Source organism: Maylandia zebra, linkage group LG12 (genome assembly GCF_041146795.1).
Source record: "Maylandia zebra isolate NMK-2024a linkage group LG12, Mzebra_GT3a, whole genome shotgun sequence".
Lineage (NCBI taxonomy): Eukaryota > Metazoa > Chordata > Actinopteri > Cichliformes > Cichlidae > Maylandia > Maylandia zebra.
The window spans coordinates 18,951,244-19,095,422 of record NC_135178.1 but is presented as its reverse complement, the minus strand read 5'-3'; the positions used below and the strand labels follow the sequence as shown (position 1 = coordinate 19,095,422).

Below are 144,179 nucleotides of genomic sequence, written 5' to 3'. Positions count from 1 at the left end.
TTTCACAGGTCCAAATGAAAATCAAATGTTCCATTGATCCAAAGCTCAAACTTCCTATAGTTATCATGCCTGCGGTTGTGAAACAACCACATCCTTCTGCTGGCATTGGATTTGACACTTTTAGGAACCCAGAAAATCCAGCCTGGGGAACTACACCCCAGCAAACACCACCCCAGTGTGGAGATCTTCCACCTCCCTACGGAGCACATGCGACGTACCCCACTACCACTCTCGATGATGATGGCATTGAGATGTTAACTTTTTGAACTGTGTGGATCAAAGTGTACCTTCTAACAGACCCATAATGATATATTGTATTTCCAGTGAGGAGCTTGTTTCAACAGCAGGAAAGACCCCATTATTTGAGAGAGTCCTTGGGACCCTCATGGTTCAAAAAGTATTTTGACCAGAGTTACAGTCTTGGAAAATTATGTATGATTAGAAGTGAAACCATTTACCTGTCTGTGGAGAATTCTTCCACATTTCAACTGATCTAATGTAATCTACTGTCTCTGTGTTTAGTCTGTGTAGATTATCTCCCCACTAAAATGCAGTTAGTATTGAAATAAAACCCACAAAACACTTAAAGATTTAAAACTCTTTTACCTGGTCATTTGATACCAGTTTGGCTCTTTCTCACACACACACACACACACACACACACACACACACACACACACACACACACACACACACACACACACACACACACACACACACACACACACACACACACCAAGCTCACAGGACATTATGTTGACTTATACTAATTTCATCCAAGTCTTCCTGTGATTTAAAGAATATGAGCATTCAATATTAATTCAGATGTTGAGGTAGTTTTCAAGTTCTTCTGTGTGAATTTCAGTTCTGCACTTTGGCTGTCAGGTGAATGATTCAGTGTATTTCAGCACTTTTTAACTAAACTGAGTCACACAAAGTTGTGCTAAAACCTTTAATTATTAATTTTTTAAGTTTTATTGCTTAAACACTGTATATCAAATGCAGTATGACACACTGAACAAGTTGGATTGGTCTCTGTTTTCAGACTTTCACTCTCTAACACTTAATTCAAAACAAAGTTTCCATCTTATGTACCTTTTATGGTTAGAATAAGGTTAAATTAATTTTATTGTGACTCAGTATTCAAACACATTAAAAATCTTTCACCTTTAACGTCATATTAGAACATTAAAAAAACAGTCATTTGATAAAAATCAACACAAAAGTGACATCATGTTGCCCTCAGAAATCTGTTGTTTGAATTTTCTACACCAATTTTTCATCACTTAGCTTGATCATTAAGTAATACAATACGATACCATCACCAGTGACACAGGTAGAGGCTAGAGTTACCTTTGTGAAAGCAACACCTGCAGGCTTGATCACATGATACTGTGTGACGCAGATACAGCTTCTGAAGAAGGTCCACTGCTCCACTGAATACGCCTGCCTTACTGGCATCCTTATTCGTCAAGGAAAGACTCCATCCCAGCGGATCAAGTCAAACCTGCTTGCAGTAAATTGTTGGGATTTAATTTCAACCAAATGAGGATTCTCTCACTTTCACTCCATAAGAAGACGGTTTGATATATCCTTCTAATGACCATCAAGCATCTCTTTGTGGAATTCAACAAGGTGAACGAACAAGGCACCTTCTCCCCTGGGGACATCCTCTCTGGAAATGTGATAGTGGTGATCAGCAAGGAAATCAAAGTGCAGTGTTTTTCGGTCAAAGCCAAAGGGAAGGCTAAGGTAACTTGGCATGAAAAAGAAGGAGAGGATATTGTGGCCCACAGCAACAAGAAGAAATACTTTTATTTTGAACACATTATTCTTCAAGATAAAAAGGGAGATGGTTAGTATTGTCCCAGTAAAGTTTCTGAGCTGAGAGATATATAATTGCTGTTATAAATACTGACGAACATACAGGTAACATAAAGTGTTTCTTTTTATAAGGTTCGGTAACCATCAGCCCTGGGAGGAATGTGTATTCATTCAACTTTGTAATTCCAGATGTGTATGTGTTCCCCTCTAACATGATCTCTAATAATAAATCTATATTATGTAAACACTTTCTTTCCATATGTTTGAATGAAATCATTTCCCTCTGGGTTCTTTCAGAGACATGCCTTCATCTTATGAAGGGAAATGGGGCAGGATCACATACAGTTTGCGGGCACAGCTTACTCAGTCGATTTGGCTTGTACACAAAACCAAGACGGAGTTTCCTTTTTGGACCAAGTCTGAGTTCCCCTTTGCCTCCAAATCAGAAATGATTATCATTGGACTTCAGGTAAAAGACAAAAAAAACAAAAACTTTTTTCTTTTTGGACTGAGCTCAACTTCAGCTCTCCTAAATGTGTCATGACTTATTTCATTGCCTTTTTTATTATTATTATTATACTAGGAGCAACAACACGCAACTAGGATTTCATTTTATGGCTCTGGAAAGGTGACTATGAATGTTACCTCAGAAAAAATGGGATTAAAGCAAGGTAAACCGATGTCTCACAGAATATATTTTCCTAAATTTTGTTAACTGAGACATAAATAATGTGGGGTTTTTTTCTAAACATACACAGGTGAGGCAGTGGGAGTCTCTGTGGAAGTGCTCAATGATTCAGCACATGCAGTAATACCCAAATTCTACCTGTGTGAGAAGCAGACCTTTGTTGCTGAGTCAAAGAGGAAAGTGCACACAAATGACATCCTGTTTGGGACAGGAGAGCCTGTTCCGGCTGAAACCAGTCAGACCACCACCAAAGTTCTTTGTATCCCTCCGCAGCTCCCTCCTACCTTCTTCAACTGCTGCATGATGAAGCTGGAGTACAGACTCAAGGTACAGACTGTGTTTAAAGACAGTATAATGATATGGCCTTACACCAGGTTACATTACAGAATAATACCGTATTTTAAGATGAAACAGTGTAACACTGAGACAATAAGTCAAATGAGATCTGAGGTTTTTTGGGATACATTTGCACAGCGGTAACAGCACTGCACAGTGGCTGCATACTGGGGACAGGAAGTGTGAGAGGGAGGAAAGGGGAGATTTCCTCATGGCTTGTCCACACACTGATGAGACCACATAAAGCGTCACATTGCAGTCCAACCTGTTCCATGCCATCCGCTCAAACAGATTTAAGCCAGTGCTTTCAGTAAACACTGGTCCTGTGGTGGAGACACAGAGTGCATTATACAATCTAGTCTACAGAAGAAGTAGATTTTGATTAAAGGCAAAATCAGACACAACTTAAAAAGAATGTAAGTAATCAAAGTATCTTTATTTTATTTGTACAGGTTACCCTTGATGTCCCTCTGTCAAGAGAGCCTGTAATCAAACTCCCTCTGGTCATCCTGCTGGGTTCACCAAAACCACATGAGAAAAAGACGAAAAAGAGGTCCATCTGGTTTAGAAAGCTTCCTAGTTAGAAGGATGTGTTAGATCACCAGGAAGTGGCTTGCATGTTCTTTGAAATTAATATCAGGACTGAAAATAAAAACACGAGTTTAAATAAGTGGATGTTTGAACTACCTCAAGTGGGCAACTTCCCAAGTGTCCACTAGGTGGAGATGTGGGCCACATTAGAGAGTAGAAAAAGATTTTTATTTATTTATAGTAAGATAAATTTAGAGGGAAATGTGTCTTTCACTACACACAGCTCCACATTGTTTGATTTTTAATTTTCCGAATCAGGCAGTTAGGTCCATAAGTTTATGAACAAAGCGGGATGTTTATTAAATATACCTCTGTACACCATCACGGGGGATTTTAAATCGAACAATCAAGATCTGACTGAAGTGCAGACTGTAATTCAGGGGTTTTCACAAAGCCCTCGTTTTTTTAGTAACTGGACAGACTGAGATAATATTTAATAATATTAAATAATTAAAAGGATTATTTTTAATACTTGTTTTAAATCCTGTGCAGTCAGTGACAACCTTGACATCCACTGTTAGGCCTTTACTGCAGACGCTGGCAGCTGCTGCTTGTCTGTGAATCTCTCTGCTTTCAGTTTTGTCTTCAATAAATGAAAAGCTGCTTTATTGGGTTGGGATCAGGTGACTGACTTGACCTTTGAAGGATATCCCATTTCTTTGCCTCGATAAGCTCCTGGGTTGCTTTTGCATATGCTCTGGGTAACGAGAGTATAGCCCTGCTACTTTCATCAGCAGTCATATCATCAGTAAACGCTAGCTGGCATTGGCAGCTATACATTCCCACGCCTCCACCGTGTTTGAAGCATGATGTGGTATGCTTTAAGTCACGAGCTGAGCTCCTTTCCTCTTCCCATCATTCTGGTAGAAGATCATTTCTATTTAATCTGTTTTAGGTTCTTTTAGATGTTTTTTGACTAATCTAGCCTTTCTGTTATTGAGTTTTATGCTGTAAACCCTCTGAATTTACATTCATTAAGGTGTCTCTTGATTGTAGACTCTGGCAATGGTACGCCTAGATACTTTAGAGTGCTCTGCATTTTGATAGATGTTGTGAAGGGTTTCTTTGTGTTTTTTTTACAGCAGCCCTGAAAGGTCAAATGCACTCGAACTTAAGAAAACACCAGTACAATGATGCTGTAGCACACAAAACACAAGGAAAGGGCCAATGAAAAAAAATCTGTGATCATCCACTTAGGTGTTTTCTGTGGATTTGTCCCCTCCTAAAGTTTTTGTTGTCACTCTGATGGGTTTATTTTCAGCCTAATAATGGCCACCTTTACTTTCATTGACATTTCTTAGACCTCATATTGAAAATTATCAAATTTACTATGGCAGTTTAATTTAACTTAAAGCACTAACTGGCCATAAATCCAAATGTCAGGCAATTGTTCAATAACCTTTGAGCCTCTGAAAATGGAAAACGATGCAAACCCCCCAAAACAAAACAAAAAAGCCTGTAATTCCTGGACAGTTAATGCAATACTTCTGTTAAATTCTGCACCTCAGTCAGATCTTGATTTTAAAAAGAGTCACAATTCAAAAAAATTTGGTAACTGCTGCTTTAAATACTAATCATCTGTTGTATTATCAACATACAGTCTTTGTTAAATAGGCAACAGACCTCTACACCCATCCAATCAAAAAGAACAAACTTCACATATCTCTGTGCATAATTGTGAAGTACAAAGTACCATTAAATGGACACACATTGTAGGTTAAGTACCTAACCACAGTTCTTGTACAGTAGAGTAAGATTCTTCCTGACGTAGTTGTATGAAATAATCAGAATTTTGATCTGGTCTAAACTAGTTCTTTAAAACAAACTTATATATGAGAAACTGCATAATTACATAATTCCTTATCTCAAAATCTCCCTCCGTCTTGTGTAGAACATTTACACAGCGCAGCGGCGGCGAGACACAGTGACTCAGAAGGAGCTGAGAATCAGATGGTAGGGCTTTCTCAAGCTCGTCGTTGTCCGTGGACTCGTTTTGCAACAGAGGAAAGTATTTAACAAAGGCACATTCATGATTCTAACAGAACATGTGTTACCCAACCAGCGGTTCTTAAGTGAAACCAGGCCCATGTTCCTGACAGAGACTCAGACATCTTTCCTTGCCTAGGAAGGAACAACATGTTGAGAGCTGAGCATTTTATGGTTGAGATTCATCCTAGAAACATTTGACTATTGCGGGACCACATACAGCACACCCACCTACCCACAGGGAGAGAAAGAGAGGTAGTGGGAGAGAGAGAGCAGTGTCTGGTTCTGACTCAGCACAAACAGGGCTTCACGATTTCACAGTCAGCCCACAAAACAGAGGGAAAAAAATGACAGAAAAGATCTCAGCATTAATAATACAAAAACATGAGCGTGACCTGCACTGATTCTAATGTTCTGGCCTGCCTTCCCACTGCACTGCTATTTATGTAATTGGAAAATTAAAAATCATATTTCAACCCACATCTGTTGCAGCTGACTTGTCAGCGTGTGTGACTTGAGTGTGTTAGGAAGACTATTAACATTTGAGTGGAAACATAAAATGATATATGTCACAAATGGCTTTTAGTATATCAATTATTGTAAGTAACTGTGATACTTTGACAGTACAATGACTATGTGGGCACAGGAAGACTGGCAGCGGTTGACGTATGTCAATGCAAGCTGGAAAGAAGGAGGAAATTACAGGATCTAAATGGTTTACGGTTGAATACAATAGAAATCTGGAGTGTGGTCAAACACAGACAAATCAAGCTAATTCTGCCTCCCCCGCCTGCATGGAGATATCTGCAAAAAGCAGCGACAGTGTAGGCCATGTTCTTCAGTATACCAGCATACAAGCTGTCAGTATGGTTGGGAATGAGTGTGTGACAGATTCCTCTAATTCCGGGAACACCTGCATGAAGGCGTCTCTACAGGGCAGCAGTTTGGTTCAGTTTTTTGGCTGCACTCATGGTCTTGGCTGCTCTGTAGCAGAGCCTGCCTGGTAACCAGTCTGGCTCCATGTACAGTGCAGGCTTGTCAGCCAGCCAGCTCTCTCCACACACACACACACACACACACACACACACACACACACACACACACACACACACACACACACACACACACACGCCGCAGCCTTTCCTGGGTTTTGGAGACAGGGTAGAGGGAGGTGTGGCCTGTGGCACCTCCCACCTCCGTAGCCAGAGTGAGTACCATGACAACCATGTGAGCCTGCCGGCGACTCCCTGTCTTCATCGGCCACGGTTGCCATGGCAACTCCCCATGGGGCTCCCGCAGATCAGCGGGATGGGCGTCCAGTTGACTAACCCTCTCCCAGCTGGGGAACGGCTGAGGGAGTGCGAGAGAGAGAGAGAGAGAGAGAGAGAGAGAGAGAGAGGAGTGAAGAGGAAGGGAGGGTGCATGAATGTGTAGGATGGCACAGCAGCGCCTGGGGAGAGGGAGAGGGAGAGAGAGAGAGAGAGAGAAAGGAAGGAGAGAGACTTCAGAAGGAGAGACACGGGAGACGGGGAGTCTGACCTGCTCAAGCGGCCTATTTCTGCCTACGTACAGGCTTTTAGCTTGCCAGCAGACAGCAAAGTGTGCAGAAAATCTTACGTAAATACATATTAAATCTGAATATTTCTCAATCTAACCGGTCCCGCTTCTTCGGGAGCAGATTTGATTCTGCGCACACTCATTTCACTAATTGTGCACAAGCTGCTTTACACGATTCAAACTCTAATCGATCCATCAGCAAAGCTTCTGTAGAAATGTGCGTCTCTGCTGCCTTTCTTCCATTTTCCATTCGTGTCAGTGACAAGTACCACTCTTTGGGTTTGGACTGAGTGTAATAGGGCCACAGATGGCTCTGTGTCTCTAGTGTGGTTGGAGAAAGAAATGGCATCACTGGGTCCATTGGCTGGAGACTACTGAGGGGCTTTTTCTACTCTCTAATTGCTCCAAGCTGCGTCCCCTTGAACGGCCAGAGACACACACAGATTTTCATGAGTGAAGGAAGAGGGGGCAACCAAAGCTGAACCTGTTTTTAAAGGAGCGCATGTTCATTAAAGCTCACATTTCATTGTTTCTCCTTAGAATATGAATAATGCTTTCAGGGCCACGGGAACAAAGAACTGCGTTTGTTAAGTGCATTAAAATGAAGTTTTTATTTTGGAAAAGGAGAAAGATAAACTTCCCACTGTAAACATTTTCTGATCTTTCTTTCTGTAAGTGCAGAAAAGTTTGATTTCTTCTTCTTCTTCTTTTTTTTTTAATATAAAATCCTTAACATATTTTAAATGTATAAAAAAGTGACACAAGGCAATTCTGTCAGTGTTACAGAAGGCAAGTTGCCAAAACATTCTATACTAATTCAAATAATCTACAGTTTCTCTTATTATTTTTCTCTATTATACGTGCAATAATACTCCTAAAACTAAAACTAGCTCTACATAAAGTGTGACTATATTGTGCACTTGTAGTGGTAACCTTTGGAATTACAAATAGTTTTTACTGTTCTAAAAAAATCCCTTGACACAAGTTGTTTGATTACACAAAGGATATAAAAACAAAACAAAAACAGTTCATTTCTATTTATGAAACTCAGAGAAGCACCCTCCCCTGCATAGGTGGACATTGCATATCTTGCAGCCGAACACGCTTTCATGTCGCAGTCCCTTGTTGGTGCAGTTCCTGCAGCGGCGCGAGCGCTCCGACATGCGCTCTAGGCGATGTCCATACTCTATGGGTGAATCTGCGTGTCTCTTGCGTGCTGCCCGCTCCATGCCCCTCGCCCCTTGGTAGTCTCCAATCAGCTGCTGTGCCAGGCGAACACGGAAGTGACGTTGGGTGAACTGCTTGCCGTTGAAGCCCGCTGGTGGCGCGCCCCCCCGGCTCTCCCTCAGGATGATGTATGCATTGACGATGCACAGGTTGACATAGAACCACAGGAAGTAGCGCCACCACTTCTTGCACGGCCTGCCAACCTGGTAGCACTCCCTCAGCTGGTCACACAGGTCCACGCCCCTCATGTTCTCCTGGTACAAGAGCAAGGGCAGAGGTCGGGGCACGCCAAAAGACAAACCTGAGCTGTCTATGCTGTCATTCTCACCATCTCTGTCTGCCTCGTGCTGCTGCCGGCCTGGACTGATGCCCACAATTCCTGGAGCGGAGTTGGTGGACAGGCAGCTGACCACCTTGGCGTCCCTTGTCACAGTAGCAACCAGGTTGCCACGCTGGCATTGGTAGAACTCGCCCTGGGACAGCTTTCCGACGTTTCGTGGGCGGAGGACCTCTGGGTAACCTTTGCGCCCGGGCTGAGTGGGCCCACAGGCATACTGTCCGTCTCTCAGCAGCCTCTGGAGGAGGGGCACAGAGGTGAAGAAGCTGTCCATGAAGAGATGGTGGTACTGACCCTCCAGGCCGCGCACTAAAGAGGTTACCACTCTGTAACCGAGGCAGGCTGCTGCCTCGTCTTCACTGGGCCGGCCTACGTAGATCTTGGCTCGATGACAGTAGCCTGAGCGAGAGTCACACAGCATCCACACTGTCAGCCCCTTCCTGAGGGGCTTGGAGGACATGTACTGGGTGGGGGAGAAACGTCCCTTGGTGACAATGGCACACTTGTCTATGGTCAAACAACGATTGGGCACGTACGCGTCCCACATGGTGTTCTCCACCACATCAAGGAGAGGCCTGATTTTGAAGAGGCCATCATATCCACGCTCCCCACGCACGGGCTCTGACTCACGGTCGCACAGCTGGAGATACTGGGTGAGTTTCTCAAAGCGCCTCGCCGTCATTGTCTTTTTAAAGCCCGCATTGCCGATGAAAATATCACTGGCCCAGTACATGCCGGTGTCTGGAAGCTGATTGATGCCCATAAGAATATTCAGCCCCACATAAGCTTTCATCTCCCTAACATCAGTTGGGTGCCAGTGGGGGTCTGATTTTCCGCTCCTCCTTTGCCGATAGAGGGCGTAATTGTTTGTTTGTTCTACCATGTGTTCAAAAAGAGAATCTGGGAAGAGTATCCGGAAATAGTCACGGGTGTCAGCATCGTCCCCCAGCGAGTGCTGAGGGCCACTGACAGCGGAGAAGGGCTCGATTGAAATTACCTGGTCAGGCTCGCCCCAGAAGTCGGGAGAAGTGCAGTCTTCATCCAAATCATCTTCAAAGCTGAAAAAACTCCTGCGCTCCTCCTCCTCCTCCAAATCGGAGAAATCAATATCCGAATCGTTCGAGGTGGTGTCAGAGCAGTTAGTGGAGGTAGAATAATAGCAGTCCTCTGCATACTCCTCCTCGTCGTGCTTGAGCCCATTGCTGCCTGTGACTAAAATTATGTTGCAGCCTCCTCCTGCGATGAAGCTGGCCGCGTCTGCAGTCTCCGCCGCCGCGGCTGCTGCTGTGCTCGTGAATCCATTCTCCCCCTCGCCGCCGCCGTCCTCCTCTTCCTCTTCCTCCCGCAGTTCGTCTTCCTCGTCCGAGTCTGGCTTTCTGTACGGAATCTCAAACCACTTCACATCGGCCGAAAGGTTAAGCGGAGAGTCTTGGCTGTCGCACGCCGCTGTACTTTCTGTGTCCGCGCTAGTTTCCAAAATAGTAAAAAGCTCTCTCCCTTTTCTTGCCGTCGCCATGTCGGGGTATTAAAGTGCCCCTGCATGAGTCTTTTTATGTAGATTTTTTCACTGTGGAAAAATATTCGCGCAAACCGGCCATCCGAAATGAACTGATGTGCACTTAACAGCAGCCTCTTCCCTCAAAAAAAACTTGCCAGCGGTGGACCTATGCGGCGTCTATAAGCTTGATTCTCATTGTTTCCGCTCCTGGTTTTTCTGGGCTTTGTAGCGCAGTGTGGCCGCAGACGTCAGAAGCTGCATGCATGTCCTGCTTTGTAGGGCGTTTTGCGACTGCAGCTGGTGGGGTTGCTAGTTCGCTAGGCTGGCAGATGGCCGCTTGCTGTTCTAATGCCCGCTGGCATTCCCCACCATCAATAAGCCGGATACCCATTTCTGAGGCCGCGGAGATAACAGAAACCACTGCTTTAAAAAACAAAAAACAACAACAACATCAAAATCACACGCTGTCAATCAGCTGTCACACCAAACAGCTGTAAAACATTGTGGATCCTGCAAACAGATTACAAACTCTGAATTTCCCCCCAAACATTTCTACCTTTGTTTTTTCACAAGTTTATTAAGTTTAGTTTTTTTCCCTAATGTTTGCAACTGTGACAACTAAATGCATAAAAAAACCACACACAGCAGTTTTAAAGTGCAGGACTTCTTATCCATCCCCATGCCAAACAGACACCACAATGAACTCGGGCAGAGAAGCAGTTTGTTCATTCATAAACATGCTTCTTCCCTCTGACAGGTTCTTACATGAATCTGAAGCCCTATAGGCTATTGTGGAATTAGGGACCTCCCTCTATTTTATGAATGTGGGCAGATACTCTTGTGTTTTACTCTCAGACTGAGGTTGGAGATCTTTGCTTGATGAGATTGATTCCCCCTGCAGGTAGTGGCTGCAAACCCGTGAGATGCTGGCCCTTTTATTTTCCTTTAACTGTGCCATTTCAATTAGGATTTCCCGTGTTTACACACTATACACTCATGACTCTGCCAAGCACTTTCTAAGAGCCTGTGACATTTGCCAGTATAAGTTAACTCTTTAGTCCCATTATGAACAGATCAGTGCAACAGCTGAGCTCTAGTCGTGAACTGCAGCTATACTTGCAGTTATTATTATCAGAATAAACAACCCTTTTATGATTACTGTTGTTGTTTATGTTTTATGGGGTTTTCCTTCATCGGTGTAACACTTGGAAGCTCAAAATGGCCATTGTAATATGTGATCTAGGGTTAAACAAGGATGCTTTTGACATTTCTGTATGCTACTCTGCATTAAATAAAGTATTCGCTACATTGTACTAGTTATATAGTTATATTAATTACACATAAACAGCATATTACTGAGGGTCACTTTCCCACAACAGACAGCAGAAAATTTAAAATAAGACATTTGGCTTTGACTTGAAATAATAAAACTTGTTTCTTTTTCGTTTGACTGAGGACTGGTTAAATCCTTTCTTTTTGTTAGGGTGGGGGAGGGTGTGGGCTGCAGGAAGGGTCCTTCCCAAATTCTTTTAGCTGTGGCCTGAGTCTACATGGCTGGCTGAGCACTGGGTTGCTGCCCCTGGGCCCTGCAGCAGAGGCACGATTTATGCGTCCTTCCTCACTAGCTTATTGCACAGATTCTTGTTGTCTCAGTGGTATCATATTGCCTCTCTGAGCTAGAGGCCTGCTGTTTTTATCTGCAGAGAAGGAACTGAATGCCATACGAACAGTGCACACTGGGAACCAGTATTCTGGAAAACAGTGGAAAATGAGGGAGGCTGTGGACCTTCGATATCCAGCCCAAAAATAGAAGTAGAGAGGGGGAAAAAATGGCTCACTCCAGCGTTTCCAGGCCCCTGGAGCAGAGTACTGCAGCAGACCCCTCAGAGACTCCTGCGGTGGGGTGGAGAGACGTCAACCAATGGGGGTGCAGGCGTTCTGTGTGTGTGTGTATGCGCGTGTGTGCCTGTGCGGCAAACTCAGCTCCTCCACTGCTCAGATCCATTTCCTGTGGATGAGTTCAGAGATGGTTTTTGAGTGTGTGTGTCTGTGTGTGTGCATGCATCTGGTTGCATGTGAGCAAATGGTGCAACCACTGCAGCTCCCGCTTTAGACAGGCGGCCTTTTTTCTCTGTCATTTTGGTATAGTGTCTGCTTTGCTTATGTGTATGTAATGCTTGTCACTGAGGGGCTTGTTAATCACACATCTCCTTGCACTGCCAGAAGCACCCTCAGTCTCAGCTGATGTGATTAGAATTACGAAAGCAAATCATAAACAGTGGATTTTTTAGTAAGCAGACTATCAGATGATTTGATGAGCTGATGTTTGACATAACTGGGGAAACTGATGAGCTGTAGTGCTATTAATGTAAGCTAAGCTGTCTTTTTAGGACAGCTTTGCTATATTATGGACTCTTTACTAAAGTGTTGCTACATAATGAAATGGTTTTTAGCGTTTTGCTGAACCTTTAGATGACCCAGTTACCTGCCCAAAGGCTCCATGATGTGTAATTTTGACCTTGAGAAATATTCACCTGATTGTCCCCTCCCTTTAGGCAAAGGGAAAACACTGCCCTCTTGTGTTGGATAGAGAGCAGTGATCACATGAGCAGTCTGACAAAGTTAAAGTCTTTAAAATAATAATAATAATAATTTCACGATCAAATGTTAATTTTATTATATTTATCTTATTATGGCCGAGCAAATCTTTGCGGTGAAGCACACAGAGGCTTTATTTTGGTCTAGTCAGAGTGCAGTAATGTGAAAAATCCAGTGTGCTTTGAGCCCAACAGTCTTCACGTGACTTTCCTCTTAGATATACTTGCATTGATACTGGATCTCAGAATGAATATAGCAATTATAATGAGGAGTAATTAAATTATGACAGTGAAAAAACTGGCACACTGCTCTATTACAGATAAGTTTTTGTGCATATACAAAAATATCAATGCAAAAAACAAAAAAAACAATAACATGTTATCTTGCTCTTCAAAACAGATGAAAAAATCTCCAAGTTGGGCAACAGGTTATTTTACAAAGTAGTTAAAGCTACTGGAGAACTTTATATGCTTTGGCCACTAGATGGAGGAAACAGACAGAATACTGAGGGAAATGAAACAAACGTAATTATGCTCAGCATCATGTTTTATGCTCTCTTTGTGTGCAAAGCTCTCTTAACAGACCAGTGGAATAAGAAGTCTCTGTGTATTACTCACCTAAGTTCTCACTTGGCTCTTAGTGCATACACCATGTGTTCCTCATTATGCCTTTTGTACTCGAGTAGGACTCACAGACCTCATCGTTGAGGCCTTGGCTCTGCCTTTTGTACAGTTAGCGCTTCTGCAAGTTCAGGTCTTAGGAAAAAAAAAAATCTGTGTCTTACTTATTCCTTAAATTCATTCATTTACTCCCATAATTCATTCTTTGTGTGTTATGGTCACCATTTTACTGACCTTCATTTTAAAAGGGGAACCACAGTGTGTTCTGTAGGAAGCTGAGGCAATTTAGCTAAGCTTAATTTCCTGATGACTGCAAATGTAAAATGTTTTAAATACCAGACCCTACTTCTATGAGTCAATCTTCTCTGTATCATGGATGGACGCACAGTTAAATATCAGACACCACTGTTAAGCACATCTTTATTGGGTTTATACCAACCTTTTAGTTTAGGCAGCTGCTCATAAGTATAGGCCAACCCACAAAAATCAGGGCTGCACACAGCCGGTCAGAAGAAAGAACAGGCAGGATAAAACAGATGTGGGCAATTAATGTTCCCAAGGGGCCACACAAGAAACTGGGACTGTTGTGGATGTCCATACTAACTAGCTTTTGAAGAAATTAAAAGAATATTGAGCAGAACTGAGTTCAGCTTATTAGTGCAGAACCTCGACAGCAGCCTCAGGTTCTCATTTAGGCCTTTGGAAAAATTAATTGCCCATACCTGGTATAAAGGATAGACTTCCAGCTTTCATGTTTCACAAATGAAAGTGCCATGAACCTGCATTCTTTTTTATGGCCAGCAGTGGGCTACTACTCTGGCTGCACAAAGACTTCCAGTTGTATAGTAATCTGGTTCTTGATTTTCTTGCTCTGTGACCTCATTAAATGTGTCCCCTGATGACTTAATCAGTTTAGACACTAGTTTCAGGTCATAACTGTCATATTGAGTACTTGAAGTTCTTTTAATAAGTTTTGATCTTTCACAAATCTATTATTTGTACCTAATATTCAGGAGGAATAATGAGGTGTGAGGTTTTCATCCTGGTCATGGAACACTGGACCAGCTCTTTATCTTGTTCGTGTGTATGGATGTTTGCCCAAAGTGTGAGAGTTTGGGGTGACTCTAGTTCAGGAAGTAGATCAGGTCATTTACTAATCAGTAGGCTGGTGGTTCGATCTCTGACTGCTCCACTTTGCATGCCAGTGTATCCTTAAGCAAGATACCAAACCCCAAGTTGCTCTCTGATGCGTCCATCAGAGTGTAAATATGTGTGAATGTTAGATAGAAAGCAGAGTTTGAAGGTACTAACTCTCATTATCACACACATTCATACAAGCACTGTTTTCAATGTTTAAACTCAAGAATGCATGAATGTGTACAAATGGGTTAATGAGGCGTGTTGTATAAATCGCTTTGAATGCTCAAGAAAAGTAGAAAAGCACTACATAAAAACCAGTTCATTTGCCATTTATCAACCAGTCTACATGTGCTTTATGGACTTGAAGAAGGTATTTGACTGTGTTCTTTAGGGGATCCTGTTTGAGGTGCTTTGGGAGTATGGGGTGTCTGACCTGTGTTTATGAGGTATTTAGCTGCCACAGGTTTGTCACTGATTTCAAGGCGGAGACAAGTGGTGGAAGGCTTCCACCTTGATGGACTCAGGATCTTGTCTCTGCTTTTTGTGGATGACGTAGTTTTCTTGGCTTCATCAGTTAGTGAACTCCAGCTTGCACCTGAGCAGTCTGCAGCGAAAATGAGCACCAGGGTTTGTCCAAAGCTAGTGTTCTCAGCAGGAAAAGGGTGGAGTGACATTGCTCATCTGACATTTGATTAGGATGCCTCCTGGGTGAGGTGTTCTGGGAACGCCCACTTAGAGGACATGCTGGAGAGATTATGCCTCAGTATTCCCCCAGATGAGTTGGTAGAAAGAGACAGGGCCTCTCTGCTTATACTGCTGCCCCAGTGACCCAGCCTGGACTGATAAATCACAGTTGACAGTTGTTGTGATTTGGCGCTATATAAATAAAACTGAGTTGAATTGAATTGAATAAATGGACAGATGGATGATCATTCTAAGAGTTTATCCAGAATATGCTCATTGTCTAACAATTTGTCAATCACAAGTCAATAGGCAATGTGAGTATGTGGTGTCCTTGTTTTCTCAGTCAGATCCACCCCTCACCAGTTTCAAAACACCAAGATGGCTATGGCAAAAACTCAACTCAAGGCTTCATAACGGAGCTTTGTTAACCAGTGGGTGAAATCACAGAGGCTACGCCCATCTTTTATACTGCCTATGGGACAAATGAGCGTTGTCAACAGATGTCATATGCACTGCACTTTAGCAAAATAAGGAATTCCTAATAATTTCTTCAACAGACTGCAGAATATGTGATGTCTAGTGAGGAAAACTTGAATTTTAACTTTTATTCTCATGATTATTACTTTAATAGCCATCAGTTGTCCTCTTTTGGTAATTACCGAACTGTGTAGAATAATTGTATCCTTTTTAAGTGTTTCAAAGTTTCAAAGCATGGTCTAGTATTAAGGGAATCCCCTTTGCCGTCCACCATTGGCCTTGCATATGGGTGTTGTTGTGTTACTGTCATGTGACAAAACACGTGGGGACAGATTGCCACAGTGACGCACCAGAGACCACAAAATATGGCACATTTGGGGATTGTGGAAGTGTTTTGTCTGCTACATGCAGAGAATGACCGGAAAACGTTTCACACTGTAATAAACAAACAATGCTTTTGAAGAATGTGTTGTTAATCCTCTAACATATGTCAATAACTCACAGCGTCCTTTGTCTGCATTCATGGGAAAGTGAACATCACTATTGATCTGATTTGTAATTAATGTTCTGTATGAATGATCATTGGCTTATCCCTTTCAGTGGGATACTCTCCTCTGATTTTATTATTAGCAGTAAATCATTCTCTTGCATCCAAGTCTCCCAGATGAAAAGAACTGTTTTCATGTTGTTTTTAATTAGATCCAAATGGTCTCGATGGGAAAAAATACAAACAAATGCATGATGTGTGTTGTACACCATTATTTTTCAGTCCTGTAAGTAACAAATAATGGATTGATATCACTGTCAGATTGCTGCTCACATCATTCACAATGCAAAGCAACACAAAGTCAAGGCTCTTGGATAAGTTGGTCTCAACTGGCTGTTTTTTTCTTGCCTCCTTTTCCATATTTTTCATATATCTCTCCCGTCTGGCCTGTATTGCAAAATCATATGAGGTCTCATGCAGTAAGTAATAAACAGATGGCGAGCAATTCAAAAAAGCTGTTAAAATCTGGCGAATGCTTTCGAAGGAAAGCGTTCACCTTTAATTTAGTAGCAGCACATTCATCCCTATGACAAATTCATTTCTCACCGCTGGATCCACATGACACAATCAATGTGCATCGGGGGCCTTTGTGTCACATCTTTTGCAAAGAGCATTTCTGCATAGCAAAAAAAAAAAAAGACTTCACTAGAAGCTTGAGTGCAGCCCTATATGATTTTGAAAGCCGGCAAGGTTAACAACTGCCATGAGTATATTGATCTACAGTTATGCAAAGTCCTATGATTTCAGGTTGAGATCTGTCATTTGAGACACTAATATTTCACAGAAACTAAAGAGGTTCAAGACTTCACTTGGTGTAGGTGCAGTCTCAAACTGTTATCGCTTTTAAAAGCCATTAAAATTTCAATTGTTACAGAGATGTGGATAACTTGTTTCTTTCAGCTTTACATCCCTGGTTGTGTTCAGCCTCAACAGACGCCAGTGATTGCTTGCACAGTCTCTGACGGGGAGCAAAAAAGTTCCAGATCAGCTGCTTCGTGTGCATCTCAGCGTCAGAGAAAGTTATTGGACACCTTAACTTCTCTGCTTGTGCTTTTCTTCTTCCTTTTAGGAGTTACTCAATGGAGCCTGGTCCCTCGTTAATACAGACTTCTCACATTCGGGGAGCAGAGGGAGGAAGTGACCACATATGGACCTTGTTACCAGCCCTTGATGAAGACTTCGGGTCACAAAACAAGGGGCCGCATGGGGCGATGAGTGTGCAAGAAAAGGACACTCCAAAGTCTACAAAAGTCTGTAATCCTGCTGTACAACCACAACGTCTTCCCTCAAGTCATATCTTTAGGTACTCATCAGTGTTGCCAAATCCTTAGTTTGACCACAGCTGCTGTACTTGATGATAAAGAGCCATGTGTATCATTCTTAATACATAATAATTGTACTAGCAGTGGTCCTAAGTGGCTGAGAATGATGAGTTGAGTCTGATAAAGTGAGGTAACACTGTGAAAAAAAGTTGGCAGGGTATACAGCCGGACTTTTGAAGACCGGTGCCTTAAGATGAAGAGGACCTGGTTCTCTGAAAGGAAATGACCTATAAACAGACTCGTGAATGTCAGTCCAAACATTCTCATGACTTCTCCAAACAAAAAAAGGAAAAAGAAAATATTTCACAGTGAGCGAGCTATCACCCCTCTGCACGTGTTTGGGTTAAACACCTGTGCAATCTGTAAAGCATAAGTGACATTTTTCACCATGTACTTTGAGAATTAAATGTAAAAACAGTCAATGGATAAATATCAGTGGCACTGTTGAGCACTGCCTCTATAACAGAGAGATAACACCATGATATATGTTGCTTTTCAAGTCATTCTTAGAAACTGAGTTGGTGAATCAAGCGGGCCCAGTTCAAACATCTGTTATCAGTTTGTTTTGATCACCTTTCTTCAGCTAAGATGACTAAGAGGAGAGCATACACTTGAAAGAAATTGATTGTTAACCACAGATTAACCCAGAAAAGACGTTTCTGGTCTTTAAACATGTATGAGTAAAATAAAGACTCATATTTATCCGCTTGTTGTTGCTGTTGTGGAGTCAAAGCTAAGTGCAGGGAGGCCTGTTACTATGAGACAACCCTCTCTCAGCCTGACTCATGTCTGAGAACAGGAGGGGACAGAGGAGCCTGTGTAGCTCTCCCAGTCTCCGTTCCCACATGAGAAAGCTTGTCTTTTTGTCCTGTCTATTTCTATTTGAGAGAACACGCAAGTTTAAAAAGAAAAATGTTCCTGGATATGAACTGATCTCTCAATGATCACAAAAATGAGGGAATCTTTGTTATCTGACTGGAAAAGACAAAACACTGAGCATATGTTTGACATGTGCAGTCTTGCAAAATATTATATATCTTAAAGGCCACTGCGGCTTGTTGTGATCAACCATCTTACTGCAAATTTTGCTCTTCGCACAGCACTTTCGTCATTGCATCACATACCAGTCACACCCATGGACAGAGAAAAATAATGATGATGAGGAGACTCAGCAGCAACTGGAATAAAAGAGAAAAACATTTCCAAACAATATGGAACAAAATAATCTCATAGACAAAGGACATTTTGGAATATAAGATCTCCATAGTTCTCTGTAACAAAGAGGTATTTGTTAGTGATTCAGAATAAACTGTATCCTGTTTTAGAGAACAGTGGATATGTTTTCCACGCACATTTAGTTGGGCTCCGTACTTTAAGAAAATCTTTGCACATTAAAAAGCATAAACCTGCACATGACAACTAACTATTTAACTTAACTATTCTGTTATTTCGTGAATATTTTAATGATTTGCGTGTGATTCTGACCTCCAGGGGCTTGATCTGCTGCTCATCCTGTAAGATGAAGAGATATTGTTAGTCGCATGAATGTAACTGATCACCACGGGGTTAAAAAGAAAGTGTAAATGTACACTATATGGACAAAAGTATTGGGAAACACTCTTAATCTATGAATTGACCTATTATGGAATCAACATCTTCAGGCCACGGGTTTCCATGTTTAGGTACTTTGGTCCATATTTTGTGCAATCAATCGCATGTATGAGTGTTAACTTCAGTACAAAGTTGATTTGAGGGTGTAAAAGTCTCTCACCTGTTTTGACTGTTATCTTCTCTAGTTTGTTTTGGCTAATTTGCCATGGTTGGCATAGAAGGCTGCCTGTTGCCCAGTTGTAGGTTGTTACTGGTGGGGGTCAGGATAGCCCTTCCATGGTTGAACTCTGTAAGTATAAATAGTAGGGTTATTAGGTAGTATTAAGTAGTATTCGCTACTTTTCTTTACAGCTTTAATCTAAGAATGATTGTAGACGTCAGCAGGGTTAACTTGTCAAGTCAGACTTCCTGATTTAATAAACAGTTTTTTAAGTGTCAGTCTGAACAGTAATAATGTATAAAACATGTTTCTGAAACTGATAGGGTTCAGTTATCTTCATTCATTCAGTTATCCTTGTTGCATCTGTGGCTAAAGGTATTTTTAGCACTATTAAGTGCTTCTTAAGAAGCGGATGAATCGAGGATCCCATTGTTTTCTTTGTGAATCACTTTGTGTATCAGATGCTCCATTTTCTTTGCCATCTACCTCAGCACGGGCACGTTTCAGAAGTGGTGGCCTTTCCTGCTTGGTTTCAACTCAAAGTAATATTTAAAAATCAGTGCCATGACCCCAGTATGCGTGACTGATTTGATGCTTAAGCTATCCAGGCACTGAGTTTGTTTGGGGAATAAGGCGAGGTCATCCTGCAATGTATGTGCTAAATGATCCTGTTATGAAAATAGATAAATAAAAAGGGAACACAGTTTACACTTTGGATTATTACTCACCCTTTTACTTCTGTGATCTGACAAGCTTGTGTTAAAAAGTCCCGGAGAAAAAGATTTGTTTCATGGATATGTTTTCTTAACAAACAGTTTGAGGAAATAAAGCTATCAGAGTGCAAGTGATATTTGGAAACTCTTCGTACGCATGGTTTTGAGCTTCCCACGACAAGATTTCTGTTCTGTGTATTGAAGGTTCATTTAAACATGACGCGCATGACGTGCTGATTCTTCCAACTTGCACCAGGGAAAGAGGTCAGACAGACTACAGTTTCATGAGAATGAAATTTACTTTTGTTACAGCAACTGAAATTTTTATGGAATACTTCTGCTACTACTACTGTTATACTAATAAAAGCTTTTTTTTTTTTTATCCACAAGGGGTCTGCCAAATCAAACACACAAAGTTATCAGCATGTTTGATTTATCTGATTTTTATGCCGGATACTCTTCCTGACACAACCCCAGAGGGATTTGTGTTTCCTTTCAACATCAAAACAGGGATCTTATGTTTGTTAGGCAACTATTACCACTAATAATAACAATGATAATGTTTTAGAGGCGTGGTCCCGCTCCTGATATTCAGATAATTTCTCTCCAAACCTTTGACTGACAGACGTGATGACAGCCTTAGCCATTTACTGCCTGCTTGGCCTTCCCTCTGCTAATTGGACCTGTTTGAGCTGTTTGAGCTTTTAATACCATGAAAAGGCACTTTTCATGGTATTATGTGAAAAATAACATGTTCTACTGTGTGGTGCAGACTGTTTTTTTTAGCACCAAATGGCACAAATGTGTGTCTGTGCATTGCAACTGTACATTTCGTGGTTACAACTTGCTAACTAAACCTGCTAATCTTGCTAACTAAAAACTCCCAAACTTCAAAAGACTCCAAAGAAAACCCCCCCAAAAAACTAACATGACTGCCCTTGAAATGCTTTTCAATACAGTCTACGGTAGAAAACCCAAACTGGCAATGAGCATGTCTATACTGTCCCTCTAGCGTTTTACTATTTCTCAGTTCTTTAGAAGAAAACAATACTCTGAGCATAGCATAACTGTTGTTTTCATTGCGCAACACCAAATCCTTTGGTTAACTGAGTGTGAAAATTGTGTGATTGCAGCCCTCTACGCCAGTGTTTTGTTGATTTTACTGTAAATTCAGCTGGAGTGCCAAAGTGTTGCAGGCCAGTAAATAAATCAAATCATAGGCTTGTATACTAATTAGAAACAGTTCTTATCTGTTAGACTTTTCATCAGTCTTATGAAGATGCTTGTTTTCTAAATTCCCACAGCCGTACTCCACGGGGTACAATTTCTGATACAGCTGGAGATTATTCATGTTATTATTTCTCAATTTGTGACTACACCCATGAGTGTCACTCTAAGATGGGCATCTGACAGTTTTTGGGTTTTTTAAAATGTTTTTTTGTCAATGTTTACGTTGACCAGCTGTGTCTCACCACAGTTCTATGAGTTACACTTCTGTGATACATGTTACTTTGCCAGGAAGGGCCTTGTGGTTTCAATGAGTGTGGATACACTATGCATAATGCCAACATTAGTACAGGACTACAGTCCAACAACAAATATAATATTGTACAGCCTCCTTTTTAAAGAAAACCAATAAAACAGATGAAACACTAAGAGTCACTTAAAGTCAGACCAGTTGAAGGCTGAGGGAAATGTCCCTGCAAAGAGGATTATAGACCAATAAAGTGAGTTATGGTTATGTGGGAGAGTCGTGATAAATCAAAGATGTTTACAGAGTCTTCTTGTGGATGTAGGAGAATCTTAATTGTACCGTGCACAAGATATTCAGCTGCTTTCCACATAGCACTGTGCAACCCCTAATATTTAAAACTCAGTAAATATACAAGAATCAACTTATTTCTGAGTTCTGCACACCAGGATTTATTATGTGTCTTGTGTGTCTTGAAAATCTTGTTTACTACAGGCAGCACAGCTAGTATTATTTTCACCTCGTGAAACTGTGTGTTTGTGACAGATGGCCAGATGTGGTCCTTATGACATCTACTCTAATGGGAATTTAACCAATGGTAGTTTTATGCAGTTTGGTAGGTGTTCATAAGCCCATCTGTCAGAGAACCAATTTTTCAACACTAACCCTGCAAAATACAGTCACAAAGCTTTACAGCTGTATAAACCTGATTCTCTGCACTGCCAGAGAAATATGAATAATCAGGTGAACTCAGGCATGACTTGCTGTGTAATCACAAGTAATTAAGTACAATTGCCTCCATTTGTGATTTGTTTCCTACAAACAATGCTGGAATAAATATTGGTTGGAGCGAGGCGTCATCAAGTGCTCATGAAACAGCTACATGTGGATGTATGCGCTGACCCCACACCTGTATATCATAAGAGCGCTAACATTTGTTCAGATCTGCTGTACTTATGTCTGATATTCTTCTTTATCACCAGGGTTCACTCAGCTGTACAAGTGCAAGCTGTTACAGTATCTGTGTTGTTCCATCCTCCACACGGTTCCTATGGCAGCTTTGAGGGTTGAAGTGGAAGAGCTCACATCCCCACTCATTACTGGAAACATGCCTGCTGGACTTCTGTGACCGTCTCATCTGCCAAAGTGGAAAAACTGTTTGGTTTTCCTAGAAGTGATAGAGGAACTCAAACTCTTCAACCACTTTGCACTACACATTCACGTGTTTCTGAAGCATAGCATATTTACATGTTTTCAGACAGTTTGGTCATTATCCCGGGGGAAATGGTGGTACTATAAACTGGAGTTATATGCTCAATATTCAGTTTAAAATGTAAATACAAGAATGTTGAAAAAAAAAAAAACAGTCACGGTGGGAATGAACAGGACATTTTTCAGATGCTTTCATGGTTTTGTGATTTTGAATACACCTTCACTGCAAAATAAAATGCATCATACTTCATAAAAATACAGTGACTAAAGCCTTGAGATTGCCACATTTGCACATAGATTTATGGGCAAAATATTAATTGAACAGTTAGCATAAAACGTTTACTGTGCTTATAGCAAAGTACAAAAAAGGGTGACTTTGATGAAGTGAACTGATTCATTGTTGATAACCAGAATATGTAGAGCAAAACCATTTTTTTCTGAACAAGAAAAATTGAGCCTTGGTCACTACCAAGTTGTGTTAGGTACTTACACATACAGTGTAAAAGTAATGTATAGGTATGTATATATAACGGTGTAAATAACTGGTCCAAATGGCTACATATAATTTCCAGTGTTTCCACTTTATATTAATATGCAAAGACTCACGCAAGTGAGCCAGTATCACTGCAAATGGGAACACTTTAATCAAAATGTGGACACAAGTGGTCAAAACCACACTGTAAACCTTCAAACTCCTGTTGTTTAATTTGGCTGGTTATGAAGTCACTTTTCAGTGAATGTTTACTTCATGTCATTATTAACTCAGCCAAAGATGTTGGGCTTTCCAGATCTGTGGAACTACCTTGGCGTGCAGAGACTCCTCCTGCTGCAGGTTAACAAGCCAGGCTGAGATGTCCCAATGAAGAAACTGTGCCACCTTCAAAGGAGACACATATTGGCCACAGTGGCCACAGGAGTGAGTTAAAAATTTTCCTTATAGCATTGCTGGTAAAAATGACTGCATGTGGAAGACGTTAGAGTGATTAAAAATATTGACTCTACATAAAATAAAGTTTCAAGTACATACCTGATTAAAACATCCAGCGTCCACAATGGGATCATTCACACAAATTGTCATCAGGCAGGTGACTGACCCAGACTTGCCCTACTTAGAGGATATTGGTGTCCTTTAGCTACCAAAGTCGTTTACTTGTCATTTGTGCTCTCGTGGGCAGAAAACAGTTTGGATCTTTCTAATGAAGAAGTGAGGACAGAACAAAGGGTTTATAAAAAGAATGTGATGTCAAGCATTTTTAATCATAATAATGAAGCCTTTGTAATCCTTTATGTCTAAAAGTTTGGTTGTGTGTCTCAAGCTAGAAGCAGCCACAAGAGAGAAATTACCCCCGTAGGTATCAGTAAACCAAGAAGCCTCAGGTTTTTAGATATATAATCAAGAAAGAAAATATAGGGCCAAAGGGAGACTGATCACAGAGATACACCAATAAGGAATAATCCACTACTCGTGAATGTTTCCCTCCTTTACTCCCTGTCATTATCTTGCTGACATTCTCACCCTCCGGCCATCTCCTGTGCAGCTTTCTTTCTCTCCATTCATCTTTACCTTCCTTTACAGAACTGATTCAAACAGGCTCCACTGAAGATTTTAAGGGTCAAGGTCTGTTTGGACACTTCTGGTTTGCTCAGCAGGAGATGGCAAAGACTTTAACGGCCTGATTGCCTTTGAAGTCCACAAAATGACAGCAACCTCTCCAATATGATCAAAGGAGGACAGAGGCAACACAATTAGAGTAATGTGCTTTGAATATTCTCCTTGTTGACTAATGATGTCAAAAAAGTACTTATGATGTGAACTATTACAAAATTCTCTTGAGGGAAAATTCTGGAAAACACAATAGTATATTAATATGAATTTTACATTGCCCAGAAACATTATAATGAAAAAAATACCTCACCAATCAAACAAACAAGCAAAACCAGAAATCAGTGAGTTCTATTTTCAGTCATTTTAACTTCATTTCCATTGAAAGGTAGAAGGGGGATTTTGGAATAGATGTCTAAATTTAATGGCCTTTCAATACATGTCTCTGGCTACTCCTCTAACTTTGCCGGTTTACAAAGGTTAAATATATTTTTAAAAGTTAATATGCAAGTGTAGTTAAGATACGATAATCATAGGTATGAATGTTATGGTAAATTTAGGCTTGCAATGATTTCTTTGAACTGTTCTTTTTTTTTTTTGGAGTGGACTGATTGTACAGGATACATCTTAGATGACTTTAAAAGGCAAGAATTGGGTCCAAAAAGGTTGAATGGGGTTTTTCTGTAATCCACACAGGCTCAAATATATACATACACCCAGACTAATATTTGGATAAACGTCACTTAGTAAACTGCACAGTAACCAGATGCTATCAACAAACTTCTGGCATAAGTCTGGTAGGATATTTGACCACTGTTTATGAAAGCATTGATACAGTTCATTTAAATTGGTTGGTTTTCTGACACAGACCCCACTTTTAAGCATAGTCCACAAATTCTCAATAGTGCTGAGCTCAGGGCTTTGGGAAGGCCATTCCAGAAGCTTAATGTTAGCCTGCTTTATCCATTCTATGACCAGTTTTGATATGTGTCTTGGGTCACTGTCTTACTGGAACATCCAATTGTGTCCAAGTTTCAACTGTCTAGCTGTTGATTTGAAATGAAGTTGAAGAATTTGGTGGTAGTCTTCGTTCTTCACTATTCTATCCACTTTTTGCAATGTACCAGCATCAGTGGCAGCAAAACAGCCACAGAGCATGATGCTACCACCACTGTGCTTTAAAGCTTGTATAGTGTTCTGAAAGCCTTCCTGTTACTCCTCTGAGCATACTTTTTGTTATTGTGGCCAAATAGCTCAATCTCATCTGACCAGTAAAAAGTTCTTTGTTGGTCAGCGCCCTCTCAGTCCATAGTGACTGTAGACAGTGACGCTGGTGTTCCAGCAGTTTACAGCATGTTTGAGCCTTGGTGGTTCCTGGGCTGTTTTTGGACATCCTAACACATTTCTTGTCATGGGAGGGTGACAGTTTAGGTCTGAATAACTTATACTTACACATCATTGTTTAAACTGATGATCTTGAAATACCCTGTCATTAACAAATGGCGCCAAGAGATCTTCCCAACTTGTAAAATACACAGTTCTTCTTCTTATATCAACTTCCTTGGACTTTCCCATTGTTCTTAGTACCGTCAAAACAAATCACTTTTGTGCTGGCAAACAGAAAGCACCAGTTGTAATAAATCATGATCACCAATGTGAAGTTAATATGCCTTGGCTTTGTCAAAATAACACTCTTAATAGAACCTTCAGCATCATTTATTAAAAGATTTAAGTGAGTGAGTCTGTATCTAAACTTTTGACCCTGTGTGAATTAGAGAAAATCTAATGTAAATCCAAACTTGTATACCAAATTCTTGTTTTTTAAAGTCATGAAAGATGTGTGATTACAATCATTGCACCCTAGAAAAAAGAGCAGTTCAAAGAAATCATTACAACCCCGAAATTACCATGACATTCATGCCCATGAAGAGTGAATGTAAACTTCTGACCACAACTGTAACTTTGTATAGGATATACAGAAATAGCAAGTCTGTAACTAGGATTGTTTAAATACTGAGGGCACGAGTTAAAAGTTTATCCGTTCAGTTCTGACACTGTAAATAGATACAAGGTGCCTTTTGAAAAGTAGAATCAGCTCCCAAAAATTGTTATTGTTTAAATGCTAAAAAAAGATGTCTGACATTTACAGTCTCACTTTGAATTCACTATCCTGGCCTTTTATAGTAAAAGCTTTATTTTTTCTAATTAGAACAGCGATACATCAAATCATGAGGGAATCAATACTTGGATCTTTTTTTTCTTCTTCTGTTCACATGGCAGACAGAGACGCTTTATGATGTCACCATAACATCACATTTTATTTAGCAGTCAGTTAAATGAGTTTGCTTCACATTGTTAAGCACAGTTAGTTTAGACTGTTTGGTTGCCATGCCGCGGCTGGTGGAGCCGAGAAATAAACATAACTTTTAAGGACAGAGGCAATGATGCTCAGCAGATGACATTTAAAACAGAATTCTGACATAAGAAACAGGACTATTTTTGTGCCCTTTGCCATTTGGCATCCCCTTTAATCAATCCTGATCAGCCAATTCAAACAGAAAAATCAGAGCATGCATTAAGTGAGCGAAGTCCTAAAGTTTTTTTAGGCATCAATTCACTGCACTTCTGCCAGATGTTCATTGCTCATTGCTTGGCAAATGTTTCCATAGTTTATGGGAGATTAGGAATAATGATCTTGACCCAAAAAGAAAAGAACAATTATATGTTTAGTTTGATTTTTGTCCCCAAATTACCCTACCAGAGCAGTATACAGCTGCCTACCGCCAGTTTACGAGTTATTTCTTCCATCTTTCCTACATGTAATTGAACCAGTGATAACAGCTCCTATCATCAGCTGAAGCAAGGAGCATCAGTTCTTCCATAGTGTCTTCCTTTCATCACCCAAGACATTAGCTCAGTTCATTGACCCAGTGATATCCTTCGTACCAGTATCTCTGTTCCCCCAAATAGAAACGGAGGACTGCTCCGCTGTGTCTGCTCTATCTGCGTCATGGCCTGATAATCACAAATTTACCAGAAGGCTTGATGCTTTATCTCAACCGAGGAGAGCTAAAACGGTTGCACACCAATATAGGATCTATGTTCTCTAACAGGGAGTCTGGATCTGGATACTCATCAAGGGGGTGTGTGACTACAAGTGTTCTTCTTTAGTCTCATCCTCTGTACCCATAAACAGGGAGAAAATGTGTGAATAACTTTAACCCCCCCCTTCATATTTTCATGAGAAACCCACAATGCAGTTGTACTATTTCCTGAAACAATACCAGGCCAGCATTTCTTAGGATTTCACCAACTGGTCAAATTCTGTGGCTGACAAAACTTGTCAAGGCTTTTTCATAAGGACTTTATAATTTAAGCCTGTTGCAGGCAGTTTTATGATGTGGTCACATGTGGAATTTTGGTTTCATGCAATTTATCTTGTACACAGTTCAAAGATGAAATTACCAGAATTTGTCTAAATAAGCAATCACACATAGTTGTAACTTTTCTAACATATTCTGGATCTGTTTCAGAGGCTACTAAATTTTCTCCAGATTTTTAAAGCAGAACTCTTGACCCTCTAAACAGCTCTAAAAAGATTCTTGCATGTTTATAAATAAGTACTTAAATAGTAAAGAATGACACAAATCTATCATCAACACGTATTTACCATGTTTGAAATCATAATTACTGACACTTTGTACAATGTGGCAGAAAACATGAATCATAAGCTTTGTTAAAAAAGAAAAACTTAAAACCACACTTCCAAAAAAAAGGGACTTTAATAAATAGCTGCAAACCAACTGACATTAAAAACATCAGTAGCTCTTTGAGGCAAAAATGTAGGACAACTAGACACCTGAAGAGCTTTAATACCATTTTGTTTGCTGTACCCACCATTTTCAACTCAACAAACAGGAAGGTAACAAATATAAGTCAGCATGTAAATCGCTTAACAGATTAAACATTTATTGGGGTCCTCTTTGTGAAGAATTTCAAACAGATTAATCAGCTCCTTATAGTGACACAAAATGATGGAAAAAATCTGTTTGAAATGTTTAGACAAACTGTATCATTTGATCCCACAAATAGCAGATAACAGAAAAGCGGTACACTTGTTCCTCCCACACACACACTTAAACGTACAGACCTGGAAGTCTGTGGAGGGATTCACACAAATGCTATCAGCTAACCCCCTCCTCCATACACGGGCTCTCCGTGACTCAGTACGTGATGTCAGGTCTCTCTTTTTACATTATCTAACTGATAAGCAAAGGAGGTCTTATTGTGCTTCTAGGATCATCCTGTCCATGTCTTCGTGTCTCTCCATTTCTCCAATGTTTCCATTAGTGGGTTTCTTTAGATTGCTACTGTAGGAACAGTATACTAAAAGCCATGATGACACAGCAGCAGGCCACCCACGGACTCTTCCGCTCACCTGGAGAAATGCAATAGTGCAGTGTTTAGGCTTTGTCAGGAAACATTTCTGCATGCATGTATGAATAACAATATGACAAAGTAAAAAAAAAACTATATGGGGCAGTCATAGGCTTACCTATTCTGGCACACTTCCAAAAAATTCCTAGAAGCCTAAAAAGTAAAGGAATTACAAACATTACAAACAGGAACTCTGATATTAAAAGCTCAAAGACCTGTGATGATATGTGCACATACAGCAACAGAGGTACTCCACAAAACCCAAGCAGCCATCGGATGTCAAGTTCCATGTGAGGAATTTACAACGTAGAGGGAAAAGACGAACAGCAGGACATCTCATATGGATTGAGCACTGAGGCAAATGAGACATTTTCACTTCTTTTGAGAGCTCTGTGTGTCTCTGCATTTAAAGCAAACTTTTTAAACTTTCATTCTCACCAGATGGTGTCAGCATCCCATTGTACAATTTTTTCCTCAAAGTTGTCTCTGTATAACAGTTACATTTTGTACACTTGAAGCTAAGATTTGTTTTTGAGTGTACTGCTATTTTTCTTTATAAAACACATATTTTCTTGGAGATGGTATTCCCCTTAGATTTTGTGCCTTTCCCTACCACACAAGAATTATCTGCGAAATGTGTGGCATCAAATCAACCCAAATAATGTCTCATGCCTCAGTCAACAAATCAATCAAGGGGGAAAACTATTAAATCATCCCATATGACATTCTCAGTCTCAAGCGCTTGTCTGAACAGGATGTCCCTCCCTTTTCCAATGCTGTGTGTATGTGAGTGAAACTGTTTCTGGGATTTGCCAGATTTATTAGAAATGAATTACAGAACTTATACAGCCAAGAATAATGTTGATCCTGAAATTATAAAAATCTGCTTTACTTCTGCTACTTTACTGGCCTTAATAAGCAGCTTCTTATTAACCAAGTGTTTTGGACAGACAAGCCTTACTTGATAAAGGAACGACTTTAATATGAGCAAAAATACAGGCGTAAATTACTTGAAGTGCACCATTTCTATTATGAAAACTGACGGCGTCAGAACCTTAAAGGATGTTCACTTATCATTGGTGGTGTGTGTCTATCAACAATTGCCATTGCTCAGTGTGGACAGAGTAAGACGAGGACAGCAATCCCCTTGCGACTAGGAAAAATCTGGAACTGATTGCAAGTAGTTGTGGTATCCAAGTGGTCACCCCACCGACCTTTTGATTCCAAGTCTATTGCAAAGCTCACCTGGTAGGAGGCAACTTGTTTCCAAACAATCGCAGTCTGTAGCAATGAGCAAACTCATCTGTGAAACATCTTTTTGCAATGGGCTGCTTGACTCAATTGGTCGTCTTAGGGTGTTTTCACACCTGCGCTGTTTAGTCTGTTTAAATTGAGCTCAGGTTCATTTTCCCCCTTGGTAAGATTTGTTTGTGCAGTTGTGAAGACAGTAACCGCACTTGGGTGCCATTCAAAACAACCACACCGGAGGAGGAGGAGGTGGTCTCGGTGCATTTCCAAACAAGCACCAGAGCGGTTTGTTTATGGTGCGAGCGTGATCTGACCCCAAACTGGACCAACCACCAGCTGTATGCTGCAAGTTTGAACTAAAAAACATTAGTTTGCAATGCATTCTTTGTATTCGTAATGTGGGGAGGTTTTATATATGTGCAGGTCTGTACGGTCTAGCAACTAGCCAAGAAATCAATGTAAATTCTCAGTTTTCTCACACTGCATCTTCCTCCTATATTTAATTTGTTGCTCCTCTCCTGCCCCAGACACATCTGGCCAATGAATGGACTGAATATTTTCACAGTTTGCACTTCGCCTGGAGTTCTCTTGGACTTTTCTCTGTAAACCAAAACCACGGGGAAAAGCTACAAGTTTACAAACTCATCAACTGATCGGATCAGAGTAAATGAACAATAGTTGTGAAAACGCCCTCAGTTATATATAATAGCATGGTTGCTGATCACCTATGGCAATCTGCAGTTTAATTGCAGACCTGCTGCAACTACATCAGTATTTGTGGAAGAATTTCTGAATTTTTGTTAATGGGTTTCAGGCTAGAATCTGAATCCAAGAAGAAAATGTGAATTTATATGTGTGTAGATCACAGATTTGCAATTTACAACTACAGGGAGTGCAGAATTATTAGGCAAATGAGTATTTTGTCCACATCATCCTCTTCATGCATGTTGTCTTACTCCAAGCTGTATAGGCTCGAAAGCCTACTACCAACTAAGCATATTAGGTGATGTGCATCTCTGTAATGAGAAGGGGTGTGGTCTAATGACATCAACACCCTAGATCAGGTGTGCATAATTATTAGGCAACGTCCTTTCCTTTGGCAAAATGGGTCAAAAGAAGGACTTGACAGGCTCAGAAAAGTCAAAAATAGTGAGATATCTTGCAGAGGGATGCAGCAGTCTCAAAATTGCAAAGCTTCTGAAGCGTGATCATCGAACAATCAAGCGTTTCATTCAAAATAGTCAACAGGGTCGCAAGAAGCGTGTGGAAAAACCAAGGTGCAAAATAACTGCCCATGAACTGAGAAAAGTCAAGCGTGCAGCTGCCAAGATGCCACTTGCCACCAGTTTGGTCATATTTCAGAGCTGCAACATCACTGGAGTGCCCAAAAGCACAAGGTGTGCAATACCCAGAGACATGGCCAAGGTAAGAAAGGCTGAAAGACGACCACCACTGAAAAAGACACACAAGCTGAAACGTCAAGACTGGGCCAAGAAATATCTCAAGACTGGTTTTTCTAAGGTTTTATGGACTGATGAAATGAGAGTGAGTCTTGATGGGCCAGATGGATGGGCCCGTGGCTGGATTGGTAAAGGGCAGAGAGCTCCAGTCTGACTCAGACGCCAGCAAGGTGGAGGTGGAGTACTGGTTTGGGCTGGTATCATCAAAGATTAGCTTGTGGGGCCTTTTCGGGTTGAGGATGGAGTCAAGCTCAACTCCCAGTCCTACTGCCAGTTTCTGGAAGACACCTTCTTCAAGCAGTGGTACAGGAAGAAGTCTGCATCCTTCAAGAAAAACATGATTTTCATGCAGGACAATGCTCCATCACACGCGTCCAAGTACTCCACAGCGTGGCTGGCAAGAAAGGGTATAAAAGAAGAAAAACTAATGACATGGCCTCCTTGTTCACCTGATCTGAACCCCATTGAGAACCTGTGGTCCATCATCAAATGTGAGATTTACAAGGAGGGAAAACAGTACACCTCTCTGAACAGTGTCTGGGAGGCTGTGGTTGCTGCTGCACGCAATGTTGATGGTGAACAGATCAAAACACTGACAGAATCCATGGATGGCAGGCTTTTGAGTGTCCTTGCAAAGAAAGGTGGCTATATTGGTCGCTGATTTGTTTTTGTTTTGTTTTTGAATGTCAGAAATGTATATTTGTGAATGTGGAGATGTTATATTGGTTTCACTGGTAAAAAGAAATAATTGAAATGGGTATATATTTGTTTTTTGTTAAGTTGCCTAATAATTATGCACAGTAATAGTCACCTGCACACACAGATATCCTCCTAAAATAGCTGAAACTAAAAACAAACTAAAAACTACTTCCAAAATCATTCAGCTTTGATATTAATGAGTTTTTTGGGTTCATTGAGAACATGGTTGTTGTTCAATAATAAAATTATTCCTCAAAAATACAACTTGCCTAATAATTCTGCACTCCCTGTATGTATCACTGTTCATTGCTGTATTATCACAGACACAGCATGTAAATAGGCAACTTGATCTCATTTAATTGCAAGCTGATAGCAGACTGACTCTGATTTCAAAGATAATGAGTTTGCAAATTCATGGCATTTGGTCGCAATAACTGTTGTCTCCAGCCACAATTTTCCTGTTTTTACCAGCAGAAACACTGTAAGTGACTGCTGTGTAGAAATATTTCAGCAAGCACTGATTAAACTTGCAGAATCATTAGATTTGAATTTTCACTCTTCTACACTGCTCCAAGGCTCCACATTTAACTGTTGTCATATGCATGTGAATGTCTCCATCTATTCTGAAAGCATTAGACTGAAATTTACTGTTTTAACCTTACCTTTAATTTCTTGTAAGATGATCTATAATGTTATAGAACCACAATAATATACTTTACATACAGATTACCATTCTGAATTATTACATAGTGAAATGAAGAGTGATCAAGCAATTTGCCATTATTGCTGATAATGAACTTAGAAAAGATGAATGATTTAGTCATTTTGATCATTTATACTGCTCAAAAAGACAAAGATGGGAAGCCAATTAATCATGTCAGTGGTGATTTTTAAGTAGCCCATCTTACCCAGTCTTATTCTTGTCCAGCAGGCTGGGGGCCATTGCTCTGATGTAGGCACAGGTACAGATCAGGAGGAGAATCACAGTTAGCAGTGACTGGAAGTTGAAAATGGCTGACTGCAAGATGAAAGAGAATGATACATTTAGTACAGACATAATACAATATGTCATAACAATTTAAAAAAAGTGAACTCGTGACAGTTTTCTGTAATACTGATCTTCAGCTACGTGCAGAGAAGATAGCTGTTGTGCCAGTTGTTCACTTTGGTGCTGACTGACTGTGCAGAACGCTTTAGAGTTATTATATTGTCAAAAACTCAACTTAAAATCTGTTTTTTTATAATCTCATATTCAGAATTACACAGTGAAAGTGCATATGTAGACTTACTTACAAAATCAACTACGTGCCTAGAAGGTATTATGACCTCCCTCACAATCAATATCTTATACAGTACTCTGATTTGCCAAAATGAAGACCAAAGTCCAAATGGACTCAGTTAGTCCTTATCATCAAAAGGTGCAACACTTAAGATTTTCACTTCAAAACTGTTTTAGACATTAAAAAGATGAATAACAAAACTAGAAACAGACATGCCACTTATGAGAATAATTAACTGTTGCATTAAAACAATAGCTACTACAGTGTTCTACCACATATATAGATCGAACAGTCAGTGAATATACCGAGCCCACAGTCCAACATAAATGGGGAGAAAACAAAATTAGCTCCCCAGAGACTGTATTTTTCTCACACACAACCTGTGAGCCAACCCACTTCTTCTTGCTGATCACACTTTTTGTCAAACATGTTGAAGAATTGGCAGTCAATACATGAAACCTTGTAGACCACACAGACAGTACTTTGGACAGCTGTGGACACCAGGGACACATGAGTGCTCTTATCCTACCATTTTTTAGTCTGCTTGGAGGGAACATTTACAGTTGGTGCACTTGTAGACATAGTTGAAAAATCCACACTGTCACAACAAATTGAAAGGCACTCAGATGTCTGCACAGATCGTTGCACCGATGTAAGAATTGAAAGACGGTCGAGTTATGAATCAAACTTAGTTTCAGATACTAAGTGATTTTATTTGCTACTGCAAAAGAGCCTTTAGCCTTCTACAGAACAATGTACCTTGGAGATTGGCCTAGATAGATTAGAAAGGTTAACTAGTGGAAGCAATCCTGATTATTTTTCCCTGGAAAAAAAAAAGCAAGGTCGATCAATATTTATGTATTTGTTCATAACTCACCAGCAAACTGCAACTCATGTCCACATCCTAATCTAAGAAACAAGGTGTTTTGGAATTGAATCTGGTTTATTAAACACCCACACAGTAATTATCCAGTAATCTTCACCTTATATATTGCCAGTAATTTTGATCTTTGTATTCAACCATTTGAAAGAACTTTATCTACCACTGAGTTACAAGAGAACAACAGCTCAGTTGGTGCTAACCAGCTAGTCCAAGCCTTTCATATTAGCTAGCTCACAGACCAGATTGGTAGTGCAGCTGCAAGAACCAAGACCGGAATTTGCGTTCATCTGCAGGATGAGAAACTAAATGGAAAAACTGCTGATCATATTGGCCAGTCTTTCGCAATGTGAATGGCAATATTTACCATGTGCACCTCATTTTACAATGCATGTGCACTTATGATCAAATCAAAGGTAAATCTAAAGGAAGGACTTTGTTATTAATTTATAACTGTCTTAATCTTATGGCACGCCAAAGCAACCAAGGGACTCTGCAATAGATTCTAATCCAACTCCATTGCTCAAGTAGTGAGCATGATGAGTTTACAAGTACATTTAAGAACTAACATAGGATTTAAACAGGGGTATTTAAAGTCTATACCTTAAAATAACTTCGAGATTATGAACTGCTTCTATTGCTGAATTTATAATATCCCTCAATAACTCAAACTGTAATGCTGTTACAGAAAATAAGCATTATTTTACAACGACTTAACTGGTGTCGTACACGTAATGTTTAACTTTTAAAAATGAAATGTTATATAATTAACCACGTTCCCTGTTTCTGTTGGTTCATCATTTCATCATTATTCATCATTTAGGCCCTCTTAATAAACGCTCGTCTTTAAAATTCTACTTTATGGAAACAATTAATTTCACTGGTTACATATTCATTTACGAGTTTTAATTCGAAATACCCACGCATGCAGGCAGTAGTCCATGCTCCTTGTCTAGCTACGTGGCATACGCCTCAAAACACTACGATGCTGGCACTCGTCGTATTTAAAAAATCAGAGATAACTTGACTTTTTTAGCAAACGACTCCCAATGACACATTAGTGCGCGCACTCGATGAAATAAAAGTTTAATAGCATGAACGGAAACGTGACATTGTGGCTAGATTTGCTAAACTTTTAGCCTAACTCAGCTAACCACTATTAGCTCGGTAGTTTAACATTTACTGTATGTTCTACAAGCACAAGCTGCCATCACAGTTTATCACTGATACAGGTCATATCTCCAATACGTGCGATAAATAACGCTTAAACGTCGCTGCAAAAGATCAAAAAGATCTGCTTTATCAAAACAAACTTACCATTTTTGTAAATGGGAATCAAAGCCACATCACACTTCCGCCTCCCTGGAACTTACGTAACGAAAGCGAAGCACGGTTTGCGTGACGTAAGGACGCACTGCGCTGTCGCTGATTGGCTCAAAGCACAAGAGTTGAAGGTTGAAACTACTGTCGAAGCTGTCAAGAGTGAGTGCTTCAATGATATCAGTTTCATAAAATAATTGCTTCATTTTCACATCGCAGTTGTTGGTCCACATAGTGCTAAGTTTTCGAAGAAGAATTTGTACTTCATTTGTAAGAACTAGAGGAAAATTCGAGTCGTCTATAACACGCTAATGACTCGGCGCCTTGCCATAGCGCCTATGCCACTGTGCTTTGTTCTATAATAATGCACACATAAAGTTATTTGAAGTCTAAGACGTCGGCACCTGCAGAGCCAGCTCGTTGCTAATGATAAAATCTATTCTGAACATATAAAGGAAAAATAGAAATGAACATTATTATACAATATTTAGATATTATACCCTCAAACTTGAGTACTAGCTTGAAAATACTTGAGAGTTGTTCAAGTCTGTAGACAGTAGTGTAGACTGTCTACAGACAAATGTGTTAAAACTATACTTTGCTAATTGGTATCATTCGTGGTGTGCTTGTCTTTGTTTTTAAAGTTTAATGTGCAAAAAATTACATTATATAGCTCATATTTCTCTCTTGGTGATGTAAGAGAGAAATTTTTGTGGTCCACTTTTCTCTCAAAGTTTTCACAATGATGTTCCCTCCCTCTCTAACCAGCCATGGCAGCATCTTAATTGCATTCAAACAGTGTTTCATAAATTTCCCCCCAGACATTTCCCTCCTCAGCACTCCTAGAAATTAGAAGAATAAATTTGTTTGCTCATTGTCTTAGACTGCTAATTATTTAGCTGTCTAAGACAATGTCTGCCTTCAGATGTGTTCCTAAGACAAAGAGATGGGCCGGGCTTACATGTAGGCTTACATTCCTCTTAATGTGGTCAAATTTATTTTCTTTTATATAGTTTACAGTGATCCATTTTGGCTACAGTACAATACATGCACATTTGATTACTGAAGTTAAATCAAGACTTGGTGTGGCCTTCTGTTTGTGAGATCTAAAATCAGGCCATATTTACATTTGCAAGAGTGAAACAGTCCTCAAGCTTTATTTTTTTAAAGATGTTTTTGACTTTTGGTTATTTTGAAACGGGATACTGGAAGTATTACAGCAAGCTGACATCAGCGTGCTTGATGTCTGCTCCGACCTGATCCGGCTAATTTCACCAGAATACAAAGTACCTTTCTTTTGCAAACCACTTGTGTTGAGGTTTCTGTTATAAAACAAGTGGTTTACTGTAATAGTACTTATTTTTTCTGTAACCATATTATTAAGTTAGCAGAAAATGAACAAAAGAAAATTTGAAAAACTCCACTGCACTCGTTTTCTGTGATAATGGAGGCTGGCTTGCTTTGAACATATAATGTCTGCTTGCAGTAGTGGTTTCTGTTATGAAGAATCTGTCATGCCTTCATTATTCTTCCCATGGTTTTAGTGTCATCAAAACCAGCAGTAGGAGCACAGTTCTTAGTCCAGGTTCTTTCAAGTGAGTATGTTCACTTGAAAGAGAAGTAAATGCATTAACATACATTATGGCCCTAGTTACTATTCTTTAGTGGATCTGTGATTTTTTAGTTTCTTCTGTCTCTTCATTTTATCTTGAAGTGGCTGATTGATGTAGAGATCAGGGCTCCATTGGGACCATACTTTTTGTTGCAGGACTTTTTTTAAATTCTTGTTAGTGAAGAAATAGTTGTTCTTTATGATTCTTTGGGGTTTAGGGTTATTTTCACAGTGCAAAATGAATTAGAGATCAGTAGAGTTTGGGCTATTGGTATAGGAAAACTATTGTACAGTACTGAATATAAGTGGTACTTACCGGACACACTGCCATACGATATTTTCCCAATACTTCACTCACGATATACTATTGCGATTTTTAACATTTTGCAATATGCAGTATTATAATAACATATATTGCAATCCCCTTTTTAAAACTGCTAATTATGTACTCATCTGTTTTATCTCATAAGATAAAGTTATTAGTTCAGTTATTTTTCAGCTGCAAAATGAGACACTGTCACTGCCATAAGACAGAGGCAGTCTGCTATCAGTCTGCGGTCGAATGGAGTCAAGTTGGCAATTGCATGCAATGTGTTTCTGATAATACAGCAACTAGCTGCGATAAGTTGTCAAAAATCACAAATCTGTTGCTGTCGATATAGACAGAAATTTGCATTTAGCTATTACATTTGCACTCAGTAACCTTCCTGTGTTACAGGAATATAACCAGAATACAACCAGCTGGCAGCCAGTTGAGTTGAGTCCCCTTGAGTTGTGCTTTCTGACAAAAACTCATTCAAACTTATGGCAGTCTGTCTGCATTTATAAATTAGACAGAAATAATTTGCAAACCTTCAACAATCTCTCTGAGAGTGATTGCAGTCTGTCCAAGTCAGACTACGACTGCAGGTTTCCCTCCTATCAGGCAATAGGAGTACTGTAGGTACTCATTATTTTGTGACCAATCTCAGCTTGTTTTCCTACCCAGTGGTGAAAAGAAAATTTTGCATCTATAATCTATAATAAAGTTCAGAATACATTTCTGCATGTAAGTGAAGGCGTGTCATGTTGTGCAACATGTCCTACTTTTTTGTTGTTTCCCATTACCACTGCATCACATTTTCCCCTTCAGACAGCAATAATATATGTTCGAAGCATCTTGGTAAATTACAGTACTTTTTAAAACCCTGGTTCTAATGCAGAGGCATCTATCAGCTAGCTTATGGGGACATTTCACAAAGTCTGCCTCTGACATGATCAGGGTGTAGCCCAGTTCAGACAGATGTTTTAGCTTTAAGGCCGTGATTTACTATAGTAAATATTATATTTTCTGTAACTGTGCCCAGTGGCTGAAGCCAATACCTGGAAAGAATAACGAACAAAAGGCCCCAGCCCCACTTACTGTTGTTTAGGGCAGCATTGCTTTAATCCCTAACTGGTCATAAAAGCAGTGGATTTGCCAAAGAGTTGTCCTTTTCGTCTTGAGCCTATTGTGTTGGAGAAAACAGGAGGAGAAGTCCAGTGAAAGTACAGTGAGAGGATGGGTCTAATTGTCAAGGCTCACAAGGGAGAGAGTCAGCTATCTTGGCTTTTTCTTTACTCCTTATGAACTCCTTGTTTAAGGCACAAGATGCATAATTACAGGCCCTCTTTGTGACTCATTGGCCTGGTACTTCCTCTAAACAGAATTAAGTCTTGCTGTTTGCGAATGAGGCAATCCAGAAGAAGTGACAATGAAAAGGTTGAGCAAAAAATTACAGAAGGAGTAGAAAAAGAACGTAAAAGCTATGTGTCGAATCTCTAGGGTAGTTTTAGTTGATGATTTAAGCAATTCAGATGATTGCCTCTGCTGGCTGTGTTACTGAACAGATGCTAACAGTGAGAAATCAGTATTGGCTTTGATGATTCTGAGTATCTCTCCATTCCTCACAGGCAGTGCTGTTTATTTAATTGAAGTCCTTCTTTCATTACCACAGGGTCACCGTCCCTGAACAACAGATGTTACAGTAACTAATGAGTAGCCGGGCTCACTTTATGAGGTTAAAGTTGATGCCTTCAGCTCCCTAGTCTTGGTTGGCCCCTTTGCCTAACCACACCCCTTCGTAAGGCACAAAGGGTCAACTTTAATCTTTTTGCACAGTTCTTTGTGCATGCATGTGTTTGTGTGTGTGAATAGGGTGTGTGCGTACCCCCTGCGCAGAGCATGTCTCATTTTGAATAACCTTGACCACCTGCTCTGTCAGCATATGTGGTGGGGGATACATGTCACATCATAACTAAAAGCACAATGTCCAAAGGCACTCATTTTCATTTTTTCAGACATGTTCAGCTTGGCTAACTGCCAATTAAGCTGTCTTGCTTTTTCCTCCGTCTCCACTCACTTTGCCCTGTATTTAAGCAGGGAAACTGTCCAGCTCACCTCTCACTCGATGTGGAAGCAGTAATCATATGTTCTGACCTAGATATGCATAATCAAGTAAAAGTTTACTAGCAATCAAAGACACCCCCACCCCCTTTTTTGAGTTAATTACGTTAAAGTTATTGTAATCGTTAGACCAACTTTTTCACAACTAATAACAGGCTGTTTCTGGCATTAGTAGGATAGTTTAAGCTCCCATTAAGAAATACAGAACTGTGTAAAAGCATCCCTTATTTCATATTGTGCTTAAAAAGTGGGAAATGGATGTAGTGATTTATTGAAACATTAGCAAACATGTATGAATTACAGCGTAAAAAGCAAAAACAACTATAACAAGCTTAAAAGTAACTCTGGTACGACCAACGACCAACTTATCTGCATCCATAATTACATTCGTTTTGTCAAGATCTCCAACACTACTGGCTGAAACGACCCAAACCGTGAAAGAGTCTAGACTGTGTTTTACTGATGGATACTGACACTCACTGCTGTACCTCTTTCCTGATCTCCTTCGTACAAACTGATGATGATTTGAACCAAAATTTGCATCATTGTTTAAAAGACCTTTTGCCACTGATTTTCAGTCCAGTTCTTGTGTAATTTGGCATATCTCAGCATTTTCTCACTGTTTCCCTTCCTTAAGTATAACTTCTTGAAAGCTGTCCTTGAGACTTGGGGCCGTTTCAATAGTAGATGAATCAAGTGAAGGGTCAGATGCATCTCTTTGCTGATTTTTTCCCCCTATTTTTTATGGACATGACTTTCAGATACAGTTTTTTTCCCGTATAGCTCTTTGGGAATCACTTTTTTTTCTGGTATAAAAAATATTATTTTATGCCTGTCGTCTTTGACATTTTCTGTAAATTCATCTAAATAAGTGCGGATGTATTATGAGTTTTGCAACAGATTACGAGTACCAAAATGCCCAAACATACAATTTAAAATCACTTCTTTCCTAACTTGCATATTATGTGTAGAGTTGGCATATAAAGACTGGACTGAAAATGAGTGAAAAAGCAGCCAATGTCAAACAAAAATAAAAAATAACTTTGAAAGATCTTCTGAAAGCCTGGAGAACTACTGCTCAAGATCACTTTGAAAATGTGAGTCTGGGTCCTTGGAAGCAAAATGTAAAAAAATGAGGGCTGGCTGGATGCATTTGCACGCTACTGTATAAATTTGATAATGTACTAATTGTATAAAACCAGTGAAACAACTGGTTTGTTTCAGTAATATTCCTCTATTTATCTTTAACAGCATGTAATTACTTTCCTGGTGGTTTCAAGGCAGACACAAAAACCTGCCAAAACATGTTAATCTCCGTGTGGTCCCACTGACTCAGAGAGACCCCCACTGAAGGCATACACAGGAACGTTTTTTTATTACCAAATCCAAGCAGTGAAACAATGAACCACATTGATGCAAAGGGAAGATTAACACAATCTTACACCACGAAAACAGATTGATTAGAGCACTGTCTTCGAAGGAGGTCTTAGGACTCAAAACTAACAAACCTACAAAATGTTATAAACACTCATAGGAATTGTTGCCGGAAAATTGCATTTTAATTTCTTCTTGTTTAGAGTGTCTGAATTTCTGTTTTTGGTGTTCTGCAGGTCTCGGATATGTGAGAAACATGAGCGGTACAGTTTGTCGAATTAGACTAAGTGATGATCCAGATACTCCGTACTTCCTGCGAGTGGACTGGGCCATAGACCTGGGTGCTGGTTTCACATTAGCTCTTACAAATGGCAGCTCAGCATGGATTGGAGAAGGTAAATATTTGAGATGTAAGAAGAATAGTTTAGAATAGATGAAAATTACCTTAAATTTAGGCTTAAGTGTAATAGAAAGACTTTCATTTTTTTCTAATTACCTAGTCTGAGTGGTTAGCAGGGCTGCTATTCACCAGGCAACCATTCATCCAAGCTGTCTAGGCACCTGGCCGACCCCCTTATCATATTATCATAGTGTTATAACTGTTGGTCTTTTAACAAGAGGGACAGACGTGACCTCGTTTCATCATCCTTCTTCACTCCTACGCTGCAGCTTACAGGTGTATAAAGCAGATTAAAATCTACAAGGCTTGTCTTTGTATATAGTAAGCCACTAGTGAGTGTCTGTGTGTGCCTGTGTGTGTCTGTACATGAATGCCCATACTCTGGAAGGACATCTGGAACATAACTGCTCTCTAGTTTTCCATTGCTGTCCATCTGGAGAGATGACAGGTGGAGATGAGTTTGTGACAGCTACGTGCAGGCTTGTAGCTCGTCAGTATTTCTCTGTTTCATGTGCTAATTGGGACTTTCAAGCCAACGTTAGCAGCTGTGCAGCAGCTGATGACAGTCCCCTTGGTTTCTCTGCATGCTTCCTTTCAAATCCGCTTTCACGTGCATTCATGGGTTACTACATAATAAATGTTTACACTTCTTGTTCTGTAATCTGCTCCTTCCCCTCTATCCAGTTTCTGTCAGGTGTACAGCTTTGAAAAAAATTTTTAAATATGAGAAAAATGCCTTTTAAAAGACAATAAGATGTTTGAGCAATGCTTTTTTTTTTTGTCAGTTTCAGAGGATGATATGACAAGGGAAGCCAATGACATAGGAGTCCCAAGAGAGAGATATGTTGAGGATCTTCTTCAAGCCCTAACAAAAAGTGGAGGAGGAAGAAGCGAAGACAAGGAGATGTATACCTTTGGCCTCTCTCCTGATCGCCGTTATCTCTTGTATGAGAAGACTTGTAATGATATTTCGGTAAGCAAAGGTTTTGTGTGGATTTGTACAGTGTTTGCTACAATAATCATTCATTATGTTTAGCATTTTATGGTGCAAAGTGCTAAGCATAGAAAATGAGTACGTAACCAGGTTAGAGATAAATCAGGATAAGGTTTTTGTAAAAAGTATGTATTAAAATGAATCTTGAGTCACCGATAAACTAATAAGAATTTAGTGGTCAAGGTTGCAGTGACCTTTACAAAACCTGTTTCTGGCAGTATTGAAGACAATAATGTAAACTGCAAGTTGACTAGTTTGCAGATGGTTACAGTAAACACTCAAGCAATGTCAAGCAATATGGACAATAGGTTTTTGAAAAGACAGCTGATGCTTTGGATGTTACATAAGAGAAGGTTCCTAGCCTGTCTTTACATTAGCCCTTGGGTCTTGCCTTACATAAATGATAGGTTTTAAAAGATGAATGCTAAAACTCACAGAAAGCTTTTTCAAGGTTGTGTCTCCACCTATTAAGAGACTAATGATGAAGCAGCCGGATTTTTGGCAAATAGAAAAGACAGACATGGGAGGAATGAACAGGATATTTGTTGGCTAAGAACCAAAGAGCATACCCTCATCCTTAAATATAAGCTTCTGTGGAATTGAAAAACTTTTTGCAACCACAGGAAACACCCCCTGGTGGCCGATCACATGCATGCTGGTTTGTTTAAGACCTTTCGATGTTGGCTTCACTTTTTAAAGACACAAAAGCTATATCCATCTTTTACATTGACTATGGTCTGGAAATCTTGGAATCAATATATCTTTCATAGTGAGGCAGGAACTAATTGCTTAACTTGAGCAAGTGCTGCACTAAACTACCCTTCGTTCTGTGAAAGCAAGTAAAAAGAGAGTTTGTTTTGAATGACGGTTGATGAGATGTCAGTCTTTTATGTAGTCCTCCTGACACGGGGATAAATATTTTAATGCAGGGTTGTTTTCAGCGTAAATGTCCTTAACAAATGAAGAGAAAATGCTGCTGTTTCATGCATTGAATGGATGTGGCACAAGTGTAAAAAGTGCAGCAGTTGTAATTTTCCTTGCCTGTAGCTTTGAAGCACAGGCCTCAGTGATGGGGCTCAACGATAGACCCCAATCTTATGGAGTAAAACACGATGTATTATCAGTACTCCATCTTCCACAGCACCATGGACTCCCCTCTTGTCACTGTTCCCTGAGGACATCTAACAACACACAACAAAATCGAAAGGAAGTTTTCTTGATTTTCCTTTTTTTCTTTCGTTTTGGTTTTTACGAGGGACCGTTGAAAAGATAAGGTTTATAGTTTCCCCACATTAAAGGAGAATCAGAAAGGCTTGGTGGCCTTCAGGCTACAGACAGGAAGTACTCAGTGCAGTTTGTTACCAGTCATCCAAAGGTAGTGTTATTAGTTAGTGGTGTAATGGCTGTAGCTGGAAAACGAGAAAAAGGCTTCTCACTAAAGGTTTGTTACAAGGAAAGATAATTATGGCTCACACTGTTGCAATGTTAAATTTATGCAACAGTCACTGACAAATACTGAAAAAGTTTAGAAACACATGTTGTATGCTTTGCTCAGGCAGGCAGGAATGACACGCTCGATGAAGCGCAGGCCATGGCGGTTGATTTTGATGTTATTTTTTTCAAACTGTGAGATTCTGCCTCTGAGGAGGTTACTTTGGGATCTTGTAATGCTGTGCTGGCAGATGAAGAACCCCAGGAGGTTAGGAACACTGTAGTAACCATAAAACCCAGATTTATGGAGAGGGCCATCCTCATCCAGCCATTTTAAAAGACAGTTGATTAGACCCCTTTTCTCTCTTCAGATCCTCTTGGCTTTCTTTATCTCTATTATTGTGGGCAACAGGGCCATTTGCATGCATGTGTCCATGTCCAAACATGTACAGACATACTGTTGGTTAAAAAAAAACGGCTCTGAGGCCATCAGCCTTTGCGTACCACACTTGACAAAGCTGTTGAGCAAGTGGTTGCTCATTCAGACACAGAAATACACATGTAGCTCAGTTTTAAAATCAAAAACCAAAACATAATTAACAATGTCTTGCTTATTATTATTGTGGATGTAGTAAGGATACTAGGTCCTACAATAACCTTTCACCTCTTCAAGAAACTTAAAGAAGTCAAGTCGCTTTTCTTTACCATGACCTGGATGACTGAGAACATCCTACAGTACATTACTGATGTTAACAGTAATTTACACATACTTTAAGATGCCTCGATTATTGTAACACCTTATGCTCTCCATTAAAAATGCCTCATTACACTTCATTAAGTCACCAGCTGTTTTCAAACGTGATCTTTTGGGTAAATCAGTTCGGGACGTTGTTTAGAGATGGAGGTGAGGGAGCTGCTGTGTATGATCTACATCAGACATTTGCGTTCCTACATGTACCTGCGTCTGTAGAGAAAAATTCAGTGCTGGATTCCAGGTGTGAAAATGGCTACTGGAATTAATTCATGCAGGATTCTTGCAGGACCACAGAAAATGATTGGCAGTTGCCTAAAATTGCGCAGTCCTCTGTATACTTAAAAAAAAATTATCAATTCTCCATGGTTGCAGTTATCTTCACGATGTGCAGAAGAAAACCCATCATGACCAAATTTTATATAACGTGCAAATTCACATTTTATTCTTACGCCTTCTATTCATAGTATTTTTTCCTAATCTGCCTTCGTACTGCCCCCATTATTTATATGTCAGAGGTTAAAAAGTTTAACATATTTCTCGCGGCTAATTTGAGGGTGCAAGTTTCCTTTAGAAAGAGAAGAAAAGAAGGTGGAGACTCAACAGGTGGTAGATTTGACATGACGTTAATATTTTATGATTATGACCTCAGACGATGTAATGATGAATACAGTCGGCTGTTTCATGTTAAACTACAGCTAAGCAGGTGTTTTACACACATAAATTAGACATAATCTCCTCCTTAATGTCTGTTTAAGTACACATCTGTCAAAAATCCAGCACTGAACTCTAACTTAAGTCTTCTGCAAATGTGTTAAATCCACAAACCTAAGATTTTGGATAGGTCACTTGTTAATTTACTGTCATCTAAGAGTGTGATTTTTGTTTTTACAATTTTAATGTATTTTATACCTGCCTGAGTCATCTGCATTTCTGTGCTACAGTAAGTTGTTTCCATTTTTATTAGATTGATCTCTTCATAGCCTCTATTTTATATCATAAGAAACTACCTTTTTTAACAACTTCATTTAAAAGTTCTCCACGCAAAGACATTTTCTCACGCTAAGCTTGTACATGCAGTGAACGTTTACAAATAGGAGTGTGTGTTACATGTACTAGTAGTAGTGGTAGTGTAGTAGTTTTTAATTCAATTCCATTTCAAGAGACAGGATAGAATATACACTGTGGAAGAGAGCCAGAGATTAATAATAACTAATGGTTAAATGCAAAATGGTGCATAAACACGTAGTGAACGAAAAGAGGTGTGTGAAGAAGAAGCGCTCAGTCTATCATGGGAAGTCCCCAGCAAGCTGCAACACGACTAAGGGAGAATTCAGGGTCACTTGATCCAGCCCTAACCACATGCTTTATCAAAAAGGAAAATTTGAAACCTAATCTTGAAGTAGAGAGGCTTCTTGAAGGAAATGCAAAGCTCTTCTTTGGATGTTGGCTGCCTTTTTCTCTGTTCTCTGCCGACATGATGTCACACTGATTCAATAATCTTGAGGTCCAGGCTCTGGGGAGGCCAATCAATTACTGATGGTCCTCCACTGTGGCAGTGTGTTTGGGATCATTCTCATGCTGGAAAAATGAAGCTGTTGCTAATCAGGTGGTTTACAAATGTTATTGCGCAGTGAATCAAAATCTCACAGTATTTTTCAGTGTTCCTCGACACCACTGCACTGGCTGAAATGTTGCCCCAAACCACGACAGAGCCTCCAACATGTTTTACAGATCGCTGTGGGCACTCACTGTTGTACCTCTCTCATGATCTCCTCTTTATATATTGGTGTTTTGGCAATTGGTAAATGCATCTTTCAGGCCCTGTGTCAGATCTCCACTGGATATTTTTTAAAATGATTCTTAAGGACATAAATTTCCAATACTTCTAATCTAGTCTAGATAGTTTTTTAGGCCTGCTGCTTCTTCTTCAGATATAGCTGTAAGCTTCTCAATGACAAAAGATACATAATAATAAAAAAAATGCTAAAAATCTTTGAACATAAAGCCAAGGACAACTTAAGTCAAGCACACAAACAGCTGTGTAAAAATTGCTAATGAATGGCTGATTAACTATGGAAGAATTACTATGGTTAACTTATCCGGTTGTTCAGTGATGACGCAACGAATCCTACTTCCGGGTCTAAAGTAGTCTGCGTTTAATATGGCTTTTGTGTTGTTAACATGTTTAATGTTATATATTTTCTTCTATTTGATCTCAAAAAGCTCCTAAAACAGTCAGTGATCACTGTTGACCTCCGTCGGCTTTTATTACCGCTAATCATTTATTTAAGCTCAGTTTTTAAAACCTTGGGATGTAACTACAGCCCAGCCCATGCAGCAGTATATGAATGACTAACCTCGTATTGTGGATGGATCAGTTGTTCTCCTGACTGAAGTTTGGTCCTTTTACAGCATCCTGCCATGCGATTACATTTGTTCCTGACCACCGAGAACACTCACGGTAACTTTTATCGAGTGGGAAAAAAGTTAGCTTGTTTATATTATGCTAACATAGCTGTGTCGCTAGCGGTCCCGTAGCACATCATTATATACCAGCTAGCCCAACTTCAGTAACCCTACAAACGTCACTGCTGTTTAGTTTTCTGTCTTCATTTATGCTGGAAGTGATAGCAGAGCTGTACGTTTTAATTTGTTTCCAAAACCCCGCAGTCAGGACATGCTATATTGTATTTAGATAGAAGCTAGCGAGCTAACTCCCTGCTAACTTCTAACTCCGTTAAATGTCATAAATTCCGTTTTCATGGATGCCTGGATGCTAAACTCAATTGTTACACCTGGTAGAGCAGAACGTTGATCATTTTATTAAAGATGAAAGACTTTAGACAGTTTTTCAACTCTCAGTAATGCCATAGTGATCGTTTGATATATGGACCTGCAGCGGAGTTTAGACCCAGACACGGCTAGTGACGTCAGACTGAACAACCGGATTGTTATCTTTTTTATCTATGAAGCTTTCACTTTTGGTCATTTACAGGCTCGTCTTTCTAATTTGGAATTCAGATTTTCATTCCAAGTACCCATCTCTTAAAAAATGATCATGTACATGATTTGCTGACAATTTTAATCTGTCATGTTCAAGTACATAATGGATAAATTTATACTAAAGAATAACAGAACTTAGGCTCCTCCAGTGAAATTTGTGGTTGGTGTCAAGCTGCACTGCTTGAGTCCCCAGTGAAATACTCGATAACTTTTATTTGACAAACAGAAAACATGGACACATCTGTGTCCCATTCGTTCACTTGTGGCTTCAATCATCTTCTGTCAGCTGTCAAAAATTACGGTCCAAATCCCGGTGCTTCGAGGCTGGCGCTGAAATACGACCTAAAGTGAAAGTGACAGGTTTTAGAAAATCACAGGAAGCCCCTGGATAACTGATAGTTTTTTGTATGTGTGTGTACATAATGGGTTTGTCATAGCGCTGCATTATTGTATACAACGTTAACAATAGAATTGTTTGGCTAGAGCAGAGAATTCCCTAAATTCATTTTTGTAATTGCAAATTTTTCATTGCCACGAAGTTGGCCAAATGCTTTTATTGTGGTTTGAGTTTAAAAACAAACACACAAAAAAACAAACAAAAAGTGCACTGACTCAAACACCAAATAGCAAAAATGAGGACAAATTGGTTGCATCTTTAGCTTTTGCAGTCCCATTGAAGTCTGGGAAATTGTGGCACAGCTGGAAGCCAGATTTGAACACCGACCACACAGAAGAGTCTGATCCACCAACACGTTTCTCCTGCCGGTGCCACCTGCAGCTTTCTGCAATCGTAGTCAGGTTTGTAGTTGTACCCTCTACAATTTGAATGACAATCAGTGCTTAGAACGACTGTTCCTGTTCTGCTGCAACCCAAAGTGACCATTAAGTATTTTCCTACGGTATCTGCACTCCAGTTAGTTCCGCGCCACATTGTCCTTGCCACGTATGTGAAAGTGTGTCTTATCGGGATGGACTCATTGCTTTCGCCCTCCACTTCCTGGACTCTATCTGGCCTTACGCCTCTGCAGAGCGGATAAGGGAACCGATGGGACAAACGGATCTCTGCTTCGATGCCCAGACGTCAGTGTCCGTGCCCACTCTTGTACACTGTCTCTTTGTATCGTGTGCTCAGTGATCACCCACTCACTTCCCTGGTCCCTAAGACACAATAGTTATTTCCAGATAAAGAATTAAAAAAAAAACTTTTATCAGGGACATGTTCACGGTGTTTTTATTAGGATTTAGATAAACATGAGCGCATTTGCCTTGCATTGCATTTCTTCGTATCATTGGTCACCAGTTGTTAAACCAAGGTATTTTTTTATCCTTAGGGCCATATTACCTTTTAGATCTCCAGCGGTGTGCCAGATGGAGTGACATGGAAAGCTTTCAGTCCTCTGTGGCCACAGTGTGTTATGGTATCATTTTCAGTGGGACTGTGTTCTTCTGGCTTTGTCCTCCACACCTATGTCAACATTTGACCTTATGGTCTGGTTTGCAAGCTGGAGACATACACACACTCACACAGACTAACATAAACAAACACCTAGACCACACACACTGGACCACATTGAAATGTTGGACAAATTTGCATACATAGAAGAAGATTGTACATCCACAGTATATAGATTATTCATCGCTTGCAATGTCAGAAAAAACTAGCTGTATGAAGCATCTCATTTAATTTGAGTGAATTTATCCGTGTCTCTCTGTCCAGAAAGTTAAGTGTTATAAGACATATATTGAATATTGTTAGAGGCTGAAACTACTGCTGTGAGCAGTTTGCTTATTTTAGTGTTGTTTCAGTTCGGCAACAAAAATGTGGTAGTGGGTTGTGCATCACAGACAAACAGTCTGACCTCCCACATCTTTGCAGTGGCTGGCAGCAGTGTGCAGACTGACCTTTAACTTTATCTCTGTTTCCCAGGAGAGGAGCCCAAGCTCAAGAAAATAAGAAAAAAAAGCACTTCTTGTCCATTGCTGTGTTTTAACGTTGATCACTTACAGAAATATTTCTTTCTGTCTGTCACTGATATGTAGATATTTGTATCTTGCTTCACTGCATTTTCATATTTATACCTCTGTTTAGTGTACAATACTTCTTATGACTTCCATAGAGTAATGTTAAATATTTGGTGATGTGTTTACTGCAGTGGGTCTTCTCAGATAACCTTTGACTAAAGACAGTGAAAAAACACTACCTTTGGTATTTAAAAAAAGGAGGAGAATAAATAAACAGCAGCTGAGTTCCATTTCTAAAGTTAATCCTGTAAATAAAGGTTGTTCTTCCAGCACTTTAGATGTCTCTGTCTAGTGTCTTATTAGGGTAATACAATGTTGACATGTTGGTTAGGAAGATTTGTGAGTCCGTGTCTAAAACATCGAAGATAAAGTTCAGCATTATTATAGATTGAGAGAAAATCTAGGGGACAACATTCTTCAGCATAACATAACACAACATAAAAATATTAGATTACTCAACAGAGCCTTTATATTATCTGTTATCATGGAGCTGATGTATTGCGGGAGCCTTTCCTCTAGAGTGTAAGTCAAGGAGGAGTTTGATCTTTTCTCAAACTTCCCTTCTGTCTTTACTTGCTGTCAGTTATCTGGGCTTTGAATGATGTTTTCAAACTCTTCTTTTTCCACATCACAATCAATAATATGCACGTACAATTGTTTGAACTGATGATCTTGGAATCTGCAGTTGTTAAAGATCAACTCTTGTAAGCTTCTGGAATCGCCTACCAAAGCCCCGACTGTATGTTTATTGAAAATGTGTGTACTAGGCTTAAAGACTGGGCCAATGCCAGGAAACAAACCCATTTAACTGAAGTTTACTAATTCTGCCAAGAATAGTGATCAAACATCCAGCCAGAATTATGCCAGAAACTTGTTGATGGCTACCAAAAGCATTGAAAATGTATCCTGTACATTCATTCTACCCTGAAAAAGGAACCAATAAATCATGAAAAGCCCCAAATTACCATGACATTTATTCCCATGATGCCCATTAGTGTAAAATTTTGACCACGTCTGCATGTACCTTGTCATACTATACAAGTTGGTACATCGTCACAGTGGCTCTTTATCACTTCCCTCTGTTAACATTCACATTTTGCAGAAAAATTCCCATTCTTACTCTATCTACACACATCTCACTGTTTGATCTTAACAGTGGACTTTAACTTGCACAATAACTGAATCACAGCTATGTCAACTTGTTGATAAATTCTAATGCTCACACAAGTTCCCCCTGCTAGAAGAGGCTGCACTGGATCACCGGTGTTGCTCCACTTTTTTATGAGTTCTTGGGAATAGTATCCGGGTGGTCTTCTCTGAGTCCTGATTCCATTTGTTGTGATCAGCCTGAGCACTGTCGACATGGACGCTGACGAAGCTGAACTTAAGCATTACAGTTTCACTCCCAAAACTTGTGCAAGTTAAATAATTATCACTGTATAATAAATGTATTGCCAAATGATATTAAAAGAGCTCCTTGTGTGTGACAGTCACCAGTAATACAGAATACAAGTGTAAAGTTGAACAAGATTTTGAAATCTAATCATTTAATAATGCTTTAATTTAATAGTGCAGTCACAGAACCAGATGGTTTGACAGTGCTTGAGTTTATGCCAGCCATCGCAGCACAAGAGGGAGGGTCCACCCTGGAGAACTGTCGTCAGGCCATCGCAGGCAGAAAACAGCTGTGCGTTAACATGGTCTGGAAATCAGCATCTACCAGACCATGCAGACACCAGAGGAGAGCAGTGTGCCAAGTGTAAACTGGCAAAGCTTATAACAATCCAAACAAATTACCAAATAAGACGCAGGCGGGGTAAATGGAACTCCATGCCTACACTCAGCTGGCTTACATGGCTTGATTACTGCTGCCACGGATTTTTTGGTAGTCATCAATCTCCCTGTAGTCTTTTCCATATTTGTGAAGTTTTGCACACTGATGGAGCCTTGATATGGATGTACAGAGACAAACACCCTTCCAAGTCCAAGGCCCAAAACTGAGAAAAATGTAGTGTTTTGGGGCCATTTTATGTCAGTGTTATGTTAGACTATATGAAGCATAATTTTGCATAACATTAAATGATGTTCTGTTTGTCTTTGAATAAGGAAATATTCTACTGTTGTTATTGATAGGCGATACACGCTGGAGCCGATTTATATTTAAGTGATATTTCACTGGGGTGTACTCACTGATGTTCCTGTCATGTTTAATGTATAACGTCTGTGTTTTGGTCATTTTATGAAAGGGCCTCTGCTTTGATGTTGTACTTCCTGCTTTAAAAAGTAGTCCAGAGGGTTTGACTACAAAGTGAGATGGGTCAGCGAGGAAAGTTGAGTACACTCTTGTTTGCATGCATTCATGTTCAGATGGTCAAGCAGAAAATGTAAGAGTTTTAGTGTTTAGTCATAAACAGCTGCAGTTTTTTTTTTTACACTGCTGGAATTACAGCTACTAGGTCACGGATCGGAAAACTGATCAGTTTCATTTGTAAGCAATTTACCACCCAGAATTAAATCAAGCAACAGAATTCATTTCACTTTGGTTTGGCAACAAACTAAAGCAATTCCTACGTGTTCTTGGAACATGTAACAATGGGACAGAGTCAAAGCTCATCACACTGCGTGCTATTAAGCGTTTATTATTATTATTATTATAAATCAATGTTTTTCTGCCGCATTAGGCCTGGTTGCTCGCCTTATTTGCAGCACCAGTCAAACAATGCGTTATAATTAATGTGAGTGCACATGGAGCCTAACAAAGAAACTCCAGGTTAGCAAAGAAAGCTGATAACTACCATCTTGATGGCACTTTCTTCTGACTGGGATCTTAGGTTTTCTCAAGCTAGCCGAACATGCTTTGTAGAACACGCCTAGTTTGCCCTGTTCCTATAAAATGTCTTTGTTATTGTCAGAGTTTTGTAACAGCCATTAACAGTTAGTGTTCAAGGCCCTAAGAGACCACATTCAACCACTACTGAACACAGAGTACAGCTGGTGCTGATGGGAGTGTGAAATACTTCCATGGAAGAAGAGAAAAGAGAAGACGGAAAGTTTTGAAACTGAACGAAAGGCACCAGGGCACAGTAGTGCTTAGGATATAAAACTGGGGGCAATATGAAGCCACTGTCTGCTCAGTAACACATGTTCAGGTTCAACAGAAAAGGAGAAAACAGGTGTGTAGCCTGCCAGGACAGAATCAGCCCAGGACAAAAATGACAAGTATTTTATGAGAGCTTTTGAAGATGGTGGCTTTATTGCAGTGGGTCTGCGACCTCACGCAGCTAAGTGAAGATTTAACACCTCATTACCTTCTGGTTTTTCAGTTCTTTATGAGGAGTACTTATGTGTTGGTGTGTAAATGGAAACATCTCCAAGGTAACAAGCAAAGATAATACAGCTATATGATATGAACCGTATTAAACATGATTTCTATTGTTAATTAGGATAACATTTTCCTCTTTAAAAAAACGACACATCACCTAAAAGTTAGAATTTCTCGATTTCTTTGCTCACTGCTTTTTGCCTCAGCCCTGGCCTGTGACTAAGAGCCAAGATGCAATCCAAATGAGGAATGTTTTATTACATATGAAGCCTGCCTGCGATTCCAAAGACTCACCGACAAAAACCAACAGAGAGGAAACTTTGCTCTCCCCTCGCATACTTTGCAGGTGACCAGTGAATTCATCTTCTGTTTCTCCCAGACAGAAGGACACTCCTCATCACCTGAAAAAAACTCTCCTGCTTCAGAGAAAATCTTATGTAATATTTGTGGTACGTTGTACTGTAGACTCATTGTAATGATAGAAGTGTGAAGCTTACTCATTTTTCACAGTGAACTGATTCTGGAAGCTAGTGATGGATCATTTTCGTAGTCATGATTTTGATGCCAGATGCGACTTTCTCAGGTCACTCCTAACTTCTAGCAGAGGATCCCCAGGTACTTCAGAGGTAGTTGTAAACCTGTCCTGTTTGTTGGTTGCCCTCAAAGGGAGGCAAGTGGAAGTTACTTCTCAGTGCAGAGGAAGAAAGACTGAGTCTATCTTCTCCAATGCCTTGCAAACCAAACTTTGTCTTGCTGTCTCATTTCACTTTCTGTCGCTGAGCTTCTTTTCCTCCTTGTTTCAGGTGTACTTGGGCTCTGTGGAGCTCCAGCCATCTCCAGACCCTCTGGAGCTGACCTGTGAGATGATTGGACAGTCCCTAAAGCGCAGCACAGATCTGGAGACAGAAAACTCGCGATTGTTGGAGCAAAACTGTAAATTGAAGCAGGATCACCAGCGAATACTCGGACAGTAAGGATAATGAGAGAAATAATTCAACAGAATCTCATAATTTTCTTAAGATGTTCTGGGCTGGTATTTATTGTTGATTGCTTCGTCTGCATGCACACTCCTTTTTCTCTTTAAGTTGCCAGCTTGTTTATATCCACAAAAATCACCCAGTATGACATCATCACTGGTCGCCCATCTGAGAATATTGTGGGATCCACCCATTATTGCGAGCTGGGTTTGTAATTTCTCGGAAATTACTTCAAGTGATTCACATGTCTTCAATTTTATTAATGCCTGGCATGTAAAATTAAAATAAAATGTGCTGTTGTTTATTCGCTTGTTGATTTCTCTCCAGAGTACAGCATGAGGTTCACACAGGACTTTTGGGATTAGCGTCATTCACCTTTGCAAATTACTATCAGATAGCCGACAAGAGCATGAAACCTCCACGCAGAATATTGTTGTCATATGAATGTGTTTTTCTCACCAGGCTCAAGCATCAGGTTCAGAAAAAGGAAGCGTTAGAGAGGGAAATGTACTCACGTTTTGTCATGGTGCTGAACGAGAAGAAGGCCAAGATCAGAGGTCTGCAGGAGGCTGTCAAAAGGCTTCGAAACTCGGACGACCATCCGAGCGACGAGGAGGGTGTACAAAGGTCTGCTTCGAGTGCTGTTATAGTGTTATCTGCCTTAAAAGTCCAATTTAAGGACAGAAACAACTGAATGTTGTATGTTATGTCCATAGAAGGGTTTTACCTGTGTATCAACTAATGTCCTAAAATGCACATTTGAATAGAGGCAACTAAAAAGCTATTCGTAGAATTTTGACGATTGGTTTTGAATAAGCCACAGTTCATTTAACTTTTAATCTAAGATGGACAAAAACAGACATCCTTTTTTAAATTTCAGAAACCAGTATCATCAGGTGATTGTTTAAAATAATAATCATTCATTCTAAAACAAAATGTTAATTTTCTATTGATTGACAGGTTTTTGTACATTCAGTCAATTTCTGTAGTTACACGTTAACCAGTAACAAGTAGGTCCTAGTCTGGTAATGTCCAGTAAAGTTTTCAGTCAGTTTAAAATGATTTCACCCTTTGATTTTCAGTGGAGCAGCCTTCACCTGAAAGGGGTACTCTCCCTGTGCGCTGTGTTGTAAATACGTGGAATTATGTATTTAGATTTTGGCCAAACATAGAATCAATCAAAACGTTCCTGTCTTTTGTTTTACATCCACATTGCAAGTTTTGTTTTCTAAGAAACTCAACAAAATGCTGTCAGAGCCACATGTGTGCTTGCCACACCTCTGGCTTTGGCTGACTTGTTTTTAGTCAGGCTTGTTAAATAGCTTTCATCATTACAGGCCACTACAGGGTGCAGAGCATGGAAGATTTTACTCATAGTTTCTGCTCACACTGTCCTTTGTGGTCAGTAATATTTAACAGTGAAAGACGAGTACTCAAAAGCAGAGTAAAATGAGATACTCTGCTGTAGTTTCTAAAGCATATCCACTTGTCTGACTCAGGATTCAGTTTGTGGGCGTTACAGGAAACACTTCGTCTTCTGTAATTTCTTTCAGTGACAATCTCACAACTCAAGGTGAAGGCAGTCCGGACAGAGGAGAGGAGACCAGTCAGAGCATCCAACCCTCTCTGGAGCCAACTATCCTCATTACAGGTGTGTGTGTCTGTGTTTATGGGTGTGTTTGCTTGTGTCAGAGGGAACAACAGTCCCAATCAAAAGTGGTTTCCCCGAGGATGAGACTGCTGTACGCTCAACCTCTGAGTGACCAGTTATTCGCCACAACTACTGACACAGAATGCATAAAAATGTAATACAGTCACCAGACAACCACCAACCTTTCCTACTCACAGGGAGGTTAATGGGGTATGTAACAACATGGGGGAATGATCCATAGCCCAAATCCATCTTGCCCAATGCAATGGTTTTTCAGTATTCCAACAAGTATAAACAAGCTGTTTCAGCTTTTCTCAAAACAACCTTGTGTTCCAGTAGCTGCTCAAAAACACATGCAGCATGTCTTGGAGCAGGTTGTGCAAGTATTGAACATGGCAAATTTACACCCTTTCCCAGTATTCTGACGTAATAGGTCACGCTCTTATTTTCTAATGATGCGGACCAAAGTGAAGCCCTTGAGTTTTCGCTTTCCTCTCGCCGATTTTACTGTCCAATAAAGTTGACAGTTGAATGTAAGTGAGTACGTAAGCAAGGGGGTGAGGGGTTGAACATAAACTTAAAAGCACACATAAGCAGAGCGCATACCCTCTGGTCGAAGGGTTCTGGGAAACACTTGAGTCATAAACCCACACAAGTCTGTTGAGATTGCTTCAGCACTGCTGGCCATTAGGTGGTCTTCACCTTCCTGCGTCTCGCAGTGCTGGAGTAACGTCACATCTGAGTCATACCCCCCTGTACTGTAGTGCTGCAATCTACTGAGAAAACCTAGATCACTGTATCAATGGTTTTGTTTGTGGTTGCAGCCAAACTCAAACCACCCTGAGAGAATACAGTTGAAAAACACATTGATGTCGTTCAGCAGATTGTGTTGCTTGGCTCTTATTTTCTGTGCTCTCAATCGCAAACACATGCACATGCACCCTCTGCTCTGTGCTCTGTGTCCCGTCTTGGCTTCAGTGAAGATGGATGGAGGAGGTAGATTAGCCCGTGTGGGGCTTGGCTCACACAGTCGGTTGTTTGCGGCCCAAAAGAGTCTTATAATCCTTTCTTGTATTTTCAGCTTGTCAGTGACATCTCCAGGCTTTTACCTACATATGAATCTGTCTCTATTCTCAGCATTTTAACATTATGGGTGTGTTTCCAAAGTCTTTGGGCGTTTTTTTTCTTGGCCGAAAGCACAGTGGTGGAAAAAAGCCGTATGCTCGTGTCACTCTCTGCTAGCATTAGATTCGTAACCACAACAACCGATTAATTCATAGACACCTTTACGCCGATCCATGAACATGAAACATACACATAATGAAACACCTCACTGATATTACTCCAGGTGAGTCCACACACACGTGGCATCAGATCAAACATTTCCCCTGTTGACCTCTGTGCCTCAGGCTGTGTTTCCATGTTGAGCAGAGCTGGAGGCTCTCTTTGACCTCGAGTTTTAGCATCTGACACCATAGGAAGAATCGCTCACAATGAGATAACTTGAAGATAAGAGCGATAGAGACAGTGGGAGAATAAAGGGACGTTAAAGAAAAGCATGTCACCTGAGGGGCACACATGTGACTCCTGTGAGGGAAAGGAATAATGGGTCTCTAATACCAGCCTCCACACCTCCTTCATTAAGGTAACTGTAAATACTGAATCTGCAGTAACATTACCATTACACTACTGAGTTTTAGCTCTTAATCAGTTCAGCCCAAGTATGTCTTTGTTCTTACGTGGTGCCTCAATCTGTCGATCTTTGCGTTTGAATGGGCTAGCAGCAGTGTTGAAGGGCAAACAGGTGTGTTTTTCCTTCTGTATATAAACTATTGTAGCGTGACCAAGATTGTTAGGAATGCCAGATCTTAATTACCGATAAAGATCACACCTCTGAAGGTGTGGAGTCCTCTGGGGTTAACAGTGGTAATCTGGGGTAATTTGCCCTGGAACTGCCAAAAATGCACCAAAAGTGACACTGACAGAGTATGAGTGTAAGTCATAAAGCTGAAGAATTTAGGCTTTTGCAATGTAGCCACCCATGTAATTCTAAAAAGAAATGAAATTAGACTCTAATAGCCTGTATGTTTCTCTGTACGTGAAGTATCAACAGTTTGTGCTCTTTGCAGGACGTAATCTGGTCTGGGAAGGGATCCCCGTTGACCGGACTTTTTCTGATGATGATGAAGATGAGCAACCAAAATGGAAGCGTAGGTTGCTTCACACCTCGAGCCCACGATCTTCTGAACAACTTTAAATTGTAGGTTTGTCAGAGAAATAATGCAGTTAATGGAGCAGCATATTTTATACCATAGTTGCTTAAAGTTAATTTTGTGTGGAACCGCTCTTTACATATAGTTGTAGTAAAAGGGAAAAAAAAGTGTAATTGTAAGAATTTGGATCTTAAATTTTAAGAAAATGTGCAGTTATATGTTGCAGATTTTCAAGTAGTACCATGTAAAGATGGTGCCAACATGACACACAATGTCTCCGGTCCTGTGTCGGTTAATAAATAAGTTGTTCCATGTGACCCCAAATCAAAGTTTAACATAGATGCATGGAAATCATTTCAGGATTAAAGTTTTATTGCACTTTGAAACCTCTTAGCCTCAAGTTTTATTCAGCAGTTTTTTCCCCCCATTTGTAGGTTCTGTAAAACCACTACAGTGACAGATGTGGGTCGATCTACTGATTTTTTTTTATTCCCCGTTATTTCCATTTCACCCAATTAAGGAGGATTAAATCATCGTCTTGTCGTCATCATCTGTTTAAAAAAAAAAAAAACACTTATGTGTAATTCCCAGCATCTAACTGTCTGTCTACTGAGGCCTGAACATTTTTTAGATGAAATATGTATTCTTATATTGCTGGTTATATTAATCCACAGAGGTATAAAGGAGTCCAGCCACTGACAGCAGCGGTCTTAGAAGTGGCCCTGGGCCACACATGCTATAGAGTAGCTGCTGTCTCCACCTAATAAATAGGATTAATTAAGAGGCATCATTTTATTTGCACTCATCAGTTGTGGAAAATGATTTTTAATGGTTTTTAACATTGTCTCTAAACATTTGAAAAAGTGAAATCTAGCATATCTTTTGTGGTTTCTCTGGCTGATGTGCTGCAGTAGAAAGAGCTGAGGTTGTTGGACTGCTGCCTATAAAGAGGCTCAGATTTATATTACATCCTGTATGCTACTAATGTAAAACAGCAGTGAGAAAAGCAACCTTCTCCAGACTTTGTCCACAGTGAGAAGAGGTGCAGATAAGTGAAATAAAATGTCACCTGATTACTGTTGGTGTTTTGGATTGCGTTGTCATAATAACATCAACTTCTCTGTGTTTTTATAAATCATAAAATATAGTTAATTTAATATATGATGCCTCTGTGGTAGCAGCACTTCTTTAACTCTACAAACATTAATAGTATCTGACAACTGCTTATATTTGTGTGTTGGCTAGCATTTGAGCTTCATGCTTCACTCCTCCTCCTCTCACTTGTTGGGTTGAATATAAAGTTAATGTATTTCATTCTGCGTCATCACACTATATCGAACTGTATTTCTCTAGTACAGCTAAATATTACACGGAAAGCTATAAAATATAAATGTGATGCATGTTTTACTGGTTCAAACAATATTTGCTTCTTTTTCTCCATCTCTTGTTCTCAGCCTCCTTTTCAAGAAATAGATGGCGCCCGGGACTATTCACGAACATTTTAATGAGCAGGTTTTCTCTGCTTGCTATCTTGCTATGTGGCAGGCTAGTTCCAGCCACACACGACCAAAACAGCGACAGCCGGGCAGCAGTGTCCTGGAAGTGTCTCCAGATTATGATGCAAGGGTCTCTCCTAGATTGTGAAAGTGAATTCAGAAAGCCAGAGCACATCACAGCATCTGGATTGCTTTAACTGTGACAATTACCTACCACATCTCCTAAGAGACTAGTTGCTTTACAGTAAAGGGGTGAAAAGCAGTTACTGATACAATCATTTCCCAAATTCTCTCCATTCTGTGTTGCTGTAAAGATTTTTCCCAGATGTGTCAGTGGCCATGCGATAACAGCCACTTAACACTGTCTGGGACTATGTCAGGAACTAAAAGTGTTTCTGCTAATAAGCTGAAGAACTCGGTAGAGAATCTGGAGCACGACTACGGAAGCAATTTACGAAGAGTCTCACTTTTCCCTTAGCTTGAATTTGACTCCAGCTGTAGTCAGATCTCAGCTCAGTGTGAGAGTGAAGAAAAAGGGGGTCAACATGCTACACTCAGAAAAAAAGGGTGTCACAACCAGGGAACTATAACTGCTTTCTTAATGCTTAATGTCCTGCTGATGTTTTCCTCCCTCTTTCTATTATGAAAACAAACTCGAAACCGTCTCTTTCATTTTAACTTTCAAAACTAGCATTTTGCAAAAGATAATTTGGCCCTTAATCTTTTTTTCCCTCTTTTTCACGCAGCCTTTTATTGTGTAGATCAGGGGTGTCAAACTCAAATACACAGTGGGCCAAAATTCAAAACTGGAACAAGGTCGCGGGCTAACATTAATATTTATTGAAAAAAAATCTTCCTCCAGATTTAAGAATGAATCTCTTCTTATGGACTCAAACAAGTTTTGCTGAAAAACTGAATATGGAACGAGCAAAGCTTAATACTAAACAATATATATATTAGCTGTATAATACCAGTAGGCCAGCTCTAATAATAATTTGGTATGGCTTCGCGGGCCAAATGTAATTAGGCTGCGGGCCAAATTTGGCCCGCGGGCCAGAGTTTGACACCTATGGTGTAGATATTATGTGGCCCAAACTACCTGAGGGTTGATTTTCAGGTTAATGAGGTTATGTTGTCTTTAAGCTTCTTCACTTGCCCGCATTGTCCTTAACATCTGCTATCAGCTTTAGGTTCTTAGTTCATCGCCGTGTGTTTTCAATGAGACAGTAATGAAGCTTTGGATTATTTGACCCTTTACATCTGAATCCTGGACCTTCTTGCTGCTGCTTTTGATGATACCTTTATGTCTGTTGAAAACCACAGGTGGCCACCGGGATTATCCCGCTATATGTTCTTGGTGGTTTTAGTAATCCCCACTGGAATGTCACACTGTCTGTTTACATCTCATCAATAAAGTATTCTGAAAGCAAAACAAAGAAGAGTATCAAAGGTTAATTTACAGATGAATGCATGACAACGTGCGATGGACAATGAGCTTACGCTGAAAAGGAGACAGTGCTGAATATTTAAGGGATTTCCTTTATTACAATGCGTACCGGTAGTTGTTTGATTCAAAATGCTCCAAAGCAAGATCTCGTTCTGTTTTTGGAATAAAAGCTGATAATTCGTTTTTAATTTGGTAAAACCTGCTGTAAATGTGCACATTTAATGTCTAAATATGTGTTTTTTTTATTTGATTTTAAATATTTACTGTAATTTAAACACATAAAGGAGATTTATTTTTCAAATGTTAAAAATGTATGTAAAATACCTCTGAAGAAAATGTATGTTAACATCATTATTAAAAATTTTGCATTTCAACGTGGTTGTCTTTTTGTATTTTCTGACTTATATATCATTGAATAGGACACAAATAAGCATGTTTTATTTGATTGTGTGGTTAATACTTTATAACAGGGTTAGACAGTTTATTTTCCCAGTGAGCCACATGAATAACTGGGACTGTTGTTGTGAACTGAGCCCTCCACAACAGTCCCAGTGTCACGGTCAAACAGGCAGGACCCAAGTGCAGAACTGAATCGTACGATGAAAGGGAAGTTTATTTACATGTCGACACCAGGTCAGATATATACATATATACAGTGAAGAGAGTTAGAGGGGCTCCAGGGAAGTCCAGGCGAAGGGAAACACATCCAACACTCCTCTTCACACGATCAGTGATTCACTCATCCGAAGCTCACAACTCGCTGTGGTCGACTCTCACTCACAGTTTCTCGACAGGGTCCGAAGGAAAACAGGAAGGGGTCCAGGAAGGTCTGTACACAGACAGCAAACACACGTTAGGAAACCAGGGAAACACATTCAGAGAAAACAGGAACCACAAAGAGAGCCGGGACTACACTAACTGAAGTAAAACGATCCAGCGAAGAACATCACCCAGGCGCCGCCTTAAGTAGTAGCAGGTTAATCAAGGATGATGGGCAGCTGGTGAGTCAATTTGCAACCAGGCGTGTTGGCCAAGGTCGAAACCTGGAACCAAGTAATGCCCAGGCGGGGAGGAGCCAGGAGACAAGGGAGAGAAACAAAAACGCGGACCAGCTTCTCATGTTGCCCCTTGGGAAAATTATTTGCACATTCCCGCTTTATAACTTTCTTTAATAAATTGATATAATTCAAATAGAATAATAAATGCTGCTTGTTATTTATCATTAGCTGGTTTCATAATAGGTTTGGTTTGGTCTATAAGGCTATTATAAAGTTAAAACTGATGATTGTATTATTTGTTTAAAGAGAGGATAAGCAGGCAGGTGGGTTGTCTGCACTGGTGTGTCTGTGGTCTAAATCATCATTTCACCAACAGGTTAGTTTGAGGTACTGAAGACGATTTTCTTAGATTTAGGCATCTAAAACTACCTGATTAGGTTTAGTCACCACCAATGGGTCAGTTTAGACACTTAAAGCACTTTTATTTGATTAAGGCATCTGACACAAATTACTTGGTTAAGTAAAGATTGTGGTTTGGACACTTTACATAGAAAAAAATATGCTTAAGTTTACCTGGCGTGTTTAAGTCTGATGAGAAGTGATTTGTCACAGTGTTAGGTGTGAGGACTGGTATCATGACACTTTGTTCAAATCACACAGATGACACAAACTTTAAAAAAAAAAGGCAGTATTTAACACCCTCAGAATGACGCCTGACTGATTAGTAATGAAACCTTTTCTTCAAAATGACAACAGTCATTAGCAAATGCATAGTATTACATGTTATCAGCTTTTTCCTTGTAATTTAATCTGGCAAGTCAAAACAGAAAATTTCTGCTTAACATTATCCCCGCCAGTGACGAACTTTTCCAGCAATCAGTGTTTTCACATCATGCGGTAGTGTTGAAAACATAACTTCCTGGTCGTTGGTCATGTATATATATATTCATAGAACAAAAATATTCTGGGAGGTCTTGAATAAGTTGGCAGGGAAAAGATAAAAAAAAAAACATGGAAAAAGTGATGTACAATCACTAATGAAAAATGAAGAACTCTATTAGAATACACGTCATACATGTGGTAGTAGTGGTACATGTATATATGTATAACTCACATATATAGCAGGGACATTAAAACTAGTTTAATTATGAGAGCAAAAAGGTTGATCTATGATGTTGCTAAACAGTGGTAAACACATAAACACATCAACTTCAGTGTGTAACAGAAGTTCATACTTAACAAATAATTTAGATGGATTCACAAACCAATCAGTTTTCATAGAATAACCAACCATACGATTACTGCAGGCTTTACTGCAGGCTAACTTGCTAATTTCTTCAATTCAATTTTGAAAAACAAAATATTATTAAGGAACCTTTTATCTTTAATATTATTTTTAGGGCTTGCTGAGATCAACCGACTTCTTGTTCAATGCATCGTTTTGTGTTACTGAAGGAATAACTTTTGAATTAAATTGTTTCAACTTCACGAGATTCTCACTATGTACATCAGTGGACTGGTGTTAAAAGGGTTAACACTGTTTGTGAGATAGAAACGATGGCCATGCAAGTCTGAAATGATGTCTTTAGTCACTTGCTTATCATCGTTATTCACTTAGAGTGCACCTGTAGAGTTCCCATTATCCAGGGAAGTGACAGGAGTCTTCCTGGTTTCCCGCCACAAAGCTTCAGGGAGACAGAGTGGTCTTTGTCCGTCATCTGCCTGTGCTGGGCTCTCACTATTCACCATCCTACACTATAATATATGAAACAACTTCACACTACATAAGCATAAACTTACTATTATATCTAATTTGCAAAACGTTATCCCTGAATAAACTAAAAAAAAATAATGCTTACACTTTATTTATGATACAGACATGCTGCACCAGCTGATTCTTGCACAACCCCATTTCTGAAAAGGCAAGGATGCTGTGTAAAAATGTAACAATGTGTAAACCCTATAAACCCACATTTTATTTACAATAGATCACAGAAAACATATCACATGTTTAAACTGAGGCATTTTATTTTTTCATGAAAAATATTTGCTAATTTTGAAAACGGGCAGGATTCTGTCATGGAAATCACTGGATGGGCTCAGAAACACATCCAGATGTAATCGTGAACACAGTTCACTGTGATATACACAAATGTAAGATGATGATGCTCTATTAAACAAAAAATGGGGCCATGTGTGAACACAATCCAGAAACAGTGCCCTCTTAGTCTCCAGGCTAAAGAGGGACCATCCAACTTGTTTTCAGCGCTCAGTGCAAAAAGTTGCATCTCTGTTAGTGCCTATTGAAACGTACCATCAATGCTAAAAGATGTACAAAGATTTTAGAGCTGCATGCATCTACTCTAACAACATGACTTCATAATAGAAGAACTCTTTCACCAACTGGAAACATTTGGAGTATCATAAAATGGAAAAACTTAAATAAAGACGACCCGGGAGTGTTGTGCAGCTAGAATGCTATATTAGACGATATTGGGATAACGCTCCTCTCCCAGAAGTGTAGCAGCTGGTTTCCTCAGTTGCCAGATGTTTACAGACTGCTGTTTAAAGAAGACAGTATGCTACAGATTGATAAACATGGTCCTGTACCAACTTTATTGGGACATGTTGCAGCCATCAAACTCTAAGTGACCTTGATTTGTTTTTTGTGTTCTATTGTGAATAAATATGAGTTTCTGACGTTTCATTCTGTTTTTTATTTGCATTTTACACAGTGTATTTTTTTTTTTGGGGGGGGGGGGGGGGGGGCTGTAATATAAATTTCTATATACTTTTTACAGTGAATTAAATTGCTAGTGCAATAAATAATTTCTCCTGTTTTTTCCCCCTTTTTTCCTGAATAAAAAGTGTAGTCAGCTTTATTGGGGGAGACACGTCAGACTCAATTACCTGCTGCTGTTTTTGCTCACAGCGGGAAGTGCTGATGTTTCTGTGGGGGTGGGGCATATGAAAGTAAAGCAGAGGCCATGCTCTTTGAAAGCCTGCTTTCACACATGCACTGCAGCCCTAAACTTGCAGCCCTGCCCCCCACCCCTCTGAAGGAGGTCCACACGTCCAACACAGTCGACATTAAGCAGTTTACCTGCTGTCTGCGTGTGTCCAGTTGTGCCGATTTGGGTCAATGTGAGAATAAGAAAAGGAAGTTGACGGGTGAGTTCATAGTGAGGGGGCATCATGTGTCTGGGCTCCTGCGTGTTCCCAGGCAACCCCTTTGCATTGACTTAATAGAATATTTCCAGGACTGCGAATGAAAGTAACGCATCGTGAGAAAAGGCAACATCACATCAGGCGATGTCCTGATCTAAACGCACCGACACTGTCATCTCATGCGACCGTTTTCTAGAGTTTGATTGAAATATGTGAACACTGTGTTGAGGGCAGTTGCACCTTTGATGGCTTAAGACAGACTTACGCAGACTACCAGCATTTTTGAACACCTACTTTTCCAGGTAATAACTGAAATGTACATAGTGACATGTCTCAGTGTCATCTAAAATAAACATAGAAAGTAAATCTTTAAAAAAAAGCATAAATATGAAAAACAAACGGTATATTCAATCTAAGCTTAAACTTTAAAATCATTCAGCAGCTGAACACACAGTGTTGTTTGGAAAGTTTTGCCCTGCATTTGCAGAAGTTCCACCAAATCTTTCACACGTGTAAGATGCTTTGCAGTGCTGGTCTTCTCCTTCTCATTTTCTCACCATTATAATAGAAATACACAGTACAATTTTACCCTGGCAGTTACTTACATGTTTGCTTGTGTTATTCCCATGAATGTTAAAAAATTTTTTTTATTTTATTTTACTTTATTGCTTAATTAACTTTATTGAAATACAAATTTCCATACAACATTTAGAGTTGAGTTGTCTCTCATTCGTGATGTTTTTTCAGCAGTAGAGCAGTATAGCCAGTGGCAAAGAGTACTCGCTTTGTTTCAACACAGTCATTAAAACAGCTTTTTGATAATCACGAATAATGAGGGCCTTCTCTTTGAGATGCTGGTGTGAACTGATTGGCCTCATTATTTGAATTAAACCAAATGTTCTTCAGGTTTGAAGAGGACTGTGGTTGAACATTAAGTGTGATAATGGCTACCTGCTGCAGAGTGTGCTTTGGGGAAGCCTTTTTTCTTTTCCCCACGTTGTGCAGTAGATATTTAAACTTTGCTCAAAAGGTGCCATATAAGGTCCTCTAAATATATTTTCTTTTTCTTTTTTTGCTGTTACTCATGCATAGGTAAAATCAGATGAGAAAGCAGCAACAGTGATGTTTCAACACAATTTCATATGCAAACTTAAAGATTTGTTTCATTTCAAATGTTTTATAATGTTTGCAAGTGTTTTCTATCACTGTCTTGTAGTTTCTTCATGTTCTCGCCTGACCTGATTCTACTTAGAAGTATACAGTGACTGCCAAGCGATCTTAAAAGTCATCTATACCACCCAAACATTTTAATGGGCGGCCAAAAAAGATTTGTTTTCCAGTTTTACCAAACCATTCTTTAAAACGGTAATTGGAACCAAGGAAACCAAAATGACTTTCTACAGTTGACTTGATTTTCTCTCATGACAGGGAATGCATTATGTTATTATCTTAACTTCCTCTTGGTCAGAGACCAAAGAATTGCTGAGCTGCCCATACTGCCTTCTCTTGTGTAGGCTTAATTTCTGCCTGGCTTAATAACCGACTGTCTCACACGCCCATCTGTGTAGTGGCTAAAGTAAGAGTAAGAAACATAACTCCACTTGGAAGTTTACCATAAGGAGTCAATGACTGTTCACACAGTTAGTGAAAATATTTAGGATCACACAGTTTTAAAACACTTAGGATCTGAGTTGTCCAGCATGACACCAACATTTTTTTGAAACACTGCAATCTCAAGTGCCCAGAGGTCATGCATAGGCTGGGAAAGAATGGGGTTGGGGGATTAAAAGGTTTCCAGATTGCTGCATTATGTGAACTGCAATTGGCAAATATCTGTGATGCGGGGATGGTTTGTGTTCGATTATCATCCCCCTCTCTGGTTTTAACTCGCTTCTTATGTCTTTGTTCCACTGCCATCCATTCAGTGTAAGAAAAAGCGTGCCAGATGCAGCCATTCATAAAGTTCCAGTCTGCTGGGCTTCTTAAAATATCACCACAAGAACTTTATGTAAAGACTTGAGGTAAAGACATTCTTTTAGAAGCTGGAGCCAAGACAAAAAAACACAAAACTCAGTGTAGATCAGTGGTTTTCCCCAGAGGCAACAAATGTTACACAGAAGAGGAAATCTGTGTTTTCTCTCTGAGTGACTGACAGCTGGTCAGCTGTCCCAACGTGACTGACACCCTACTTGCTGAGTGACAACAGATTACTCCAAACAACTGTCATTATTCGGGCATTCTCACTGTTACTGTGCAGCTCTTTCTTTTATTTTTTTTTTTTGCCTTTATATTTTTTAAAGATGTTAAGAAGTCATAGAAAGAAGTACTTGTGGTTAGCAGGGAACATTATTCCTTTTACATACCTACTCGGTTACAGGACCATGCAGAGCTGGAACCTATCCCAGCTGTCACACAACAAGTAGTTGCTAGTCCAACAGGGCTAACGCAGCGCGACCGACTGTTATTCATGCTCATATTCACACCTACAACAACATATTTAGAATTACTACTTAACCTAACATGCATGTATTTGGGCTGCGGTAGGAAGCTGGAGCACCCAGGGACAACTCATACAGGCACAGCGAGAACATACAACCCCCAAGCAGACAGGCCACAGCCAGCCAACAGGTCCAAACCATTAGGCTGTGATGCAACAGAGCTAAACACTGCATCACCACAGGAACTATTTTCTTTCTTCTGAGCCGGATCAGACAATATATTATTACACTTCTGGTTTAGCAGTATGAAAAGATAGGTGACCACAACAAAGTTTTTGCAAAAGTTAAGCTTATTACACAAAACCGCTTTTAGCATGAATATTGTGGTGGTTAACACATGTGAAAGCTGGTGCGCTTTCACCACCTTCACCATCCTGGACTTGAATGCACCAGTTCAAGACCAGGAAGGTGAAGGTGGAGCTGAAAGAGGATGGGAAGTATCGAACTACAAATATATCGTATATTTGAAGTTATATATCATATATTATTACAAATGATATCCAAGAGAAGAAATAAAGCCTATTTCTTTACTTTCTTCTTACTTCTTACACTTTGTTTTACATTCACACTATTTTGATTTGAAGAAATGCCATTGTAATCAATGTTTGCACTGCCACTTACATCACATGGCCTCTAAAGCTGTGGGGATAAGGTTTGGTTGTCTGGACTTCAAGGGATCAAGGTTCACTTTTGTCCAGAGCCAACTCCATTTACCCCACATTCTGCATTAAATAGTGGGTTCACAACCAAAAAACCAACACTCTGTCATTTTCCACTCCTGGTCACAGGTTTAACTTTTATCTGACACCTAAATTACAACCAGTTTTATGCCATTTTTTCTTCTTTTTTTTTTTGCTTTCTTGAATAATGTGGTTGCCTTTGTGTGTGCCAGTTGAAGTCGTCCATCCATCTATTTTCTTATCCAAGTTACGGTCACACTGTGGAGCCAATACAAGCTATCACAGGACATGTGTACACCCAGGCCTGTCCAACACAGGGCTAAGACAGAGCGCATGTTCTCCCTGTACTTGTGTGGGAGGCACACTCACAGGGAGAACATGCAGAAATGCAGATTTTCTGTTATCGGCTTACGCGTGTACATACTGAACGATTTTTGTCAAATCCACAGAAACAGAAAAAAAATAGCTACTCTATTGAAAGAGATCAATCCTAGAGACCACATCAACTGCAATAGTGTGTGTTTGCATATGAAATCACTCTTGACAAAGGGAGTTACATACTGCATTAAAAATCCCAATTAATGTATGACAGGAGTGTAAAATGGGATGGAGCCTGGGTCCACCCTAAATGGGACATGAGGACTGACACTAATGGTGATCTTTACTCAGTACTAATAGGTCAGCTCACACCCATTTCCAAACTGAGCCTTTTTATTTATATCGTAATTAAACTCACAAGCTTTGCGACTGCATCTTTCATAGTTAAAAACTAAAGGATTTGTCCTCAAAATTGCCTTTGTAGTGATTCCTCCTTCTATAAATGTCTCTGGAATCACATTTTCTGGTGACACACAGACACACTTAAATGGAAAACAGTATTAAATATACATTAAATGAAGTCACTATAACCTTCATATTTCTGAGTTCAGGTAAGACAGATCTCTTTAGGCTGGAGCTGCTTTTATGCGGTCTGAGGTGGCATGGGGCCGGATGGCGACTGCCTTTACGGGCAATGTGATACGTGGGTCACCCAGAAGCCTGCACTACAGATCACCAGGATCAAACACTCTTTGATTGCCTCTTTAACCCGCTGGTTTTTACACAGTGAAAAGCTGCACCTCATGCAGGAGAAATGTTGAATGTTATGTGACTTGCAGATTTTAGTTTAGCATTGACTCAGCTGTAAAATGAATCCTGCAGCTACAACTGAGTAGATGTTAATTCTGCTTAGATAAAGTTGCATTTCCCCCCCTTTGTTCAGTGTTTTTCTTTAAACAAAGTTTATAAAAAGTTATCAAAGTTATTTCAGTTTGTCTTTGTCAGAATATCAATTTCGCTTTGGTTTGCTCTTCATGCTATCAGACTGTTAATTTTACAGGTCTGTTTAAACATCAGACTTCCCATGTTTAGAATTCCACAGACGGTTGTCGATGTGTGATAGAGAAATCAGTTAAAATTGAAACACATTACTGCCAACTTTCCTTCGACAACTCGCTCAGTTCTTCTTTTGCTACTTTGCAGGAGAGATTTGTTCTATGGGGAACTGTTTGAATGCCCCTGAGATAATACCAGTCCACTCAGGTATGGAACATACACCTTTTTTACAGCTTTTTACAAGGTCCCTCAGGGGCTGACTTTTCACAAGAGGTTTTTCACCTTAGCTCTCTCTTCAGCTGGTTTCAGACACACATCACCATCATTTTGAACAATGAATGAACCTCTCTAGCTTCAGCAAACGCACTCTAGATCAACTCACCTTATATAGTTCTCTCTTTCGGATCATGTCAAGGAATGCTATTACTACAGTACTGATGGCACCTAAATGCAGTTTTAATAATTTTGTTTTAAGGCAGATAATGTTTGAGTGGTTCAGAGAAAATTCTCCGGAAAGGACACTGACTCTACAGACTGTGATCTCTGGGTGTTAGAGGATGCTTATATCCAATTTCTCAATAAATAAAGTGATAATTAGCATGTTTAAACAGCATTCATGTTATCACAGAGCACTCCATGTTCATTTTAACAGCTGTTACACATTGACACTTGTTACGAAAATGTTTTTTCACTTCTAGTTTTCGTTATTTCATTTGTTTTCATTAATAATAATAACCTTGCTCTGCACACTGGAATAAACATAATCAACATGATCAACATTTTACTGCGTGTTATTTCACCATCTTATCGATTCCAACTCTCCATCCGCATGTGGTTTGGCACATTATATTTATAATATAAAAGGAACTGTTTTCCTTTAAAAAGATGACGTCATCATTTTAAAGGAAAACAGTTCCTTGTTTTTTGGACTGGATTGACTCGCTGCAATCCTTTTAGGCTCAGGACTTCTCATGTGATCAATGTCCCATATAAGTGAATTTCTCCCAAGCCCATTATAATCATGGAGAAAAATACTTTGCAACTGTTTCCAGTAAGAATATTTTATAGCGCTTTAAAGTTCAATCTCTCAGGCCTGGATTAAAGAGCTGATTTGTTAAATCAGGAACTCACAAAATACCAAAACATCACCACCGGTGGATCACACCTCTCAGATTTTCTTATCTCAGTGCACTGTAACAAAAGCAAAAACAAACGTAACCAATAAAATACTCATATAATAACAAATACTGAGGCCCATTGCAAACATGTCCAAGCATAAAACCATCTTTCTCTCTCTTAGAGAAAGAAAACAATCCAAACCTCACTGATAAAATCAACCTAGTGTCAAGCAAAACCCAAAAATCAACCAAAACTTCACAAGAAAGTTTTTCTCCCTCCCGGGACAATATTGTGTAGGAATACAGGTACCGTAACTCCTTTTTGCACTGACAAAAAACATGTTGGATTTACTTAATTCAATAGTGGACACTGGTTGCACACAAATGTTTTGCTTTGGCAGAAACTTAAACAACTGAGTTAAATCAACACAACCTTTTCATATTCAGTAAACCTGTGCGTTTTGTGTTCATAAAACACGACTGAAACATGTTCAGATGGAGAAAGTTGAGCTCCTGGAGTATTTTAATCCTTCAATTCTGTCAGTTTATTTCAACACTATTCAATAACTTTTATCCGAATACTACTTGGTCACTTAAATACTACATGTTGTCTTCATATTACATGCGGTTCAACAAAGTCTAGATTCTGGTTACCATAAAAATTGAAGGGGTCTACAACAACTACCATCCTCCTATCTTTATCCTGGTTGCACCAGGGCTGGGAAATAACCCTGAAGTGATAGGTTGCCAGGCAGGGTACACCCCGGACAGCTGACCGGTCTATCAGATAGAAAGAAACAGCCGTTTACACTTACATTCATGGATAATTTAGAATCATCAATTAACCTAGCTCTAATAACTGCATGACTTTTCACTGTGGCAGGAAACCAGAATACCCAAAGAGAAACCACTGCAAACTAGCCAGACTGTGGACTTGCACCCAGGAGCTTCTTACTGTCAAGCAACAGCACTAACCAGCATGCCAACAATGTAGGAAATACAGAAAAGCTATGATTTCCTGTATTTGAGGCAGAATTCTTTTGTTCTTGCCCTTGACAGGTTAATCCACAATAAATAGCAATAGCATGCATGGGGTGTGTGTGTCGTTGTCTGCCTCTTATAACTCCAGTGATTTTCCTGTAGTTTGAAATCTTATGCGGTGTTGTGAATTCCGTGAGTTCAGCAACTAACCACTCTTATTGGATTGTATAGTGTCATCTCAATGAGAACAAATTGAGTTGTTGGATTTCGTACAGATCTTTAAAGCCTGAGGCAATTGTGTTAAATACACGCGAGATGCTTACGTAAACCCAAGGGCTGGCCCCTTTTTTCTTTTTTTTCTTTTTTCAGTGTGTTCCTCCTTCAATTAAATCTCAATCACAAAAATGTGGCGCTCCGAAATAAGGCTCACACCGTTAATTCATCATTTTCACTCTGTACCACTGCTCCTTATCAGGCTGTGTGAAGCACAGTAAACAATTCAGTGGAGGCCTTAAGCCATAAACAGGCATCACACACAGACATTGTTTTCATAACCAAACTGCCTTAGACCTTGTCCCCCAAATCTACACAAATGCCCTCTGGGTGACATGAAATGCATTTAACCAATAAACAATCAATGGGTTCTTGCTGTTGTAACAGATTCTGTATTTGGATGTTTGTGTGCAGCATTTGTTAGTAAAGCATTCTTCATTGCATCAGCGTGTGTGTGTATCACTCTTCATTGCACAAGCGTGTGCATGTGCATGTGTGTGTATCACTCTTCATTGCACAAGCGTGTGCATATGTGTGTGTGTGTGTGGATCACTCTTCATTGCACAAGCGTGTGCATGTGTGTGTGTCATTTCTCAGTGAATTGACTCAGCGCGTGTGTGTGTGTCAGTTCTCACTCAATCAACGAGTGCATATGTGTTCATATGTGTGTTTCTCTTCATTCTGAATCAGTGTATGTAGATGTGTGCGTTTGTGTGTGTTTGTGTTCATCACTTTCCTGTTCTGGTGTTCTGGGTAAACCACGGCCTGAAGCGTGCCCTGGGGTCCTGCCCTCCTCCATTTCAGCCTGTTTGCATCCATTGGTGCTACTGCTCAAAGTTCTGTCCATACTGGTTGTGGCCCCAATTGAGGCAGTCCTTTTCTCCAGTGTCCTGCATCTTCTCCTTGTCCAGCTCCTCCTTAACTTGACCCTTTTGCTTCTGTAGCTCCTTCAGGGCTTGCTCCTGCTGTTGGAGCTTTTTCGTCAGGTTTGGCGACCTCCTGGTCCAGCAAGCTCCGGCCTGATTTCAAGTCCTGTGTCTGTGACTCCAAGCCTGACTGATGGGTTCGATTATCAGCCAGCTCCTCCTGAGCCATGCTCAGCTTCTGCTCTGATGCCTTGAGCTCTTACTGAGGGCAGAAACCTCAGAGTCTTTTCTGTACATGTCAGATTGAAGTTTGTTGATGTTTTCCTTGCTTTGCTCCACGGCCTTCTGCGGCTCTGCTGTTCGGCTCTTCTCAGAGGTCAGCTCCTGGCCGAGCCCCGACACCTGTGCCTTCAGCTTATTTTCTTCTTGTGCTTTTGTCCATTCTGAGGTGCCTCCTGACCTCAGTTACTCCTCCTGTCTCTGGCACGCCCTTTTTGCTGCCTGATCATCCGTGTTGGTCCGTCACTGTCCTGCACAGTTTTAATGCAGAGTTGTTAAGGTCAGCATTCTTTTGCTCTGCCTCACTTTTCATCCGGGCTTAATGGGCGTCTCGTCACAGCTCTGTCAGCTGAAGCTGTCTGGAAATCTCCCCCGTGTAGTGAAACGGGCCTTGGATTTAACGCTCTCCGTCTCTGCTGCATGAGATCATTTTCCTGCAGCACTTGTTGACATTTGTAGGTTGTTGTTGTGGGTCCAGCTGCTGTAGCATTTGGTCAGGGTCACATCAAAGATGGTAGAGGAGTGAGCAAAGATGGTAGAGGGGCGAGCAGGAGTCCAGGTCAGCCTCGGCTTTCAGGGCCGACAAAGCAGCCTGTAATCAAGCATAAAGAGAAAAAACAAAACAAAACAAAAACAAAACAAAAACAGACAAACAGGAAAATTATGTTGTGTTGTGTTACGGATTCAAATATTGGGGATGGATACAAGAGGAAAAACCACAATAACAACACTGGTCCGGCCGGGTTGAGTCAAACGATGATTTTAATGATCACACGCGTGGGAGATGGACACCGTACGCAGACAGCATCAGATCTCAAAATGGTGGAGCATTGATCAAACTCTTATAGCCTCTAGTGGCCCCCACCTAATCATAAAAGCCTAAACATTCACATGCTTTCTCTCACTCAGCGCCTAAGCTACGACCTTGGCTCCCTGTTTATCTGCTCCTGCTGAGATGGGGCAGAAAACTCCAGTATGTTCTGTTCTCTTCTAATCAGACAAATAAGGCGATGACTTTCTGCGAACAGTATTTCTTATAACTCAGCAGTATAATGCATCATAAAACAATATCATTCATTCAAAATAAATCAGCAGTCTAATGTAATGCAAATCAGTTTAACAAAGGCAATAGTTATCACCTTCTAATTCAGGAGAATAATGCAAACTAAAACTACATAATAATTCACAATCTTTAATTAGGGGTCTAACATGGCATAAAATAATATTATAATCCAACACTCCCCCTGATGAGCTCTTTAGAATAAAGAGCTCACCTACACCCTGTAATCCAGTGTGGCCGGGTTCATTTCTTCTCACTCCTGAGGCCCTTTGTCCCCCTGTTGAGTGAACCATATGTGAGATGACCTCTGTGTTTGCGCAGTTCAGATGCAAGAAAAACTATTATTACAACAATAGCAGGTACAGATGACACTACCCAGTTCTCCCACAGCTTTATTTTGGTGCTACCTTATACCCTTCAGACGTACTCAGACTAGAACCTCTGTCCAAGGAGCTTTTAGCCTTTATTTTATTGCTGCAGCTACCAGTGTCTTCCAGTTTGGGGGCTCGTCCTGTGGTATTGGGGTGGAAGTTGGAGGTTTGGACGGTCCGAGGTTGTCGAACGGACAGGCACGAGCCAGTGGTGTGACGTGAGTGGGCACAAGCTTATACAAAGGTAAGGCACTACCTGTTGAATCTATTTCCAAAGTGTGCCAAATTGGACATGATAAAATTAAAGTCTACTCACTGAAATTACTGGTAGATGTCTGTTTTGATTTTGATGAAAAAATCTCATGAGTTAATGCAGTTAGAGGCTGCTAAGAAATTAATGCAGTTAGAGGCTCAAGTAGTTTGGTAGGGAATTGGTCATTTTGTGAGTTAGAGGCTCCATTGATCACTAAGTTGCACCTGCCTCAGTCATACTCTTGTTTCGAGGAGTTGACTGCTGTTTCAAAGTGTTATAAATTATTATAGGACGGCAGTTAGAGGCTGCTAAGAAGCGCATAGCCCAGAGGTTACGCTCCCTCCTGGCCGTGGACGCGCGACCTTGACCTGTCGGCGATCAGGGTTAGTTCAGTTTGGCTTAACTGTGGGGTACAGGGCATCCTGGAATAAGCTAGGAGTTAGAGGCTCCTTGCCGTGTTAAACGGTATCTGCGCTTTTTTGGACACTGTTAAATTGAGTTAGGGACTTTAGAGATTAGGCCAGATACAGTTAGAGGCTGATACTGGTTAATTGATTACAAAAAAGTTGGACTTTCTTCGGTTGGACCCAGAACACCAGAACAGGAAAGTAATGAACACAAACACACACAAACACACACATCTACATAAACTGACTCAGAATGAAGAGAAACACACATATGAACACATATGCACTCGTTGATTGAGTGAGAACTGACACACACACACACACGCTGAGTCAATTCACTGAGAAATGACACACACACATGCACACAAATCGAAATGGTGATTCAATTCACTGAGAAGTGATGAACACACACACACATGCACACGCTTGTGCAATGAAGAGTGATACACACACACGCTGATGCAATGAAGAACACTTTACTAACAAATGCTGCACACAAACATCCAAATACAGAATCTGTCACAACAACAAGAACCCATTGATTGTTTATTGGTTAAATGCATTTCATGTCACCCAGAGGGCATTTGTGTAGATTTAGGGGACAAGGTCTAAGGCAGTTTGGTTATGAAAACAATGTCTGTGTGTGATGCCTGTTTATGGCTTAAGGCCTCCACTGAATTGTTTACTGTGCTTCACATAGCCTGATAAGGAGCAGTGGCACAGAGTGAAAATGATGAATTAACGGTGTGAGCCTTATTTCGGAGCGCCACATTTTTGTGATTGAGATTTAATTGAAGGAGGAACACACTGAAAAAAGAAAAAAAAGAAAAAAGGGGCCAGCCCTTGGGTTTACGTAAGCATCTCGCATGTATTTAACACAATTGCCTCAGGCTTTAAAGATCTGTACGAAATCCAACAACTCAATTTGTTCTCATTGAGATGACACTATACAATCTAATAAGAGTGGTTAGTTGCTTAAGCTAATAGTGACCCAAGAGGTTTCCGGACTTTTTTAGAGAATCAGTGAGAAGCATAAATCATTATTTCCATGTTTAAGCATTAGTCATTGAAGTGAACTGAATAGCGTTTAGAAGATAAAATGCCTGTGTTCATGAGAAGCTGAGTACCACACTGGAGAGGAAACCGTGGGACAGTAGGCGGAAGCAAACACATGATTTTTGGGGGGGCAAATGTTAGGATTAAAAATGGCTAATTTGTTTTTGATGTCTTTTGTTAAAATGAGTGGTTTTAATAATTTCCAGACACACCTTGCAAATGTGCTTATAATGAGTTGGCGCTCGGTCTTTTGAAGGTCATAAGCTTCGTTCGGCGTGATGGTCCAGACTGATAAAGTGTAGGAAAATCCTTGAGTGCAGAGGGCTAAATGCAAACACGCTTACACACACATAGGATATGATTAGAATAAGTCCCTGGGACATTCTGAATAGTCTAAACCAATTCTGAATCACCAGAAGATCAGTAGATAACAACATTATATTATTAGGGCTAGGAAGAGAGGTGTTTTGGTTTTCTGTCTCTTACAGAGAAAGGAACAGGCACCAGACGAGGTCACAGATATACGAGGATCCTTCGCAGCAGAGACAGACACAGTGACTGCCGAGACACCAACTGGGTTCAAGTGTCATGGCGTTTGGGCTCTGATTAGTCACCTCAAAAGGATGGATCCCATAAACACAGCAATAACCATGAAGGGGTTGGCGGAAATCCAGGAACACCAGACCAACGAGGTTCGAGAGGCTCTTGGGCAAAAGGGGGACACGTTCCTGTTCCTTTTTCTGGAGGATACACAGGACACACAGGACCCGAGGATACACAGATCGTTGTTGGAAATCGGGGCAGAATAATCCCCTGATCTGTGTCACGGCTGAAGGGTTGTCTAACCCCTGAGGTTGAAGAAAGGAGAGCAGAGGATCACCCAACTGGAAGACACTGGTGGCTGCAGCAATAAAATAAAGGCTAAAAGCTCCTCGGACAGAGGTTCTAGTCTGAGTACGTCTGAAGGGTATAAGGTAGCACCAAAATAAAGCTGTGGAAGAACTGGGTAGTGTCATCTGTACCTGCTATTGTTGTAATAATAGTTTTTCTTGCATCTGAACTGCGCAAACACAGAGGTCATCTCACATATGGTTCGCCCAACAGGGGGACAAAGGACCTCAGGAGTGAGAAGAAATGAACCCGGCCACACTGGATTACAGGGTGTAGGTGAGCTCTTTATTCTAAAGAGCTCATCAGGGGGAGTGTTGGATTATAATATTATTTTATGCCATGTTAGACCCCTAATTAAAGATTGTGAATTATTATGTAGTTTTAGTTTGCATTATTCTCCTGAATTAGAAGGTGATAACTATTGCCTTTGTTAAACTGATTTGCATTACATTAGACTGCTGATTTATTTTGAATGAATGATATTGTTTTATGATGCATTATACTGCTGAGTTATAAGAAATACTGTTCGCAGAAAGTCATCGCCTTATTTGTCTGATTAGAAGAGAACAGAACATACTGGAGTTTTCTGCCCCATCTCAGCAGGAGCAGATAAACAGGGAGCCAAGGTCGTAGCTTAGGCGCTGAGTGAGAGAAAGCATGTGAATGTTCAGGCTTTTATGATAAGGTGGGGGCCACTAGAGGCTATAAGAGTTTGATCAATGCTCCACCATTTTGAGATCTGATGCTGTCTGCGTACGGTGTCCATCTCCCACGCGTGTGATCATTAAAATCATCGTTTGACTCAACCCGGCCGGACCAGTGTTGTTATTGTGGTTTTTCCTCTTGTATCCACCCCCAATATTTGAATCCGTAACACACTTTTGCCCCAGTGTTAAATTAACACTAGAGAGTGTCTATATGGGTCCACACCTCTGAGTGTTAAATACAACACTGTTGAGTGTTAAATTAACACTTTTGACAGTGTTATATGTTTAAAAGTAACCTAGTCAGTTTTGAAGATTAACAATGGCTAACACTGAGCAGTGCTGATTTTCTAACACTGGAATATTTCTAACATTTTGAGTTATTTTCCAGTGTTAGAAAATCAGCACTGCTCAGAGAGACTGAGGAGGAGCTTCTTCCCGCAGGCGATACGATCTCTCAATCACACCACCACACAGTACTGACCCACACATATAGTTCTTACACACACACTGGACATTCTGGACATTGTTTTCACTTCATCACTTAAATCACTTTAAGCATATTTGCACTGCACAAGACATAATGTGGATTGTACAACACTGGTCACTATATTCTTCATTTCCAGTTAATACTTGTACAGCTGCTGTTATTGTGCGTATATATATATTTATTTATTTATATTTCTTCATACATTCTTATATAGTTCTATACTGTGTATTGTGTATTTTGTTGTAGAGTTATTTTATTTTCAACTTTAATTTGTATATTTTATCTTATTCTTTCCCAGTTAAATTTACCCTTCATTCTAATTTGTGTTGTACAGTTATTTCATTTTTAACCTTAATTTTTTTTATATTTTATTCCTTCCTAGTTAAATTTACATTTTTTAATTTTTCATATTTATTTCCTATCTTATTCATAGCTTTTTCCTTTTTTTTTTCTTTAGGTCACGAGCAGTTGTCTAAGCATTTCACTGCATATCGTACTGTGTATGACTGTGTATGTGACAAATAAAATTTGAATTTGAATTTGAAAATTTTAATCTTCAAAACTGACTCGGTTACTTTTAAACATATAACACTGTCAGAAGTGTTAATTTAACACTCAACAGTGTTGTATTTAACACTCAGAGGTGTGGACCCATATAGACACTCTCTAGTGTTAATTTAACACTGGAGATTTTGCTGTGTGCTTTGTAGTAGCCAATAATGATGATCATCAGGCAACTTTATAAGCCTTGCCCCCTCTCTTTATGTAAAATAGCAAGACCAAAGCCTTCAGTTAACCGCCATTGTTTCACTCTTAGTTAGGCGGTTTTGCACAGTGATCAGAAATGACACGTTTTTATTCAACCTCATCAGTTTCTCTTGATGATCACATGAACTTTTGTCTTAGCACCTTAAAAACTGCATTCATACTAGCACACCAAATGCTCGCATGACGGATGAGACTGCGGGATGGATGGGAAAACTCCCTCACAGTGTTGACTGAAGTATCTTCTGTGACTCAAACTCAACCATCCATGTGTGGACCGCCCCGTTTCCATCGCCCAGCCTTGATTGGTGCGCTCCCTACAGTAGATGATTTATCTGTTTCTTGATATTTAGATGAAAAAGCTATGACATATCTTTTAATTTGCTATTCTCTTAGTTTTGATTACTTTTATGCTATCTGACGCTCATATGGGACTCTTGTTACCAGCCAAAAAGATCCTTGATAAAGAAGCAGAGGGTACACCTCTAAGGCACACGGTCAAATTAGAGTTTTTTTCCCTCCTCCACTCTGTCTCATTCACTTTTTTTATGGGCCCCACCTCTTGACACTGACGAAATAACCGCGTGATTTAGGTAAAATTGAAGCTGTTCCGTGCCAGCATTTCACGGTCTCAGTCGCTGTGTGCCCATCATTCCAGAGCAGGACACTACAACTGCGGAGCATCAAGGGGAAGATAAGTGCTGCTTCCAATGTGGAACAGACCTATTTAGGCACTTTTTTACGCACGCATGTTGCGGACCGGGACTAATTCCGTATAAGGACGTAAATCTATTTTTGTACATTTTATGGAATAAAAATCATTTAAAGGTAAGTTTATTTCTGTTTGGATAGTTATCTTTGAATTAAGGAAGAATTGAGACAATTCTTTGCAAAATAACTGATTTCCTATTGTTGGGTTGTTGCTTTTTCAATGTGTATTTTGCTATAACATTAAACAAATATTAAATCAAATGAATGCAACTTTTAAGAACACAAGTCGTTTAAGACAAACACACGCGCCACGATGTTGTCCTCAGATAACCTGCACCGATGTGCAGATGTTTCTTGACGAGTAAGACAAACAATTCAGAAAAACGAGTCTGTGGACTGGAGATTACTCCGCAGTCAGTTGTTAGAAATTGGAGTGACCATGCCACCCATGTCATAATTTCTGTGGAGTGTCCAGAAGCAACAGGTGTTCCTGAGAAGAAGAACCGTCGCATAAAGTGTTGCTATTGCCAAAAGTGAGGTTTTGAATCAATAACTGTACTTAAAGCGGACGATTGTGCTTCATAGCAAGGGACATCCCTGAACTGCGCTCGAACTGTAAAAGCCTGCAACCAATTAGTTTCCCTGTGATGCTTCAGTATTGATCTGTGTTCGTTTTTCAGCTTTCTTAGAGAGAGAAAGAGGGTTTAAAAAACTTCAGCAATTACATCAAGTCATGCATGTCTTTGTGTAAATATGACTAAATTATTTCACGTTAAGCTAAGAGCAATATATCCTCCGTCGATATATGGTATTAAAATATTTTTAAAGTCTCATTTATTTTCCGTTAGAATGGTTCAATTGAATCGACGTGGAGCTCGTGGGAGTTAAAGGCGCAGACTGCCATCCTGCAGTATTTTAGAGGATGATCTTTTGAACCTGCCAGTTGCCATTAGTGCGAGATTGTCTCCCTTTGAAAACAAACAATACTAGTTTTCAGTTAGCACTGCGACCCACCGCATGTGTTTATACAGCGGGGTGCAAATGAGGGTGAGGGGCTCGGTGCTCCTGTCCTTCTGTCTCCACAAACTCACAACTCCGACCCCACAGGGAGTCTTACATCTGAACCCCCGAGACATACAAAGCTCAACATCTTAGTTAGAGACGAATAAAAGATCATGCTTGGTAATGTTAGATATTATAAACACAACGTATTAAACGTATTAAAATCACACTTTAGCCCGTTGGAACATCTGTTTTTTCATGTGGATATTTTGCGAATACACATGCTTAATAAATGGGGAGTATTTTTTTTCTCTACAGACCATAATGTTAGAAAAGTGCTTAAACAGACTTGTCTGTTATAACCTACTGTAGGAGTTGCATTTCTCCATAAGCCAAATGTGGATGCAATTAACATTTAAACTTTAAATTTCTTGCTTCCTAAGCTGCACTCCCTTTCCTTTTTTCTTCTTCTTTCCAACAGATGATACTGAATATAAAGCATGTCCTGTGGTTATATTGCCTCTGTGAAGCTGCAGCTGCAACAGGTAAGCTTTGAATGGGTTAGTTCTCCTCCCTTGTTTTTTAGTCACTCCTCTTTCTCCTGCTCCCTGGCTCCATGCCTAAGTTTTGGATTTTCTCTGTTTTTCTTTTTTTTAGTCACTCCCCACCCACATCCCTCCCTCCATTCTTCTCCCTGCCTCTGCCCTTTTTTCCCTTTGTATTCCTCTACTCTTCTTATAGCTCCAGAGCAACTGTTTAGCATGTTTGATAAGTTTCTTCCAGTCTTTGCTGTGTGAAACCTGCAAGACTCTACTTAGAGGTAGGTCAAGAGGAATTGAGGGTTACAATCTAGGACCTGCATACTACTTGTCCACATAGCTTTGTCTCTGTCTCTGGGTATGGGATGGACACCTTTCAATTAGACTCTGCTTCCAGTCTGGAAGCTGAACAGCTGGTTTCATCCCACATCCTAATAAGACCCTCTGTTGAAGCACACAGACTCACACCTCTTGGCCTGTCCGCACGGAGCATTCCTCCCATTATTCCCTGTGAATGCTTTTCTACCCCATCCAAAATAACTGTAATCATCTTATTGCCATTTGCATTTAGAACTTTATCTGACATGCAGAATACACATAATACTGTTCACTGACATACTTCTGTTTTTGTGGGTTTGCTTATTTAGTTTATCCTTTTTTTTAAAAAAGCAGGAACATGCACAGAGCTTAGCAGCAAACTTTCATGAAATAATACAACCATGATGACTTTCCCTCTTTCCCTGATTATCTATAACTTGATGCAGACATGCTGCACATACACTGCCCTTGTGTTGAATATGTTCCCACACCCATCATTTTAAAGTTGAGGTTTAACTTTCCAAGAGTCAAGTCATAATGGATGCTTTTTTAAAGGCTTGGTGCAGTGGTCACACCCTATCAGTGCAAATGACTTGTGCATTTCATACTGTCTGGTTCGATCTGTTAGGATAAGAGTGAAAATTGAAGAGGAGATATGTGCATTTTGAATAAAATAAAACAATAAAGAAGGTTGCCATTAAAATAGAAACATTAAATGAACTTGCACTCCATCTAACTCTGGCCTTTTGCCTTTCAGCCTCAAATGCATTATCAGTCATCCAACCAGTCATAGGGTCCCTCTCAGGGAAGGTAAATCTTCCCTGCTACTTTTCCACAATCCCAACCTCAGCACCAGTCATCAGTCCCAGTGGAACAGTCGTTTACAACAAGGATTACTTGCGGATCAAATGGAGCAAAATACAGGGACGAACAGAGTCCACGGTGCTGGTGGCACAAAATGGGATCATCAAGCTAGGCTCAAGCTACAGGAACCGTGTATCAGTACCCAGCCACCCTGAAGTTGTCGGTGACGCCTCGCTCACAATTGTGAAGCTGCGTGCCAGTGACGCTGGCACTTATCGTTGCGAGGTCATGTTCGGGATTGAAGACACCCAGGATACTGTTAACCTTGATGTCAGCGGTAAGAGATTCCCAGTATCCTTCCTCTATTATGGTGGAATTAGACAAAAACTTTAAAATTGTAGAGGTGGGATGCTGCAAAACTTAATAATAGTGAAATGCCACACAAGTGCTGACAGAAATGTAAACAGGATGGGAAAGTTATGGGCGTCCTTTTGCTTACATTGATAGCAGCAGCTAACCGTTAGTCATGCAGAGTAACCACAGCTTTTATTTTAGAGGTGACGCTCTCTTGAAAAAGAGTCAGATGACCTTTTTTTTGGTAATTTTCCATATCAGCCACAGCAGTGCCTTAGTTCCAGTGATTATCAGTTCATTATCCATTCAAACACAGTGCATTGCTGTAATATTGGGTGCCACCGTGTCAGTATAGATTTTTTATTTCATTTTACGGGCACACAGGAAGCGTTAGTATGTCTGTGGGAGGCAGTATTCTTCAGCATCCTAAAAATGATAGCGCCCTTATGCTGGTAGGGGATGTGGTGAGGTGGAGGGTGGGGTCATCAATCCTTACCTAGTGTCATGTGCATTCTACATGCTCTCATTTGAGAAGTACGCTGGGAGATATAACTCATGTAGAAAACATGGGTGGGGGGGGACACTCAGATAGTTTTGGTTTTCACTGGTTTACAATCTGCATAACCTCTTTTCCAACTCTCTGCAATGTTAATTATGACTATCAATCATATCTTTTGCGTCTATTTACTGTCCACAAATATGGGGATTTCAGGGCCATGGCATCATATGGAGTTCTCTCGTTTGTTTGTGGTGAACTGCATTTTGTGTCGCTCCTCCATTTATTGCAGAGATCCTTCTTTCCGAAGAAGCTGAGTGACCTAGTTATATCACACATAGAGGGTGCTTTATAGGACGTTTGCCATAATTTACAGCGCTGAAGTTAAACTAATGACTTCCAGATCACTCTATGCCTGAGTTTTTAATTTTCATTTTCATTTTTCACTGCTTATCGTTAGGTGTTGTCTTTCACTACCGATCAAGCATCAGCAGGTACACTTTGGACTACCAGAAAGCTGTACAAACTTGTGAAAACGTTGGAGCAAACATTGCAACCTATGAGCAACTGAAAGCAGCCTATGAGGACGGCTTTGATCAATGCGATGCCGGTTGGATTGCTGACCAGACAGTGAGGTTAGCTGCATTTCAGTTGCCTGTCCCAGAGACAACAACACTGCTGTTTAATCACGTATGCTCTATATGTCCGACTGAATTCTGGAGTGATGTGAAAGACAAAGACTTTAAAATGGCTCTTTGTTTCTCTTTTTTTATACAGATACCCAATTACAAGGCCAAGAGAGGGCTGTCATGGCAACCTTCCTAATAAACCTGGTGTCAGGTCGTATGGAACCAGAAAACCTACAGAGACCTACGATGTGTACTGTTATGTAGGCAAACTGGATGGTAAGTAGTGGATTGTCCTTCCGTAGCACTGACCCATGTTTAGTCTGAACTTAAGAAGCCTTCAAATCATCATCCGTGCTTAAGTACATTTAATTTTTACAGTTTGGAAACACACTTTTGTTCTTGTTTAAATATAAAAGCTGGTGAATGTGGGTGACCTTTTTCCAGTTTCCTTATAAGTGGGACTTGAAACATATTTTCTACAGTGGTTTTTGAATGAGACACCAACAAAAATGTGATAATGGGGTTATTAAAGGTCTTTGGCCCAGTTTATGGGAAGTCTTAGTTTGTCTTTTTTCTCTGTCCATCCTGTTATTCCTGTTATTTACTAAAGTGCTTTATCAGCTACCTTAGGATTTGTACTGCACAGTCATCTTAGTCAACACAATATATGTTCAAATATATTTGTCACAGTCTTCGAGTCATAAACGTGAACCCATCCGCTGAGGACATATACACATATGCATATACACACCCCTCATCATTATTGTGTGCATTAGAGAATAGAGATGGACGAGAAATGAAAGGACAAAATCGATAGAGATGACTGACATGTTACAGCGGTCTTCCTCTGGAACTGAACAAGGAAAGTTTTGGCACCCCACAACAACCTGAATATTCATTTCCATTATATTGTAATATTGTCTCAGTTTTCTGACCATTTATGATCTAGGAACAGACATGCTTGGCGGATGTGGTTTGATGTGTTCGAGGTTGTTAAGTGTAATAACTTGGCCATAAATTAACCATGAAAATTAATGAGTGAGCTGCAAGACACTGACTGCTTTTTTTCTATAGTTATGTAATTCCAGGGATCTTATAATATAGCTAAACAAAATGTGAACTCCATTTATGCTTATAGCAGTCATCAATATGATATCTAAAGAGCAGGAAGGGTCCAGTAAAACCACCGTGTAAAATACTGAAATCAAATAGGTTTTTTGAGGATATAACGTATGTTATCTGTTTTTAAAAGGGAAAACATTCCTGTGTGAACGACATCTCCTAATCTCAATGCCATGGTAAATCAATGGGATGAAACCATCAAGGGATATTTGAAACGTTACGCCCAAAACTAACTGAAAACATATAGGCAGTCTGCCATCGTCTCTTAATGTTGTTTGGTTTTAGTTAAGATCTTGGCTTTTAGTACCCTTTTCATTTATATAATCCTGTGAGCATAGACAAACGTTCACACTGGTCATTCTGCAGAGATTCTGACATGAACATGAAGGAAGGAAACAGCAGGTGTTTGCTCTACCCACTTTGGGGAAACCTAATGTCCTGCAATACAAACATATTTATGGACAGGCCAGGCACATTTTCAGCATTGCTATCCCACCTCAGAATAATATAATGAAAGAACTACTGTTGTCCTAAATATGATTGGTGGGAGATGTTTTGGGTCTCTGCCCTGCACAGCTGTGACTGATGTCAGCTGTGTTGGTCTTTTCTGAAAGGTCAGAATGGAGTAAAAATCTAAAGTATAGGCTATTTCAGTATGTTTTCAATCTAAAAATAATAAATACATTTTAAAGGAGAAATTACTTCTGATCTACTAGGTAATAAACCCTCTTTTTGTGTTGCTGTGACCACAGATGATTTGTTGCTATTTCGCCTATGTGCATCTACATTTGCCACTGTTTCTCATTATTTTTTATCAGGTCAAGTCTTTTATGCTCCCGTGACCCATAAGATGACTTTTGAAGAAGCCAGTGAAGAGTGTAAAAAGAGGAAAGCTGTCCTGGCAAGTCCCGGACAGCTGCATGCTGCTTGGAGACAGGGGCTAGACAGATGTGACTACGGCTGGCTCTCCGATGGCAGCGTACGGCATCCTGTCGCAGTCCCCAGAACTAAGTGTGGCGGAGGCCAACTCGGCGTGAGGACCATGTATCGCTACAGAAATCAGACTGGCTTCCCAGAACCAACTAGAAAGTTTGGGGCTTACTGCTTTAAAGGTAAAAACTCACTCCAAGATTCCTGTTGTTACTCCTTATTGCATTTGGAGTTTGTAATGGAACAAAGTGTTACCTACATATGCGACGTATATGTTAGAAGAGACAGAAAGTGACCAAAGACACAGACCACTCCCTAACAAAACCATGCTTGACTGTAAGGAGCTATAATCTCATCTCCTACATTCACTCCTGCTTCTCCACCCTTTGATTTTCTGTGTCTTTGCACCACATTACACTTTTCCATATCTGAATCACATTGACCTTTTTAACATATCTGAAAGCCTCTCTTTCCTCCCTCTTAGTTTGCGTCTGTTTCACGCCTTGCGATTGCATAGTTTCAGTAACAGCAACATGAGCAACGCTGAGGGAGGATTTTCTTCTGAGCACGGCATGTCATGTGCCAGACTACAGCATCCCGTTGACCTCACTGTCTCAAAGTTTGTCTCCCGCCCATTTCTGAGAGCCAAGAGAAAAGTGAATTCATAGTGGTAAACTCTGTTTTCTTTGAAAGCAAAAGACTGACTTTTTTTTCTTGATTGAGGAATAATGACCAAAAGTTTGCTTAAGAGAATGAGAACAGTTTATATCTGTTTGACTCTTTATTGCTTCCAGCTGGGCTAATCAAGGTTTCTTAAGCTTTACCCTCGTACAACCTCAATGTTATTGTGAATCAAACAAAAACAAGTTAATGCACTTGAGTGCAATTTTGAATATTTAAAGATATCAATCTTGGTAATATATAAAGTCAAATTAATTGCACATTATAACAAAGAATCAACCTAAACACTAAATAAGATCATGAGGATTTTTAAAAAAAAATTTTTTTTCGCCAACTCTTGCTGCACACTGTGATAATTACTGACCATGAGAGGGAAAGGAATTATAGCTGTAGATCTTTATAAATAGTGACGTTTCATGGTTGACTGGAAGTAGGCAGAATTAGATTTAATCCCTTAAAATGTGAGTGTTCTTAACTAATCGGTTTTCTTAAAACAACAGAAAATGACAGGTGATAGTTGCCATTTAGAGAAACACCAAAAGCAACTAATGCCACATCTGTCAGCCTTTTTAGCCTCGCTATCTACCACCTTTCCATCTTTCACCTCTCATTTCCTCTGTCAGTTTGCTGTCTGTCATTCTCACTTGTACTTATCAGAGCAGACGTTTGGATAATGGACAAAGCTACTGCTGGACTTCTAAATTCAGTCATCCTTGCTGACCTCTGACCTGGCCTTTCCATCTTTACAAATGAGAAGTTGGACAGATAAGCCGCCCACTGCCTGGCCATTTACTGCCCCTGGGCCATGCTAACTCTCGTGGTGATAAGTCCCTGCAGAGTTCACGCAAATGGGCCACCTTCAGCTTCTGCTCTGTGTATTTCATGTCAGCCCTCTCACTCGTGTTGTATTTACACTCCCAGCGTAAGTGCTTTTCAAGTACTCTCATTTGGCAGGATTCACTCCATCATTTCCTGAATTCCCACGCCTGATCATATCTTAATAAAAGGAATATTGTGTAAATCGACTCTACTTAGATTAGACAAAAAGACGAAGAGAGAAGAGGTAGTGCAGTGGGAAAATTGGAAAATTAGTCTCTGATTGATTTTTGGAGTGGCCTAAAGAAAACAAAGGTCTGAATAAAGGGAACAGCTCAAACTCGTTGGTGACATAATGCACTCCCTCTGAGAGCAAGCACAGTTTTTCCTGTAAGGGAAAAACATATGTCACACCTTACATCAGAGATAGTTTCATGAGGAAAGGGGTCTGCTACGTAATGGTCAACAGCTGCCTTTACAGATTCTGCCTGCGCCCCAGAGGAAAGCTTTCTAAAACGGCTTCACTGGTGTTTATGAGTAAATGAGATAACTTTTGATGAAAGTGATCTTGGGAAGACAGGGGAGAACCAGTGTTAAAAGAACGTCTTAATAATTGTAATAGTAAACTTTAAACACCATCACTGTAATCCTGTGATCAAGTCAAGGGCTGCTCTTCAGATAATCGGGTGGGTTGAATACACGAATAAAAAAGCCAGGGTAGCTCTTGACCAAACCACAACACTAGATTACTTATGATTTATATGGTGTTTAATTCATCTGTTAAACACATGGTTGCCCTTTCCCACAGAGCACGCTCATAGAAACATTTAAAGTGCACTTGGCTGTTCAAATAAAATTGAGGTAATCTCACTGATTCCATGCCCTATAATGCACAGTAAAACTTTGTTACTGTGGTTTCAACAATTTATTTGAAGAAGTTTAATGAATAACTGTTAAAGCTAGATATGAGAGAGGAAGCCTTTGACAGGGAAGTTTCTAGGAAACTTGGTATTTAAATATTGGGTGGCCACTTATTTTTGCTGCTATCGCGAATTGACTGCAACAGACTCATTAGACTTATCTCGCAAACTTATTAAGGGTGACTTAAAATTGACCTGCTGAATCACATTACTGTTTGTAATCTTGGCTTCTTAATGTACATCAATATGGTGTTTGTGAAATGCTGACAATGAAACAATGAATCTTGGCTATCCAGATCAGTAATGTGATAGAAATGTCACTTTAGCCAACCAAAAGCTCTGTTTGATACGTAAATTCATTCTGACTTTGTGATCATGTGCTTATGTATGTTGTATAGGAAGGAGAATGGTATTCAGCCAGACTTCCTTTGTGGATGTATCTGTGGTAGAAATGACCACCAACATCATCAGTCCTAGTACCTCCATCCCTTTACTGGAGAGTAGCACCATTCTGACAACTACGACATCTGAAAAAACATCAGAGGCAGACGTTTCTCCAGATTCTTCTACAGATCCTCCATCTATGTTCTCAACCAGCATGGCTCCACCTCGCCCCACCCCAGCAGGCCATGAGGAAGAGTTAATCACAACAGTTGCACCCACTATCAAAGACGACCATGAGGACGATGATGATGTAACAGCTGCGCCAGATTCTCGCACTGATGATCAAAATGTAACCTTTGTGGAAACTGCTGCTGCCCATGGTGGCACAGCCACAGAAACTAAGATCACGGTGGAAAGCACTCATGCCACAGTGTCTGATGATGAGTCAGATGATCAATCAGTAATTCAGGTCAGCACGATTCAGCCTGACGTCCCTATACCAGATGCTTCTCTCCGCAACGAGCTCATGTTTGCTGAAGGGGAGACAGAGGAAACTGTCATAGATCCTAGGAACATCACATCGATCTCTGATCTCACTGACACTCCGACCAAATCATCTGAAGTTAGCCATGAGGAAATGCTTAGCTCCTCACAATTAACACCATCACCTTCAATCAGTGATATAGCAACAGACGATAATTTGAGCTACGATGACATTTATCCTATAATAGGTTTAGAGGGTCAGCCACCTACTAGGGCATCCCAACCAGATGGCTCAGCCAGCCCTTCAGACACCAATAGAATTGATGATACAATCACAGCCATTCCACCCTTAAATAACACCCATCGTGTCAGTGAGGTGAAGGTAACCACCACAGTGACACCAAATACTGCCAGCAGTGTTGAGACACCACCAACACCTGAAGTTTCACCAGGCACAATCATCCTGATCGACAGTGTAATGTTAACTGAGGAAGTGAAATCTTCAGCAGCTGTCCATGTCTTTGATGAGTCTTCCACTCAGGTGACAGAGCGAATTGGTAGCACCTTGATGGAGGACGAAACAGCAGCAGAGTTTGGTACAGAGTTCTTTATATCTGCTCCAACGACTTCAACGGTGGCCAGTACAACAGCCCATCCAGCTGCAGTGATCACAGATAACCAGACCACCACTACGCAGATTCAGACTGCATCAGGTAAGACGCTCCAACAATACCATAATATTTCAGCTTTCTTGTGAAATTTTTCTGTTCAGTGCAGTTTTTTTTCCTCTGTTTTGTTGTGAGATTAAAGGAGTGACAAATGAAAAGAAAGGCTGATGTTACAAGTGTAGTTTTGCACTTTGTTCACATTGCTGTGTTTTAGGCCCATTTATTGTAATGTTGCTGATGTAGAGTAGCTGCAAATTGGTTGTTCCTCTTGGGTCTGTAAAGACAAAATTATGGAGAGAATGCAGAAAACGGATATGTGAATATAGCAAAGCCAACTGTAAAGGGTTTCTTCTTTAGCATTTTGTTTACATCAGGTGAATGGGTGGCTTAAAATCTACTGTCCTTATTTGTACGAGCCATTAAGGTCGTTAACAGTAGTGGTTAAGTTATGGTTCAATGGACTTGATCTCTGAATTTTGATAATATATAACTACGGTCTTTGCATAGACTCAAACATAATTAGTTACAGTGAGGGAGTACTCATGGTTCTGTGGTGTTTCAAATTACTGGTTGTAAGTCTTCAGTCATTTAGTAAGAGGGATACCCCTACCACATGTTTATGTGTTATCAGTGACTGCTGCTGAATGGCATGCTTTGCCTGAGGGAACCAGATACAGTGGGGCAAAAAAGTATTTAGTCAGCCACCGATTGTGCAAGTTCCCCCACTTAAAATGATGACAGAGGTCAGTAATTTGCACCAGAGGTACACTTCAACTGTGAGAGACAGAATGTGAAAAAAAAATCCATGAATTCACATGGTAGGATTTGTAAAGAATTTATTCGTAAATCAGGGTGGAAAATAAGTATTTGGTCAATAACAAAAATATAACTCAATAATTTGTAACATAACCTTTGTTGGCAATAACAGAGGTAAAACGTTTACTATAGGTCTTTACCAGGTTTGCACACACAGTAGCTGGTATTTTGGCCCATTCCTCCATGCAGATCTTCTCGAGAGCAGTGATGTTTTGGGGCTGTCGCCGAGCAACACGGACTTTCGACTCCCGCCACAGATTTTCTATGGGGTTGAGGTCTGGAGACTGGCTAGGCCACTCCAGGACTTTCAAATGCTTCTTACGGAGCCACTCCTTTGTTGCCCGGGCGGTGTGTTTTGGATCATTGTCATGTTGGAAGACCCAGCCTCGTTTCATCTTCAAAGTTCTCACGGATGGAAGGAGGTTTTGGCTCAAAATCTCACGATACATGGCCCCATTCATTCTGTCCTTAACACGGATCAGTCGTCCTGTCCCCTTGGCAGAAAAACAGCCCCACAGCATGATGTTTCCACCCCCATGCTTCACAGTAGGTATGGTGTTCTTGGGATGCAACTCAGTATTCTTCTTCCTCCAAACACGACGAGTTGAGTTTATACCAAAAAGTTCTACTTTGGTTTCATCTGACCACATGACATTCTCCCAATCCTCTGCTGTATCATCCATGTGCTCTCTGGCAAACTTCAGACGGGCCTGGACATGCACTGGCTTCAGCAGCGGAACACGTCTGACACTGCGGGATTTGATTCCCTGCCATTGTAGTGTGTTACTGATGGTGACCTTTGTTACTTTGGTCCCAGCTCTCTGCAGGTCATTCACCAGGTCCCCCCGTGTGGTACTGGGATCTTTGCTCAACGTTCTCATGATCATTTTGACCCCACGGGATGAGATCTTGCGTGGAGCCCCAGATCGAGGGAGATTATCAGTGGTCTTGTATGTCTTCCATTTTCTGATGATTGCTCCCACAGTTGATTTTTTCACACCAAGCTGCTTGCCTATTGTAGATTCACTCTTCCCAGTCTGGTGCAGGTCTACAATACTTTTCCTGGTGTCCTTCGAAAGCTCTTTGGTCTTGGCCATGGCGGAGTTTGGAGTCTGACTGTTTGAGGCTGTGGACAGGTGTCTTTTATACAGATGATGAGTTCAAACAGGTGCCATTCATACAGGTAACGAGTGGGGGACAGAAAAGCTTCTTACAGAAGACGTTACAGGTCTGTGAGAGCCAGAGATTTTCCTTGTTTGAGGTGACCAAATACTTATTTTCCACCCTAATTTACGAATTAATTCTTTACAAATCCTACCATGTGGATTCATGGATTTGTTTTTCACATTCTGTCTCTCACAGTTGAAGTGTACCTCTGGTGCAAATTACTGACCTCTGTCATCATTTTAAGTGGGGGAACTTGCACAATCGGTGGCTGACTAAATACTTTTTTGCCCCACTGTAATTTCAGGATGATTTTGACAAAAAAAAAAAAAAACACAGGAAGAGAAAGATAATAATAATATGAAGCAAAGAGAGACATTTAGAGAGTGTGACCAGCGCCATCTGTGAGTTAAAGCCCAAGCCTTTGGACAAGCTGATCATAAATGATTCACTGCAGTTTTTGATGGGATTATTTCCCAAAACAGTAAATTCTATTGTTATAGCTGTTTATATTTAATAGTGAGATAAAATAACCTGGTTTTGTGCATAATTCAAATGTTTGAGACTGAAACTATGTTTTAAATTGTTGGAATAATTTAAATATATTTTGTCACAGTAAAACGTGAAAATCACTAAATGTTGCTTTCAGTGGTGGTCTTGTTTGCATAACTTCCCAACCACGAGCACAAGAGAACTAAATTTCTAAAGATAAATGATGGTCTATTATTTTAATAAAGCTCCAAAAGTCAGACTGAATGATAGTAAGGAGCTGTGAGCTGTTCACCACAGGTGACATCAGAAGCCACAAAGCAGACATGAAAGCTTTATGAAGAAGTCTTTAAATCTGATCCTTACACTTAGTTGTGAAATCTTTTAGCAAGCAGTGATTTGGTTGTATGAGTCAGTTACAGCCAGGGAACTCATTAAGCAATCATCAGTGGCACTTCTGTGTTCCTCTATACTGGCTTCATTGGGCCAACATTGGATGATCTCACATGCAAACAGCAGCTGCACCGTTTTTTGCTCCATGAATTTTGCATCTGAGCTTCAAATATTGTTATGGTGACTCATTTCTTGTCCCTGGAGAGCAGTCTGTGTTGAAGGGTAGGGATCTGCTAAATTGGAAAGCATACAAGTGAATGAACTGGTCATTTTGCAGAAACTGAGAATAACTTTGTGGTAGGTTCTAAGCCCACCTGAGAGAGCAATGATCTGCTTTCCAAATTATACACAATGAAAGTGCTAATGTGGCCATAAGCACTGTGTATATCCAGTGTTGTTGGTTTAGATGCCAAGAATGCACATGACATTGCTTGTGTAAGAGAGCCCTCTCTGTGAAAGAAATACAAACTCTGTCTGTACTTCTGTATTTGTACTGCAAATAACTATGCAGCTGCAGTATTTCTCTCCTCGTGTGTGCACGTACCAGCTTGCTGACAGCCAGCCTGGCAATAGCAGAGGTGTGTTGGCAGTCTACCTGAGTAACCACAGATGCCTTTCTTCAGTGCAGACTGGACACCACCTCAAAAGATGATGTCATTTCTAACTCACAGTCTCCATTCTCTGTCAGGACAGCTGGAGGCTGCCTGACCAAAGTGGGTGATTATAGCTACTTTTACTACTACATCATGTGATGTAGCTCAGCTGAGACACTCTCTTTTCTGCCCTCCCAGTTTGTGTGGGAAAAGCTTTTGGAAAATATTGTGGCACTGGGAAGAGTGTGCCGTCTGGATGCATGGTAACAAAGTGCACAATAATATCAACGAATTGTTGTTTAGAGCACCTCAAAATCTGTCAGAGTTATTGTGAACTGTGCACATGTGTTTCTGATTAATTGCTGACAATTAAATTCATTGTTTAGTGCTTAGTGTTTATATGGCATATTATGACTTGTTGAAATATTGGTACTCTGAGGCGTGGCAACCACAGATGTCACAAAACCACCAACAGTACATTCTTACAGTAATTAAACATCTATTTAACATCCAGTCCACGAAAGCTTGCTAAACAAATCTTTATAAGAGTACTTAACATTTTTAGAAGTGGGCTTAATTGCATTTTTGTAAAGTCTTTGATAAGAGGATTGCACTTTAATTATACTTATTAATGCTATTTTGTGCAAGGTTTGTACTTTTAACCCTCTCACATACATTTATGCAGTAAACTCTAACAACCCTCACCTATTTTACCTTGTTGGAATTACACTCCTGTATAACTGTGTTGTGCACAGAAATACTTAGCTTTGACAACATCTCCATTGGTGAGAGCTATCAAACTTATAACACTAAGAGACAATCAGAAAATAGTGGAAACTCTAATACCTAGAGTCTATGAATATGAATATGCCTCAGTACCACAAGGTGGTGCAGGTTAAGTTATCTACACTTCACTTTGATATAGATATAGTGCTATGGAGACCTGGCATTGTATGGTAATTGTTAAATTCAGGTAATTAAATTCACTGGAAATCCCTGTCATATTGTTATTTGCACCACTGAGCTCACATGTTAGTTGTTAGCATTTGTTAGCTAGTGCTAACAGCTAATATCACTTGCCTGTCCACTTCCACCAGGTAACCTTACAAAATTCTAAGACTTATTTGAAACAAATTAATAAGGGCTGGGTGTGAGTTGCTGTGTTTCAACATTGCTGTGCTAGCTTTGTTGACAGCACTCCCTTATCATGCATATACAAAACTAGAAGCAGACAAGGATCGTAATCTTCATTAAGGCCAGTCCCACACTCGCTCATGCTCTACCTGTCCACCAAGTTTCCATGCAGTATTTTCTGCTGTAACCTTTTGTCCTGCGTCTCATCTTGACCTAGTTGTAGTCTACATAAGTTATTCATGGATATGGATTGCACTGAAGTTGGGGGCTTTTAATGATTTCTTTGACCCGTTCTTTTGTTAGGGTTGAATGATTGCACAGCATACAATCATTGAACAATGAATTTGAATTTACTTTAGATTTTTCTGATGCATACTGTTTCAAACCTATGCATACTTCCCCACTAGTGTTTGGTTTAAAGCCTCCTAGAAAGTTGCACCTTGACTAGACACTTTTGGTATTTTGGCATAATTCTGGCTTGATGTTTGAACTGTCCTCTTGGCAGCATTGGTAGAGTTAATTTAAAGTTGTTGGTTTAAATGGCCTTTAAGTGGCTTTTAAGTGTCATCTGCAAATTTTCAATAGGGTTGAGGTTTGCGCTTTGGGAAGGCCATTCCAGAAGCTTAATGTTAGCTTGCTTTATACATTCCAAAACCAGTTTTGATGTGTGTTTGGGATTGTCCTCTTGGAAAACCCAAAAGTTTCAACTGTCTAGCTGTTGATTTGAGATGAAGTTGAAAAATTTGGAGGTAGACCTCCTTGATAATTTCATTAACTTTGTGCAATCAACCAGTACCACTGGAAGCAAAACAGTTCCAGAGCATGATGCTATCACCACCACCATACTTAGCAGCTTGTACAGTGTTCTGTGCTAAAGCCTCACCTTTATTCCTCCAAACATAACTCTTGTAATTGCTGTTAGGTTTTATGGTCAGACAAGACAAAGACTTTCTCTGGAAAAACTTGTTCATGTAGACAGCTGCAAATTTCTGTTGAGGTTAAGGATGTCAATTTAGAAGCATAAGCTTCTTTCTTGGTCGGCACCATCTCAGTCAATGGTGATGTAAAAATTACTTCACTGTGGACTGTGACACTGCTCTTCCAGGAGTTTCATGACAGGATTAAGCCTCTGTGGCTCCTAGGTTGTTCCTGAACATCCAATTTCCTCTCATCTGAGGGCGACAGTTTGGTTCTTCTTCCAGACCTGGTAAAGTGACACATACGAATAACTGATGGTCTTTAAATCTGCAGTTGCTTATAAATAGCTCCAAGAGATCTTCCCAACTTGTGCTAATCTACAGTTTAGAACTTGAATGAATTCCTTGAACCTTCCCATTGTTCTGATTAGTGGTCAATCCAGTGAGTGCCATCAAAAATCTTTTTTGTGCTGGCAGATAAACTAACAGCCCTAGTCAGTTAAAGAGAAGTCAGCTAAAGACAAGTTAAATGGCCATAGGTATTTAAGTGAGAGTATATATTTGAGCCTGTGTGTACACTTTTGATACTGTGTGGAATAGAGAAAATCCAAATTAAATTAAAACTTGTGCACCCAATTCTTGTTTTTAAAAGTCATTAAAGACAAAAAAGAAAAGAAAAGAAAATCAATTATCATGACATTCATGCCCATTATGAGTTATTAAAACTCAATATGTAAAACGACTTCAAAATGTTTAAACTAAAAAATGTGATTGTTAAAAAATGATTGCTTTTAAAAAACAATTCCAGCAGTTGTTACACATTTAACTCTAATTTCCCTCAACCCAAATCTTTAAATACTGGTTGGGAGTAGAACAAGAACAAAATAGGAGAGTTTTTAGGTAAATCCCAGTTTGTCCAGTTCATTGAAGTATTTACCTAATTTGTAACTAATCTTGAATGCAAGCTGAACTTGTGTTTCTTTGAAAGTTGGACAGCTACATAATGCTGACAGGTGATGAAGACTAGAGAAGGACTGTGTGTGTGTTGTTGTGTGTGAGAGACGGATAGTTTCTGAATGTGTGTGGATCCGACAAGTGGGAATATTGCCTAGTTCCCAGGCCTTACCTGGATTTCTAACAGGTGTCTTTTTGCAAAGCTGAGCTACTGCAGGTGTTATTGTTGCAACCAGTAATTTTTGTTAATCGTCATTTGTGGGAAAGGAGTGAGAGAGAGAGAGTGAGAGAGAGAGAGAGAGAGAGAGAGAGAGAGAGAGAGAGAGAGAGAGAGAGAGAGAGAGAGAGAACAAGTGGCAGAAACAGAGAGAGAGAAGGAGGTAGAGGTTATTCAATTTGTTTATGAACAGATGCAAACATGGGTAAGGAGCATAGCAACACTGTTAATTTTAAGATTAATCACAGCTTTTCTTTCTACAGCCAGCACTGTATATGTTATCATCTTTGTTAAATTCATAATTCTATGGCTTAGTATCAACGGGCTTTTCCTTTCTTTTCTTTGCTTGCAAAGTAAAAGTGGAAATGTTCACTCTTGTAATGAGGCTAAACAGATGATTTCCAGAGAGGACAGGCCATGCTGTGCCTCAGTTATCAGGTCCATTTTCAGTAAAGTTCATTTTTTTGTTCACTGTTTCCTAAGTAAAGCGCTTTGGATGAACATATTTTTTGCAGCAGTCTAAAGCCACTACCTTTTAAACAGTATGTGGACTACTTCCAGCCAGACAAATCTTGTTTATTTATAGGAATACATAAACCCATTTGGCAACATAGTGTAGGCGGCTGATGATAACATTGCTGCAGTGGAAACAGAATGCTGCTTCTGTGTTAGACTTAGACAGCTAAGATCTGAATTACTTCAAGGAATTTCCTTTTTTTGTTATATACAAGGAGTGAACATGATAATTTGAACACTTCCACAACACAGTCATATTCAGATTAACAGTTGTACCATATGTACTATACAGCACTGTGCTATACACGATAGCTTTGTGATGCTAGCATGTGAATTACAGCAATGTTGAATGAAGAAATAGGAAGTTAGGAATGGTGTAATTTTGCTGCCTTTTCATATGTTAACATTGTTCCTTGGGTATTTTTTTTAATGCATAAACTAAATATTCATGTGCTAATTTTCCTTTATTTTCTTTACAGCTAACCAGGCTTCAGAATCACAGAATGCTCAGTCTCTTGCCACACCAGTTTTGCTGGACCATCCCACTCCCTCTGTAGGTGTTGGTGAGACAATCATACAAAGCAGAGACCCAGAACGTTTCCCACAAGCTACCATAACCATCACCCCAGGTATCAGCTTTATTAATGGTAAACAAGAGATCACATTGGAGCCTCAAAGCGTGGAAGAAAAAGAGGCCAAAGGTACCCAGATTTTGATTGATTTCTCTGATGGTAGCTTCACTAAATCTACACAGGAACCTACAGAACCTCTGGCTTTTACAGAAACCCCATATATGGTTGTCTCTGAGCCTGACAGAGGGCCAACCGTTGAATCAATGCCTCCTCAATTAGGGGATGATCTGACCACAAAAGGCCAAAAACACAAAGACTTAACCTCTGTTATTGCCACAACAGTAGAAGACAAGATTCCACTGGAAACTCCACAAATAACTGTGGCTGGCTCGGCTTCCACAGATACTACTGACCTTCTTCCTGCAGTAACACCAACTGAGCCACAGAGAACCAAAGCAGTTAAAGAAACCCAAACATCAAAGGCTAATGTGAAAACCCCTGCTTTCAGCACTATGTCTGTACAAAAAGGGACACATGAGACAGGAAGAACTCCTGCCCATGGGAAAAGTGACTCAAATCTGACTCAGAGACAGAAGACTGAGGATGAATCTCCAACTACTTCTCCAACCAGATTTTACACAGACAAAGATAAAGATGAAATCATAGCGGAAACAGAGAGCACATCTCCCAGTCCAGCTGTTAAAGACAGCACAGAGTCTGTGTTAGAGACTGTGTATAGTCCTTCCACCGCTGACGCTGATAGGGAAACAGCAACATCATCAAGAGGCCCCACTCAAGATGTAGAGGGGAGGAAAGAGATCCAGACCACAGAAGGATTTACCTTAAGCACAACAACTTCTTCAGTATTTAGTAGTGCACCCTCTCTTAAGCAGATAGCCAAGGCTGAGGTCACACCAGCTGCAGGAGGTACTGAATCTTCAAAATCTGAAGCACCGATTGAAACTCCGGAGGATAAAATCACAAGTCAAGGAGGGATTAGAGTCAGCCCAATACGTTTAACTTCCTCTACAGAGAGAGTTGGAACTGATGCGGTATCTATAACGCAGGAGGAGGGTTCAGTAGTCCAAACTGTAAATATGTTTACAACCAGCCCACATCCACATATCTCTACCTTAGCATTATCTTCACGTTTAACCTTTACACATACAGAAGCTAAAGCCCAAATGGAAAGTAAAGTAACTTCAAATATAGTACAATCAGGATGCACTCATCAAACACCTAGTCCTGGCACTAGTGTGTTAGAACAAACTTCCACACCTGCCACTCCGCATGAAGAGAAGAAAAAAAATGAGCCAACCACTACTCAGTCTTATGGATCCATTGCAACGACTGATTCTACTGAGATATTCAGTCCGTCAACAATGAAGTCAGAAACTACATCCTTCCTGAGTGCCACAGATACAGATTTTTCTGGAGACAGCACTACTGTTTTCCCTGAAGTCTCAAGCATCATAACAACAACAGTGCTTTCAAGTGATACTTCAAAAGGTGCTTTTACTTCATCCTCATCTGTCTTCAGTACTCAGAAGACAATATCAGTGTCATCTGGTACGGAAAAATCTGTCACCACAAGCAAGTTCGATGAATATTCATTAACACCAGAGGAAAGTTCTTTTTTGACATCAACAGAAGAGGACTCAGGAGATCAGACGCCTGAAATGATCATAAATCTCACTGCACTTCCCACAGCTTCCGCAAAGTTCACCACGGAGCAGTCAACAGCAACTCCAGCTGACGTTTACTCCAGTGCTCTCTCAGATCAGACAGAAAAGACTTCTGTTTCCTCTTTGACTGATAAGACAATGACCTATTCGGACACAACTCCAATGGATGTAGAACGTTCAAGTGATGACACCACAGATATATTGAATGCAAGCTCTGTTTTCAGTGACGTATCTCCATCTGTATCCAGCACTGTGGAGTCAATACCACTATCACTTGCAGTAACACAACATGTTGATACAGATCAGACTAAAGTACCATCCCTTACCAGTGTTCCAGATGTTGAGGTTGAAAGTGAAAGCAGTCAAACTACCGTAATGGACTCGTTTGCTTCTGTCAGTCCGTCAACAATGAAGTCAGAAACTACATCCTTCCCGAGTGCCACAGATACAGATTTTTCTGGAGACAGCACTACTGTTTTCGCTGAAGTCTCAAGCATCATAACAACAACAGTGCTTTCAAGTGATACTTCAAAAGGTGCTTTTACTTCATCCTCATCTGTCTTCAGTACTCAGAAGCCAATATCAGTGTCATCTGGTACGGAAAAATCTGTCACCACAAGCAAGTTCGATGAATATTCATTAACACCAGAGGAAAGTTCTTTTTTGACATCAACAGAAGAGGACTCAGGAGATCAGACGCCTGAAATGATCATAAATCTCACTGCACTTCCCACAGCTTCCGCAAAGTTCACCACGGAGCAGTCAACAGCAACTCCAGCTGACGTTTACTCCAGTGCTCTCTCAGATCAGACAGAAAAGACTTCTGTTTCTCCTTTGACTGATAAGACAATGACCTATTCGGACACAACTCCAATGGATGTAGAACGTTCAAGTGATGACACCACAGATATATTGAATGCAAGCTCTGTTTTCAGTGACGTATCTCCATCTGTATCCAGCACTGTGGAGTCAATACCACTATCACTTGCAGTAACACAACATGTTGATACAGATCAGACTAAAGTACCATCCCTTACCAGTGTTCCAGATGTTGAGGTTGAAAGTGAAAGCAGACAAACTACCGTAATGGACTCGTTTGCTTCTGTCAGTCCGTCAACAATGAAGTCAGAAACTACATCCTTCCCGAGTGCCACAGATACAGATTTTTCTGGAGACAGCACTACTGTTTTCGCTGAAGTCTCAAGCATCATAACAACAACAGTGCTTTCAAGTGATACTTCAAAAGGTGCTTTTACTTCATCCTCATCTGTCTTCAGTACTCAGAAGCCAATATCAGTGTCATCTGGTACGGAAAAATCTGTCACCACAAGCAAGTTCGATGAATATTCATTAACACCAGAGGAAAGTTCTTTTTTGACATCAACAGAAGAGGACTCAGGAGATCAGACGCCTGAAATGATCATAAATCTCACTGCACTTCCCACAGCTTCCGCAAAGTTCACCACGGAGCAGTCAACAGCAACTCCAGCTGACGTTTACTCCAGTGCTCTCTCAGATCAGACAGAAAAGACTTCTGTTTCTCCTTTGACTGATAAGACAATGACCTATTCGGACACAACTCCAATGGATGTAGAACGTTCAAGTGATGACACCACAGATATATTGAATGCAAGCTCTGTTTTCAGTGACGTATCTCCATCTGTATCCAGCACTGTGGAGTCAATACCACTATCACTTGCAGTAACACAACATGTTGATACAGATCAGACTAAAGTACCATCCCTTACCAGTGTTCCAGATGTTGAGGTTGAAAGTGAAAGCAGTCAAACTACCGTAATGGACTCGTTTGCTTCTGTCAGTCCGTCAACAATGAAGTCAGAAACTACATCCTTCCCGAGTGCCACAGATACAGATTTTTCTGGAGACAGCACTACTGTTTTCGCTGAAGTCTCAAGCATCATAACAACAACAGTGCTTTCAAGTGATACTTCAAAAGGTGCTTTTACTTCATCCTCATCTGTCTTCAGTACTCAGAAGCCAATATCAGTGTCATCTGGTACGCAAAAATCTGTCACCACAAGCAAGTTCGATGAATATTCATTAACACCAGAGGAAAGTTCTTTTTTGACATCAACAGAAGAGGACTCAGGAGATCAGACGCCTGAAATGATCATAAATCTCACTGCACTTCCCACAGCTTCCGCAAAGTTCACCACGGAGCAGTCAACAGCAACTCCAGCTGACGTTTACTCCAGTGCTCTCTCAGATCAGACAGAAAAGACTTCTGTTTCTCCTTTGACTGATAAGACAATGACCTATTCGGACACAACTCCAATGGATGTAGAACGTTCAAGTGATGACACCACAGATATATTGAATGCAAGCTCTGTTTTCAGTGACGTATCTCCATCTGTATCCAGCACTGTGGAGTCAATACCACTATCACTTGCAGTAACACAACATGTTGATACAGATCAGACTAAAGTACCATCCCTTACCAGTGTTCCAGATGTTGAGGTTGAAAGTGAAAGCAGTCAAACTACCGTAATGGACTCATTTGCTTCTGTCAGTCCGTCAACAATGAAGTCAGAAACTACATCCTTCCCGAGTGCCACAGATACAGATTTTTCTGGAGACAGCACTACTGTTTTCGCTGAAGTCTCAAGCATCATAACAACAACAGTGCTTTCAAGTGATACTTCAAAAGGTGCTTTTACTTCATCCTCATCTGTCTTCAGTACTCAGAAGCCAATATCAGTGTCATCTGGTACGCAAAAATCTGTCACCACAAGCAAGTTCGATGAATATTCATTAACACCAGAGGAAAGTTCTTTTTTGACATCAACAGAAGAGGACTCAGGAGATCAGACGCCTGAAATGATCATAAATCTCACTGCACTTCCCACAGCTTCCGCAAAGTTCACCACGGAGCAGTCAACAGCAACTCCAGCTGACGTTTACTCCAGTGCTCTCTCAGATCAGACAGAAAAGACTTCTGTTTCTCCTTTGACTGATAAGACAATGACCTATTCGGACACAACTCCAATGGATGTAGAACGTTCAAGTGATGACACCACAGATATATTGAATGCAAGCTCTGTTTTCAGTGACGTATCTCCATCTGTATCCAGCACTGTGGAGTCAATACCACTATCACTTGCAGTAACACAACATGTTGATACAGATCAGACTAAAGTACCATCCCTTACCAGTGTTCCAGATGTTGAGGTTGAAAGTGAAAGCAGTCAAACTACCGTAATGGACTCGTTTGCTTCTGTCAGTCCGTCAACAATGAAGTCAGAAACTACATCCTTCCCGAGTGCCACAGATACAGATTTTTCTGGAGACAGCACTACTGTTTTCGCTGAAGTCTCAAGCATCATAACAACAACAGTGCTTTCAAGTGATACTTCAAAAGGTGCTTTTACTTCATCCTCATCTGTCTTCAGTACTCAGAAGCCAATATCAGTGTCATCTGGTACGCAAAAATCTGTGACCACAAGCAAGTTCGATGAATATTCATTAACACCAGAGGAAAGTTCTTTTTTGACATCAACAGAAGAGGACTCAGGAGATCAGACGCCTGAAATGATCATAAATCTCACTGCACTTCCCACAGCTTCCGCAAAGTTCACCACGGAGCAGTCAACAGCAACTCCAGCTGACGTTTACTCCAGTGCTCTCTCAGATCAGACAGAAAAGACTTCTGTTTCTCCTTTGACTGATAAGACAATGACCTATTCGGACACAACTCCAATGGATGTAGAACGTTCAAGTGATGACACCACAGATATATTGAATGCAAGCTCTGTTTTCAGTGACGTATCTCCATCTGTATCCAGCACTGTGGAGTCAATACCACTATCACTTGCAGTAACACAACATGTTGATACAGATCAGACTAAAGTACCATCCCTTACCAGTGTTCCAGATGTTGAGGTTGAAAGTGAAAGCAGTCAACCTACCGTAATGGACTCGTTTGCTTCTGTCAGTCCGTCAACAATGAAGTCAGAAACTACATCCTTCCCGAGTGCCACAGATACAGATTTTTCTGGAGACAGCACTACTGTTTTCGCTGAAGTCTCAAGCATCATAACAACAACAGTGCTTTCAAGTGATACTTCAAAAGGTGCTTTTACTTCATCCTCATCTGTCTTCAGTACTCAGAAGCCAATATCAGTGTCATCTGGTACGCAAAAATCTGTCACCACAAGCAAGTTCGATGAATATTCATTAACACCAGAGGAAAGTTCTTTTTTGACATCAACAAAAGAGGGCTCAGGAGATCAGACGTCTGAAATGATCAGAAATCTCACTGCACTTCCCACAGCTTCCTCATTGTTCACCACGGACAAGTCAACAGCAACTCCAGCTGACGTTTACTCCAGTGCTCTCTCTTATCAGACAGAAAAGACTTCTGTTTCTCCTTTGACTGATAAGACAATGACCTATTCGGACACAACTCCAATGGATGTAGAACGTTCAAGTGATGACACCACAGATATATTGAATGCAAGCTCTGTTTTCAGTGACGTATCTCCATCTGTATCCAGCACTGTGGAGTCAATACCACTATCACTTGCAGTAACACAACATGTTGATACAGATGAGACTAAAGTACCATCCCTTACCAGTGTTCCAGATGTTGAGGTTGAAAGTGAAAGCAGTCAACCTACCGTAATGGACTCGTTTGCTTCTGTCAGTCCGTCAACAATGAAGTCAGAAACTACATCCTTCCCGAGTGCCACAGATACAGATTTTTCTGGAGACAGCACTACTGTTTTCGCTGAAGTCTCAAGCATCATAACAACAACACTGCTTTCAAGTGATACTTCAAAAGGTGCTTTTACTTCATCCTCATCTGTCTTCAGTACTCAGAAGCCAATATCAGTGTCATCTGGTACGCAAAAATCTGTCACCACAAGCAAGTTCGATGAATATTCATTAACACCAGAGGAAAGTTCTTTTTTGACATCAACAGAAGAGGACTCAGGAGATCAGACGCCTGAAATGATCATAAATCTCACTGCACTTCCCACAGCTTCCTCATTGTTCACCACGGAGCAGTCAACAGCAACTCCAGCTGACGTTTACTCCAGTGCTCTCTCAGATCAGACAGAAAAGACTTCTGTTTCTCCTTTGACTGATAAGACAATGACCTATTCGGACACAACTCCAATGGATGTAGAACGTTCAAGTGATGACACCACAGATATATTGAATGCAAGCTCTGTTTTCAGTGACGTATCTCCATCTGTATCCAGCACTGTGGAGTCAATACCACTATCACTTGCAGTAACACAACATGTTGATACAGATCAGACTAAAGTACCATCCCTTACCAGTGTTCCAGATGTTGAGGTTGAAAGTGAAAGCAGTCAAACTACCGTAATGGACTCGTTTGCTTCTGTCAGTCCGTCAACAAGGAAGTCAGAAACTACATCCTTCCCGAGTGCCACAGATACAGATTTTTCTGGAGATAGCACTACTGTTTTCCCTGAAGTCTCAAGCATCATAACAACAACACTGCTTTCAAGTGATACTTCAAAAGGTGCTTTTACTTCATCCTCATCTGTCTTCAGTACTCAGAAGCCAATATCAGTGTCATCTGGTACGCAAAAATCTGTGACCACAAGCAAGTTCGATGAATATTCATTAACACCAGAGGAAAGTTCTTTTTTGACATCAACAGAAGAGGACTCAGGAGATCAGACGCCTGAAATGATCAGAAATCTCACTGCACTTCCCACAGCTTCCTCATTGTTCACCACGGAGAAGTCAACAGCAACTCCAGCTGACGTTTACTCCAGTGCTCTCTCAGATCAGACAGAAAAGACTTCTGTTTCTCCTTTGACTGATAAGACAATGACCTATTTGGACACAACTCCAATGGATGTAGAACGTTCAAGTGATGACACCACAGATATATTGAATGCAAGCTCTGTTTTCAGTGACGTATCTCCATCTGTATCCAGCACTGTGGAGTCAATACCACTATCACTTGCAGTAACACAACATGTTGATACAGATGAGACTAAAGTACCATCCCTTACCAGTGTTCCAGATGTTGAGGTTGAAAGTGAAAGCAGTCAACCTACCGTAATGGACTCGTTTGCTTCTGTCAGTCCATCAACAATGAAGTCAGAAACTACATCCGTCCCGAGTGCCACAGATACAGATTTTTCTGGAGACAGCACTACTGTTTTCGCTGAAGTCTCAAGCATCATAACAACAACACTGCTTTCAAGTGATACTTCAAAAGGTGCTTTTACTTCATCCTCATCTGTCTTCAGTACTCAGAAGCCAATATCAGTGTCATCTGGTATGGAAAAATCTGTCACCACAAGCAAGTTCGATGAATATTCATTAACACCAGAGGAAAGTTCTTTTTTGACATCAACAGAAGAGGACTCAGGAGATCAGACGCCTGAAATGATCATAAATCTCACTGCACTTCCCACAGCTTCCTCATTGTTCACCACGGAGAAGTCAACAGCAACTCCAGCTGACGTTTACTCCAGTGCTCTCTCAGATCAGACAGAAAAGACTTCTGTTTCTCCTTTGACTGATAAGACAATGACCTATTCGGACACAACTCCAATGGATGTAGAACGTTCAAGTGATGACACCACAGATATATTGAATGCAAGCTCTGTTTTCAGTGACGTATCTCCATCTGTATCCAGCACTGTGGAGTCAATACCACTATCACTTGCAGTAACACAACATGTTGATACAGATCAGACTAAAGTACCATCCCTTACCAGTGTTCCAGATGTTGAGGTTGAAAGTGAAAGCAGTCAACCTACCGTAATGGACTCGTTTGCTTCTGTCAGTCCGTCAACAATGAAGTCAGAAACTACATCCTTCCCGAGTGCCACAGATACAGATTTTTCTGGAGACAGCACTACTGTTTTCGCTGAAGTCTCAAGCATCATAACAACAACACTGCTTTCAAGTGATACTTCAAAAGGTGCTTTTACTTCATCCTCATCTGTCTTCAGTACTCAGAAGCCAATATCAGTGTCATCTGGTACGCAAAAATCTGTCACCACAAGCAAGTTCGATGAATATTCATTAACACCAGAGGAAAGTTCTTTTTTGACATCAACAGAAGAGGACTCAGGAGATCAGACGCCTGAAATGATCATAAATCTCACTGCACTTCCCACAGCTTCCGCAAAGTTCACCACGGAGAAGTCAACAGCAACTCCAGCTGACGTTTACTCCAGTGCTCTCTCAGATCAGACAGAAAAGACTTCTGTTTCTCCTTTGACTGATAAGACAATGACCTATTTGGACACAACTCCAATGGATGTAGAACGTTCAAGTGATGACACCACAGATATATTGAATGCAAGCTCTGTTTTCAGTGACGTATCTCCATCTGTATCCAGCACTGTGGAGTCAATACCACTATCACTTGCAGTAACACAACATGTTGATACAGATGAGACTAAAGTACCATCCCTTACCAGTGTTCCAGATGTTGAGGTTGAAAGTGAAAGCAGTCAACCTACCGTAATGGACTCGTTTGCTTCTGTCAGTCCGTCAACAATGAAGTCAGAAACTACATCCTTCCCGAGTGCCACAGATACAGATTTTTCCGGAGACAGCACTACTGTTTTCCCTGAAGTCTCAAGCATCATAACAACAACAGTGCTTTCAAGTGATACTTCAAAAGGTGCTTTTACTTCATCCTCATCTGTCTTCAGTACTCAGAAGCCAATATCAGTGTCATCTGGTACGCAAAAATCTGTGACCACAAGCAAGTTCGATGAATATTCATTAACAGCAGAGGAAAGTTCTTTTTTGACATCAACAGAAGAGGGCTCAGGAGATCAGACGCCTGAAATGATCATAAATCTCACTGCACTTCCCACAGCTTCCTCATTGTTCACCACGGAGAAGTCAACAGCAACTCCAGCTGATGTTTACTCCAGTGCTCTCTCAGATCAGACAGAAAAGACTTCTGTTTCTCCTTTGACTGATAAGACAATGACCTATTTGGACACAACTCCAATGGATGTAGAACGTTCAAGTGATGACACCACAGATATATTGAATGCAAGCTCTGTTTTCAGTGACGTATCTCCATCTGTATCCAGCACTGTGGAGTCAATGCCACTATCACTTGCAGTAACACAACATGTTGATACAGATGAGACTAAAGTACCATCCCTTACCAGTGTTCCAGATGTTGAGGTTGAAAGTGAAAGCAGTCAAACTACCGTAATGGACTCGTTTGCTTCTGTCAGTCCATCAACAATGAAGTCAGAAACTACATCCGTCCCGAGTGCCACAGATACAGATTTTTCTGGAGACAGCACTACTGTTTTCGCTGAAGTCTCAAGCATCATAACAACAACACTGCTTTCAAGTGATACTTCAAAAGGTGCTTTTACTTCATCCTCATCTGTCTTCAGTACTCAGAAGCCAATATCAGTGTCATCTGGTATGGAAAAATCTGTCACCACAAGCAAGTTCGATGAATATTCATTAACACCAGAGGAAAGTTCTTTTTTGACATCAACAGAAGAGGACTCAGGAGATCAGACCCCTGAAATGATCATAAATCTCACTGCACTTCCCACAGCTTCCGCAAAGTTCACCACGGAGCAGTCAACAGCAACTCCAGCTGACGTTTACTCCAGTGCTCTCTCAGATCAGACAGAAAAGACTTCTGTTTCTCCTTTGACTGATAAGACAATGACCTATTCGGACACAACTCCAATGGATGTAGAACGTTCAAGTGATGACACCACAGATATATTGAATGCAAGCTCTGTTTTCAGTGACGTATCTCCATCTGTATCCAGCACTGTGGAGTCAATACCACTATCACTTGCAGTAACACAACATGTTGATACAGATCAGACTAAAGTACCATCCCTTACCAGTGTTCCAGATGTTGAGGTTGAAAGTGAAAGCAGTCAACCTACCGTAATGGACTCGTTTGCTTCTGTCAGTCCGTCAACAATGAAGTCAGAAACTACATCCTTCCCGAGTGCCACAGATACAGATTTTTCTGGAGACAGCACTACTGTTTTCGCTGAAGTCTCAAGCATCATAACAACAACACTGCTTTCAAGTGATACTTCAAAAGGTGCTTTTACTTCATCCTCATCTGTCTTCAGTACTCAGAAGCCAATATCAGTGTCATCTGGTACGCAAAAATCTGTCACCACAAGCAAGTTCGATGAATATTCATTAACACCAGAGGAAAGTTCTTTTTTGACATCAACAGAAGAGGGCTCAGGTGATCAGACGCCTGAAATGATCATAAATCTCACTGCACTTCCCACAGCTTCCGCAAAGTTCACCACGGAGAAGTCAACAGCAACTCCAGCTGACGTTTACTCCAGTGCTCTCTCAGATCAGACAGAAAAGACTTCTGTTTCTCCTTTGACTGATAAGACAATGACCTATTCGGACACAACTCCAATGGATGTAGAACGTTCAAGTGATGACACCACAGATATATTGAATGCAAGCTCTGTTTTCAGTGACGTATCTCCATCTGTATCCAGCACTGTGGAGTCAATACCACTATCACTTGCAGTAACACAACATGTTGATACAGATCAGACTAAAGTACCATCCCTTACCAGTGTTCCAGATGTTGAGGTTGAAAGTGAAAGCAGTCAAACTACCGTAATGGACTCGTTTGCTTCTGTCAGTCCGTCAACAATGAAGTCAGAAACTACATCCTTCCCGAGTGCCACAGATACAGATTTTTCTGGAGACAGCACTACTGTTTTCCCTGAAGTCTCAAGCATCATAACAACAACACTGCTTTCAAGTGATACTTCAAAAGGTGCTTTTACTTCATCCTCATCTGTCTTCAGTACTCAGAAGCCAATATCAGTGTCATCTGGTACGCAAAAATCTGTGACCACAAGCAAGTTCGATGAATATTCATTAACACCAGAGGAAAGTTCTTTTTTGACATCAACAGAAGAGGGCTCAGGAGATCAGACGCCTGAAATGATCATAAATCTCACTGCACTTCCCACAGCTTCCTCATTGTTCACCACGGAGAAGTCAACAGCAACTCCAGCTGACGTTTACTCCAGTGCTCTCTCAGATCAGACAGAAAAGACTTCTGTTTCTCCTTTGACTGATAAGACAATGACCTATTTGGACACAACTCCAGTGGATGTAGAACGTTCAAGTGATGACACCACAGATATATTGAATGCAAGCTCTGTTTTCAGTGACGTATCTCCATCTGTATCCAGCACTGTGGAGTCAATACCACTATCACTTGCAGTAACACAACATGTTGATACAGATGAGACTAAAGTACCATCCCTTACCAGTGTTCCCGATGTTGAGGTTGAAAGTGAAAGCAGTCAACCTACCGTAATGGACTCGTTTGCGTCTGTCAGTCCGTCAACAATGAAGTCAGAAACTACATCCTTCCCGAGTGCCACAGATACAGATTTTTCCGGAGACAGCACTACTGTTTTCCCTGAAGTCTCAAGCATCATAACAACAACAGTGCTTTCAAGTGATACTTCAAAAGGTGCTTTTACTTCATCCTCATCTGTCTTCAGTACTCAGAAGCCAATATCAGTGTCATCTGGTACGCAAAAATCTGTGACCACAAGCAAGTTCGATGAATATTCATTAACACCAGAGGAAAGTTCTTTTTTGACATCAACAGAAGAGGGCTCAGGAGATCAGACGCCTGAAATGATCAGAAATCTCACTGCACTTCCCACAGCTTCCTCATTGTTCACCACGGAGAAGTCAACAGCAACTCCAGCTGATGTTTACTCCAGTGCTCTCTCAGATCAGACAGAAAAGACTTCTGTTTCTCCTTTGACTGATAAGACAATGACCTATTTGGACACAACTCCAATGGATGTAGAACGTTCAAGTGATGACACCACAGATATATTGAATGCAAGCTCTGTTTTCAGTGACGTATCTCCATCTGTATCCAGCACTGTGGAGTCAATGCCACTATCACTTGCAGTAACACAACATGTTGATACAGATGAGACTAAAGTACCATCCCTTACCAGTGTTCCAGATGTTGAGGTTGAAAGTGAAAGCAGTCAACCGACCGTAATGGACTCGTTTGCTTCTGTCAGTCCATCAACAATGAAGTCAGAAACTACATCCGTCCCGAGTGCCACAGATACAGATTTTTCTGGAGACAGCACTACTGTTTTCCCTGAAGTCTCAAGCATCATAACAACAACAGTGCTTTCAAGTGATACTTCAAAAGGTGCTTTTACTTCATCCTCATCTGTCTTCAGTACTCAGAAGCCAATATCAGTGTCATCTGGTACGCAAAAATCTGTGACCACAAGCAAGTTCGATGAATATTCATTAACACCAGAGGAAAGTTCTTTTTTGACATCAACAGAAGAGGGCTCAGGAGATCAGACGCCTGAAATGATCAGAAATCTCACTGCACTTCCCACAGCTTCCTCATTGTTCACCACGGAGAAGTCAACAGCAACTCCAGCTGATGTTTACTCCAGTGCTCTCTCAGATCAGACAGAAAAGACTTCTGTTTCTCCTTTGACTGATAAGACAATGACCTATTTGGACACAACTCCAATGGATGTAGAACGTTCAAGTGATGACACCACAGATATATTGAATGCAAGCTCTGTTTTCAGTGACGTATCTCCATCTGTATCCAGCACTGTGGAGTCAATACCACTATCACTTGCAGTAACACAACATGTTGATACAGATGAGACTAAAGTACCATCCCTTACCAGTGTTCCAGATGTTGAGGTTGAAAGTGAAAGCAGTCAACCTACCGTAATGGACTCGTTTGCTTCTGTCAGTCCGTCAAAAATGAAGTCAGAAACTACATCCTTCCCGAGTGCCACAGATACAGATTTTTCTGGAGACAGCACTACTGTTTTCCCTGAAGTCTCAAGCATCATAACAACAACAGTGCTTTCAAGTGATACTTCAAAAGGTGCTTTTACTTCATCCTCATCTGTCTTCAGTACTCAGAAGCCAATATCAGTGTCATCTGGTACGCAAAAATCTGTCACCACAAGCAAGTTCGATGAATATTCATTAACACCAGAGGAAAGTTCTTTTTTGACATCAACAGAAGAGGGCTCAGGAGATCAGACGCCTGAAATGATCAGAAATCTCACTGCACTTCCCACAGCTTCCTCATTGTTCACCACGGAGAAGTCAACAGCAACTCCAGCTGACGTTTACTCCAGTGCTCTCTCAGATCAGACAGAAAAGACTTCTGTTTCTCCTTTGACTGATAAGACAATGACCTATTTGGACACAACGCCAATGGATGTAGAACGTTCAAGTGATGACACCACAGATATATTGAATGCAAGCTCTGTTTTCAGTGACGTATCTCCATCTGTATCCAGCACTGTGGAGTCAATACCACTATCACTTGCAGTAACACAACATGTTGATACAGATGAGACTAAAGTACCATCCCTTACCAGTGTTCCAGATGTTGAGGTTGAAAGTGAAAGCAGTCAACCTACCGTAATGGACTCGTTTGCTTCTGTCAGTCCGTCAACAATGAAGTCAGAAACTACATCCGTCCCGAGTGCCACAGATACAGATTTTTCTGGAGACAGCACTACTGTTTTCGCTGAAGTCTCAAGCATCATAACAACAACACTGCTTTCAAGTGATACTTCAAACGGTGCTTTTACTTCATCCTCATCTGTCTTCAGTACTCAGAAGCCAATATCAGTGTCATCTGGTACGCAAAAATCTGTCACCACAAGCAAGTTCGATGAATATTCATTAACACCAGAGGAAAGTTCTTTTTTGACATCAACAGAAGAGGGCTCAGGTGATCAGACGCCTGAAATGATCATAAATCTCACTGCACTTCCCACAGCTTCCTCATTGTTCACCACGGAGAAGTCAACAGCAACTCCAGCTGACGTTTACTCCAGTGATCTCTCAGATCAGACAGAAAAGACTTCTGTTTCTCCTTTGACTGATAAGACAATGACCTATTTGGACACAACTCCAATGGATGTAGAACGTTCAAGTGATGACACCACAGATATATTGAATGCAAGCTCTGTTTTCAGTGACGTATCTCCATCTGTATCCAGCACTGTGGAGTCAATACCACTATCACTTGCAGTAACACAACATGTTGATACAGATCAGACTAAAGTACCATCCCTTACCAGTGTTCCAGATGTTGAGGTTGAAAGTGAAAGCAGTCAACCTACCGTAATGGACTCGTTTGCTTCTTTCAGTCCATCAACAATGAAGTCAGAAACTACATCCTTCCCGAGTGCCACAGATACAGATTTTTCTGGAGACAGCACTACTGTTTTCCCTGAAGTCTCAAGCATCATAACAACAACAGTGCTTTCAAGTGATACTTCAAAAGGTGCTTTTACTTCATCCTCACCTGTCTTCAGTACTCAGAAGCCAATATCAGTGTCATCTGGTACGCAAAAATCTGTCACCATAAGCAAGTTCGATGAATATTCATTAACACCAGAGGAAAGTTCTTTTTTGACATCAACAGAAGAGGGCTCAGGAGATCAGACACCTGAAATGATCAGAAATCTCACTGCACTTCCCACAGCTTCCTCATTGTTCACCACGGACAAGTCAACAGCAACTCCAGCTGACGTTTACTCCAGTGCTCTCTCAGATCAGACAGAAAAGACTTCTGTTTCTCCTTTGACTGATAAGACAATGACCTATTCGGACACAACTCCAATGGATGTAGAACGTTCAAGTGATGACACCACAGATATATTGAATGCAAGCTCTGTTTTCAGTGACATATCTCCATCTGTATCCAGCATTGTGGAGTCAATACCACTATCACTTGCAGTAACACAACATGTTGATACAGATCAGACTAAAGTACCATCCCTTACCAGTGTTCCAGATGTTGAGGTTGAAAGTGAAAGCAGTCAACCTACCGCAATGGACTCGTTTGCTTCTTTCAGTCCATCAACAATGAAGTCAGAAACTACATCCTTCCCGAGTGCCACAGATACAGATTTTTCTGGAGACAGCACTACTGTTTTCCCTGAAGTCTCAAGCATCATAACAACAACAGTGCTTTCAAGTGATACTTCAAAAGGTGCTTTTACTTCATCCTCATCTGTCTTCAGTACTCAGAAGCCAATATCAGTGTCATCTGGTACGCAAAAATCTGTCACCACAAGCAAGTTCGATGAATATTCATTAACACCAGAGGAAAGTTCTTTTTTGACATCAACAGAAGAGGGCTCAGGAGATCAGACACCTGAAATGATCAGAAATCTCACTGCACTTCCCACAGCTTCCGCAAAGTTCACCACGGAGAAGTCAACAGCAACTCCAGCTGACGTTTACTCCAGTGCTCTCTCAGATCAGACAGAAAAGACTTCTGTTTCTCCTTTGACTGATAAGACAATGACCTATTCGGACACAACTCCAATGGATGTAGAACGTTCAAGTGATGACACCACAGATATATTGAATGCAAGCTCTGTTTTCAGTGACGTATCTCCATCTGTATCCAGCACTGTGGAGTCAATACCACTATCACTTGCAGTAACACAACATGTTGATACAGATCAGACTAAAGTACCATCCCTTACCAGTGTTCCAGATGTTGAGGTTGAAAGTGAAAGCAGTCAACCTACCGTAATGGACTCGTTTGCTTCTGTCAGTCCGTCAAAAATGAAGTCAGAAACTACATCCTTCCCGAGTGCCACAGATACAGATTTTTCTGGAGACAGCACTACTGTTTTCCCTGAAGTCTCAAGCATCATAACAACAACAGTGCTTTCAAGTGATACTTCAAAAGGTGCTTTTACTTCATCCTCATCTGTCTTCAGTACTCAGAAGCCAATATCAGTGTCATCTGGTACGCAAAAATCTGTCACCACAAGCAAGTTCGATGAATATTCATTAACACCAGAGGAAAGTTCTTTTTTGACATCAACAGAAGAGGGCTCAGGAGATCAGACGCCTGAAATGATCAGAAATCTCACTGCACTTCCCACAGCTTCCTCATTGTTCACCACGGAGAAGTCAACAGCAACTCCAGCTGACGTTTACTCCAGTGCTCTCTCAGATCAGACAGAAAAGACTTCTGTTTCTCCTTTGACTGATAAGACAATGACCTATTTGGACACAACGCCAATGGATGTAGAACGTTCAAGTGATGACACCACAGATATATTGAATGCAAGCTCTGTTTTCAGTGACGTATCTCCATCTGTATCCAGCACTGTGGAGTCAATACCACTATCACTTGCAGTAACACAACATGTTGATACAGATGAGACTAAAGTACCATCCCTTACCAGTGTTCCAGATGTTGAGGTTGAAAGTGAAAGCAGTCAACCTACCGTAATGGACTCGTTTGCTTCTGTCAGTCCGTCAACAATGAAGTCAGAAACTACATCCGTCCCGAGTGCCACAGATACAGATTTTTCTGGAGACAGCACTACTGTTTTCGCTGAAGTCTCAAGCATCATAACAACAACACTGCTTTCAAGTGATACTTCAAACGGTGCTTTTACTTCATCCTCATCTGTCTTCAGTACTCAGAAGCCAATATCAGTGTCATCTGGTACGCAAAAATCTGTCACCACAAGCAAGTTCGATGAATATTCATTAACACCAGAGGAAAGTTCTTTTTTGACATCAACAGAAGAGGGCTCAGGTGATCAGACGCCTGAAATGATCAGAAATCTCACTGCACTTCCCACAGCTTCCTCATTGTTCACCACGGAGAAGTCAACAGCAACTCCAGCTGACGTTTACTCCAGTGATCTCTCAGATCAGACAGAAAAGACTTCTGTTTCTCCTTTGACTGATAAGACAATGACCTATTTGGACACAACTCCAATGGATGTAGAACGTTCAAGTGATGACACCACAGATATATTGAATGCAAGCTCTGTTTTCAGTGACGTATCTCCATCTGTATCCAGCACTGTGGAGTCAATACCACTATCACTTGCAGTAACACAACATGTTGATACAGATCAGACTAAAGTACCATCCCTTACCAGTGTTCCAGATGTTGAGGTTGAAAGTGAAAGCAGTCAACCTACCGTAATGGACTCGTTTGCTTCTTTCAGTCCATCAACAATGAAGTCAGAAACTACATCCTTCCCGAGTGCCACAGATACAGATTTTTCTGGAGACAGCACTACTGTTTTCCCTGAAGTCTCAAGCATCATAACAACAACAGTGCTTTCAAGTGATACTTCAAAAGGTGCTTTTACTTCATCCTCATCTGTCTTCAGTACTCAGAAGCCAATATCAGTGTCATCTGGTACGCAAAAATCTGTCACCACAAGCAAGTTCGATGAATATTCATTAACACCAGAGGAAAGTTCTTTTTTGACATCAACAGAAGAGGGCTCAGGTGATCAGACGCCTGAAATGATCAGAAATCTCACTGCACTTCCCACAGCTTCCTCATTGTTCACCACGGAGAAGTCAACAGCAACTCCAGCTGACGTTTACTCCAGTGCTCTCTCAGATCAGACAGAAAAGACTTCTGTTTCTCCTTTGACTGATAAGACAATGACCTATTTGGACACAACTCCAATGGATGTAGAACGTTCAAGTGATGACACCACAGATATATTGAATGCAAGCTCTGTTTTCAGTGACGTATCTCCATCTGTATCCAGCACTGTGGAGTCAATACCACTATCACTTGCAGTAACACAACATGTTGATACAGATGAGACTAAAGTACCATCCCTTACCAGTGTTCCAGATGTTGAGGTTGAAAGTGAAAGCAGTCAACCTACCGTAATGGACTCGTTTGCTTCTGTCAGTCCATCGACAATGAAGTCAGAAACTACATCCTTCCCGAGTGCCACAGATACAGATTTTTCTGGAGACAGCACTACTGTTTTCCCTGAAGTCTCAAGCATCATAACAACAACAGTGCTTTCAAGTGATACTTCAAAAGGTGCTTTTACTTCATCCTCACCTGTCTTCAGTACTCAGAAGCCAATATCAGTGTCATCTGGTACGCAAAAATCTGTCACCATAAGCAAGTTCGATGAATATTCATTAACACCAGAGGAAAGTTCTTTTTTGACATCAACAGAAGAGGGCTCAGGAGATCAGACACCTGAAATGATCAGAAATCTCACTGCACTTCCCACAGCTTCCTCATTGTTCACCACGGACAAGTCAACAGCAACTCCAGCTGACGTTTACTCCAGTGCTCTCTCAGATCAGACAGAAAAGACTTCTGTTTCTCCTTTGACTGATAAGACAATGACCTATTCGGACACAACTCCAATGGATGTAGAACGTTCAAGTGATGACACCACAGATATATTGAATGCAAGCTCTGTTTTCAGTGACATATCTCCATCTGTATCCAGCATTGTGGAGTCAATACCACTATCACTTGCAGTAACACAACATGTTGATACAGATCAGACTAAAGTACCATCCCTTACCAGTGTTCCAGATGTTGAGGTTGAAAGTGAAAGCAGTCAACCTACCGCAATGGACTCGTTTGCTTCTTTCAGTCCATCAACAATGAAGTCAGAAACTACATCCTTCCCGAGTGCCACAGATACAGATTTTTCTGGAGACAGCACTACTGTTTTCCCTGAAGTCTCAAGCATCATAACAACAACAGTGCTTTCAAGTGATACTTCAAAAGGTGCTTTTACTTCATCCTCATCTGTCTTCAGTACTCAGAAGCCAATATCAGTGTCATCTGGTACGCAAAAATCTGTCACCACAAGCAAGTTCGATGAATATTCATTAACACCAGAGGAAAGTTCTTTTTTGACATCAACAGAAGAGGGCTCAGGAGATCAGACACCTGAAATGATCAGAAATCTCACTGCACTTCCCACAGCTTCCGCAAAGTTCACCACGGAGAAGTCAACAGCAACTCCAGCTGACGTTTACTCCAGTGCTCTCTCAGATCAGACAGAAAAGACTTCTGTTTCTCCTTTGACTGATAAGACAATGACCTATTCGGACACAACTCCAATGGATGTAGAACGTTCAAGTGATGACACCACAGATATATTGAATGCAAGCTCTGTTTTCAGTGACGTATCTCCATCTGTATCCAGCACTGTGGAGTCAATACCACTATCACTTGCAGTAACACAACATGTTGATACAGATCAGACTAAAGTACCATCCCTTACCAGTGTTCCAGATGTTGAGGTTGAAAGTGAAAGCAGTCAACCTACCGTAATGGACTCGTTTGCTTCTGTCAGTCCGTCAAAAATGAAGTCAGAAACTACATCCTTCCCGAGTGCCACAGATACAGATTTTTCTGGAGACAGCACTACTGTTTTCGCTGAAGTCTCAAGCATCATAACAACAACACTGCTTTCAAGTGATACTTCAAAAGGTGCTTTTACTTCATCCTCATCTGTCTTCAGTACTCAGAAGCCAATATCAGTGTCATTTGGTACGCAAAAATCTGTCACCACAAGCAAGTTCGATGAATATTCATTAACACCAGAGGAAAGTTCTTTTTTGACATCAACAGAAGAGGGCTCAGGAGATCAGACGCCTGAAATGATCAGAAATCTCACTGCACTTCCCACAGCTTCCGCAAAGTTCACCACGGAGAAGTCAACAGCAACTCCAGCTGACGTTTACTCCAGTGCTCTCTCAGATCAGACAGAAAAGACTTCTGTTTCTCCTTTGACTGATAAGACAATGACCTATTCGGACACAACTCCAATGGATGTAGAACGTTCAAGTGATGACACCACAGATATATTGAATGCAAGCTCTGTTTTCAGTGACATATCTCCATCTGTATCCAGCATTGTGGAGTCAATACCACTATCACTTGCAGTAACACAACATGTTGATACAGATGAGACTAAAGTACCATCCCTTACCAGTGTTCCAGATGTTGAGGTTGAAAGTGAAAGCAGTCAACCTACCGTAATGGACTTGTTTGCTTCTTTCAGTCCATCAACAATGAAGTCAGAAACTACATCCTTCCCGAGTGCCACAGATACAGATTTTTCTGGAGACAGCACTACTGTTTTCCCTGAAGTCTCAAGCATCATAACAACAACAGTGCTTTCAAGTGATACTTCAAAAGGTGCTTTTACTTCATCCTCATCTGTCTTCAGTACTCAGAAGCCAATATCAGTGTCATCTGGTACGGAAAGATCTGTCACCACAAGCAAGTTCGATGAATATTCATTAACACCAGAGGAAAGTTCTTTTTTGACATCAACAGAAGAGGGCTCAGGAGATCAGACACCTGAAATGATCAGAAATCTCACTGCACTTCCCACAGCTTCCTCATTGTTCACCACGGACAAGTCAACAGCAACTCCAGCTGACATTTACTCCAGTGCTCTCTCAGATCAGACAGAAAAGACTTCTGTTTCTCCTTTGACTGATAAGACAATGACCTATTCGGACACAACTCCAATGGATGTAGAACGTTCAAGTGATGACACCACAGATATATTGAATGCAAGCTCTGTTTTCAGTGACGTATATCCATCTGTATCCAGCACTGTGGAGTCAATACCACTATCACTTGCAGTAACACAACATGTTGATACAGATCAGGCTAAAGTACCATCCCTTACCAGTGTTCCAGATGTTGAGGTTGAAAGTGAAAGCAGTCAACCTACCGTAATGGACTCGTTTGCTTCTGTCAGTCCATCAACAATGAAGTCAGAAACTACATCCTTCCCGAGTGCCACAGATACAGATTTTTCTGGAGACAGCACTACTGTTTTCGCTGAAGTCTCAAGCATCATAACAACAACAGTGCTTTCAAGTGATACTTCAAAAGGTGCTTTTACTTCATCCTCATCTGTCTTCAGTACTCAGAAGCCAATATCAGTGTCATCTGGTACGGAAAAATCTGTCACCACAAGCAAGTTCGATGAATATTCATTAACACCAGAGGAAAGTTCTTTTTTGACATCAACAGAAGAGGGCTCAGGAGATCAGACGCCTGAAATGATCAGAAATCTCACTGCACTTCCCACAGCTTCCTCATTGTTCACCACGGAGAAGTCAACAGCAACTCCAGCTGATGTTTACTCCAGTGCTCTCTCTTATCAGACAGAAAAGACTTCTGTTTCCTCTTTGACTGATAAGACAATGACCTATTCGGACACAACTCCAATGGATGTAGAACGTTCAAGTGATGACACCACAGATATATTGAATGCAACCTCTGTTTTCAGTGACGTATCTCCATCTGTATCCAGCACTGTGGAGTCAATGCCACTATCACTTGCAGTAACACAACATGTTGATACAGATGAGACTAAAGTACCATCCCTTACCAGTGTTCCAGATGTTGAGGTTGAAAGTGAAAGCAGTCAACCTACCGTAATGGACTCGTTTGCTTCTTTCAGTCCATCAACAATGAAGTCAGAAACTACATCCTTCCCGAGTGCCACAGATACAGATTTTTCTGGAGACAGCACTACTGTTTTCCCTGAAGTCTCAAGCATCATAACAACAACAGTGCTTTCAAGTGATACTTCAAAAGGTGCTTTTACTTCATCCTCATCTGTCTTCAGTACTCAGAAGCCAATATCAGTGTCATCTGGTACGCAAAAATCTGTCACCACAAGCAAGTTCGATGAATATTCATTAACACCAGAGGAAAGTTCTTTTTTGACATCAACAGAAGAGGGCTCAGGAGATCAGACGCCTGAAATGATCAGAAATCTCACTGCACTTCCCACAGCTTCCTCATTGTTCACCACGGAGCAGTCAACAGCAACTCCAGCTGACGTTTACTCCAGTGCTCTCTCAGATCAGACAGAAAAGACTTCTGTTTCTCCTTTGACTGATAAGACAATGACCTATTCGGACACAACTCCAATGGATGTAGAACGTTCAAGTGATGACACCACAGATATATTGAATGCAAGCTCTGTTTTCAGTGCCGTATCTCCATCTGTATCCAGCACTGTGGAGTCAATGCCACTATCACTTGCAGTAACACAACATGTTGATACAGATGAGACTAAAGTACCATCCCTTACCAGTGTTCCAGATGTTGAGGTTGAAAGTGAAAGCAGTCAACCTACCGTAATGGACTCGTTTGCTTCTTTCAGTCCATCAACAATGAAGTCAGAAACTACATCCTTCCCGAGTGCCACAGATACAGATTTTTCTGGAGACAGCACTACTGTTTTCGCTGAAGTCTCAAGCATCATAACAACAACAGTGCTTTCAAGTGATACTTCAAAAGGTGCTTTTACTTCATCCTCATCTGTCTTCAGTACTCAGAAGCCAATATCAGTGTCATCTGGTACGCAAAAATCTGTCACCACAAGCAAGTTCGATGAATATTCATTAACACCAGAGGAAAGTTCTTTTTTGACATCAACAGAAGAGGGTTCAGGGGATCAGACGCCTGAAATGATCAGAAATCTCACTGCACTTCCCACAGCTTCCTCATTGTTCACCACGGAGAAGTCAACAGCAACTCCAGCTGACGTTTACTCCAGTGCTCTCTCAGATCAGACAGAAAAGACTTCTGTTTCTCCTTTGACTGATAAGACAATGACCTATTCGGACACAACTCCAATGGATGTAGAACGTTCAAGTGATGACACCACAGATATATTGAATGCAAGCTCTGTTTTCAGTGACGTATCTCCATCTGTATCCAGCACTGTGGAGTCAATACCACTATCACTTGCAGTAACACAACATGTTGATACAGATGAGACTAAAGTACCATCCCTTACCAGTGTTCCAGATGTTGAGGTTGAAAGTGAAAGCAGTCAACCTACCGTAATGGACTCGTTTGCTTCTGTCAGTCCGTCAACAATGAAGTCAGAAACTACATCCTTCCCGAGTGCCACAGATACAGATTTTTCTGGAGACAGCACTACTGTTTTCGCTGAAGTCTCAAGCATCATAACAACAACAGTGCTTTCAAGTGATACTTCAAAAGGTGCTTTTACTTCATCCTCATCTGTCTTCAGTACTCAGAAGCCAATATCAGTGTCATCTGGTACGCAAAAATCTGTCACCACAAGCAAGTTCGATGAATATTCATTAACACCAGAGGAAAGTTCTTTTTTGACATCAACAGAAGAGGGCTCAGGAGATCAGACGCCTGGAATGATCAGAAATCTCACTGCACTTCCCACAGCTTCCGCAAAGTTCACCACGGAGAAGTCAACAGCAACTCCAGCTGATGTTTACTCCAGTGCTCTCTCAGATCAGACAGAAAAGACTTCTGTTTCTCCTTTGACTGATAAGACAATGACCTATTTGGACACAACTCCAATGGATGTAGAACGTTCAAGTGATGACACCACAGCTATATTGAATGCAAGCTCTGTTTTCAGTGACGTATCTCCATCTGTATCCAGCACTGTGGAGTCAATGCCACTATCACTTGCAGTAACACAACATGTTGATACAGATGCGATGTCATCTGGAACAGACAAATACTATACCACAACTGCAAGAGATGAAACTAACTCCTTTACTGAAGAGTGGAGCTCGCATGATGAGATAACCCATATACCGGCCTTTGTCAATGCAGTTCCTCCATCTTTTTCATCGCTCAGCACAATGGCCCCAACATCAAGTCCAGTCGCAGAACTTGAGATTCCATTAATTAGTCACCCAGAGAAAACCTTGCTTTACCCCTTAACTGACAACACAGTGTTATCTCCTGAACCCTTTACATTAACTGACCAAACTGTAGACATGTTTACGTTATCTTCTTTCTCAGATACAACTTCAACTGAAACAATAGAGATGGTAACAACAAGGAACACTGTTTCTTTTGATTTCATGACTACAACATCAACATCAGCACCATCAACTACTTTCAGTGACTCTCAAAGAACACACACATCCTTTACAGCAACAGTTGAAAACCTGAAAACTTTGACTCACAGTACAATGATTTCACCTCATGAGTTCATGACCGGGCAGTCTACAGATGCTCCTCTGTTTTCTGCCACTACTCAGGTTGAGTCAGAAACAGGTCATTTTCCCGACCCAGACTTCTCAGGAGATTACACATCAACATACACAGATGAAACAGCACCTGAACAGCCCTCTGTGGAATCAGCAACCCTAGCAGTAACAACATTTAGTCCATCAAACACACCTGTATTCACTGGGGAAGAGCATTCAAGTGATAGAGAATTTACAACTGCTACATCTAGTCCCTATACACTCAAAACATTTCGGCCAATGGCAATACCCAGTATTACCCCAATGATGACCTCTGCCTACAATGACATGGACAACTCTGGCAGCTTCCCTCAAGACTTTGATTTGGAATCAAGTCAAGATGGATCTGGTGAAGGGATATTAATTGAAACTGCTACAAAACCATACAAGGAATTTAAAGTGCAAACAGATGAGACAGAAACAGATGAGACTTGGAGCACATCTGACATGGTCAGTGTTGCATTTTCACCTCAGTCTAGTACACAGGTAACCAAAGAATTTATATCACCAACTCAATCTCCAAGCATGATGAGCCCTGAGATTTACACTTCTGATCAGGGCAGTGGAGTCACCGATCAAGATGAGTGGTCAGGCGATGACTCAAGTGGGTCATCCTCCACAAGAGTACCTGAAAGGGAGAGTTCTGGAGTTTTGGATAGTACAATTTCCTCAGCGGTTATAAATTCAGTGTTTCCAGAAGATAGTGACCCAGGTGGCCATACCACTGACGTGCTTATTACAGTAAAAGACACAGGATTATCAGTTCTACCCACAACCAAACCAAGAATAATAGGAGCAACTCATGAAAGTACATCTGTTACTAGCACAGAGAGTACAGGCCATTCCATTTTCAGCACAGAGAAACCAACAAGCACAGCAAAAAGACTTAATGAAAGTGGAACAGCTGATGTTCCAAAATCTACTGCACCTGCAGCTTCTCTCTACACCACAGAGAAGTCGTACACATCAACAGAATATGCAATCACAAGTAAAAAATCAACACCAAAACCAGATTTTACTTTGACAGAGGTAGAGAGTTCTGGCAACCAAACCACTGTGAAGTTCACCCTAAAGCCTTCAGTGATGGAGACTGCCACATTTTCAGAAACAGCAGGTGAAACCAAGGGTTTTGCTACAGCAACAGCAACCTCTGATAACAGGGTTTTCTCACAGGAAAGTAAAATTACTCCAGCAACAGATCATCCCCTTTCAAGCACTGAGAAAGATGAGGTTGCTGTGGCTGAACACACAACAGAATCCCCCTCTACAGCCCTGCCCTCCCATACAACCGATGCCTTAATATATAATCACACTGTTGTTGATTTCAGCACAGAAAGCTTGAGCAGTGAGCATAAACAAGATGAATTTACATCAACATCTGCCCCAGTTCCCACTGTTATATATCACAGCGTTACAGATCAACAAGTTGAGATTATTACTCCCGACAGGAGCCAAGCCAAGACTCGACTAACTGAACAAACACCGACCATAGTTCTGGATGCATCCAAAACATCAACCAGCACATCTATCATATTCATCGAGGATACACAACAGGAAGATAAACTGTTCTCTGGAGTTACAGATAGTATGAGAGAAGACAGCTACAGTACAGAGCTTATTACCAAAGATGATACAATCACTGATGCAGATACGATGTCTGTGGTTCCCTCTTCTTCATTTTATCCAACTATTCTGACAGAGGAAGCTGGGGGTGTCACAGCAATTACAATAACTCAAAAGCTGGAAGTTACAGAAGAACCAGAGGGTTCAGGGACTGTGGGTGACACATTTTTGAGTCCTACACCAACCTCAGCCAGTGATACATCATCAGCCTCAACATCTTCTGAATACTTGTTCACTTCAGAATCGTCACCTGTGAAAGACGTTTCTTCGGAAGAAACATCAAGTGAAGTAAATGTCACAAGGTTGGCGCAGGTCACACAAGATACTTCCGTGTCCACTCAGTCAAGCTCTGGAGAAATCTATGATGTTACAACAACACACAAAGTTTTCTCATTTGAGACTACCAAACCAATTTCTGATCAATTCCAAGGAGACACTACTGAGATTTCCACTTCCTCATCTTTTTCTTCTCAAATGTTAATGGAAACAGCAGACTCTACCTCTGTCACTTTAGTGACTAGTGAAGATTATGTGGTCACCACAGTTAAAAAAGAAAAATATACGACAGCATCACCCGTAATTCTAACAGCTACAAGTCACGGCATAACTGATAAAACCTTAAGTTCATCCGTTTTCACACAAACCACTAAACCTTCAGTCACTGTCGCACCAGTCTCCACTAAACCTGGAACAATGAAATCCACCAGTAAAACATCTGATGACGACTCTTCAGGTGACTCTGATGACTTTGCACAAGAAAGCTCAGAGAAACCTTCAGCATCATCTTTGGAAAGTTGGATGACTGAAAAAACATCTACACCCTCTTCACTGTTTAGTACTGAGCAAGCCAGGTCTGAGATCATGCCTACTCCCCACACTGGCATCTCTTCTGAGAAAAATGTGCCAGCCACAGTGAGCCCAGTGTTGTCTAGTGAGAAGTTAAGCACTGCTATGGTTGTAACTGCCCAGACTGCATTAACAGTCACAACATTGAAAGGGGAAATTTCAAGTAGTTCAGACAGTGACATCCAGAAAACATCTCCTCATGCTATTATAACTTCATCTCATATGGGGACAGGAGCGGAGCCTGTTGGAGTAGAATCTACAACTCCAAAACCTCCAAGTGAAGAAGAAGAAGAAACTATAGCTACTGACACAAGATCTCCTGCAGTGTCAAGCGCTGTAGACGCATCACTAGAGATCTCAGGTGAAGCAACTTATTCATTTTCATTTGAAACAAAAAGGACTCCATCCTCAGGTGTGTCCTCAGTTTCTACCACTGAGACTGAAGGGTTGGTTTTCACTTCAGAAATTACTGACCAGTCACCCAAAATGATAACAGAACCTGCCCTTACCATTCTTGCTTCTACCACTGAGAAGCCAGCTGTAGTATCGACTGAGAGAGACACCTCAACCGATGAAGACAGTTCACGTTATGCCAAGACGCCAGTGAAGAGTGAAGAGAGGTTTATATCAACAGGAACAAGTATTATTATTTCTACAGCAGGTTCAAGTGAAATGGGATTGAGCACCTTTGGGTCTGACTCTGTCACTCCTAGTTTGTCGACCGTTAAGAAGACTATGATTACTAGCACTTTATCCACTCAGCCGGCAAGCTCCCAAACAGATGAGTCAGAATCTTTTGAAGAAACCTCAGGTCAGACATCCCATGAGGTCTTCAGCACTGCAGCCCATGCAACACAGCCCCCTGCTGTGACCAGATCTATTGAGTCATTGAATACATCAACTTCCTTTGAGTCAGAACCAAAGGAGTCACAAAATGCAGCTATAACAAGCACAGCTATCTCAGAGACAACAGTAATGATCACCACAATACCCACTTCAAATGTCCCCTCAACACCATCACAGCCAGATGTTGTCATTCAGTTGGACTCAACTCTTTCTCCTCTACAACCACTGACAACTCCCATGGAATTATTTGAACAAGCCAAGTCAGAAATTACACTTACACACCGCCCCAACCCTGGTCTTTCTCATGATATATCACTGACCACAACTCGCCCTGTATTTGCTAATCATGTCACAAGCCAGACTGCAGTATCAACAGTTGCACCTGCTTTTGTTTCTGAAGACGACCGTGTTTCGGTAGCAGATGGGACAGTTGAACCAGCTGTTGATCAGGTCTCAAGTGGTGCAACGACTCACCTCAGTCTAACTGATCCACAACCAGATTATGAAGCACTAAATCCTTATGTGGTGGCAGCAGATCCCCTGTACAACCAAACACTAGAAAATGATACAGTGTTAATTTCTACACCACCATCTGTTGCTCAAACACCTGACTCAAAGGTAATAGCAGAAGCTATCATGGTTACGGCATCAACCACAATCAGTGGAAAATCAGTCTCTACCCTCCAAGAAAACAGCATGACTACAGCAAGTGTTGTTAAGCTGGGTGATGATGAGTCACCTTCTGTCCCTAATGATAAGGCTGAAAGTGGCTCTGTAAGTTCTGGGATTTCATCCCCCAGCTTTGATGATGTATTTGATGAACTGATGACTACAAAGGCACCAAAGATCATCAGTATAGAACAGGCTCTATCTCCAGATGAAATCAAGAAAGTATTTAAGGTAAATGCTACAGAAGCTTCAAAGAAGGAAGGTGTTGATGTCACGTTTGGGAAAGGTGACATAGGTGTCTCTCCTTACACTGAAATACCAACCAGCACTCAATTCAAGACAGTATCACCAGCCCAGGTGCAAAATCAGCTAGGTACAATTGCATCAACCACACCATCAACCTTTTCTGAGCAAGACCAGAAACAGGGCAGTGACATGACTGCACCACCATCAGTTATTGAAGGAAAACCATCAATAAAAGAGGAGGAAACAACCACACCGCCTAATAGAGGATTTGATCTGGGACACACTGTTGTTGGCGAGACTATGGAGATTTCTGGTAAGTTTCCTTCTAAGTTGGCACTGAAATAGAGCAAAAAAAACGAATACTCCAATAAACTTCTGTTTAATTCGACTTTTATTTTACTTTGCCATCAGGAATTGACTCATGCACAGAGGATGTTTGTCTAAATGGAGGCTCTTGCTTGAGGATTGGCAGCACCTATACCTGTCACTGTGCTCCTGGTTTCAGTGGTCATCAATGTGAAATAGGTAGGACAATTCTTGCAAAGCTCACATGAAGCACTGCTAAAAGAACATAATATTTCTGGGACTACAAGTTGTTTTGCTCATCTGCTCCTATTGATTATGTCTGTTTCTTATGAAGATATTGATGAGTGTGAATCAAACCCTTGCCGCAATGGAGGCACTTGTGTCGATGGCTTGTCTTCTTTCACATGTGTGTGTCTCCCGAGCTATGCTGGGCTGTTTTGTGAAGAGGGTAAGTTTGAAATTAATTTAACAATTTTTCTCTCTAGATTCTTTCTTATTATTATTTTTCCCATTAATAAAACTCATCAGTTATTTCTGGGCTGGTCTCAATTATCCAAATTGAGCTAGTGCTAAGCACATATAAGAGAGAAACAAAATGTTAACATTATAGCCTCTTATATTTGACTATGTATTTAGACATTTAACATATTACTCAGTTGAGTGAACCACAAAAATGTTTAGACACGCCACATTAAATATAATCATACTGTTTGCATGCAGCTGATCGACGTCTCGTCCTCAGGCGTCAGCTGACTAATCAACAACATCTTTATTTCATCACCACAGCTTTTTTTTTACTGTCTCTTTTTGGTGTCTCATTGTAGCTAACATACTTCAAAACCCCTTGAATTCCCAAAGATTTCAGTTTCTTAGTATTTAAAGATATGGCCTGTTGTCATCAAGTTGAATCCAGTCAGAGTAAATGCATGCTAGATCTCAAATCACTATATTTCCATCTAAGACAACTTTACTGGACTAGAAAATACAATGAAGTCTCTGAGTTCTTGCTTAAAAAAGTTTATCTGGACAAGGGAGTTCTGGAATATTTAAGAAAAAATTATTTTACTGTTACCAGTTGAACCATATATTTACACCAAGTGTGCTGAAACCAGGGCAATATGTGCCTTGGGTGATGTCTCTTGACCAGTGTCTACACCCTAAATTTTGTTAGTCACTCAACAGTGAATCCCACCCAGATATTTTACTCAGACACAGCTGCTGTCTGACTAAGTTTTGCCAAAAAAAAAAAAAACTTGATGTAGAACTTAAAGAAAGATTATACCTATGTTTTTGTGTATTAGACTTCCAAGGCTGAATTAAGGAGAGGGGACGGATAAACGGACTCTATACTAAAGTGTATACGTTTAGAAATACATGCCATTAACAGAGTAAAGCTTCAGAGTTTGAAATAAATCTGATCTGTTTATGGCTGAACTAATACATTAGTTTATCACATTTCTGATTTATGCAGAATCACATACACCAACACAAGGTCTGATGGATCAGTTTGCTCCTGTGTAAGGCCTAGATTAGATAATGCCATAAATGTTAGTTTGTGAGACTGATACATGGATTGAATTAAGAGCTAAAGTCTATTCCTCAGTTTATTTCATGTCTGTTGATTTGTTGCACATCTCTTTCTGTTTTCTGTATACCTCATTCTCTGTCACTCTGTCTTCTATCAGATACAGAAACATGTGACTACGGCTGGCATAAGTTTCAAGGCCACTGCTACAAGTACTTCCCTCAGAGGAAAAACTGGGACACAGCAGAGAGAGAGTGCCGCATCAACGGGGCTCATCTCACAAGCATCCTGTCCCACGAGGAGCAACAATATGTCAACCGTAAGTTCACGACAGGTGTAAATAATTAACAATACTTTAGATTAATGTGATAAAGATGATACTTAATAAAAAAAAAAAACCTAATTAATGGGAAATTTTCTCTCATAAAGCCAACTCAAGAACAAATACGTGTTTGGGTAGAGACTATGCAAGATAAGGGTTCGAGCAATGAAAACATCCACGTTATCTTGGGCTTTCTCCTGCTTTCTCTGACTTACCAGTCCTAAAATGGAAATAGGCCAACTGAGGAATGTAACTGGTTGTGTTTTACTTGGCAGGTCTTGGACAGGACTACCAGTGGATCGGCCTGAATGATAAGATGTATGACAACGACTTCCGCTGGACCGATGGTTGCCCTATGGTAAGACAGGATGCTTTCTTACATATTATCGACTCAACAAACATGGCACCGGAGCAGTGTAAATATGCGCAATGCTGTTGACAGATTTAGTCATTTAGGGAGGGTCTTTCCTTTCTGGGAGTCGCATTGCTGTTCTCATGACGCATTCTCCTCCGCCTCATGTCACTACACCCCGGTGACCGCTGTGGTAATAAATCTGATGGAGAACATGGTGTATTTCATTTTAACTCCTTTTAATGAGTATGAGCTCTGTGTAGAAAAACAAATAGCTTCCACAAAGCAAAAATAAATTAATTAATTAAAAGTTAGAGTTAATATTTGCTATAGTCCTTCTAGCTGCTGTCCACTAAACAGAAAAGAAACTAAATACAATATATAGTGTGCTTAAGATTTGCACACACTGACGTTCTTGCTTCAAAGATGCCCTTCCAGACCCAGAGAAAGGCAGGAAGCATTGAGCCAGCCTGGGGGGGTTAAAAGATAAGCACAGGCCTGGAGGCTGTTTCACTGCTGAAAGAATGAGGGGTGATGAAGGTGTGAGTGACACAGCGGAGAGGGGACTTTGTCAGGCGTAGACAGGTATGTTTCTTCTTTATCCCCCACACTCATGAGCAGGCCCAACCAACAGGCAACCACCCAGGGAAAAAGGCCACCAAAGCAGGCAGACACACAGATGGACAGCACCTGTGCTCAGCTGTAGAATGAGTAAAAAAAAAAAAAATACACTGGATTGAGGGTGCCCAGGGGGTCTGTGTGGGTGGTCACCTCTAGTGGACTTAAATGTAATAAATAAGACTGATTTTAAATAACTGTGAACTATTTACAACGGCAAAAGAAAAGACCAGTGATTAAATAATTACTATAGAGAATTGAAACACATAGGCTGGAAAATCTTCGGATGTGTGTTTAGGTGTGGGTGATCAAAGTTTGTTTGAATGTTCTGAGGAGGATGCAGACCTGCTGAGGAGTTGATGGGTCAGCCATTTGTTAACCTGAAGCAAGCTGAGCAGGAAGTCAGAGCATGTTTGTTAACCATAATGAGAGAGCAGCGGAGCCTCAAGGCATGATTGGTGGGGTGAGGGGGGTGGGGGTCTGTCACAGCTTTGAAGAAAGCTTTTGAACCTAGAATGTGCTGAAAGACTGCAGGTAGCACCGATGCCAGCTCGAATGCCTCGCAGCACTGCAGCTGTGTGTATGCTGTATTAATGTATGAACGTACATGTGCTGTTGTGGAATTTTGTTCCTGGAGATGTACAATCGTAACGCTTGACATGTCAGCTAATGATGAAAAGACATCACATACTAATGGTTGTCCGTTATCCCAAAACTCTGTTGTGTGAAAGACACATTAGTTGTTACACGGAATACCAGTCATGCCAAGTATGCGATACTGAATCAGGGGTGTAGACTGCACTGACTATAAAATCCAAGCTACTCTTATTTTTTGTGTAAATAGTAGGTTACTGTGACATTTACAGCAGGATAATGCAGATGGCTCCTCTCTGGACAAAGTTTATGAGCCCATTTTATAAACCTTTCATTTTTGCCCTTTGAGTCTGGTTTGCTCAGAATTGGCCTACATAAAGATACACTTTCTCCCTCTTGTGGACAGTAATTAGAATTGCAATTATGAAAAGGAAAAGGAAAAACAAAAGGATTTTGGCTTCACTTTTTTCTAGCGAGATATGTAGCAGGCACAATATTTGTAGTGATTTGGTAACCTTTACCGTACAAGTGCCTATTGGTATACACATTGCCCTAACAAGCAAAAAATGCTCAGTTCGATCTTGGGAGGAGACACTATTCCCTTTTGGCTTGTGTCAGGAAGGAAATTTGGTATAAAAATCTGCCAAATCAAATATGAAGAGCTACTGCTGCAGTGACCCTTCAACAGGAGTGTCTATAGATAATGTCTGTAAATAGTGTCTATTTTACTAATAAAAAAGCAAAGCTGTTAGGCTTAGAATGTAGTTTAATAACAGTAATGTTTTACTCTTGCCTGCTCTTATTTTAGCAATATGAAAACTGGAGGCCCAACCAGCCTGACAGCTTCTTCTCTGCTGGCGAGGACTGTGTGGTGATGATATGGCATGAGGATGGTCAGTGGAATGATGTTCCTTGCAACTACCACCTCACTTTCACCTGCAAGAAGGGCACAGGTAAAAAACAAACAAACAAAAAATCCACTTTTTAAAAATTTCTTAAGGTAAAAATGAAAACCCATAGTTCCTGTAAAATTCCTTATCAAATGCCTTTGTCTCGTCTGGTTTACAGTGGCCTGTAGTCAGCCTCCTGTGGTAGAGAATGCACGTTCCTTTGGGAAGACACGTGAACGGTATGAGATCAACTCGCTGGTGAGGTACCAGTGCCGTATAGGCTTTATTCAGAGACATGTCCCAACTATCCGTTGTCGTGGGAATGGACGATGGGATATCCCGAAAATCAGCTGCATGAACCGTAAGTGCACACTGTTGCTCTCAATAGATAGACATTACTCTGATACGTATGGAGTGCCAAAAGTGCCAAAACTGAAAAAAAAAAATACAACATTTAGTATGTTATTTATTCATTTAACATTTTTATGCTTGCATTTATTTATAAGTTGTTACTTTTTTGCATTTTGTCCCAGCCCTGAATATTTATCATATTTTCTTAATACATTGGCATTTAACTGCCCTCAGATGCCTATTAGGAGCAACCCTTATTTCTGAAGTGCATGGTTTTTGAATTTTCAAAATTTGTCATTAAATGTTTTCTTGTTGTCCAACGTTATCTTTATGGGTGAAAGAGTTAATGCTTAATTAATTCATAATTTGCTTTAAAACAGCTGTGGTTATGTTCTAAATAAATACTTTTCGTTTCGAGTTTTCATTGGCTAAAATATATTTTCCTGATCAGCCAACAACAAAATTTGACCTTCATTGTAATATTGAAGCACAGAGAACAACATATATTTTTGTGCATTTAATAAGATATAAACCTATTTACTGAGTTTGCTACTCAGCATTAATCCAATGTGTAAGATTTTGACAAATAATTATAGTTTGAGAGCTAAAATGGGATTTTTTCCCCCCCAACAGCCTCAAGCTATCAGAGGACCTTTATCAGAAGGCATCAGCACAATAGTCTCTACAGCATCCACAACTTCAATAACTGGCAAGATGAGTCCTTCCACTTTCGTCATCAGCTCCGACCAGGAAGGAGACACAAAATAGAACATAAGTGGAAATAACACGGCACACCTGAGACGAGAGCACGTGCCAGATGCTTGTTTGAAAAGAACAAAAAAAAAAAAAAAAGCACATGAGAAAACTTATCAAAGAAAAAAAACAACAACCTGCAGTTTTTGTCAATGGAATCTTACAAAGTGCCTTTTATAGACATGTAGATACAAGACTTTTTCTTATCAAGGGGCACTATTTTATAATAATGCCAATGTGGATTAAAAAAAGTTTCAGCTGGCTACTGGAAAAGCAAAAACTACTCTTATCATACTTAAAAAAAAACACTAAAATCACCCTTTTTCATGATGGTTGTCTAGTCAATTTTAAAATCAACTGGGCTATTTAAAATCTATGCAAGTGTTCATTTTCTAATAGAAAGAAAGAGATTATACTGCTCATGTAAACATTAATATTGTGCTGTTTTAATTTGGGCTTCCTTTTTATTGCGCTTGCAAAGAACTCATATCGCATGAGTTAAACATTATGTTGCATACAAAGAGCTATAAACTTTCTTACATACAGATCTTTTCCCAGAATTTATAGCTCATTCTATAAAGGGGCAAATTATACCCTGACATGGTTTGACAGGTTTCCTGTATAGTAGTTATTCACATTCTAGATTAAAATATCACAAGTCTGGGGAAAGTTTTTCACTGATTGCTTGGTTATCAGCTTCTTTGTGATGGCAGCTTTTAGTATCAAATTATCACCTTTCATTCTCTCCTGCTGTCATCAGATATATGTCAGACTAAATGTTTATAAATAGATTTCTATAGATAGATTTTAAAAAATGTAACTGACATTTTCTTTTGTAGGAGACAGTTCAATATGAAAGATTGCTCTCTAAGTCCTATCGACAAAGCCTTTATCAACAGATGGAAATTGATGACTATCGTCTACTTCAAAAGGAAAGTGTAGCTCAAGAAGCCTCTATTTTCTGCTCAAATATGTTCATTGCATAGCCTTTAATTAGTCACAACAGCATGTTTACAATAACTTATATAACTAATGCTGTGCATAATCACACACCAAAGACTCTTGCTGTCATCTGTTGTGGGGTAGCTTATATGTAAGTCTTTTTTTTTTCTCTTTTGGTATGATTTCTAAAAAAATTGTTTCTGTTATTGTGGTCAATTAAGATCAGTCATTGAGAGAATGTATTTTGTGAATCACTCAGAAAGACTTGAACGTAACAGCTGTTTAGGCAGAGATGCGTATAATTTATTTTCAAGCTGCTCTTGATTGCTTTACTTGTTTTACTGATGAAATATGATTCTGTCACTTGGGCCTCACGGGGATTCTTTTTAAATGTTTTTATTGTTTGTTCACCAGGACGCCGGCAACATTTGCATGCTAACAATCTAAAAGTAATTACTCAGCAATATGATCCATTTACATGCCTTCTTCTTTTTCTTTCTTCTTCTTTGTTTTTGTTTTTTTTTTCAACTTTAATGGCAACAGTGGACCAAAGAACTCAGAGACACACATCAGCAATAATCTGCATCGATTTTGTTCTGTAACATTAACAGACGTGAATTTTTTTTTAAGGAGAAATGTTGTTTTGTTGTCTGAGTATTTGTCTGTGTGTTTTAGCCTTGATGTGCACATAATATGATTTTATATTTATAAGTGTTTCTTTTTTTAAAGATTACTTTACAATGTGAATGGTTGGTACGTTTGTGAATTAAAAAAAAAACTTTTTTAACTGTTGTTTTTCCTGCTTTAAATCACCAATGAAATAAAATAAAGATTATTTACTTACAAAATTAAATTTGTTGACCAGATTTTTTGCAGATCTTATTCAGATCTAATTAGTCCAGAGTTTGTCCTTCTTGTAATGTTTTGATAGTGTAGCAGTCTTATTACACTTTTCTTTATTATGATTAGAGTTTTTATTATATAGGAAATGTGCTGCAAAATTGCAGAAGCCAGGTAATGAAGTTGAACAAAATTTAAAACATGGGTCTTCTTGCACTAAAGCTAATTTAGGATGCAGTGTGCACTACAGTGATTTCCCCAGCAGGTAGTGCTATCAGCCTTACTCATGAACCGAAGATTTTTTCTGCTATCACGTTTCATTTTTTTTAGCACCCACACAACTCATGGACACTAAGCATATAATGGTGAATTTAAACTTCATGTGAATCGCACTGTGTGGAAAATCATACCAGTATCCAATTTTTCAAAGTATTGCGGTGTCTTAAACATACATCACACACTTGTAGAAAAACCTATCAGACATGCTCTGCAAGCCCGTTGGTAGACAGTTGGTACATCCAGGGGAGAAGATAGGAAGTGGCAATGTGACTGTGAATTGTAGCAAACTAAAACTGGATTAGGGAAAAGTGATGCCATGCAGAAAAGGCTGATGCTTCAGTACTGTGAACCTGCATAAGGATACCCCACTGCTTTTCTCTTTTCTTTTTAGTGAATAGCATGAGTAAAAGTGGTCTTCTTGAAAAACATCTTGAGTCTACATGCTGGTGCATAAAGGATCCACATGAATTCCCTGTGTGGAAAATCAGAAGCTTTTTGACTACATTACCTTTCACTACTACTCCCACAGTGCCTGTTTATGCAGCAGTCACTTGGAGTTCACATTGTTGCTTACTAATAACACAAAGCACCATTACCTGAGTAACAACATCAGGTTGGTCATTGTAATCTGTGTGCAAGCTAAGCTGCGTTTTTCTCTGTGAGTGCCAACTCTGTCGTTAGAGGAGACGTGACTTGTGATTAATGGCTGCTCCTGGATGAAATCCTGCCTCACGAAGTGCAGATGTCTCAAAAACCCCTAGGCCTGAGTTTCACTGGGATTTAACAGAAGTTCTAGATTTATTTTGGAAATGAAATGCTCCCAAGCTCTTACTGACTTCTTCAGCTTAGCAGGCACCTTAGAATAAAGTGTACCATTCACTTAATGCCATGATGTTTGGGTTTTTTTTATTTTCCATACATGCATATCTGTAATTCTGTCAAGCATCTGGAATGTAGCTAGACTAGTGCACTGCACTGGACTGCTTGAAGTCAACAGACTGCTCATTGATTTGACTGGCTGCCTAAACACACAGAGGCCCAAAGAACAGCTCACTTGATGCCAGCTGTTTAAATACATGCATATAGTCTTTTGTATAATACAAGTGCAAAAATCTATAGTTTATGTACACAGTTTATTCCTCAAAAATATCTGCTGTTGCTTTTAGCTGCATTATCCAAAAAAAATTACCTAAGATGGATCGCACACATTTACATTTGTCTAGCATTTCCCTGCTGTATCCACCTAAATCTGACCCTGTTCCCAGAGATTCCCACAAGCCTCTTAAAGACTGTGCTACTGTTCCCTTTGTCTGACTTAGTGGTGGGTTGGCAGCCTGGCACTGAAGATAAAAATGGCAAAGAATAAATGAATGTGGGGAGAGTCTAATCTTAAGTCCTTTCAGTTGACATGGCTTTACGCCAAATTCATGGCCTCCAATTTGGCAACTTAAACAATCCCATTTAGGTCCCTGCTTAAACTTCAACAACTCCACATGCTGCATGATTTTGCTCCAGTAAAATAAGAAGGAATGCAATTTTTAAAAAAGGAATATATGATTCAAAATGGATTTAAGAGTTGTGTTCTTTATTTCAAACAGCTTCATTTGAAAAGGTACAAGGTGCTAAGATACAAAATGTTTTTTCCTTGACAACTTGAGTTTTATTATTACAAACAATGCATCACCACATTATTGCATGTGTTCTACAGTGAGTGCCATATCTCTGTATCTCTAGAAAAGTTTTGTTGCACCTCTAATTACCATCTGTGAGTGTGATTGATCATCAAAATATGAATTGAAATTTTGCAGCTCATAGCAGCTCATAGCCACAATATGAAGATGTGCAACTCCATCAGTGGTCATGTGCAACCACACATTTAATAGTCATATATTAACTGCTGTAACATTAGATTTCTTCTAGGAAATGCCACTCGTGTGTTGGGACAAATCACATCTTCAGTTTAACTTCTCCGCTAAAATCCTACTAGTGTTAGAAACTTAATCTGTAGTTTTTCTTGAAAAGCACATTATGCACATGTAAAAAAACAAACAAACAAACAAACAAAAAACTATCAGTAACCCATCATTAAAAAGCAAAAACCTTTTGTTAGGACAAAAGAATACATTGCATTAGATTATAGTGGTCTTTCCGACTGTAACTGGAAATTGTGGTAATTGAAGCTTTCACAGCAAAAAGAGTTGTAGACCAAAACGTTTACCTTCATTTTCTTTGCAAATATTTTGATCACAACTATTCTGTCTGAAAAGCTTTTTTTTAATTTTTTAGTTTCAGAAGCTAAAAGCAAACAACATGCAAATGATCACTTTGTGCAGGGTAACAAGTACCCATAGCAGTTTGTAATAAATTTAACGTAATTCCCAAATGCCGAACTCGATAAAAATAAAATGTCACGCTTTTCTGTTCTTGCAGACTTTAAAGCAGCACATGTCAACTGCACGTGTGCATATTTGCACTACATTTGGAACTTCACAAATCCAATCATGTTTTGCAGGACACAAACTGTAGTCAGATTATGCTAACCATTTACTTCTCTGTCTCTGTTTCATCAGTCACATTTTGACAAAATAGACCTTTACTTAATACTCTGTGTAAAACCAATGAAAGCCACCTATAGGAAAATGCAAAACATAATAGCTACAGGTCATTTTTTTAATTCTTAGGAGGGTATAAGATGTATGCATGTATGTATATATATGTATTTTTAGGGTTATCACAGCTTTAGAAAGGTACTGGGTTCATGCTAGATTAGATCAAAAGCTTATCTGCTTCATTGTTTATTTTACTGGTTGTGGCTTTTGCTGCTCTTTGGTGGTCATGGCTTATTTAGACCTATCTAACCCATCACTGATCAGGCTTGTAGCAATACACGCCATAAGACTTCACTGTCTTGTCGGGAAACCCAACAAAGCGCACTGCTTCTTCTGTGGGGCTGCAGTTCTTCCGCGGCCTGGAGATGGGGTACCGGACACTTCCATCAGCCAGCCAGCCGGCATCACAGCGATCATAGCCTTCAAGCTTCCAGGCAGCAAACATGTGGCCCACCTTGGCAATCTCTGCACCGTCATCTCTGCATGCCTCCACAGCCTCATCGAAGGTCAGCCTTTCAGGCTGGACCAGCCAATAGAAATGACCTGACAGCAGATAAGGCAAACAAGACAGAATAATTCAAGCAGATGTGCTACTATATAAATGTACTAGTCTTTGTGGTCACTGCGTTTCATGTACAAAGACATTTTTATTAACTGACCTTTGAGTGCAGTAGTATAGCAGAACACATCAAATTGCCTAATCTTCTCTTGGCGTCCATAGGTTCTGAGGCCAGGCTCATTGTTGGAGCCACCACAAGGATGTCTGGGTTTGGTGATAGGATACTGCACTGTGCCGTCACTTAACCATCCAGCGTTGCACCAATCCAAACCGCCTTTCCACGCAGCAAGCAGCTGTTCATGTGAGGCAATCACAGCTTCCTGGTCCTCACAGGCTTGCACGGCATTGTTGAAGTTCAGGTTGTATCGGCCCAAAGGAGGGTAGTATGGGAACACGACACCTGAACGAAGTAGATCAGATGAAAATATGAGGAAGAAAGCAAATGTTGTCTCTCTTGGTTTTTCTCTCTTGAATATACATATATATGTATATAGTACAATCCCGTTCAGGGGGGGATACGTTCGTGATGTTGCATGGTAACAAGCGTATACCATTTTTTTATTTTTATGAAATTGAATATATTATTAAATGAATTTCAAAAAAGTGTAAGTATGGAAATAGTAACAAAACAAAATAACAAAACAAAATAACAAAACAAAATAAAACAGGATTTACCAGTCATCAGACCAGCATGCACCTCCAAGATAACCTCTTGCAGTGAATCTTCAATCCCGTTGTCGATGTCACAGTGATATTTTCCCTTGTCGTCCATGGAGACTTCAGTCATTATTAAAGAGGCATCTTCACTGTCGAGGTTCTGCAAGAAGACACGGCCCTCAAAGCTCTCATAGGCCCTTATGTGTGGTCCCATTTTAACCAGCACATCCTCGTTCAGAGCTTCATCATCTTCCACCTTTGTCCATTTTATCCGGTGTCCGTTGTTGCCAAAGGACACCGTGTCTGAGGACAAGATCCTGCAAGGCAGGGTGATGTTGCCACCTAGTTCAGCAGAAACCTTGACTAGAAAAGAAGAAATATGATATAACCTTTCTGCTCTTGTTTAGAATTATGATACTTGGATAAAAAAACCAAAACCAAAAACCCTTTGTATAACATTTTTATGTAATGATTTTCAATGCAAAAAAGGGGGGAAAAAATTGTAGAAACACTTTTTTAAACTTCTCCTTGTTGCCTTTTTTTTGTTTGCCTTGTTAATGAAACAGCTACGTATTTTGGCATGTCTATAATGTTTGTATTATTGTAATATACAATACACAGTGTGACATCTGAAGCATTACATCACACAAAGCCAGTGAAGAGTCTGGAGTCTGTTTGGTTTATTAAATGTAATATTGGGCACCGGCCAGTCCTCAGCCCTGAAAGCCAATAATCCTTTTTCAGTCTCCTTCCTGCTGTTGTCAGTACTTGCACTTATAAGCCGTTGGTTCCTCAGCATTAACCCACAAAATGAAGTGCTTTTCTTTCATCCACTACATCTGATTTGTGTTAAGTGTGTCAGGCACATAAATAATGGGAAAAGAGAGCAGAAAATATTGTTGACAAAATACAGAATCTAGCTGTCATCATTATTTCTTTTACTTATTTCCTCTGTGCACTCCCTCTCTATCTTTCCTGTCCAAGCTAGGTCAGCCTTTAACTCAAAATGACAGGTCATCTGTGTCTCACCACCGGTTCCCATCCTCTATCTTTAGACCTCACAGGGCTTGCTTAGTTAAGACCCCAGCCAGGAAAGAGAGTGGGGGCTGTCTGTGCCAGACAATAACAAGCACTAGATAAATGCATGTAGACAGCACCGCTGACACCCCCTGCCCCTATCCTCAACCTATAAACACACCGCAGTTTAACCTTTTAACAATCTAACGTGTAAACATAAGTGAGGTAAGGCAAGAAGCACCGCAGAAGACTTTTTTATTATATTCATAAATAACCCGTCTTGTTCTTTAAGTTTCAGGTACTCATTAAAAAGTATAGGCGCTACTCTGTGTCTTTTCTCACTCACTCAGTATGGACGATCTGCATGTAAGTCTGCAGTCAGCTTCTGATTTCTGACTGAGGATGCAGCTTTCATGTTGAAGGCCTTTCACTTTGAGCAGCCACACCTGAGCATGACTGGAATACTGTGTCGCTGGCTCTTCAGCGGGAAACATTTCCCACATGGCTATTACAGGAAATAAAAGTAGACAGTGGCTTTGACTCTGCTCAAACCACAACCTTCCCTCAGAACACACACACTCACAGTGGAGTGACACTGAATGAACCTCTCGTCAAACGCCTGCCGAAACTGTCCCGGTTCACACAGTAGAAGTGTGTCTGGAGTTCTTTCAGTGGTTCTCAGATCATTAGAATTAATTAGCAAAGGCAGTGCTGACAGACCTAATCTACCCTTCAGTCTCACCTTATGCCACTCTAAACTCTATGTTCTCATTTCTTTCATGAGGCTGCACATGCCAGTGACTACCTCTATTACCAAATCACCACACCCATTGCCTCACTTGCCTCTTGAGTGGTCACCGAGACGCCAGGTATTTTATGAGCTGGGAAAAACACTTCTGCCGCTGCTAATTGCCAGTGTCTGGACAAGAGTCGTCTTTGCCCGTTTTGTCAGAGAGAAATGACTCACAGCTTCGCTGTGCCTCGTAAACACTCTGCATGGGTAACGCTGTGCATAAAGTAGAATTGAAACCTGAGGCATCCAGGATGACTGAACTGGCAGAGGTAAGGGCAGTGCTGACATCAACACAGACTCACCAGATGTAATTACAGCCAACAGTGATGTCTGAAATTATTAGAAAACAGAGTAAAGGGCTTCATTGTAGTGTCTCGTGAGAACACTGTTCGAATGTTAAATCAAGAGCCTCTGTGTGAGCTGTAACCCTGAGGAGGACGGAGCCAATTCAGTGAATGCTGAAGTATGAACTGCTTGGGATGATGTTAAACGAAGGCACAGTAAATAAATTTGTCTTTTTATTTGTTCTACACCCTTGACAGTTACAATCCCAGAGAGACAGATGCATGTTAAAGCAACTCCTGAATTTCTCCTGCTCCTGCAGTTACCACTAGACAGACATCCCAAAGGAGACTGTGGCCCTGGCCATGCGAGACATGCTGCACATATAAAGCAACAGCCTACTGCGGGTAGTAATCCTTCTGGGAAGAGAGGGAAGCCTTTCTTTTCTTTGCCATTCTCCAACCGTCTGCAACCCTCTGAGGCCCAAGGTGGTTCCAAATTGTCATAATTATTGGTGGTCAAATAATAGGGAACCATTATGACTGACACTTTCGTCAACTGTGCAGCAGTTGACAAAAAAACAAAACAAAAAAACCCCCAAAAACCCCAAAACATAAATGAACACATGTGTAGGGCAATAAAAAGAAGCTTAGCAGCTGCAGCCAAGACCTACTGCCATTTTATTACCAAGCACAGTTCAGTCTCACTGTGTAAAAGGTGGTTTTAGCAAGTGATTGGAACCATCTGCTTCTTTGCAACACTGAAGTGGAAATGATCTTTACAGTGATCCAGGTCCACTCTGTGCCCCATGCATCATGTTATGCTCTTACTATACTGTATACTGTGTAACCCCTGAGCCTTTCCTGCATGAAGTTACTAAACAATCAACATTAAAAATCTCTTTGAAAGGATGAAACTCTGCAGAGCAACAGTCTGCATGTTCATATCTCCTTGTGCACAAAATGCCACACCCTCTAGCAGAGCGAGCAATGCTTTACAACATCCCAAAGTGTCGCTCTCTTATGTTGCTGGCCCACTTGTGTCAATATGGAGAAAGAATTAACAAGTGCAGCTGGGATAAACACAGCAGGCCAACTCCTACACACGTATGCCAATAAGCTCTTTCCTGTATTCTGTCATGCAAAACAAGTGCAAACACAAAAAACGTGTGTGCGCACATCCTCGGTACAAGCGCACCATAGATTTCCATCAGAGTGATTTGTTAAATTTCTGTTGAGCTTAATAATACAGGATCAATACCACCAAAAACGTGCCTCTGCGAACATCTCATCTCCTACCCTAAACACATCTTCTCCTCACCCCAGGCCTCATTTGCAGCCAAGCCCCTTTCCCCACTCTACCACAGTAGCAACCAGGCCAGGCTTCAGTAACCAACAACCACAGTAAGCATTAGACTTAACAGACTATTACTTCACAGGAAAAGACAGAGTCATTTGGCCGCTGTTCAGCATGGGGCTCTATACATTTGGCTGTGGGTCATTAATCTTAACTCCGCTCCTGTCAGGCTGCCTGCTACCATGGGCTGATTTCCAAAAGCTCCCAGTGGCAGAGTGAGTCAGTAGGTATAAGGACAGGCAACGCCCCTCGAACTGAGGGAGAATACACAGCTCATGTGGCGAAAAAATATACTGTACGGAACAACGCAGCTGGCCTGGGCTGAGCAAATGCTTTTACATACTTCAGGCAATGACATCATATAAATGAACACATAAACACACACTTGTGACATCACCCGCAAATGTTTAAATGTTTGAATGACAAAAAAAATACAAGCTCTCCTCATAGAATGAAATTTTTGTCCCAACAAATAAGCCGTTTCCTCTGCTCCTGGAAGAGAGACAGCTGAGACGTTCCTAATTTGACGTACTGAGTCAGCTTGCAGAGCTGCTGAAAGCACATTAAATATCAGTCAATACATATAACATGAGGGCATCTCCAGCAATTCCCTTTTTTCTTTCTCTGCAGCACTAGATCTAGCTGTGTTTTATTGGGAGCAGCTTCATCTCATGGTGTCATTCTGTAGGAAGCTGTGAATTTGAAATTACAACAGCATTATGATGGAGTGCAGGGGCTCCTTGGAAAGATTTCTCTAAGTTTTCATTTTGTGTCTGGAACAAATAGTGTCAGAAAGTTAAAAAAAAAAATCAACACCATAAATCACATTAAAGTCCGCATTTACATCCACAAAAAGGGGGACAAGCACTACCAGCCCAATTTAATCCACTGCAGCACTTGTGACCTATTTTAGGAGGACAACCAGTGGTATTACTCATTCAGCAGAGTGGGTAGGAAGCCCCTATGAATGGCAAGGGTAATTTATTCACCAGCCTGTTCGTGCTGGGGTGGTCTGTGTGCAGCACATCAGTGAGTGTAATGCTGAGTTACACTGTGTCTGTGTGAGCGTTACTCCAGAGATGTGTTTGTTACCTGCTGCTACAACGACACCGTTATAAGACAAGCTTTTGATGGGGTACCACTTTGCTCAGGCTTCTTGCACAGCTCATCCCCCCGCATGCACACGATTGATGCAACATCATGCATTTATAAAAGATCACACATACATACAGACACTTGGGCATGTTAAACTATTTCACATCATTTTAAATCTTACCTGTTAAGATCGTCTCTTCACTGTACGCACTGCCAGCCAGGATCAAGCAGACTATAGTGATGCACAGCAGCCTCATCATTTTCTCTCTCACTTTTTAGTTTTTGCAAAAAGTGTTCCTTTAGCAAAAAGTTAAAAATGTAATTTATCTATAATGTAAATATTTAAAGAAAGCTGAGCGCTTTTTCTTCTCTTTCAATTTTTACTAATCAGCTATCCCCTCCTTTTTTTCCGTTTGTTCAGCAGCCGCCTGTGGTGCTACTGGAAAGTTTGGGCTCCTCGGAGGTCCAAACAAGTGCCTTTTATTGTAGCCCAGCATGTTTGAGACCACTCCTTCTCCCCTCAGCCCATCACCATGTAGAAGCTGTAAATCAGCCCCCCTTTGCCACTTTTTATAAAAAAAAGCAACAAAAAACTCTTTTCTCTCAGGAGAAAAAAGGACAGAGCAAAACTTTAGACAATTAACCTGCTTGTGATTATCCAGAAGGTTCTGTGTATTCGATAGCAGGGAAATTTTAATGATCTTTGTGGTGTAGTATGGATCACAGTAACAGTCACACCAGTTAGTAAAAACATAACTGTAAAATGTAAAAACTCTTTTGGATCACATGCTTTGTCTGAGGATTTGCTTTTGGTTCATTAACTCTGAATTTTTGTGGCTTCTTCCCGTTTTTATTATCCGGTGCTCTTAACCTTTAGATGCACCCGTGGGTTTTGACCCCACAGGTTGTTTTTCTTTAAAAATCTTTAAAATGGGGGCAGTCTGCCTCCCCCCACCGCAGGGAAAAGGGTAACACCACCTGGGTCTGGGTGCAGTTCCCCCCTCCAGGGGCAAGGGTACCTAGACCCGGTTAATAGAGTAAGCTTGGGGAGTGTGATCGTGTGTACAGCGTCTCTTTATGTCTGTCTCCACGTTGGTTGAGTGTGGAGTAAGTGCATATGAGAGCATGAGGGTGGGAATGGATGTTTGTATATGTGTGTGCCTGTATGTCTGTGTCTATATGTCAGGTTGGGTGTCAGACGCCACTTCTCTGGGGACATCTCAGGCCCTCCAAGGTTTGGAGGCCTATCTCCCCCTACCACCACTTCCCCTGCCAGTGGCGGACTCCCTCAGACATCGGTGCGTTGGTGGTTCTTTGTGTCCGGGGATGGGCGTCCAGGTACACACCGGCTCACTCCTTGGCGGCCGCTTATCGGGGCCTGGAGCCTTGGGCTCGCTCGGGCCACTTCGGAGGTGGGGTGCCCCCAGCCTCTTGGCCTGGGGCTCGGTCACTCAGGCACGGCTGGCTGCCGGCGGAGCTCACGGGCGTGTCACTGCAACTCCCCCTGGCTTCTGCTCCGCGGCTGCTGAGTGAGCCCTCATCTGGGACTCTCCTCAGCTCTTACTGGGACAGTGGCGCGGCTGCCCCTCTGTTGGTCTTCCTTGGTCTCTTGTGTTCTGGGGGCCTCTGGATGTCTGGAGTTTTGATCTCCTCCATACCTGCTTCATGCCCTGGAGGACGCCCCCACACCCTCTAGCAGATCATTACATGAAGGAACCTTTTAAAAAAAACAAGTG

At 40.6% G+C, this 144,179-nt stretch overlaps 5 protein-coding genes across 5 annotated transcripts in view; 3 read left to right on the top strand and 2 right to left on the bottom strand.

Annotated features, from left to right (window-relative positions):
- The window catches only part of LOC143421351 (arrestin domain-containing protein 3-like), a 3,031-nt gene extending 2,297 nt beyond the window's left edge, over positions 1-734 (top strand). Inside the window, exon 5 of the mRNA XM_076890465.1 lies at positions 9-734. Within this exon, the coding sequence (XP_076746580.1) occupies positions 9-266 (258 nt within the window). The 3' untranslated portion in view covers positions 267-734. The remainder of the gene's footprint in view (positions 1-8) is intronic.
- A 27,231-nt stretch (positions 735-27,965) lies between these two features.
- Positions 27,966-35,671, bottom strand: tmem167a (transmembrane protein 167A). Its single transcript, XM_004544434.4, has 4 exons — positions 35,524-35,671; positions 32,955-33,064; positions 28,758-28,792; positions 27,966-28,640 (listed from the first exon to the last, which is right to left on the bottom strand). The coding sequence occupies exons 1-4, from the start codon at positions 35,524-35,526 to the stop codon at positions 28,570-28,572; spliced, it is 219 nt and encodes a 72-aa protein (XP_004544491.1). The 5' UTR covers positions 35,527-35,671; the 3' UTR covers positions 27,966-28,569.
- Positions 35,626-61,021, top strand: LOC101475616 (DNA repair protein XRCC4). The gene is made up of 8 exons (XM_004544432.4): positions 35,626-35,688; positions 41,174-41,332; positions 42,123-42,310; positions 53,667-53,833; positions 54,303-54,467; positions 55,394-55,491; positions 57,621-57,751; positions 59,159-61,021. Exons 2-7 carry the CDS (start codon positions 41,194-41,196, stop codon positions 57,746-57,748), a joined length of 885 nt encoding a protein of 294 aa, XP_004544489.4. The 5' UTR covers positions 35,626-35,688; positions 41,174-41,193; the 3' UTR covers positions 57,749-57,751; positions 59,159-61,021.
- An 18,505-nt stretch (positions 61,022-79,526) lies between these two features.
- vcana (versican a) lies at positions 79,527-133,743 on the top strand. Its single transcript, XM_076890517.1, has 16 exons — positions 79,527-79,707; positions 81,074-81,137; positions 82,207-82,590; positions 83,564-83,738; positions 83,881-84,008; positions 85,673-85,966; positions 88,600-89,781; positions 97,409-99,221; positions 121,083-126,616; positions 126,715-126,828; positions 126,944-127,057; positions 128,295-128,453; positions 128,732-128,814; positions 130,829-130,973; positions 131,089-131,271; positions 131,895-133,743. The coding sequence occupies exons 2-16, from the start codon at positions 81,074-81,076 to the stop codon at positions 132,044-132,046; spliced, it is 10,524 nt and encodes a 3,507-aa protein (XP_076746632.1). The 5' UTR covers positions 79,527-79,707; the 3' UTR covers positions 132,047-133,743.
- Positions 133,744-135,639: 1,896 nt separating this feature from the next.
- LOC101475311 (hyaluronan and proteoglycan link protein 1) lies at positions 135,640-142,908 on the bottom strand. The gene is made up of 4 exons (XM_004544430.4): positions 142,625-142,908; positions 137,919-138,263; positions 137,344-137,643; positions 135,640-137,227 (listed from the first exon to the last, which is right to left on the bottom strand). The coding sequence occupies exons 1-4, from the start codon at positions 142,701-142,703 to the stop codon at positions 136,938-136,940; spliced, it is 1,014 nt and encodes a 337-aa protein (XP_004544487.1). The 5' UTR covers positions 142,704-142,908; the 3' UTR covers positions 135,640-136,937.
- Positions 142,909-144,179: the final 1,271 nt, after the last annotated feature.

Bases quoted from the DNA above. Each gene is read 5' to 3' on its own strand.
- LOC101475311 (XM_004544430.4), bottom strand. From the start codon at position 142,703: ATGATGAGGCTGCTGTGCATCACTATAGTCTGCTTGATCCTGGCTGGC. The intron at 137,644-137,918 runs GTAAATCCTGTT...TACTTCGTTCAG, and splicing joins GCATGCTGGTCTGATGACTG to GTGTCGTGTTCCCATACTAC. The intron at 137,228-137,343 runs GTCAGTTAATAA...ATCTGCTGTCAG, and splicing joins CTATACTACTGCACTCAAAG to GTCATTTCTATTGGCTGGTC.
- LOC101475616 (XM_004544432.4), top strand. From the start codon at position 41,194: ATGAGCGGTACAGTTTGTCGAATTAGACTAAGTGATGATCCAGATACT. The intron at 42,311-53,666 runs GTAAGCAAAGGT...TCCTTGTTTCAG, and splicing joins AGACTTGTAATGATATTTCG to GTGTACTTGGGCTCTGTGGA. The intron at 53,834-54,302 runs GTAAGGATAATG...TTTTCTCACCAG, and splicing joins CACCAGCGAATACTCGGACA to GCTCAAGCATCAGGTTCAGA.
- tmem167a (XM_004544434.4), bottom strand. The intron at 28,793-32,954 runs GTAAGATGGGCT...TTTACTTTTTAG, and splicing joins CTGGACAAGAATAAGACTGG to GCTTCTAGGAATTTTTTGGA. The intron at 28,641-28,757 runs GTAAGCCTATGA...GCATTTCTCCAG, and splicing joins TTGGAAGTGTGCCAGAATAG to GTGAGCGGAAGAGTCCGTGG.
- vcana (XM_076890517.1), top strand. From the start codon at position 81,074: ATGATACTGAATATAAAGCATGTCCTGTGGTTATATTGCCTCTGTGAA. The intron at 128,454-128,731 runs GTAAGTTCACGA...TTTACTTGGCAG, and splicing joins GGAGCAACAATATGTCAACC to GTCTTGGACAGGACTACCAG. The intron at 130,974-131,088 runs GTAAAAAACAAA...TCTGGTTTACAG, and splicing joins CACCTGCAAGAAGGGCACAG to TGGCCTGTAGTCAGCCTCCT.